At 36.4% G+C, this 110,743-nt stretch overlaps 2 protein-coding genes and 1 pseudogene across 6 annotated transcripts; 2 read left to right on the forward strand and 1 right to left on the reverse strand.

The window, feature by feature from the left end:
* Nucleotides 1–14,265: 14,265 nt before the first annotated feature.
* On the reverse strand, nucleotides 14,266–29,185 carry SRSF12 (serine and arginine rich splicing factor 12). The gene is made up of 5 exons (XM_056818583.1): nucleotides 28,908–29,185; nucleotides 23,294–23,400; nucleotides 21,866–21,967; nucleotides 21,557–21,695; nucleotides 14,266–16,527 (listed from the first exon to the last, which is right to left on the reverse strand). The coding sequence occupies exons 1-5, from the start codon at nucleotides 28,970–28,972 to the stop codon at nucleotides 16,194–16,196; spliced, it is 747 nt and encodes a 248-aa protein (XP_056674561.1). The 5' UTR covers nucleotides 28,973–29,185; the 3' UTR covers nucleotides 14,266–16,193.
* A 32,010-nt stretch (nucleotides 29,186–61,195) lies between these two features.
* Nucleotides 61,196–70,783, forward strand: LOC130456947 (phosphopantothenate--cysteine ligase-like; annotated as a pseudogene).
* Nucleotides 70,784–81,278: 10,495 nt separating this feature from the next.
* Nucleotides 81,279–104,845, forward strand: PM20D2 (peptidase M20 domain containing 2). Of its 5 annotated transcripts, none has more exons than XR_008916615.1 (9): nucleotides 81,279–82,107; nucleotides 85,788–85,936; nucleotides 90,365–90,507; nucleotides 93,088–93,242; nucleotides 94,615–94,750; nucleotides 100,228–100,335; nucleotides 101,060–101,236; nucleotides 102,620–104,455; nucleotides 104,593–104,845. XR_008916615.1 is itself a non-coding variant. In XM_001376505.4 (9 exons), exons 2-9 carry the CDS (start codon nucleotides 81,667–81,669, stop codon nucleotides 102,655–102,657), a joined length of 1,347 nt encoding a protein of 448 aa, XP_001376542.3. In that variant the 5' UTR covers nucleotides 81,293–81,512; nucleotides 81,649–81,666; the 3' UTR covers nucleotides 102,658–104,845. The 5 variants fall into 5 exon arrangements, 3 of the variants coding, with proteins under 3 accessions (XP_056674559.1, XP_001376542.3, XP_056674560.1); XM_001376505.4 differs by having other exon boundaries at nucleotides 81,293–81,512; nucleotides 81,649–82,107; nucleotides 102,620–104,845; XR_008916616.1 differs by having other exon boundaries at nucleotides 81,294–82,107; nucleotides 104,359–104,455.
* The last annotated feature ends 5,898 nt before the right edge of the window (nucleotides 104,846–110,743 follow it).

Here is a 110,743-nt window from a genome sequence, read left to right on the forward strand (position 1 = left end):
AGACAAGGGAAAAGGTTTTGAATTTAAGCAGAAGAATTTTAATTTTTATTATATCTCATATATACATTTTTAAAGGCTCTATTTGTGCAATTTAGTATTCCAAACTTACCCATACAAAGACAGCTTTTATTTGATTCTTTTGATAGGTTCACTATTTCACAAATATTGTTGAAGCTTTAGATGGAATTAGACAACTTGGATTAGGTCTCCATCCTTGGGTATGCCATATAATTTGAACAATTCACTAATGACCTCTTCAACTCTCAATTTCCTCATCTCTTCCATGTAGATCTTGGATTAGACTTATACTTTCAGGTTTTAAATGCTATAATTATTTTGTTTAAAAAGTTCAATACACTAAAAACTGAACTTAAAAAATGTTCATTCCTCCTCCCCCCAAAATTCAGTAAAACATCTCCAAAAGGAAGAAAGCAATTTGATTCAACTAATTCATACTGTGGTGTGAATGACAGTCACAAAAGTGACAGTTGGAAGAAATCCAACCCTACCTGACCTATGGGATCTCCAAGAAGCAGCCCATTCCACTTTTGGATAATGCTAATTATTGGAAATTTTGTTCCTTTTATACAGCTTAAATCTACTTCACTGTAATTTTTAGACCTGAGCACTATACCTTGGACAGAGCAAGTGCTTGATAAATACTTGGTGAGTGAATGAGTCTAACCACTGCTTTTACACATATCATCTGAGGCCTTACAGAACAAACCCCCTTCCCCCTGACAACCCTAAATATTTGGACATAATTTTCATGTTACAGACGAGTTTTCTGGCTAATCATGCACAGTTTCTTTAATCCTTGTATGACATATCCAGTTTAATCCTAAGTAGTTTAGTTATATTTTTAAAAATCATCTATTAATCTCAATAAGTTTCCATTTAGCCCTAATAAATTTTCATCTAGGCAGATCTACTTTGTTAGAGTTTTTCTCCTCAAAGTATGCAATTTAAACTGTCCTCAGTTTTTGAAATTCCTTTTCTCAATTTATCATATTTCTGACTTATGGTTGGAAGGGAATTTAAGAGATCATTCTAATGAAGGGAATGGCCCTTTCATTTTACAAATGAAGGAAGAGACCCAGAGAAGTCATGACTTGCCCAGAGTCACACAGCTATTCTTTCCAAGACTGAAAACACAGATTCTTCAAAAACTCCATATTATGATTTTCAGAAAGACTTATAGCAGCAAGACAGAAATCAGATTTAACATTGAAAAGGAGCCTAGAAATGATAAGTGGAACCTGATGAAAGCACTTTGTGTGAGTGACAGCCATAATCCAAATCTTTTGTTTTTTGGTGATTACCTGAACCATGCCAGAAGTACAGTGGCCATTCACAGGCTGCATGGGAGCGTTACCTTCTCCATATGGTCGACTTGCACTAATCTACCTCTGTTAGGCAGTCTGATGGTCCTCTGCTGGGGGTGGGAGGGAGGGTCTCACTATCTTGGTGCTTGATTTAATGCAGTCATCTGGTCTGTTAAGCCCTGCAGCAGAGAATTACCTGCCTAAGCCTAGTACCAGACAATGCAGGTATGTACCACCATGTTAAAATATTGACTTAGTGAATATTTTTTCAAATAGCAAAAAATGAGTAAGAAAATATTTTAAAGACAAAAATCTTACCAGGAAAAAAAATCACTTCTCAGGCCTTCTCAAAGCTTTTATTTTTGTTTGTTTTATTGTATTCTCACGTGAGGTTCAAATGATAGTTTCTTAACTAAAGCTTGCCAAAACTGTATTGGGTTAATTTCCCATGTGGTTGTAAAAATTATGTTTTGGATGTCCTCTGATATTCCTCAGTGAACTAAAGTTTCCTAGAAATCAGGTGACTAGTGTCTTAGAGAAGCCTTAGAGAAGGAGGAGCTGGGTTCAAATGTGGCTGCAGACACTTCCTAACTGGGACCCTGGGGAAGTCACTTAACTCCAATGGTCCAACCCTTACCATTCTTCTGCCTTGGAATCAATACTTAGTCTCAATTCTAAGAAGGCAAAGGTTTTTAAATGACAGAGTGGTCAATACATGATTTCTTTTAGCTCTAAAAGTTCTCAATGATAGCCAGTCTGATAACTATCAATCAACTAGCATTTATTAAGCACTTTGTGCTAGTCTGTGGTAGTGCTGAGGATACAAATACAAAAAAGGAAAACAAAATTCATTCTTCAAAAGTTTACATTTTAATAGGGGAGACGCATGCATATATGTCTATACATGTATACAGCATAAAATAGGATGAAAACAAGTATACATCAAGTAGTTACACATAAGCAGGTCAGGAGGGAAGCATTAGCACTTGGAGGACATCAGGAAGGATTTCGTGTAGGCGGTAGTTGGGATGTATCTTGAAGGAAGAAAGGAATTTTATGAGGAAGGAGTGTATTACAGGAATGAGTTAGACAATGAGATGGAAATGAGGAGTGTCACATGTGAGGAATAATGAAGGCAAGTTGCCAGTTTGCAGTGATGTCCAATGAGAAAGGACAGATAGATCTTTAAAAGCTAAACTGAAGGGGATTTCATTTCATCCTCAAGGTAAATAGGGAGCCACTGGAGTTTATTGTGTCCAGGAGTGATGTGGTCAGCTCTTAGCTTAAGGAAAATTACTTTGACAGGAGTATGTAAGAGCCTGGAGTAGAGACAGGGAAACTAATTAGAAGGCCATTGGATTAAGGCATGAACTAAGGAGGCAGCTGTGAGAGGAGAGAGATGTCCAATGAAAGATGCTCTGGAGGTAGAAAGGGCAAGATTTGACAGATGGCTAGAAATGTCAGGTGAGGGAGTGAAAGACAATGATGAGGTTATAAATGTGGGAAACTAGACAAGCGGTGGTGCCTTCAACAGAAATGGGGTCATTTGGATGAATGGGTTTGAGGGAGCAGATAATAATTTTTCTTTTACATACTTAGTTTGAGATATCTCTGGGACATCCATTTTGCAATGTTCAATAGGCAAATGGACTGAAGAATTGGGCTGGTTATATAGATTTTTGAATCTTCTGCATAGATGATATTTAAACCCATGAGAGCTAATGAAGTCAACAAGAGAAAGCGTAGAGAAAGAAGAAAGTCTAGGACAGAGCCTTAGAGAGTACCATGGTATGTAGTCTAATGGAGACAATGAGATAGAAAAGGAAATTGAGGAAGTAAGGAAGGAAGAATGAGACAACAGTGTCACAAAAACAGAGTGACAAATATCCAGAAAGAGAATATGGTCAAGAGTATCAAATGCAGGAAATAAGTCATGAAGGATGAAGACTGAGAAAAGAGCCTCAAATGTGGTAATTATGTAATCATTGGTTTCTTTGGGCATGCAGTTTCAGATGAGAGATGAGGCCCAAAGCCATATTGAAAAGGGTTGAGGAGTGAAGCAGAGGAGAAGAAGTGGAAACAGTGTGGAGATTGCTTTATCAAAGAGTTTGAGAAAGAACCTGTTTGTCAAAGTCATTGAAATAAAATTTTCATTTGTTCTCAAAGATTTAAAAAATTAGTGATTTGAATTAATAAATTTCATTAGTACAGAACTCTACAAATTTAAACATAGTTCCTCTTTTGGTAGGAGATACAATTTTTCAAGAAAATGTTATGTTAGTCTAGTCTTTGAATTCAGTACCAAGCATTTATAAAAAAAAATCAATAGAATGGGAAAATTAATAGGAATATCTGACAGATTACTTATAAAAATAAGAGGCATTCCTCTCAAAGTATGCTTTTTTTTATTCGTTAGGTACAGATAAGATCATATGAGGATAAAGTTTGAATGGCTAATTAACTCAGAAAATAAAGTTAAAACTTTATGAAATAATAATTCATGGGTAGGAAGAACACTATTTTACAATTGGAGAAAGAGAGGGCTTGAGAAGTAGCATGACTATCTTTTTGTGTAATCACAAGAAAATAGAAGAGCAAAGACAGGAAGTTGGCACTCCATAAATGGGAAAGAAAAATATTGTAGAATTTGTGTTGAATAGCTAGCTAGTTTCCACAAACTGCTTCAGAGCAGGTTGCTATGTAATCAGGCTTGTTATTATCAATAGTTGTCTAATGTGTCCTTTAAAGCTTATATATTATAACATAATCAAATATAAATTAAACATTAGTATTAAAATGACATGGTAGAAAGAGCACTGGATGTGGGCTTTCCTAGACTTCCTACTTTGTATTTGTGTGACCTCAAGCACATCACTAGGCCTCTGAGCCTCAGTTTCCTATTTTTTTAAATGAGGCATTTCAGCTACATGATCTTGAATGTGCTTTCCAGTTTTAAATGCCATTATCTTTTATCCTTATCATTTGCATTCCAAGTTATCTACAGGAATCAAATTTGGGAGGAGAAAAATGAAAATGAGTTTGGATGCCTTTTAGTGGTTTTTGACATATAATTTTCATATCATTTATGGAACCTCTGTCATTGTACTTCAAGTAGCATGATATTAAGAGTTGGGTAATGGATATGCTCTGGCCTCACTTTCCCTCAGCCAGGCCAACTACATCTGCTGCTCAGGGTTCTAGGGGTCACCCTGAAAGGTTTGGGAGTACTTCTTCTCTAATGCTTTTTGCATAGCCCCAACTAGCTGTTTCTTCTCTCACAATTAGTTACCAATAAGTAGTAGGAAATTCTATTTAACATCGAGAATTTGCATTTATGGCTATAAAAAAGAACAAAAGTACAAATATATCTCCCTTACATACCAGTATAACCTTGGTCTCTGGCAAGAGTAGACTCACTCTGCCAAGTTTCTGCATAACTCTGGGCCTGCTAAGATCATATCCAAATGCAGCATCCCTGTGGAATGAGTCCTCAGCTATTGCTAGGCTGGTTTCCAAAGGTCATCCCTTGCTCTTTGGGACGTTGATGCTTAGCTAGCTGCAAAACTCATATGCTAAGATTTTCACTGAGATCGAAAAGCAAATACAGAGGCTTAAGACTGGGTCCTCTTTTTCCTGTTGGGTTATATATGAGCCTCAGTGGGGACTGGGGTGGAGGGAAGCACCTAAGATCTTTCCTATTACAGAATTCTCTCTCACTAGGTTTTCTCAGCAACAAAATTGAACCATAACAGAACAGCTGGGAGTGTGTGGGGGTGGGGGTGAAGAATGGCTTTGGATCTGGTCTTTTGAAGGAAGATCCAATCTTATTTCCATAGCTGAAGTCATTGAAAAAGGCTGAAGTTCACACATGATTGGCAGACTATCTTTTAAAGACTATCTAGAGAATATCCCAATATCTCTCCAAGGTACTGTCATTTTAGTTCAACATGACTCTCCTAGAAGCAGGCTCTTCAACTTCTCTCATGTGAGGAGACTCTGTCAGAGGCATTCTTCCCATGTGCCATTCTGTTTTACAATAGAAATAGCCCTAGAAAAGCAGTTTTGAGTTCTGGGTTCTAGGTTTAGAAAGAGCTAGCTGTATGATCTAGAGCCATTCATGTAGTCCTTCTAGTTTTTTACTTTTCTCGTCTTTGAAATAAATGGCTCACATTCCCCAATCAACAAATGGTCAAGTGATATGAACAGGCAGTTTTCACATGAAGAAATCAAAACTATCAATAAGCACATGAAAAAGTGTTCTAAATCCCTCCTGATTAGAGAAATGCAAATTAAAACATCTCTGAGGTACCACCTCACACCTAGAAAATTGGCCAATATGACAGCAAAAGAAAGTAATGAATGCTAGAGGGGATGTGGCAAAGTTGGGACATTAATGCATTTCTGGTGGAGTTTTGAATTGGTCCAACCATTCTGGAGGGCAATTTGGAACTATGCACAAAGGGCTTTGGACCCAGCCATAGCACTGCTGGGTTTGTACCCCAAAGAGATAATAAGGAAAAAGACTTGTACAAAAAATATTTATAGCCATGCTCTTTGTGGTGGCAAAAAAAAATTGGAACAAGAGGGGGTGTCCATCGATTGGGGAATGGCTGAACAAATTGAAAAAAATGATTTAAATGATTTTTAGACCCCTTCCGGCTCTTAAATTCTTTAATTAATTGGAATCAACTCAACTCGGAACTTCAAGCCATATTTTACCCTCCACACTCCTCACCCCTTTTAGTTTTAAAACAAACAGGTAATTCATTAGAAAATTTATATCCAGGACTTATAGGGTGATGAGGAGTGGACATCTTTCAAGTATAGTATGTATTCAGACTAATCATCAATATCTACATCTATAGAGCCAAGAATAATTGATGTAAAGAACAATGATAGTGATGCAGTATCCAATTGAGAAATAAATCCAACTGAGAAAGAAAAAGACTAAAAAATGTTTGTGGAAGTTGTGGAAGGTATGAAGAAAATTCTGTACTCTATTGTAGGAATGAGTCTACCCAAAAACAAAAAAAAATTTTTTTTAAATCTTCAATTATTCTAAATCTAAGAATTCTTCTGCTTAGAGAAAAGTCCAAACTGAGAGAATTTCTTGATAACATTTCTTTAATATATCATTTAGTAGTCACTATTTTTGAAAAAGAGAAATTTCAGAGTCATGATTGAACAGGGGGTACAGAGGTAACAGTTCAGTTAGCAGTTTGTTTTATCATGCTGGACAGAAGTCACTTGACTTTTAGCTTGGCATAATTTTAAAGGATCATTTTCCTAGCACTATTCAATCCCACTTTGACCATTCCTTTCCAGGATTCTCCTTCTCCTTTCCACTTGGTCCAAGATGAATCAGGGAAACTTTTCCTTAATGCCTTTAGGGCACAGAGAAAGACAGCGACCTTAAGTAGACAAAAAGTACCAAGGTTACCCCACAATCCTTTTACATACATTCTTTTTTTTTTTTTAAATAAACCCTTACCTTCTGTCTTGGAGTCAATACTGTGTACTGGCTCCAAGGCAGAAGAGTGGTAAGGGCTAGGCAATGGGGGTCAAGTGACTTGCCCAGGATCACACAGCTGGGAAGTGTCTGAGGCCGGATTCAAACCTAGGACCTCCCATTTCTAGGCCTCTTAATCCACTGAGCCACCCAGCTACCCCCTTTTACATACATTCTTAAAGGAAAATAGCTAGGCTTTAGACTAGGATCATTTTTAAAAGCTTTCTTATTATTTCTAAGGGGAGGATTGGGGGATGAAGAGGGGTCTTTGTTTGCTTCACCAAAGGACTGAAATGGGTTTTCTGGTTGACACTCAGATAACCAAAAAACTCAATAAATCATAACATCTCACTAAACACTTCAGTTTTTCAGATTTTTATTATAAGTGTTGAATAGAATTATATCCAACTATAATAGATTGCTACGAGGTAACTGCTGTTGTATACAAAATGTCTAATTTAGGATGAATGATTTATCAGCACCCACTAATGTTTGGAGTACTCTGGGTGACTGTTACCACACAGTAGAGCGCTGATCTTGAAGCCAGAAAGACTTAAATTTGAGCCCTGCCTTTGACATTTATTGGCTGAGTAACCTAAGCAAATCATTTAACTTCTCAGAGTATGAACAACTCTCTAAGATTTTAAGTTGCAGAGAAAATGCAGACTTAAATTGGCAGAGGGAGTTTCTTCATCTGTGAGGTCTCTATGTCAATGAAATTAAGAGGGAGGTCTAGCTTAAAAGTGAAGTTTTCATATTTTAACTCATTTTATATGTTTCACATTTACTCTTCTCAAATCCTAGTTACATATGATCCCATGATACAGCATTCATAGTAGAATACAAACAAATTAATCAATCTTTTTAAAACAAGATTCAGTTTTCTTTCAAGTACCCATAGCTATATCTGAGAGGGACTAACAAAAGTATAGTCAAATACAAATACTCAGAGGGTTTGGTTAAAGAGATAGGCTAACATAGTTGAATTGCAAATCATTCTTACTTTCTTTAATAGGTAAAAAGGTTCCATATTTTATCCGTTTTCTAGTGAGTTAATGATATAAAGAAAAACTTAAATTTCTTGTTTTTTACTCTCTGAAGTTTTATCTTAATGTGAAATAGAAGACAGTATTGTGATGGTAGCAATTAAAAACAATACACTTAAAAACATTTTTTATATTATTCTGAATACTAGTATTTGAGGAAAAGCAGACCTAAATGGAGATTTTAGAACTAGATTGAGATTTTCGGAGATTTTGAAGGAGACTTCTGGTTTCAAGTGCTTTAGAGATTGATAACAATGATTTTTAAATTTGGTTTCTAAATCACCTGGTAATGTATGGCTTTCTCCCTGCCCTCTCTCCTCATACAAGTTAGTAACTACTCTTATTTAGAAGGCAAACCAGTAATGGTGTGAGTAATTTTTTGGTTTCAAAATGGAATTTTGAAATTTCAGAGGGTAAGATTTTCCCAAGATAAGAGTCAGAAGATTTAAATGAGGGAGTGAAAAGATATGAATGAATGTGAGAGACTGGGGGAGGTGTAAATAATAGCTATAAACAGTGATGTACAACAAGAAGGAATCTCGGCATATGCAGTCACAGGCAATGGGAAGAAAAGTGAGAAGTGGGAAGAGACAATTTCCTGTGCTAGAAAATTTGGTGGTTGTTCACCAGAATGAATAGTTGGGAGGGCAAGACCTTGTACATGGAAATATTCAGATATCAGTAAGCTTGGTGTTTGTAACTGTTTCTAGAATGTTGCCAAATGCATACCAGTAAAGGGAAAATGTAAGTTTCAATTGTAAGGTTAAATTGGAGTTAGATGGTGCAATGGATAGTGTTGAGTTTGAATCCTGTCTTATGTGACCCTGGGCAAGTTACTTACCCTCTCACCGATATTTCCTCATTTATAAAATGTGGGTAATAATAGCTCCTTCTTCACAGGGTTGTTGTGAGAATCAAATGAGAACATGTAAAGCTCTTTGAGAATCTTAAAGTACTATGTAAATTATAGCTATATTTCTTTAATAGGATTACGTTGGGACCTATGAATTTAGGCAATGCATTTCCATTTTAAATTATTGAAGTTTCTCTAAGACTAAAATAATTAAGAAATGTTTTCTTGAATTAAGATTTAATTGGTCAACATACACAGAAGGTAGGTAAGATGTCAATAAAAGCCTTAAAGAGGTGTATAGTCATATTTAATTTCTGGCAATTAACTGGTTTAGTTAAGAACATTCTTAAATTTATCAATAAATTTTGTTGTGATTAAAGTGATATTTAAACTTTTTTTCTACTTAGTGGGGACTGAAATGAACTTTTCTGAGACTCTAAAATTGAATTTTTTGAGGGGAACATGCAAAGTATAAACTATGTCTTGATACTAAAAAAAATTTTTTTAACCCTTACCTTTTTTCTTAAAATCAATACTAATTACTGGTTCCCATGCATAAAAGTGGTAAGGGTTAGGCAACTGGAGTTAAGTGACTTGCCAGGGTCCCACAGCTAGGAAGTATCTGAGACCACATTTGAACCCAGAACCTCCTATCTCTAGGCCTGGCTGTCAATCCATTGAGCCACCCAGCTATCCTGATATGAAATATTTTTAACCTTTTCAAGAATTAAAATGGCAAAATTCAGTAGTAGAAGCTAGAACATTAATATTTACTTTTGGGTTGCATTAAATTTAGATCAACATTTTATCTTTTTTTTTAACCTAGGTTGCTAACTTGTCAAAATTTATTCTTTTTTTTTTTTAACCCTTACCTTCTGTCTTGGAGTCAATACTGTGTATTGGCTCCAAGGCAGAAGAGTGGTAAGGGCTAGGCAATGGGGGTCAAGTGACTTGCCCAGGGTCACACAGCTGGGAAGTGTTTGAGGCCAGATTTGTTTGAGGCCAGATTTGAACCTAGGACCTCCCATCTCTAGGCCTGGCTCTCAATTCACTGAGCTATCCAGCTGCCCCCTCAAAATTTATTCTTAAAAAACACTCATTTGCTTTTTTGGAAATCTTTCCAGAAGAGTTCATCCAATTTTTATGTCAGCCTTGTAAAAGTCATTAATTTTTTCTGCCCTACTGTGTTCTACTCAGGACTCTAAAAAACTGATTTTTAAAATATTAATTTCATTTCCCAATATATCTATCTCTCCATCCCTCCAAAAGAGCCTTACAAATAATAAGAGAGGAAAGGGGGGAAACAGTTCAGCAAAACCAACAAATTGAAAAAAAGTCTGACATGTCTGGATAGTTCCATGTTCATAGTCCCTCACCTCAGCAAAGAAGGAAAGTACTTTTCTTATCTCTTCATTGGGGACTAGCTTTGGTATTACAATTTCACAACATTTTTTCAATTGTTATTGTTATTTTCTTTTACATTGTTTTGGTCAAGAATATTTTCCTTGTTCTGCTTATTTCCCCTACATCAGTTGATATGTTTTCTTATACCTCTCCTTTCATATTGTTTCTTATGAAGTACTGTAAAAAGTAATATTCCATTACTTTGAACCACAAATTGTTTAGTTGTTATCCATTGGGTTGACACCAATTTTGCTTCCAGCTCTTTACTACTGCAAAAAGTACTGCAATAAATATTTTTGCATTCATGCAGCCCTTCTTTTTTGGAACTATGAACCAAGGAGTATAGACATTCTAGTCTCTTTGAATAATTCCAAATTTTTCCAGAATTTTTGGACCAATTCACAGTGCCACTATTGGTACTTATATTTTTTTTATCTAAGTACATGCCCTCCCCTTCTCCAGACCACCATCTCTCCCCTGCCCAATTTTCCTACTAATGCTTCTTCCCCCTTCTCTCCTCCTGGATGGATATTGACCTTTCCCATTCCTATCCTTGCTAGAGGGAACCCATAATTCTCACTTTACTCCAACCTGTAGGCCTAATGATGGTGGACCTATTCCCTCCAAATGCTCTACTCTGTGAGACACATACTTGTGGCATTCTAAAAGCATCTTAGCTTTTCCATTCACTATGAAGCTGAACCATCCCATATGTGCTATCTTCCTCAGATTATGAGTTCCTTGAGAGTCAGTGCTTCTAACTCTTCTCCATACACCCTTCACTTAATGTTTTGTTTTTTCTTTTATTCAAAAAGGAAGTACTTTGCTAACAGCTCTAATCCTGTTAACAAGGACTAGAGGAGTACCCAAATTACTTTTCTCCATTTTTATTGACATTTTATTTTAAAAGACCCTCATTTCCAAATATGTTTTTCCCCCACAGAGAGAACTCTCCCTTAGAACAAAGAATAAAGGGAGGAGGGAGTTCAGCAAAATTAACATCTGGACAAATTCTGATAGTATAATGTAGTATTTTATACCCATAGATCACCATCTCTGCAAAGAAAGGAAAGGGTATTCATCTATTCTTCAATGCCAAGTTTAGTCAACATACCAAATTACCTGAAGTGCTTTGCTTTAAAATCATTGTATTACACAATGCTCAAATAGTTTAGCGAGGGCTTGGAAATAACTTTATGTGCACATAATCACACAAACATGCAAAAATCTGTTAATACTATTTCACATAACTAAATTTGACCTAAATTATTACTAGAGTGTGCAATAATTTTTAATACAATACACTGCTATAAACACCACACTCAACTACCTCTAAAAGCAATGTTTAAATATTGAGTGGTTAGGTATTTCATCCGTGTAGGTATTTCATGCATGTAGTTATTTCCAAAAGGCATATAATACTTAGATGTAAAAAAATTTATAATTGTAGGAGAAAAGAATATTACTTCTTCTGTGTTGCTGATATTGTATAAGATGGTAGCACTAGATGAAATATCATTGATTTTGCAGTCTGTTTCTGGGACTAAGTATTATAGCATTTCTGATTGGGCATTCTCTCTTCAATTGGCTTTGGATTTCACTCCTGATTCTCTCTCAAAGTGTGAAGCCAAAAACTATTCTGGTACATAGCAGTAAGAATTATCCTTTGGAAGATAGCAAGGAAATTTAAGGGGCTTTTGATATTATCAGTTCACATGCCAAAATATTAAGCTCATAAATGAACATATTCTTAACATTTATATGCATGTTTCATTTTATAAGCTACAAATGACAGGAAGCCTTCATAAAAACAGATGCTATTGGGGGCATCTCAGTAGCTTAGTGGCCTCAAGAGTCAGACCTAGAGATGGGAGGTCCTAGGTTCAAATCTGGCCTCAGACACTTCTTAGCTGTGTGACCCTGGTCAAATTACTCAATCCCCAGTGCCTAGCCCTCACCACTCTTCTGCCTTGGAACCAATACACAGTATTGATTCTAAGGTGGAAGGTAAGATGTTCTTCATGGTTATGCTACATCTGAAGAAATCCACCTTTTTCTGAACCAAAATCCAACCCCGCTGGTATATGCTTTTCTTAAAACCGTGCTATTGGTCAGAATGTCCTATGTGATTTTCTTTTGTCATCTTTCACACATCAAAAGTGAAGAGATACAAAGTGGTGGTATAGAGGATAGCACTGGAGTCAAGAGCAGAATACTAATCCTGTCTCAGAGATTACTAGGTATCTGACCCTATGCAAGTTACTTTTTGTCTATCTCAGTTTCCTCATCAATAAGGTGGAGATAATGGCATCTATCTCCCAGAATCATTGTGAATTTAAATGAGATATTTGTAAAGCATTTTGCAAACCTTACAAGGGCTACATAAATTCTAGCTGCTATCATTTCAGATAAGAAACACAATGTCTAGTGTAACTATATTTTGTATTTTAGGTTAATCAACTGCAGAATTTTAGAAATATCTTTAATCTATACATATTCCTTTGTCATAGTTATTACAGTATTATGTTAACTAGAGACAATCTGAATCAACACAAAAGTATTGAAGTACTTGTGAATGACTGTCAAAATTCCCAAAATATATTTTGTGCTCCTGATAATCATGGATCCAGCTTCCTGGCCATATCATGTTTTTCCTGCTATTGTGATCTTTTAAAATACTAAATAAAGATTTTACCAAATACCTAAAATCATACTTTGATAATCATCATCACCTCTCCCAGATTAGTAGTTTAAAGGTAATGGGTATTTTCCTAAATATCTTTGCTAAAAGGGAATAAGTATGGCACTGGGGAAAATACAGTTCATTTATTAGCTCTTCTTTATGAAGTATTTTCTACAAAAGGGCATAAATTATCCATTATCCTGTTTTAAGGAAAAATCTTAAAAAATATAATTGGGATCATATCCAGCTTAGCTGAAAAAATACTAAAAGTACTATATTTTAAAATTTTTCTTACTATATGATTAATGTATTTACTGGCATGGGATTAAGATGCTAACAATCCCCCAAAGGAAAAAAAAAAGTTAGCCTAGTAACAAAGTTAAATTCTAGGTCCCAATGCAAGATTGTATAAAGAATCTCCTGACCTGGATATAATAAACAGATTTTTCAGCCCTAAAGTAGCTAGAGAAAGGCAGCTGATAAGGGCTTTCTTTGGGATGCTTCTGTTCCTCCATAAGACTCCTCAAAAGCTAAGTGTATGATATTTATCTTTAGCAATACTGGGTAAAACTATAGATATTTTAGGAGAGTCTCTGTTTTTAGGAAAAGGAAAGGACTGTCAATAAAGTAGAAAATCTAGAATTAAGTTTTTTATCTATATATACATACATGCCTATATATGTATTAACAATTTATTAACACTGAAGCTGCTTGTCATAATTCCTAGCCAGTTGGCATCAATCTTTTCTTTTTTTCCCTTTTTTATCTCTTTGTTCTACTCTTCTCCCTCTTTCTTGAAGTCTTACTAAGACAAATCTTTTCTTTCCTGAAAAAGCAAATGCTTTTCACAGGTTTATCAATAAAATAAAAAAATAAAATAAAATCAATTAAAAAAAACTGAGACTCAGAGCTATTACCAGCAGTATGAGATGAAAAATTATTTTAACTATTTGGTTCATATTAAAATTAAGATTTTAGAATTATGGTACTATTCAAATTCTTAATAAAGTATTTGAGCCAATTATCAAATCAAATAAAAAATTTCACTGCTATCAAATACTTTGGCCACATGAGAAAACAGGGCTCCCTGGAAAAGACCCTGGTACTGAGACAAATTGAAGGCAAAAAGAAAAGGTGACAGCAGAAAATAAGACTGACAGTGAAATGAAAGCAATGAAGATGATCTTGGACAGATATTAGGAGACAGTGGAAGACAGAAGGGCCTAGCATGCTATGGTTCATGTGGTCAGGAAGAGTCAACTATGACTGAACAACAAGCTATTATTACAGTATTCACCCTAAAAATGTGTTATGCCTTAAAAAGTAAATATATTTTGCTATAGTTACACTAGAACATTCCAATTCAGACAGAATTTGTGAATCAACGTTTGTCCATTACTTACAATTTTTGTAAAGCTGAAAGTTTCTGTAAATACACAAAACTCTTAAGAAAAAAAAATGAACCTTTATTCAAAATCAAATGAACAGAAGAATACTATTTGCTAAAAAAAATGTTATTTATTAAAAAGAATTTTTTTCATAAAGCATAGACTGGCATACTAGGCAAAAAAATACTTAACTTTGTTCGCAAAGGTTCAAGAATGCAATTTAACAAAGCACACAAGCAGAGCTATATAAATACATCACTATGGTACTGTACTTGATAGAATTTAAGCTTCTTGAGGGCAGGGACTGTTTCATTTTTATTTTTGTATCCTGAATGCCTGGTACATAGTAAGCACTTAATAAATGCTTGCTGATATTTAAAACTGAATTATCATAAATAATACTACTACCAAGAAAGTTTCTCTGAAATGTAAACTAAAAATACTTTTTAGAAAAGCCCTTGGTTTTATTAACTGCAAAAGAAAAGAATGTAAACCAAATTAATTGTGGGGAAAATAAGGGTAGCACAATATTTTCAAAATACTTCCTTTTTTTGTCAAAGCCATTTTTGATATTTTTTTATTACAACATACTACACAGTCTTATGTAATGAGGCAACAAGGCATAGTGGATAGAGCCAGCCTCAAGGTCACAAAGGCTGGCAACTCAGGTCCTACACCTCTAAAACATCCTAGTCATATGATTATAGACAAGTTGCCCAATATCTCATTATTCAAGTAGTTCTGACTAAAGTTATAGAGCAAATGCTGATTTGCAGTGGTAGAGTTTCCTTAGTGGTAATTCCTCATGCCAATGAAATCACAGATCTGATCCCCCTCGAAATATGTTCATATAAAACTGAATGCCATCTTAATGCCAATGTATCTACACTATCCTACCAATACATATTAAATCTTTCATAGAGTTACCTTGAGGTTCAGGAGAGAACGTACCTCCTTTTGAACTCTTGGCCTTGTTTTGTGAATACTGTTAATGAAGATAGCAAAAACTACCTTATCTTGTAATGTGGGAAGGTGTTCACTAGTAGTTGGAATAAGATTAAAACACTGGATCGGAAACATTATAGCAGTGGAACACATGGTTTGGTGGAGGATCTTATCAAACTGTAAGTTTGAATATGGCCCTGGTGATCTGTTTTCTCAAGTCTGACTTGGCTAAATTTAGAGACATTCATCCCCAAAAGATTCACCCCCAGGTTATAAAACTTTTAGGGATATGGCAACTAATGAATAGTTTACCACGATCTGTATCAATAAAATGTGTACCACATCAGTGAAATAATAGTTGTGTGAAGTCTTGAAGTACACAAAAGCATTCTGAAAATGTTAAAAAGTGCTATTCCAATATGTAGTATTATTATTTAAGATAATGTCAAATACATGAAATAAGAGTTTATAAATTGCTTTAATTTCACTTATTTCAGTTGAAAAGAACTCTTACCACATGTGAAAGAAATGCTTGAAAACTAGGCACATTGAAATGGAAAGGAAAAGAACTAGCTTATATGTAAGATTATGAAACTGATAATAATAACAACAATAATAGCTAGCATTTACATAGTGCTTTAAAGTTTGCAAAGCACTTTACAAATATCATATTTATCCTCACTGCAACCAAGGAAAGGTAAGTACTCTTATTACCCCCATTTTACAGATGAAGAAACTGAGGCAGACAGAGATTAAGTGACTTGCCCAAGGTCACACAACTAATTATGTGAGGCCAGATTTTGAATTCAGGTTTTCTTGACTACAGCATTTCATTTAGCACAAAACTAAACATAACATTATTTATAGTGTCTGCAGGGATGATGAGAGGCCAAATATAATAATCCAAAGCAAGATATATTTTACTACATGTATATGCCCAAAATAATATTGGCCCACATTACAATTGTGAAGAATTTTTAACAAAAGTTCTGTCTTCATAATGAAAGTCTAAGTATGTGTGGAGATCTTCTGATGCTGTTTCACCAATTGTTTTTATGATGGTAGCTCCGAGACTGTGCTTTAGTTTCAGAATTAGTGTGTCTTTGGGGAGATTTTGATGGGGATCTTGCTAGTGAATCAAAATGTCTTCCACCTGATCTTGATTTTGCCCCTGAGGTGGTCTGCCTCTGAGGTGAACTTGACTGTGATTTTCCCACAGATGTGGTCCTTTTTTGTAAGGACTCAGATCTTGATCGTCGTCTAGAACTAGAATTTCTTCTAGGAGATCTTGATTTCCTTCCTGAGGTAGAATGCCTTGTTAATGAGTTAGATCGAGATTTAGATCGGCTATAAGAAAGTCCCCTACGACGAGACCTGCAAATATCCAAAATATTAGTGTACATATTTTATAAGAAAAAATGATTAGGCTATGAAACAACATTTTCAAGATCTCATAATAATTCTCTAAGTATTAAGACCTATGGAAGGCTGATTGGCAAAATATTTTTAAGATGATGAAGGGCTTTAACATAAACAATGACCAAAAAACAAATCTCCCTATCTAATATGAATAGAACAAAGATATTAATTGGGTTAAACTGAAGCACAAGATATTCATGTTAAGAAGTTTCCTGCCGAGATTTAATAAAACTGAAAAAGGACAGAATCTTATATCTTTGGAGAATCTTCAAGACAGATCCTCATTATATGGAAGACTTGAATGTGATCAGATCCAATGGCAAATGGAATGGGTTCTTGTCTAATCCTATGAGTCCATGAAAATTTGGGACAGTTTATTTTTTCCAGGCAATGTTAGGCTTAATTTCCACTGGGGGAAAAAGTTTGTTACAATTGAAGTCAATGCTATATCAAATATTAGGAAAATGAACATGAATTACTATATTCTTAATAGTTTCTCTCTTTTTAGATAGCTTAGTTTGACATTTGATAATTAAATGAGGCCCCCAAAACTCTGGAAAAGTTTAAGATTTTAAGACACAAAACGCAGAGGAAATTCATCAAGTAAACTTTTTGCACCAAATTTAGGGATTATTATCTAATGAGATAAAAATGTTGCATGGTACCAATAACAATCACTTACATCCCAGCTAAATTTTGCAAAATGCTTTAAACTCCCTTGATAAAGAGAATAAACTATCCAATGCTTTCTCAGCTCTGACATACAAAAGACAGCACCCCAAACAGTGACATCTCTGGTAAGTTACTAGTGCTATTTTAAGCAGAGATGCATTCATAGTCATTTGAAATGCTAGTGATAATTCCTTGGGAAGATAAAGCCATCAGAAATACGAGAAATAAGCATATTTGATATTAGTGTTATCTTTTTATGTTTCAGGTCAATAAAATCAATGTTTGAATTTACTCTTTAGCAAATGTTCCATGCTACATAACTGACTCTGTCAATGAAATTGAAAACATATAGGCTGTTTGAAAAGGTTAGTGGAAAAACCTTCTCTACAGAAGGATACTCATTATGAATCAAGCCGGGTCATGCCCTCTAAATCCCATTAGATACCTTGTTTTTAAAAAAAGAGAAAGGAAGTACAGTAAATGACTATACTACATAAACTATACTGTTGTTATCTTTACATAATCAGAAACAGGTTATGGTCATAGGCTGGTGATGCTTCTTCCATTTTCTTTATATCATCCTTATTAGCATATATGCCCAAATGCCCAAGTAATGTTAACTTTAATATATGGCAAATTAGTTCTGCAGTGTTTTATGTTTTCATTGTAACAAAGACATTATTCTAGAAATAAGTAAATTCCCATTTTATTATCCCTCATTCCTGCGTATCTTGACTGTGTTTTTATCTTGGAGAATAACACAATACACAATCAATATTTATCTCTTGGTGCAAAGTTGTATAGGAAGTAATGCTGGTAAAATTCTTGGAGGGAGCTGTACAGAATGGCAGTTTTCAAAAAGAAAACAACTCATTCCTTACTTCACACAAAATTCAAAATTAGGTAATTAAAACGACATCTACTCCAATTATTCTGTAACCATAGAGACAGAAAATTAGGTGCTATTGCACTTGATGATCCTACTTGGTCAACATAATAATAGCTAATGTTTAAATCAATTTAAGAGTTGCAAAGTGCTTTACAAATATCATCTCATTGATCCTCACAACTGTGGGAGCTAGATGCTACTGTTATTCCCATTTTACAGATGAAGACAGAGGCAAACAGATGTTAAGTGACTTGCCCAGGGTCACACTGCTAGCAAAGCATCTGATGTCAGATTTGAACCCAGTCTTTCTGATGCCAGATTCAGCCCTCTATCCACTGCACCACCTGCCTTTTCTCAAAGGGCTTGAAAACAAATATGAATGCCACTCAATGGCAGAAGAATGCACCAGACTACTATATACAAATGGAAAAACAATACAAGTAATTCAAAGAAGTTACTGTGAATAAATGGTAAGACAGCTGGCATATACATATCTTGTTATTGTTTGCTTAATAAATTCATTAAATAATCATCTCTAGAGGATAATAGTTTATCAGAAACAAATTCCTTGCTAGTGAAACATTAGTAAGTTTTCATCAACCTTTCCACAATACTAACAACAACAACAACAACAACTACCACTATATAGCCCTGTAAGGCCTGCAAAGCACTTTACAAATGTGATCTGGTTTTATGCTCACAACAATCTGAGAGACAGGCACTATAATTATCCTCAGGATATGAGATATCTGTAAAGCACTTAGCATAGTGCTTGGTACATAACGGGCACTTAAAAACACTTAATCCCTTCCTCTCCCTGTTTTACAGATGAGGAAACTGAATAAGACAGCAGTTAAGTGACTTGTCTGGAATCATGTAGTTGGTAAGTATTAGAGGCCAAATTTGAACTCAGACCTTCTTGGCTCTGGGTCCAGTGCTTTATCCATTGTGCAACCCAACTACCATCCAAATGTATTATATCTACCTTCCAAAGCACGATATTATACCCTGGATTTTATATTTTCTAATACTTTAGTTCTTTGAATGGAATTAATTTTAGCTTGTCAACTTTCACAAATAATTTTGCATTATATTAAAGGTCTTTAAGCAGAAGCTGGGTGACCATTTTCCAGCTATGCTATACTAGAGATGTTCTTTGGATATAGGTCACCTTAAATGGTCACTAAGGTCTCTTCTAATTCTGCAACTCTGTGATTCTGATGAGTTATTAGAGATCAATATATTCTAAAATATACCTAGACTGTTCCCAACTTATAACTTCTGGAATCCTCGCCTTCTTTAAAGATTCAGCTCAAGTGCCAACTCCTCTAGGTAGCATTTCTTGATTGTCTCAGCTATTAGGGCCATCACCTTCTTTATATCTGCTTTATCCTGTTCTCATTTATATATGTAGTCTCTTGAACTAGAACGTTAAGTTTCTTAAGGGCAGGGATCCCCCATCAGTGGCTATTTTCTCAAGAAGATCACTCCCTCTCTCACTAATAATCTTCAATCTGTAAAAATCTGTGAATAAATAGTATAACAGCTGGCATGTATATGTCTGGTTATTTTTTGCTTAACAAATTCACTAAATAATTACCCAAGATGGTAATTAATCAGAAACAAATTCCTTTTTTGTAAAATGTTGTTAAGTTTTCATCAACCCTTCCATAATACTAACACAACAATAATTGGAATTCTTTTGCCCTATCTTCCCAGTCCTTAGAAAATCTTTGCTTGTTCCTATCATTGCTTATATAGCCATAGTCCTGTATCTTTCCTCCCTTTTGTGTTTAGACTTCTTACAGAAGGTTATCTAGAATCAATGTCTCCCCTTCCTTTCCTCTAATTTGATCTATACCTTCTGCAATTTGGATTCCAACCTCTTTATTTAGCTGAAACCACTCTCTACAAAGTCATCAATGATCTTAATTGCCAAATCTAATTGCCTCTTTTCAATCCTTATCTTTGACTTCTCTGCATGACCCAATAATCACTCCCTTCTCCTGATTTTTGTGACATTTCTCTCCTGTTTCTCATACTTGTTCCTCAGTCTTTTAACTTCCTCTAGGTCAGAAATGCAAAAAATAAACAAATAAATGTATTTGAGTATTCCCAAACAGATTAAAATGCAACTGGTAACAAAATAAATAAAAATACAACAGAACACTGATAATGCTTAATATTTGTTTTTCTAAATTAATATGTGTTCAGCAAGTATCCTTTTGTATTATTCAATCGCCATCACTTCTATTTAAGTTTGGCAGTACTGCTGTAGATCATGCCCAGTTGGGCCCTGAGGATCTGTTCTGGGTTCCTTTTTTTCTCCCTCTATAGTACAATCTCTTGGTGATCTCATCAGTGCCCACGGGTTCAGTTATCATCTCTTAAGTAGATTCCCAGTTGTATATTCAGCATTAAACTCTCTCCCGAGCTATAACAACATATCACCAAGAGCCTACTATACATCTCCAACTGGATGCTCCATTTGAGGCATTTCAAATTTAATATATCCAAAACTGAACTTATCTTTTCCCCCCAAATGCTCCTTCTTCTCAATTTGCTGATGTTGTAAAGTGTGATTTCACCATCTTTCTAGTCATTCTCAACTCCTTTCTTATTCCGTATGTCTAATCTGTTGCCAAATCTTGTTCTTTCTACCCTTATAGCAACCCTTCCATATGTCCCCTTTTCTCCACTTACACAGAAATCACCCTGATACAGACTTTTAATGCTGGACACCTGGACCACTATAAGTTTTCTGGTTGATCTTCCTGCCTCAAGTCTCTCTTCAATACAATCCATCCTCTACTGAACTTCCAAAGTGGTCTTCCTTTAAATTGTAGGTCTGATCATGACACTTACTCTTCTCAATAAACCACACTGGCTTCTAGGATCAAATATAAAATTTGAGTTTTAAAACCCCTTACAACCTGGCCCCTCCCTACCTTCCTAGACTTCTTATACATTATTCCCTTGAGTACTTTATGATCCAGCAACACTTATCTTTTTGCTGTTTGTCCCACCTGAAACTCCATGTCTCAACTATCTTTCACTGACTGTCATCCATGGCTAGAATGCTTTCCCCCTCACCTTTGTATCTTTGCTTCTTTCAAGACTCAGCTCAAATCCCATTTTCTGAAAGAGGTCTTTCCTAGTTCATTTCTTCATCTTCTCTTACCTATCTTAAAAGGTTCATATAAAATCTCAAATTGAAACAAGTTAACAAATGTTTACTAAGACCATACATCACTTAAGTTTTAAATAAAATACATTTTATGCATAAAAGTCCAACATATTAGTATATTATTTGTTGTTTTTTCTAAAGTAAACTCATTAATAAACCTAAGAGAATGACTAATGCAGCATGCCCCACTCCCATGCCAACATGGTGCCTTAAATTACTATGTACACCTTACATACTCTTTAAGGCTATCAGATCGTCTCCGGCTTCTTCCCCATGAAGAACTTCTACTTCGAGTCCTTCTGCTGTGGCTTCTTGATCTTCTATGTTCACTTGGAGAACAAGGGTGGCGTTCTTTTGATTTCATTTGGCCTGGTGCTAGAATTTGAAAAATATCACTTTTAAATAATTCAACACTACGAAGCTTCAATAATAACTATATAACTGGTCTAGTTAATCATTATGAAAGAATTTTAAGCAAAAAAATCTATTATTCCTCAAACTATAATTTTGTAGAGCAAGTAAACTATATGTTTATCTACACTTACTTTTGCGATCACCTTGTGCAAACTGTATTTCAATTTGACGACCACATACCCACTTTTTATTGAGGTTATAAAGAGCATCTTCTGCATCACGGACATCTTCAAATATGACTAGCTGTTAAGGACACTTTGAACATCAAAGTATACAATGAAATAATTTTAAAAGTAATTTTCACATGCCAAATGAAAAGGAAATACCAAGTAAAATATTAACTGCATTACTTTAGAAAAATATAATCAGCCAAATATTATTTATGGTTTTATCATGGAAAACGCAAGGTCCTGTGATTTTTAAGACTGTGAAATTGGGAGGTGAAAAATCAATTTCTGTTTATGTAACTGAATAATGTCTGAATATCCCTTATGAGTCAATGTAGTTTCAGTGTGTATGATCAACTAAGGATATACTATTTGTGAAAAATATATTTCCACACTGATTAGCATCATAAGATGAATTTTTAGGTCATACTTTTATAAAGGATCCATCAGGTTTTTCATAAAAAAACAAAACATGATGGACCTCATTCTGAAATTAAAATCATAAAAAACCTTTGAATTATGGATTTTTAGGAGCAATTACTTTCTATAATAACATTTTCACACAGACAAAGCAGGCAAAAATATACTTTATGTGGAAATTAATTTGATATAGTGAGAATGGTAATGTTCATCTTTGTGTCTATATACTTTTATGTCTTAATAAAACAGGAAACAAAAAGTAAGGAACATACAGCCTAAATTATTTCTTGAGTTTATACTAAAAGCAAATTCCCTTATCTATTTATACTATGCAATACCAATCCATTTAATTATAATGGAATGTAGAAAAATTACCAAATAAGTAAATTTTAGGAAACCAACTACTGATTTATCAAATATCAGAGAGCAGGAAAAGCTAAAGAAAGATGATATAAAAAAGAGACTTTGGCAATTACCTCAATGTCACTTGATCTTGAACCTTGACCTTTACTCTTTAGGGCTTGCAAGATGGACTTTATAAGAGCTGCAGAACCAACCAAATCAGACTTGGCTTTGACTCTGGAATTCTGAGTAAATGTAGGAAAGCCGAAGCCTCAACTTGGTGCTGGCTTTGTCTTTTGCTTGATAAAGACTTCCCCTCTTCCAGTTTTCTTTTTATCTGTTTCCACCCTCCCTCTTTATTCCTTGACGCTTGAACTTTAAGGTGTCTTTTGGCTTGCCTGCTTGGTTTATGCTTGGACTCTATCTAACAGGTTGATTCAAACTTTGGGGTGCTTGCCAGCTACTGTGGACTGCTTTAGATTTTCTGAGACAAAGAAATAAATACATTTAGTTAGGACATATTAATCTTGTCAAATATTCCCCTGAATATATTATGTCTACGTGTAGACATATACATATGTTTACACGCAGACACATGTACCAATACACACACAGAGTGAAATAAAGGATATTGTATGTAAGCAAATCCTCTTGGGCGGCGAGTGTAGAAGTCAAGTGGAATGTATACGTCTACTATAGGGCCATATCGACCAAATTCACGTCGCAAGTCCTCAGGCCTGAAGTATTTTAGAAATAAGGCAAAGAAATAGGAATATAACTGTGTTACAGCAGTTTGCTTACAGAAATCCAGTTGTAACACTTGTATTAATCCTTCTAGAACAAGAGTCCTTAACCTGGAGTCCACGGATCCCTGTGGATAGATTTCAGGAGGTACTTGAACTTAGATGGGGGAAAAAATTTTTATTTTTATTTTACTAATTTCTAATCAGAATTTAGTATTTCCTTTAATTGTGAGATTAGATAACAAAACAGAATAATATTAGTAGAACCTATGTTTTCACATTACAGTTCAGTTACTGACAATATTTTTGAAATATCTTTATGCAAGTCATTATTTCAAAATTACTGTAGATCCTAGACCCATGGTTAGAATGCATGAAATCTCAAGTCTTCCTGTATACAGGCTGCATTTCAATATAATTTGTTTCCTCTGTCACCCTACATATTTTATTTTTTCCATTTAAAAACATTATTCTGAGAATGGGTCAAAAGTCATATCAATCTGCCAGAAGGGTCCATGACACAAAAAAGGTTAGGAACCTGTGTTTTAGAAGGAAAGCACACTACCAAAACCATCTATGTGTTAAAATGTTCTTCCCATCATGCAAAAGATTATTAAATTGCCAATTACTCATAGAAGTCAATATTTTCATCATTTAATTAATACTGTCATTTATATACATTTGCCTAACTATAAGCCAGATTTATTTTAATCAACAAGCATTATTAAATATCTGCTATGTACTAAGTGCTGAGACTGTAAGTACAAAGAATAAAAACAATCTCTCCTCAGAAGTTTACATTCTAATGTAGAAGGCAGTAAGTACATAAGTATATGCAGCATAAATATATAGTAAATAAATACAAGGTAATTTGAGAGGGAGGGCACAAGTAGTTGGGAGGGAATCAGGAAAGGATTCATATGGAAGGTGGTTTTTAAAATGCATCATGAAGGAAGACTGGAAATCTATTGAGGCAGAAGTGAGAATGAAGTACATTTGGCCAGTGAAAAAGGCACAAGATGAGAGAGGAGTGATGCATGGGAGGAACAGAGAAAAGGTCAGTTTAGATACAGTGCAGAGTGAATGGAGGAAGATAAGATGAGAATGAAAGGATAAATATGGTTCAGATTGTGAAAGGTTTTAAAAGTGAAATAGTTTATATTTTATCACAGAAGTAAATGGAAGCCATTGGAGTCGACTGAGTAGGGGGCGATATGGTCACTCTCTTCTTAAGAAAATTTACTTTGGCATTATTCTGTAGGATGCACCGCAGTGGGGGAGACTTGAGGCAGAGAGATCAATTAAAATTTGTTGTAATAATTTAGGTTGCAGGGTATGAGAATCTAAAGTAAAGTAGTAGCTATCTGAATGGAGGGAAAGGATTGGATGCAAGAGATATTACAGAGCTAGACAAAGTAAGCTTTGGCAACTGATTGGGTATGTATGGTAAGATGTAACAGATAATGCTGAATAGTGAAATACATGTGGAAGTTAGGGGAAATGGTGATGCCTTGAAAAGAAATTTGTAAATTTGGAGGTGGAGGCAAAAAGGTAATGAGTTCTATGTAGGGTATGTTGAATTTGAGATGTTTCCGCGACATTCAGTATAAAATATCCAATAGGTACTCGATAAGGGAATAATAGGGTAGAAATTTCAGGTTAGATATGTAGATCTCTAAGTCAAGCATAGAGATGATAAATACATCTGTAGGAGCTCATGAAGATATCAGAGCCAAGTTGAGATGAAAAGGTCTAGGATAAACCTTGGTGGGGAAACCCCTTAGTTAGGGGGTGTGCTATGGCAAAGAAGATTAAAGAGAGTCAGACAGGTAAAAGGAGGATCAGGAGAAAGTAGTGCAACAAAAACCTAAAGAGGGGAAGAACATACAGGAGGAGGGTCAATGATGTCAAATGCAAAATGACAGGTTGAGAAGAATGATGACTCAGAAAAAAACATTCCATTTGACAATTAAGAGATGATTGGCAATTTAGAAAGAGCAGTTTAAGTTGAGTGATTAAAGCAGAAGAAAAACTGGAAAGGGTTGAGGAGTGGGTGAGAGAAGTAGTCTTATAAAGGTTTTTTTTCTACAGATTTGCCTGAGAAAGAGAGGAAAGATATAGAACAATAATTGAAAGTATAATAGAACTCAGTGAAGGCTTTTGAAGTACTGGGAAGATAAGGGCAAATATGAAGGCATTAAGAAAAGGAAAAAAATTAGGAGGGGAGGGTCAAGACTTCAGAGAGAAATTAGATGCCTGAGGTAACTAGAATTTGTCTTGCTTTTAGATAACAGGTATTATTCTCAATTCACAAATTATATTAGGTTTTCTCAAACAAAGGTTATAAAATTGAGATTTTTGAAATCTATATGTAACTATATAATATATAAAATATATATATAAAACAAAAGTATTTTCCAAATGATAGCCAATTTTTTTTTTAGCCCAATTTGTGCCTATCTACCACTGTGGGACCTTTGGGATATCGCTTCATAGGTTTACAATTTAGTCAATGGGACCAACTCAATACATGAAATAATGTGAAACAACTAATTGCTAAAGCTGGGTGACACTGATTTGCCTAAGAGTAATTTGGAGTTCAGGGTGGGTTGAATACAAGAGGCCTTTATAGAGAAGGTGGGCTTTGAGTAACAGTTTTAGTCAAGAGGGCAATGAGAAATACAATTTAGTTGGGGATAACATGGCAAACAGTATGAGTAAAGCATGTTTGGGACAGTGAAGAAGTTGTTCTGACAAGAGTAGAGAGTGCTTGCTAGGGAACAATAAGAAACAAATTGGATAGGTAGCACATACTTAATTGTAGTTGCTCTTAAATGCCCCACAGGAAGCAACTTTGTAGTTTGTGAACAAAGGAATCTGACAAAAGTGGTATTTTGTAACAGCTAATGGTTTACATCTGAAAAATGAGCTGGAGAAGGAAATGGCAATACTCTAGTATCTTTGCCAAGAAAACTTCAAATGGGGTCACAAAGAGTTGGACACAACTGAAATGACTGAATGATGGTTAACAGTTATCTAGAACTTTAAGGTTTGCAAAGTGCTTTCCAAGAAACAATATAAAATATGGCCTGGAGAGGGAAGTCTAGAAACTAAATCGGTTTTTGTAATAATCAAAGTGAAGGTGTAGATTGGGGTAAAAAAGGAGGAAAATGTGATTTTCAGAGAAAGAAACAGCAGTACTGCATTTGTTGATGGACTATGTAAGTATTGAGTAAAGAAAAACTAAAAGCACCTGGCTTAGGAAACTGGAGGAATGTGCTAGCATTGACAAAAGTAGAATAGTTGGAAAGTTTAAAGATGTCAAGAACAAGATGTCAGTTTTGGGCATGCTTGAATAACTTTGAATTTATTAGACTGAGAGCTTAGAGAAGGGATGAGCAGGATTATATTTTGCATTTCAGCACTCAGTATTGTGCCTGGCACATTGCAGGTGCTTAATGTTTGTGGAATGACTGATCTTGCATTTAGTTGGAAATATAAGATTTAGGCTGATTTTGGAGGCAGTTGAATCCTTCAGATGAGAATTAATGGAAAAAGTAAACCTACAGAGAGAACCACAGAGTTGAGGACAGAGGCTAAGGGAATACACAGATGAGAAGAGGCAGTAGAAGGAAAGAAGGATAAAGAAGCATTATGTAAAGAAGGAAAGGGGACCATTGTAAGGGTGGAGAATGGGAAAAGGAAAAATACAAGAGAGGGAGGGAACAACCAGAAAAGCACAATGTCAAAAAGCCATAGAAGGGAAGTTTCAAGAAGTGGGTGCTCAATAGGATTAAGGGTGGGCTTTGCTTCCTCTCATATTATTATATCCTAACTTCAAAGAAAGTAGAAAACTTGTCTGATGCATGCTAATCAACAAAGTCTAGATACAAATTATCATCAAAGGTAATGAGTATAAGTGAATAGACCTAACATTTTATTCCTTTAATCCACAAATGGATAAAATTAGAGAAATTTCAGAGATATCTCCACTCCTCTAACTCATTTCAAAAAGGAGACTAAACAGCCCCTGAGGTTCCAACCCTATGGGCAAAACCCAGAAGGAACTACATAATTCATATAAGTGCAATAAAAGTATTAGGACCCAATCCTACCACAAGCTATGGTTGCAATCCCAAATTCTGGTCCAGAAAGCAAAATATCATTCCTAAATTACACTAAATTAGGTTTCATCTAATTGATTCAAGGCTTTTTGAAAGGAAATAAATGCCTCCATCACTCCAATCCAAATTAATTTTTTTTATTTTGTAAACTAAAATTATGAGTTCAGGAGAGTGGAATCTCTTTATAAGGATTCTGACACGACTGGAGTCCCTCCCTGGATTATTTGAATAGCAGGCTTTTTGTTGTATGTACTTATGTTAGGGGGAATTTATTTGATTTTCCTTACATTCAATTCCATGCTAACAGTGGATTACACTATGGAGAAGTTCAAAGAAAGAAGTTGAAATGTTATTTTCACTTAAGTGCTTCCTTAAAACAAAGAGGTAGAAATATAATTACATGTTACATAGCTGGAATAATGTATAAGAAAGTAGGGAGGACAATATTATACAGTGGAAAACCTGAAGGATTTGGTTTCTGGGTTCACCTCTTAGCTCTGTCATTTATTATTTTGGTAAATCACTGCAACTCTCTAGGCCTCAGTTTCCCCATGTGAAATGAAGGGGTTGGGCTAGATGACCTATAAAAATCCTTTCCAAAGTTAAAACAATACTCCCAGGATGTAATAACTTGATAGCTTTTACCATTCCTAGGTTCCTCCTCACCTAACAGGTTAAAACTTTCCATTTCATCTGGTATGATATCAGAGCCGAAACTTGCACGTCCACGAAAGAACAAACGATCAATTTAAGGCATATGAACAGACTGCCTCTTTCTCTGGTTAGGGGAAATGAAAACCAAGCCTGGCCTAAGGAGAGTGAGGGGGGTGGGGGAGTGGGAAGGGCAGCCTTGGGTGTTGCATCTCTCGCATCGGGGGCGGAGGTAAAGAAAAGAATCCCGCCCGGTTGCCAGGGTGCAGAGGGGGTGGGGTGGATGGGGTGGGAATGGAAGGGGCGGGTTCGAGAGCTCTGGATTTGGGGAGTGAAGCAGTCCCTTTGGTCAGGGCAAGAATCAGGGGCCTAGCCCGAGACACTAAGTCTCAGGGAGTCCTTAAAACCATTAGGGACCTGGGGGTGCTATGGAGGGGTTGAGTCGTACGGGGGCCGAGGAGGCTCAAGCTGCGGCCTGGGAGGCCCTGGGACCGCTCCAGGCCAGGCCCTAGCCTGGAAGGGGTCCTTGTTTCAGTCAACAGTACGTGAGCCCCTTCTCCACAACGAGCCCAGGAGAGGTAGAGGGGGTGGGGGAAGGGAAGGCGTGGGCCCTGCCCTGGCTCCCAGTTCCATCTTCATCTTCCTCTTCCTCCTTTCTCCTCTGCGACCTCCGCCCCCCCCCCCCCCCGCATTCCCGCCGGCTCCCGGAGCCGCCCCCCCCTTCACCTGGTGGCATCCGTGACGTTCCTGACGAAAAGGGAGGTGTTGGGGGGCCTAGTGTATCGAGACATGTTGCCTTCCGTCCTTCCTCTTTCCCGGCCTGACTGAGTGACGGACCGACTGAGTGACGGATCCTCTCCCTCCCTTCCGGGAACCCCAGGCGGCTCCAACAGCTACACCTGTTCGGCTCGAGCCGCGAAGCGCCGGTTGAGGGGCGTGGGGGGGTGCGGTGAAGGCTCAAGAGCTTGGAGCCCGGGAGGTGGGGGGGAGGGGGGCGTGGCGGGGACGAGCGTCAGGATACGCGCGCGCGCCTGAGACGTCGGCCTAGAAAGATGGGACGGGGGCGAGCATTGGGTTGCGGGAGCGCGCCAGCGGGACCTCGGAGCTGGGGTTGGTGTGGCCTGGGAACCCGCGCGGTTCTTAGCTTTCAAAAGACCTCGTGACATCCACTACATCCTTCTCTCCAGCCAGGCTGTGCCTTGATGACGGGAGTCCTTGCCATATATATTTGTTTGGTTGATTTTTTAGGAGCGTGGTGTTAGATTCCTAGGGCTCTGTTTATTTGAGAAGTAGCTAATGAAACGGGTAGGGGGAAAGTCTGCACTCAGTTCCATCCCTGCTTCTGTATCTTTGTGACTCCAGGCTATATGCTTAACTAGTTTATGCCCTAGACCTGTGAATGCTGATCTGCCTTCCTTGTGAGATTTCCCTGTAGCTATGAAAGGATGTTGAGAGCAAAACCAAAAAAAAACAGTTTAGCTTTTTCTTACATCTATCTTCAACAGTTAGTATTGGACTTATGTAGTCCTTGGGGGGATAATTAATGAAGAAGGAAAGTTGACTGTATGACTCCACCCATCCACCACATTCGATGGAAAAAAAGGTGCAGTCCACTGTGCCCTGGGAAGTCCCTCTTAGTCATCCACTCTGGGAAGTTCCTAGGGATCTGAGCACATGTTGTGAGGATTTTAATAAATGTCCTTTAGGAAGAGAGAGCTTGTATAGAATTTGGGCAAAGGTGTTAAATATTACCTTTAATGGTCAAGTAGATAAAAATTTGTATGAGTGGTGAGCACCCTTTTTCTTCAGGTTGGGAGTATATTTGGGGAAATGGGATTAAATAATAAAGGGAAAGGATGTGGAATTGAGATTCAGAGTTTGACCAAAATTGTTTTAAATGAGGTTTGGAGGCTTTGGAGAATTTTAAGAATAATGCTTAAGACTGTGAATAAGCTACTCCTTTGGTGTAAATTGGGCACTTTGTGGGAAAAAGCTTACTTCATTCATATTCAACACAGTAAACAAACTAGGCACATGGAAATTTTCCTGGTGGTATCCTCCTGAAACCTACTAGGATTGTACACAGTAACAGCAACACTGTGAGATGATCAGCTGTGAATGATTTAGCAATTCTGCAGCAATACAGTCCAATACAGTCCAATACAATCCAAAGCAACTCCAAAGTAGTCATGATGAAAAATGCTATCCATCTCCAGAGAAAGAACTATAGGAGTCTGAATGTAGATCAAAGGATACTATTTTCCACTTTATTTTCTTTGTGGGTTGGTTGATTAGTTTTTATATGTCTTCTACAACATAACTAATATCAAAATATGGTGGGTGGGGGTTATGTCCAGCATGCCAAATTACCATGTCAGAGAGGAAGGAGAGAATTTGGAACTCAAAATTTTAGAAAATAAATGTTTAAAGGTATTTTTACATATAATTAGGAAAAAATAAAATATTTTGTTAAAAGAAACTTTCTAAGGTGCTACTTTAATGGACCAGAATGTTACTTTAATGTTACTTTAATTGAAAGAGTTAATATTCCTTCTAAAGGGCTAGATTTATTTCTAGTAAATATATCATTGAAAAGATCATGTTCTTGTCTGATAAATCCATTTCCTTTACTAATTTAACATTTTATGTATTTGACTATTCCTTTTAAATACATTTTTATGCATATGACTACTTCTTTGGTTCCATCCAATAAAAGCTTTTATGACAGATAATTCTATTTAATGCTTCTTAATTTCTCCCCTAGGAGAGATAATATTTAATCTGAGTGTATTGTGAAAAATGATCTAGACATTTCTATTTCAACTGAGCAATTTCTCATTTAGATATTGCCATTTCATTCACTCATTTCTCAAAAGTAAATATGCTTTATGGCTGTTTTAAATGAAATTACAGTTTAATGAATAGGATTGTTTAAGTATTTCTTGTTTGAAATGTTAAAAGTTGCTTTCATGGGTTATATCCTTAAAGTCTGGGGCCTTTATATTAAAATTTTAATAGGTATATTTATATCTGCTAATAATTGTATATCCTTTTTTTAATTTTGTCTTTAATGTTTATACTAAAGTCTTGGTTTTCATTGATGCTTTCATATCAGATCAGTGGTTGTCTTGGCAACTTTCCCATTTTATTTCTATAGATCCCATTTTTCCTACTCAGACCACCGCCATCTTGTTCAGATCCTCATCATCTTGTTCCTGGTCTATTGCAATGGCATCTTAATTGGCCTCAAAACATACATTCTCTTTCCATCCCATTTTAAACACAGTTGCCAAATTGATATTCCCCTGATACTGATCATAGTCTTCTGATCATCATCAAATACTGATCAGAGTCTTCTCAAACTCCATTGGCTCCCTGTTACCCTTAAGATCAAATGTAAATCCCTCTGTTTGGCATTTAAAGTCTATAATCTCTTTCCAGACTTTTTACACATAACCCTCATTCATTCATTCTACAGGGTTGCTCCACTTGGCCTCCTTGCTATTCATAACATACAACATTCCATTTCTTATCTTAGTGCCTCTTTACAGAATGTTGTGCCTCATAACTAGAATGCACTCTTTTCTCAGTTCCACTTCTGAGAAACTTTAGATTCTTTCAAACTCAGCTGATGGACCCCCTCCTTTGAGCACATGACCTTTCACAACCTTCCCCACCCTGCTCTCTACTACTGCCTCCTTCTTGCCAAATTACTTTGTATATATTTTTATATCTGCTCATACTTATATAACACATTGTCTCTCTGGATAGGAGGGCAAGAATTGTTTCATTTTTGTCTTCTTATCCCCCAAACTTAGACCTGTTTATCAATTGATTGGATGTTTAAATTATCAGACAGAAGTAGTTAGCTTTCAAAATTAGGTCTTTAGTGTATATTTTTATGTTTTACCCAGTTTTTGTAATAATGTAAAAGAATTATAAAACAATAATGTTCAGATCTGAAATAGAAAAGGCAGTTCTTGTGAAAATACTTAATCAGATTAGAGAAGGTACTATTTGTCATTCTTAGTATGTATTTTTTTTTTTAAGTAGAGAACCAGAACCCCTAAGAAAATTCTGTGGTACTTACATATGTTTTTATGTTTTGCTAAAGTTTGTGTTGCAAAAAATACCTGAAATAAATATTGAAGTCAGGAAACTTTGTAAATAATCTTTGCTATGAAACTACCCACCAGATGGTGCTGTATCTCTTTTATAATAAAACTGAGCCCAAAACGCATTTTGTAAAAGCTTGGTAAGTGGGGGGCGTGGGATGTAATTTAACTTGAGAACTGTAATTAGGGCAGCCTGAGCCTTTTAGTCTCATGGTTCCCAACGTTTTCAGAGTGCTGATGGCACTTACATTTACTAGTTACCCTGGGTAAGATATTGTTTGGTTTGGCCTCACCCTTGCTTCCTACTACCTCATCCCCAAAACCTTTCCGATATTTTTCTAATATTCTAAGGTCTCTTCCCCACAAAGTCCAGTGTCTTAGAGTCTCATCTATTGTGGTACATCTCTCAAATGACACTGAAAGTGCTTTATGCTCTATGTCTCAGGCATAAAACTGCTAGTTATAACTCTAAAATAACTTAGAAACCAGAAAGGAGAACAGAAAATCTCTTAAAGAGTAATATAAAGATACTCTCTTCTGTTTTCATGAAGGGAGAATTAACCATCAGTTTACACTCTATATGAATGGATACCCCCTATGTATCTATTTCTATTTGTAGTGTTTCTGAGAACTAGAAGGTTGGTGGGATTTTTGGTGGGTTCATTAGTTTTGAGAACTGAAAGAGAAGCCAACTAGAAAAATAGAGTCCATTACTCCAGTACTTTTGCCAATAAAACCCCAAATAGGGTCATGAAGAGTGAAATGATTGAACAAGAACACATAGATTACTTATTCTAACCATGACCATGGTATTCTCCGCTAGCAACCTACCCAAATTGTTTAATGCATTTTTTAAAAATCCTTACCTTCTATCTTGGAACCAATACTGTGTATTAGTATTGGTTCTAAGGCAGAAGAGTGGTAAGGGCTAGGCAATGGGGGTTAAGTGACTTGCCCAGGGTCATATAGCTGGGAAGTGTCTGAGGCCAGACCTGGCTCTCAATACACTGAGCTACTCAGCTGACCATGGATTCATTTTTTAAAAGGGTAAATAAAACTCTTAGAAGCTCATTCAATAAAATTAGAGTTACAAAGTAACAAAAATCACACCAGAGGATGAATATTTTAATTAATATTTTACCTTAATGAGCTTGAATACTCTACTTTCCTATCATGTTGTGGCATGGTGGCAATCCTGAGTTCTTATAAAAGCTAGGCATGAACTTTGTCTTCATTTACCAAGCTGAAAAGATTTTAAACATTATGCTTTTAAGTTTGGAAAGGCTTCTTACCAAAAGTGATAGATTTTATGGTCATAACAAACATATCAAAGTAGGTATCTGTGTAGGGAGTATCCATTAAAAAACCAAAAGCATTTATTAAGGACCTACTATATATCAGACTTGCGCTTGAATTCAGAAAGATTCCTCTTCTGAATTCAAGTCTGGTCTCAGACACTAGCTTTGTGTAATGGAGCAAATCACCTAACCCCATTTGTCTTAATTTCCTTATCACTAAAATGAGCTGGAGAAGAAAATGGCAAATCTCTACAGTCCCTTTGTCAAGAAAACCCCAAATGGGGGCACAAAGCTTTGGAAATGACTGAAAATGAATGTATAACAAAAATATACCAGACACCTTTCTAAGTACAAACACAAAGAATGAAACTCCCCACTCTCAAAGAGTTTTAGTACATTACTTAGATCCATGAAATCAAAATCTCTTGGCAAATTAAAGTATACAAATTTAGATCTTGAATTATAGGGTAATAAGGTGACCTTCAGAAATCAGCTAAGTTCATTTTTAACTGCCATTAAAATGCATCCAACCTACCCCAGAAAGAAAATAATATTGCTCTTTTCTTTAAAACTTAAAAAAAAAATTCCCTTTTCTCAATTGGATTTTTAGTATCACATGAACTCTGAACTATTTTAGGGCGAAAAATTCCAGAATTTTACTTCTGCAAGTTGGCATTGTACCCTTAGTGTGAAGTGCTTAAAGAGTATAGTGTCAGGGGGCAGCTGGGTAGCTCAGTGGATTGAGAGCCAGTCCTAGAGACGGGAGGTTCTAGGTTCAAATCTGGCCTCAGACACTTCCCAGTTGTGTGACCCTGGGCAAGTCACTTGACCCCCATTGCCTACCCTTACCACTCTTCTGCCTTGGAGCCAATACATGGTATTGACTCCAAGACGGAAGGTAAGGGTTTAAAAAAAAAAAAGAGTATAGTGTCATGTGCTGATTTAAAAAAAAAAAAAGATTTTTAAAAGAAAAAACAGGAAGAGGAGAAAGAATGTAGGGTACATTATGCTCAGCACAGTCTGTGGCCCAAGACAGGGCTGGCAATCCTTGAGTTGGATGTGGCCTACAGGGTATCCAAGAATCTGGACAAAAACTCAGGCCTATGGATGGCTAAATTGCTAATAAGCATGTATATCTTTCTACTAATTATTTGTTTACATATCACTAAATTATAGTGAAGAATGTTTGCTAAAAGTGAAGTGGTTTCCTTAAAACCTCAGTTGAATGTCATCACTTTTCAAATAGGTCCTGAAGTATATAATATGGTCTGTATTACTTAGCCATGATTGAATTTTTAAAAATTTATTTATTTAATTAATTAATTTAGAATATTTTTCCATGGTTACATGGATCATATTCTTTCCTTCACCTCCTCCTACCCCCCTCCTGTAGCCAACAAGCAATTCCACTGGGTTTTACATGTGTCACTGATCAAGATCTATTTCCATATTATTAATATTTACAGTAGGGTGATTGTTTAGAGTCTACATCCCCAATCATATCCCCTCGACCCATATGATCTAGCAGTTGTTTTTCTTCTGTGTTTCTACTCCCACAGTTCTTTCTCTGGATGTGGAAAGCATTCTTTCATGTAAGTCCCTCAGAATTGTCCTAAATCATTGCATTACTGCTAGTAGAGAAGTTCATTACATTCAATTGTACCACAGTGTATCAGTCTCTGTGTACACTGACCTTCTAGTTCTGTTCCTTTCACTCTGTATCAATTCCTGGAGGTCATTCCAATTCACATGGAATTCCTCCAGTTTATTATTCCTTTGAGCACAATAGTATTCCATCACCAACAGATACCACAGCTTGTTCAGCCATTTCCCAATCGAAGGGCATCCCCTCATTTTCCAATTCTTTTCCACCACAAAGAGCATGGCTATAAATATTTTTATGCAAGTCTTTTTCCTTATTATCTCTTTGGGGTATAAACCCAGAAGTAATATGGCTCAATCAAAGGGCAGTCTTTTAACGTCCTTTGGGTATAGTTCCAAATTGCCTTCCAGAATGGTTGGATCAATTCCCAACGCCACCAGAAGTGCATTAATGTCCCAATTTTGCCACATCCTCTCCAACATTTATTATTTTCCTTTGCTGTCATATTAGCCAATCTGCTAGGTGTGAGGTGGTATCAGAGTTGTTTTGTTTTGCATTTCTCTGATTATAAGAAATTTAGAACACTTTTTCATGTGCTTATTGGTAGTTTTTATTTCTTTATCCAAAAATTGCCTATTCGTGTCCTTTGTTCATCTATCAATTGGGGAGAGCCATGATTGAATTTTATTGGTGAGGGGGTAGGTCAGGATATGATCACAGATTGGACCTTGGGTTTTATTGCTATAGGGCACTCTTACATTTAGGAAGTTCCCTCTGCCAATGCAAATTGGCATCTTTTCTGCAACTTATATTCTTAAAATTTTCTAGAGCAGAGGTGTCAAACATTTAGACCTCAGGCTGCATTGCATGGGCAATACTCATGAGTATGGTCTTTGTAACTGGGAAATATTTGACAAAGTAAATCAGAATACAATAGGACAGAATACATGATTTTGTAAGTCAACATGTGGGCTGCAAGGATTCTTATGATTTAGAGCATTTCTATTTGAATTTGCCATGACTGGCCTAAAACACTGAGTCACACAGTCAATATATGTCAGAGATGAGACATGAATCCAGATCTTCTTGTCTTCTAGGCCAAAATTCTGCCATGTTGCCTCTATAGCAAAAAGTGGATATCAGACTTAAATACTTATGAATCACTGAAAATTGTTAGAGTAAATTGATTTAAGTGGCTAATAGAATTCACTAAAAATGATCGCAGAGAAGTAATTTTATTTCACCTCAGTTTCTTAATCTATCTGAGTGTAGAACTAGATAATATTTAATACATCTCTACCTCTCTTATCTATTTCTATTGTATTTAGCTAGGAAAGCATTAGTATTAAGAAGGGTCTTTCTATAGAAAATGTTATTTTGTTTGGGACTAAAAGGAAACCAGGGAAGCCAGAGAAGCCAGTAGGTGAGATGAAGAGGGAGAGCATTCCAGGGGTCAGCCAGAGAAAAAGCCTGGGGCTGAGAGATGGAATATCTTCTCACAATAGGAAAAAGGCCAGTATAATTGGATTGAATAGTACCTATCAGGGAGCAAAGTATAAGAAGACTGGAAAGTAGAGAGGGGCTAGGTCATGAAGGACTTCGAATGCCAAACAAGATTTTTTTATTTGATCTGAGGTAATAGGGAGCCGTTGGTGTTTACTGATTGGGGTTGGGGTCACTGGAGTCTGACAGAAAAGTCACTTTAGTGGTTGAATAGAGGATAGATTGAAGTAGATCAAGATTTGAGGCAGGCAGTAAGCTATTATAATAGTCTAGGCAAGAAGTGATGAGGGCTTGCACCAGAGTGATAAGTGTCAAGGGTAGAATATTCCAAATATCATGATCCTATAAATGTTCCCATCTATCAGGTTGCCCTGTTTACTGCTTTAGATGCCCAGTATTTCAGAGCCATGTGGTTCTATAAAAGTTATAAGTTTATTAGTTTGATATTTTATGTGACTATCATTGATGTTCTCATAAATTCATTGCTGTACCTAATAGTTAGGTTAGTCCTTTAGTCCACAAGTACTACTGAGTTACCATAAAGTTTCTAGGCATTACAAAGATTCTTTCATATATTTTATTTTAAGATTGCACTTATATTCAATGATAAAATACACTAGAAGAGACCCAAGAGGTACTTTGCAAGAGACATGATAAAAACAGTTGCACTTTTGAGTTCCAAATTAGAATCTGCTTTAAAGTGGGTCAAGTTTGTTGTGGTAATTGAAGATCAAATTCTCTTGGATTAGCAGCTATCATGAATGAGGCTATTGAGCAACACACAAACAAATTTACCATGATTTCACAGAGGAATTATTTAGCCATTGATTGAAAATAGACTGAGGTGAGAGGTGACTGTGCTAATTTTATCCTTTAGCTTGGACCCTCAACTATTTCCTTACTACCTAAAATGCCAACATGATATTCTTAAATGTAATATCCTTAAAAATAAAAATTCTTTATAAGATTAAGGCAATTGAAATATTGGTCATATATAATTATGCTAATTTTTATTCATTCTCTGCATACTGTTATTTTTATTATCATTTACTGGTAATATGTAACTATTATATTATAATTTATTATGAATATTTTAATCCCTAATCAACTAGCCTAGTAACATTATAAAATGTGAAAATTTGTTTATGTAGAATAATAAATTTCTCTTAGAGGCCATATACTATGAATAACACTTATATAGTGACCATAATTTTAGGTATTCTATTTGGGTAACACATTGCTTTAATTTTTTCTTTCTTGTCTTCTACTAAGTAATACATAATTTAGTCTGCAATTAAGTTTGCCTTGAATCAAGACAATTATGGAATTCATAGCTAGGAGAGGTAAGAAAAGAGTACAGTGGAAGATATCCAGTTCAAAGACATGGTCAGGAGATAAAATGTCAAGTTTGGAGAACAACAAGTAGACCAGTTTGGCCAGAAAGTAGAAGTCTTGAAAGAGAAGAATGTGAAATATGCCTGGAAAGGGAAGTTGGGACTAGATTATAGAGGGCTTTAAATGTCAAGATAAGGATTGGGAGCATTTGGGAGCAACTGAAGCTTTTTGAGCAGGGTAATGACATGGTCATACATATGTTAAAGGAATGTCATTTTGGGAGCTCTGAACAGGATATATTGAAAGACAAAGCAGGAAAACCAATTTGAATGTTATTATAATAGACCAAGGAGAAAGTATGAGAGCCTGAACTAGACTGGTAGTCCTTCAGATAGAAAGAAGGAGGTGGATGTGAGAGTTGTAGAATGAATAAGACTTGGCAATTGATTGGATGTGGCAGATGGGGGGAAGAGCAAAAAGCTGATAATGATTTTTTTAAAACTCTTACCTTCTATCTTAGTATCAATTTTAAGACAAAAGAGTGGTAAGGGCTAGGCAATTGGGATTAAATGACTTGCCCTGGGTCACACAGCAAAGAAGTATATGATCCTGGATTTGAACCCAGGTCCTCTTGTCTCCAGATCTGGTGCTGTCTCCACTGTGCTACCTAGCTGCCTCTGAAAATTATCCTGAAGTTGTAAGCCTTGATGATTGGAAGAACAGTATGGTGTCTTTCTTCAAAAACAGAAAAGTTGACCTAAGTAGGAGGGAATGTGGCAAAACTGGGACACTGATGCATTGTTGGTGGAGTTGTGAACTGATCCAACCATTCTGATGAGCAATTTGGAATTATGCTCAAAGGGCTATAAAAGAATGCATACCCTTTGATCCAGTAATACCACCACTAGGTGTGTATCCAAAAGAGATAAAGCAAAAGTGGGAAAGGACCTATTTGTACAAAAATATTTATAGCTGCTTTCTTTGTGGTTGCAAAGAATTGGAAACTAAAGAAATATCCCTTGATTGAGGAATGGCTGAAAAAATTGTAGCATATGACAGTGATGGAATACTATTGTGCTATAAGGAATTATTAGGATTATAATTATATATATAAGAAATAATATAAGAATAATAAATAAGAAAAATATAAGAAAAAATAGGATTATTTCAGAAAGAGCCATAAAGACATATATGAACTGATGCAGAGTGAAACAAGTAGAACCAAGAAAACATTATACACAGTAACAGTAATATTGTGGAATAATCAAGCATGATACACTTTGCTACAAGAGCAATATAATGACCCAGAATAATTCTGAAGGACTTTATGAAAAAGAGTGCTATCTATCTCCACAGAAAGAACTGTTGGAGTAGAAATGCAGATGTAAGCACTTGATTTATCACTTAGTTATTTGGATATAATGTTATAGGGTTTTGGTTTTATAAAATTATTCACTTACAAAAATGAATAATATGTGTAAGGATGAATGCATGGATGGATTTTTTGGAACCCTGACATGAAAACTAGGAAAGGTCTGTGGCAGTTGGAAAGAGCAAAGGATTCTTGGAGGAACCTGAGCTGGCAGTGTTCTAAGCAGCTGCTGGGGACTTGTGAGCTGAACTCTTGAGCTGAGGAGACCTGTTTTCAGAGGTTGAGGGTTTCTCTGAAAGCCTCCTGAGAGGATCTTGATTCTACACTCAAACCTTCCAGAGATCTTTCTTCAAGCATTCATCCCCAACCACCTATAGACTGAGAAGAAGATATCTCAGATCCCATAGGGGGCTGTTGGATTCACAGAAAGGAGAGCCCAGCTCCTTTGGCCTTCCTGCCTTCCTGCATTCATTCCTTTATAGACTCTAAGGCCTAATAGATATTTAAGTTAATAGAGGGATTATTTCATTGGGAGGGGAAGGTGAAATCTGTATGAAAGGGAATTTCTCCCCATACAGATCAAGGACCGTGTAGGAACACCAGGGCAACCTATATCCCTCTTTGCTTCACCCAGCTTACCCAAGACCTGTTATTAAACCCTTTCATAAAGTAGTCAGATTCTTGTCCAGCCTCTTAAATATTGTTTGGAAGGGTACACAGTGTTGAAAGAGAAAGTTATTTGCGCCATCACCCTCTGAAGCAAGGCCCCTGCTGGGGAGTGCCTCCGGATCATCTTCTGAGGAAGAAATTTGAAAGCTTCCCTAGGATTAGGTGATTGAGGAAGCCTGTTGTCAATTCCCCTTCAGCCATTACCTCAGGGAGTCTAGTGTTGTATTTTACATCTATCTTCCTCAGAGAAAAGGAAGGGAAGAACAGAGGCTAACTCCATTCAGCCTTAGTTCTCCCTTTCATAGATTGAACCTGCTTCACTTACTCATACTCCACTGATTCACCAACCTAATCAGTTGGGAAAACCCTTTAGTCACAGCCAAGTCACACTCCATTTTTACATATGGAAAAATGTTTTGTGTGATAATACATATATTACCCAGATTGAATTGTGTGCCAGCTACAGGAGTGAGGAAGGAAGAAGGGAGGGAGACAATTTGGATCATACAACTTTGGTTATTTATGTGGAATACATATGAGGAAATTTGATATTGTAATAAAAAATTAAAATGTTGAAAAGCTTGTATATAATTTTTGGGGGGATTAAGTATTATGGTAAAATTCAGTCACAAAACAAATCTACTTTGTTGATGGATTCTTTTCTTGTTCTGTTGATAATAGATTATTTCTTGCTTATGACTTCAGTGTCAAAAACATAAATAATATATATTGCAGAAATGACTGGCTTTTTCAGGCTGTTTCTTCCTAATTGCCATATCTAAATTTGTACACATTGTGGAATTAGTTTGGCCAGAGGACACATTTTGTTAAGATGTTGGCCTTGGGGGAAAAAAAGTTTGCCTTACATTGGTCTTTTCTGCTATACTAAAGAAGTATATTTCCAGCCAAAATATAATAACAGAGACAGCTAAGTGGATTGGTGGATAGAGCACTTGACCTGGAGTCAGAAAGACCTGAGTTCAAAACTGATCTCAGACCCTTACTAGCTGTATGAACCTATGCAAGTCACTTAACCTCTCTGTCTAAATTTTCTCATCTATGAAATGAGGCTAATAGCACCTACCTCCCTGGGTTATCATAAGGATAGAATGAAATAATTTTTTAAAGCTCTTTGCAAACCTTAAAGTGCTATATAAATGCTATTTTATCATCATCATCATTATTATTATTCCTAGTCCCAACCTCACAGAGTTGTTGTGAGGATCAAATGAGATAACATATGGAAAGCACTTTAGAGCACTATGTAAATACTATTATTATTACTAACCCTAAATTCTCTTTTGTTCCTATCTATTTGGTAGTTCAGTATAAAGGAGTTAGACATTAATAATATAGATTTTCTAGGGAACATGCACAGGCTGTCCCTGAACTTTTTGTTCTGAGATAACTCCTATCTCAAGATTTTTGGAGTTGAAAGGATAGAAAGTCTAAGAACAGAAGTACAAAAATGTAAGGAACACCTCGAAGAGACTATTCATCAAAATCAGACTGGAGTTCATCTGTACCTTTATTCTTATCCTCCCCAGGGGCACCTTCTGCTGAGTTGTCAGAAGCTTAGTGGAGTTCTCAGGGACACTCCACTCCTAATACCTGCAGCATTTCCCCTCAAATCCAAAGGAGAAATTTTAGATACTCCTTGGGACAAATACTTTTTTTTTTTTAATCACAGGAGCATAGAGTTTAAAACTAAAGAATCTTATTGTTGTTTTTACTTCTTTTCTCCAAGTGAGCAAATCATTAAATTATATTTTGAAATATAGAACTTTCTTAAAGGCACATTTTAAATAAAAATGCAAAGTGATTATTGAAAAAAAATGGCTATAATTTTGAAAATAGCCCAAAGGGCAAGGAAAAGAATCATGGTGAGTGAAAATAGTTATAGCACATTACTGCTACAACCTGCTGGCAAGAAGCAGTATAAAAGATATCACTAAGGATATGATTAATCAGAAAAGTTCATATAGCAAGAACAAGACATGGCATATAGATAATCCAAATGGTATATATTACAGGCATGGGAATAGTCTCTTTCCTCATGGAGTTTATTATGTGTGTGTGTGTATGTGTGTGTGTGTGTGTGTGCGCGCGCGCGCGCGTGCATGTTTTCTTCTCCATAGAATGTAAACTAATCTAGATAGATAGTTACATAGAATGTAACTATCGTTCCACTAACTAACATACCTGGAATAAATATTTAGGTGCCTAAAAAGTTTTTGTGGATTGACTGTTTTTTATTGCTATTCTGAAGATACCAAAAGAAGATGAATGCCTCCAGCCTATTGAATTGGATTTTGGGAATCCATGGAATAGAATTGGAAAGAACTGAGAAGGGTATCTTGGATTTCCACAATGAGAGAATGAAGAATCTTTCAGATATCATTCCTCATTTTAAATCCCAGCCATTAATTCAGTGGCTGCTGACAAGGTAAGAGTTAATTAGAATTTGGGATGCTTTCATGAATCTACATATGTTTTATGATATGTAAAAATTCCTCAAAAGTTTCCTCTTCTCAGATAAATGGTAACCTTCTTTAAGTAGATATGGTTCTATCTTTCCTTCCCATTTTTCTGGTTTCTTCCTAGAACTAAATACTGATAATTTGAAACAGAACAAAAAGAAAACTATATAAAGCTACATAAATAATGCATAATAATACATAAATTGAAGAATAACTTGTGAATGTCTATCTCCAGAGAAATAAGTGATAAATAGAAACATGAAAGACATGGTTTAATATATATATATACTGGGTTTTTTTTTCCAAATGATGTCTTCTCTAGTGTGGATAGGGGAGAGAGGGAGATATGTGGGAATTTTAATGTAACCAACAAATTAATTTTTAAAATTATGTAATTTGTTAGATTTTATTATAAACTTATAAAATGTTATTAACTTTTAAAAAAACAAAACAAAAAGTGCCTAAGTACAAGGCACTATGTTAGACACCATAACAAAAATCTCTGCCTCAAAGAGTTCATTTAGACAAAATAGTATGTACACAGAAGAGTCAATATAAATTTTGTAAAAAATAACTAAAACTATTAGGGGAGGAGAACTAAGATGTTGAAAACCTAAGAAAAGTCTCAAAGAAATGTAAGACTTATACTGGATCTTAGACCTTACAAATTGAATAACTTTCAGCAAAATTCCAATCAATAAAAATCACCAAAGGTGAAAGAAAAGAAACAGAGGGATGAGAAGAAACACCTAGAACTAAAAGCAATTGGAATGCCATGATTTATTGACCTGAATGGGGAAAACATGGCCTGGACTGCTTGGTGGAGGGTCAAAGCTATACCCAACTACCACATAGGGCTATACCACCCCACATACTGAGAGACTTATTACTTTGTCACACAATGGATGATCTAAACCTTTATGGATGTCTGGGATTCAGAGTATATAACTTCTTGGTAGGCTGGAGACATGAGAAGGTATTACTAGAATTGAGTCAGAGAAAAACAATAGCTGGTTGTTGAGCTATCTGGGGAAAAAGCAAGATACAACCCCTGTCTCTAACCCCTTGGATTAGAAAGGTATGAACCATACTGGGTGTGGTAAAACAGTGTATTCTATCACTGTCTTTGATGGGAGCTGGAGAGGAAGGCTGGAATGAATGGTAGCTCATCTCCTCTAATGCCTTTGGGGAGTATACCTTCCTTTGGGAAAGTTCAACTTGTGAACTCAGTCATTAATGAGATTGCTCTTGGTCATAGAGATGCCTGATTCTTTTTCTGAGCCACAGGATGCCACGTGGAGTTTTATAACTGGTTCCTTTTAGTTACATTTTCTTATCTTATAGCTATGCTAAACTATGGAGTAGAAAAGTGATAAAAATCTTAATAGGAAGTGAGACATGAGTTATAATACTTCTTCTCATTTTTGGCCTAAGGGGTTCACACTAAAAATTCTATAATGGAACCTCAAACAATAAATAATTGCCCAGTAATGTTACAAAAATATTTTTTCTCTGTGACAAGAATGTGCATGTTTGCACCTAAAAGAATATTTTGAGTAGTATATTAAATTATCTCCAGGGTTCACTATAGATTGTTGAAAGGACTTCCTTGAATAAAAAAACCCATTAAGAGCCACTGAGCAAACTGTATTGGAAGGTTTGGGTAGCATAAACTCTAGGTAGAAGAAAAATAATAAACCATACTTGTGATAAATTTGTGAAATATATGTGAATGATACCTTTTCTGTTAAAAATCTAGCATGAGGAGTGGGAGGTGGGTTAGTTGAGATGATTTCTGGTTGCCAAGATGGTGAAGTAAGAAACACTCAGAGCCTGCCAACCACCCTCCAAATGACCAGAGAAGAACTAAAACACCTCAAAACAAATTCTAGGGTGACAGAACTAACAGAGGTGTGAATCAGTGTTCCTATCCAGGACAATGCAGAGAGATAGCAATGAGGACTTATTTTGCTGGAGTAGGAGGAGAGAGTACTGAATAAGTGTCAGTGGAACTTGGAAGGGATAAAGTACGAGCAATAGGGGAAAGAGCACAGATGGCTTGGTCCAGCCTCATCAGGGTAAGAACAGAAACACAGCCAATTCAAAACAAGTAGCAGTTAGAAGAAAGTGACCCCCCCAAATCCAACAGTAACAGAGGCCAGACACAACCTAGCACAGGCAACAGTGGGAGGTACTCAGCCCAACAAGGTCCAGCCTCAGCAGAATTGGGCAGAATCCAATTCAACCAAACATGAAATGCATCTGAACTGAACAGTTACAAACCTCCACATAGCAAACCAACTAAGTTGCCTCTATTGAGTACTCAGGCTGGGACTGAAGCAGCTGAAACAACCCTAGGCATGGTACAAGCATGGTAGAATACTCCCTCTAGGAATGGAACTAAGCTTTAGACAAAATCAGGGGGGAAATAATCCCCCCAAAATGAGCAAACAACAGGGAACAAGTGCAATACTAGAAAACTATTTCAGCAACAAAGATGACCAAAATGAAAACTTAAAAGAGGACAGCAATACAAAAATGAAAATGGGTGAAGCTTCAAAGGAAAATATGAAAGGATGTCTAACCCAAAATGAACTCCTAGGAGACCTCTAAATAAGGATCAAAAAACAAATAATAAGAGACTTAGAAAGGAAAATGATAAAATCAACAGCTTAGAACAAAAACTTACTGAAGAAAAGTTTCCTAAAAAAGGAAATACAATACTTCAAACAGAAAAGTAACTTCCTAAAAAAGGGAGTACAAAGCCTCAAAAAAATGGCTCCCTAAAAATTAAAATTGGACAAGTGGAAATGAACAACCTCATAAGAGAGCAGGAAACAAAACATTCAAAGGATTGAAAAGTTAGAAGAAAATCTGGAATCTCATTGGAAAAACAAATGACCTGGAAAATTGATCCAAGAGAGATGATCTAAGAATCATTGAATTATCTGAAATCCATGATCAAAAGAAAAGAAAAGGATATTGGACCCTGAATATGAAGGAATGATTCCCCCCAAAAAAGTGATAAGGAAGAGGAATACACTGGAAAAAGAGAAAAGGAGAGAAAGTTGGAGTAAATTATCTCACATGAGGAGACATTTAAGAATCAGTTGTGAAAGGAAATATGAGGGTGGTGATAGGCAATGCTGCAACTTTACTTTCATTATTGGCATTGTAGGAATTGGCAAAAAATAAGAATAGCATCCACACTCAATTAGATATAAAAATCTATCTTATCCAATAGGGAAGTAAGAAGGAGAGGAGGAACAAAAAAAGGGTGGGGGGGAAGAATAGACAAAAGGAATGGGGAATATAGGCAAGTAAACAAAAATAAAAACATTTGTGAACAGGGAAAGGCTGAAAGGAGAGAAAGAGAAGGTTAAACAGCGAAAAAATAAGATGGAAGAAAACACACAACTGAATATGAATGGAATGAACTCACCCATAAAATGGAAAGGGATAGCAGAGTGGATTAAAACCAAAATCCCACAATATGCTGTCCACAAGAAACACATTTAAAGCAGGGAGATACACATAGAGTAAAAACAAGGGGCTAGTACAGAATCTATTCTTCAGCCAAAGTACAAAAAGCATGGGTAGCAATCATGATCTCAAACAAAAGAAAAGTGAAAATTTGATCTAATCAAAAGATAAGGAAAGACAGTGTATCTTGATAAAAGGCACTACAGAAAATGAAACAATCTCAATACTAAACATATATGCACCAAATGAAATAACATCCAAATTCATAAAGGAGAAATTACATGAGTTACAAGAGGAAATAGACAATAAAAACTTTATTAGTAGAGGATATTAACCATCCCCTCACAGAATTGGATAAATCAAACCAAAAAATAAACAAGAAAGAAATTAAGGAGATTAATATAGTTTTTGAAAAGTTTTTGATAGATCTCTGGAGAAAAATAAAATGGAAATAGAAAGGAACCTACCTTTTCCTTAGCAGTACATGGCACCTTCACAAAAATTGATCATATAATAGAAAAAAGAAAATGTAACTAGAACACGAAATTAAAACCATTCAATTAAATACCAAATTAGAAATCCTTAAAGTCAAAGGAGATAGTAATGAAGTTGAAAGCAAAAAATCCCATTGAACTAATACATAAGCTAGGACTTGGTTTTATGGGGAAAAAACCAATACAATAGATAAACCATTGATAAATTTTATTTAAAAAAAGAAGAAAACTAAATTACCAGTATTAAAAGTGAAAATGACAAAATTATAATCAATTAAGAGGAAATTAAAGCATTATTAAGAGGTATTTTGCCCATTTATATGCCAATAAATCTGATCATCTAAAATGAAAGTGATGCATATTTAAAGAAATATAAACTGCTCAGATTAACAGAAGAGGAAATCAAATAAACAATCCTATCTCAGAAAAAGAAACTAAACAAACCATTAATGAATTCCCTAAAAAAAAGCCCCAGGCCAGATGGATTCAAAAGTAAATTCTACCAAACATTAAAAGAATAACTAATTCCAATACCAAATAAACTCTTTGGGAAAATAGCTGAGGAAGGAACTCTACCAAATTCCTTTTATGACATAAATATAGTGTTGGTACCTAAACCATGAAGAACAAAAACAGAAAGAAAACTATAGAACAAATATCCCTAATAAATATTTATGCAAAAATCTTAAAATACTGTTAAGGAGATAGCAGCATGTCACAAGGATTATATGCTATGATCAGATGAATTTTATACTAGGAATGCAGTTTTAATATTAGGAAAACTATCAGCATAATTGATCACATCAATAATGAAATCAACAGAAACCACCTATTTATTTCAATATATACAGAAAAAACTTTTGACAAAACAACACCCATTCCTATTAAAACACTAGAGAACATTGGAATAAATGGAACATCCTTCAGAATGATAAATATCATCTATCTAAAACCATCAGCAAACATTATCTACAATGAGGAGAAGCTAGAAGCCTCCCCAATAAGATCAGGAGTGAAACAAGGATGCCCATTATTACCACTACTATTCAGTATTGTACAAGTATTTCTAACTATAACAAAAAAAGAAGAAAATGAAGAAATTAAAATAGGAAATGAGGAAATAGAAGTTATCAGTCTTTGTAAATGATATGATGGCATATCTAGAGAACCAATCAAAAAATTAATCAAAACAATGAACAATTTTAGCAAAGTTGTGGGATATAAAATAAGCCCAATAAATAAATGATCAGCATTTCTCTAAACCAACAATAAAACCCAACAGCAAGAAATAGAATAACAAATCCTATTTAAACTAACTTTAAAAAATATAAAATACCTGGAAGTTTACCTGCCAAGACAAACCCAGGAAATAAATGACCACAACTACAAAACACTTTACACACAAATAAAGTCATATCTAAATAATTAGAAAAACATTAATTGCTCATGGGCAGGCTGAACCAATATAATAAAAATGATGCTACCTAAATTAATCTACTTGTTCAGTGCCATGCCAATTGAACTACCCAAAAAAGTATTTCACAGAACTAGAAAAAACAACAGAATTCATCTGGTAGAACAAAAGACCTAGAATATCAAGGGAATTAAGTGAAAAAAGTATGAAGGAAGGTGACTTAGCTATACCAAATCTCAAACTATAAAGCAGCACCCATCAAAACAGTCTGGTATTGACATGCAATGGTAGACCAGCAGAATGGATTAGGCATTCAATAGTGTAAAAAAGGAATTCTTTATTCCTTTTTTAATTTAATGGGGGCCCTGGAGGTCCTCTTACATAGAGATGTATAGGGATTAACCAGGCCACAGAGACAGGAAGGAGAAACCAGAGACAAGAAGGAGAAACCATAGAGACAGGAAGTGAGGTAGAAAAAGGGATAAAAGACTGCTAATGTGAGTAGGTCGGTCTGTCAGTTGCTGAAAGGTAGGACTGACAGTTGTAGGGAAGTTGGCTGCTGGGTGTGAGTTGGTCATTGGGGGTTAGTTGTTGGTGGTTGGGAGATATTGTAAGGGTTAAATGGTAGGAGTGTAACAAATATGAGGAGAGCAGTTTGATAAAATAGTTTAATTTTAGAAGTACAGTTAGAAAACAGAAAAGAGGAAAAAGAGATGCTTATTCTAATACCCTATTATTAATTACCTAAATTCCTAATACTAACTAAAATTTCTAAAAAACTACTGTCTTCAAGGACAGGTGCTTCTTGCCTGGCCAGGTCAGGCCTATCTAACCTACACTACCTAAAATTGATTCACTAATTACCTATCTTCCTAATTAAACAGATATTAATCACCCACAAACTCCTTAAATCTTTCTCTATCTCAACTGTCAGTAGTCAAAACTGTCAGTAGCAGAAACAGAGACCAATCGATCTCCTGCTCCCTCAAGGTCCAGAGGCAAAAGCCTTTCAACTCCCAATGGTCCCTTCATGAACTTCCTCGTCTCCTAGTTAATGGAATCTTCAGCTCTTGCTAACTGGCACCTACCAGTTCTCCTCTACTTAGAAATCCTGCACTCTTTGCCTCTTAAAGAGACAGAGGGAGAGATTAAGAAAATCCCTTTAATTATATATATATATATATATATATATATATATGCTTTGTGAGCTGAGCTGAAGGGTGATCAGCTGGACTTTCTCTAATGGCAGTTATAGGTGATTATAAGTAGATATAGGCATTTTTAGGTAGTAAACTAAATTGTTAATTGTTAAAAGCTGCTAGAACTTTTCTCTGGCTTAAAAAGATAATATTAATTTATAACTCTACTATATTCTCATTAAAACTTAAAATTATTAAAAGCTACTCTTTTATTTTGTCAAAAACCCTATTTTAACCATTAAAATAGGCAATGGTAAATGATGACAGTAAACTAGTGTTCCAAAAGCCCAAATTTTTGGAAGAACTCAATAGTTGGGTTCTGTTGGGAAAACAGGAGAACAATATGGCAAAAATTAGGCATAGACCAGTATCTCATACCATTTATCAAGGTAAAGTCAAAATGGGGGTAGCTAGGAGGCTCAGTGAATAGAGAATCATGCCCAGAGATGGATGGGAGATCCTGAATTCAAATGTGGCCTCAGACACTTCCTAGCTGTGTGACTCTGGGCAAATCGCTTAGCCTCCGTTTCCTAGCCCTTACTGTTCTGCCTTAGAACCAATATGTAGTATTAATTCTAAAAATTAAAAATGGATATGTGATTTAGAAATAAAATATCATAAATTTGGGGATCACAAAATAGTTTATCTGTCAAATCTAGGAATAAAGAAAGAATTTACTACAAAACAAGATATAAAGAATATTATGAGGAGCTTCCAGGTAAACATGGCTGCAATCTAGACCTGAATCACTTCCTCTCCCCGGCACCGAATGAAATAGACTACCGCAAAAGAATATAAAAATCATCCTTGGAAGAACAGAGGGACTCTCCAGTATGCCACAGTAACAAAGGTATGTGGGGAGTGAACATTTCTACACTATAAGAAGGAGGAAAAGCTTGCACAAAAACGTGAACTGAAGTGCCCTCCCCCCCACCTCCCCCACAGAACCAGAGTAGGGGCACAGAGCGCTCACCAGGGACAGCGAGTAAGTGAGGAATGTCTCTGTCTGGGTGGGGGGAACACCAGGGTTCTTGGTATCTAAGGAGGACTGCTAGGGAAATACCTCTCAGGGCAGTTTCACTGGAGAACCCTGCGCACTGGAGAGCATGCAGTCCATGGGGGCCCTTGCAAACTGTGAACAATGTGGAGTCTTGAGAAATTGTAGAAACTGCCTGAGGCCAAAGCTTCGCTCCTCACTGTAGTGGGGGGGGCATGCCAGGGTCCTTGAAAACTGACAGGGACCACCAGAGATCTACCCCTCAGAGCAGTTTTACAGGAGATTCCTGCACACTGGAGAGAAGAGCACGGGGGCAGGCACGCTAACAAACCACAGAGACTGGAAGAACTAGTCTGAGGCAACTTAGATCCACAGAAAACCTGCCCATATCAACCAGACCTCTGACCAAAAAGGAAGGGGTAAACCACCGAAGGGATGGCTCACACTGCCCAAGTCAACCTTCCAAGAAGAAAGGGTAAAAAGTGACTATTGATAACTTTTATGGAGGGGAAACCCAGGGGACAGAAGAGAAAGAGGATGAAATTCAAAAAAAATCAAAATATGCCCCCCAAAATGGAAATTATCCACAAGCTCTAGAAGAACTCAAAATGGAGTTTATCCAAAAGATGAAAACCTTCTGGCAAGAAAAACGGAAAAAAATTCAGAAAGAGGTAAGCAGCCTGACAGACAAGACCTCATTATTGGAGAAAGAGCTGGAGGCCACAAACAGAAGGGCAGAACAAACTAAAAAGGAAAACCAGTCCTGAAAGACCAGAATTAAGCAACTGGAAGATAATGATCTTGCAAAACAGAAAGAATTAATAAAGCAAAGTAAAAAAAAATTAATGAATTAGAAGAAAACATAAAATATCTCACTGACAAAGTGACAGACCAGGAAAACAGAGGAAGGAGAGACAACTTGAGAATCATTGGTCTACCCAAAAAACCAGAGATAAACAAAAAACTCGATGCCATACTACAAAAAATCATCGAAGAAAATTGTCCCAATGTTCTCCAGCAAGGGGGCAAAATAGAAATAGAAAGGGTTCATAGAACACCCTCTATACTAAATCCCCAAAAAACAACCCCCGGGAATGTAATCACCAAATTCGAGAGCTTCCAAGCTAAGGAGAAAATCTTATAAGAAGCCAAGAAGAGGAACTTCAGATATAGAGGAGCCCCCATAAGGATCACATATGACTTAGCAGCAAACATGCTAAGAGACCGCAAAGCATGGAACACGATGTTCAAAAAGGCTAGAGAAATGGGTCTACAACCAAGAATCAGCTACCCATCAAAACTGACTATATACTTCCAGGGGAAAGTATGGGCATTCAACAAAATAGAAGATTTCCAAGTATTTGCAAAGAAAAGACCAGAACTCAGTGGAAAGTTTGACATCCAAACACAAAGACCAAGAGAAACATGAAAAGGTAAATATGAAGGAAAGGAAAAAGGAGAAAATTGTTATCTTTTTTTTGTATTCAAACTCTTCTATAAGGACTACATTTATATCAAATTATGTATATATATATATATATATTAATATTGGGGGGAAATGTAATGTGTAACTCTCAAAAATTGTATGTATCATTAGAATAGTTAGAAGAATTATGCATAGGGAAAGATTGGGGCATCAAGACAATATGGAGAAAGGGAGGGAAAGAAATAAAAAGGGAAGGGGGAATCATTGATGGTACTAAGATATACTTCAAGAAATAGAAAAACAAACAAAACAGAATAATCTTTCTCACACAAAGATACACATGGGAAGGGGAGGGGAAGAAATCTCACATAAGAAGGAGAGGAAGAGAGTGTGAATTGGTATTACTTAAACCTTACTCTCAGTGAAATCAACTCTGAGAGGAAAGAACATCTAGATCCATTGGGATCTTGAATTCTATCTTATCCAACAGGGTAAGAGAGAAGGGGAAATTAAGGAGGGGGAGGAGGGAGTATAAAAAGGGAGGGAAGGAGAGGGGGGGAGGGCAAGGGAACAAAAAGGGAGGGTCTAGAAAGGGAAGCATATCAAGGGAGGAGACTAGGGGGACTGAACTAAAGTAAATCACTGGTTTAAAAGGTTATGGCTAAAGAAGAAAGGTCAGAATCAGGGGAGGATATCAAAATGCCAGGGAATCCACAAGTGACAATCATAACTTTGAACGTCAATGGGATGAACTCACCCATAAAATGTAGATGAATAGTAGAATGGATTAGAATCCAAAACCCTACCATATGTTGTCTTCAAGAAACACACATGAGGTGGGTTGATACTCACAAGGTCAGAATTAAAGGATGGAGTAAGACCTTTTGGGCCTCAACTGAAAGAAAGAAGGCAGGAGTTACAATGATGATATCTAACAAAGCCAAAGCAAAAATAGACCTGATTAAAAGCAATAGGGAAGGTAAATGTATTCTGTTAAAAGGGTGTATAGACAATGAGGAAATATCATTAATCAACATGAATGCACCAAATGGTATAGCATCCAAATTTCTAATGGAGAAACTAGGAGAATTGAAGGAGGAAATAGACAGTAAAACCATATTAGTGGGAGACCTGAGCCAACCAGTATCAAATTTAGATAAATCAAATCAAAAAATAAATAAGAAAGAGGTAAAAGATGTGAATGAGGTCTTAGAAAAATTAGAGTTAATAGACATATGGAGAAAAATAAATAGGGACAAAAAGAAATACACCTTCTTCTCAGCACCACATGGCACATTCACAAAGATTGATCACACACTAGGTCACAGAAACATGGCATACAAATGCAGAAAAACAGAAATAATAAATACAACCATTTCAGATCATAAGGCAATAAAAATAATGATCAGTAAAGGTACATGGAGAGCCAAATAAAAAATTAATTTGGAAATTAAATAATATGATACTCCAAAATTGGTTAGTTAGAGAACAAATCATAGAAACAATAATTTCATTGAGGAAAATGACAATGGTGAGACATCCTTATGGGATGCAGCCAAAGCAGTACTCAGAGGAAAATTCATATCCCTGAGTGCATATGTTAACAAATTAGGGAGGGCAGAGATCAATGAATTGGAAATGCAAATAAAAAACTTGAAAGCAAACAAATTAAAACCCCCCAGAAGAAAACCAAACTAGAGATCCTAAAAATTAAGGGAGAAATTAATAAAATCAAAAGTGATAGAACTATTGAACTAATAAATAAGGCTAGAAGCTGGCACTTTGAAAAAACAAACAAAATAGAAAAGGGACTGGTCAATCTAATTTTAAAAAGGAAAGAAGAAAAGCAAATTAACAGCATCTAAGATGAAAATGGGGACCTCACCTCCAATGAAGAGGAAATTAAGGCAATCACTAAAAACTACTTTGCCCAATTATATGGCAACAAATATACCCATCTAGGCAATATGGATGAATATTTACAAAAATATAAATTGCCTAGACTAACAGAAGAAGAAATAGAATTCTTAAACAATCCCATATCAGAACAAGAAATTAAACAGGCCATCAAAGAACTCCCTAAGAAAAAATCCCCAGGGTCTGATGGATTCACAAGTGAATTCTATCAAATATTCAAAGAACAGCTAATCCCAATACTATACAAACTATTTGACATAATAAGCAAAGAGGGAGTTCTATCAAATTCCTTTTATGACACAAACATGGTACTGGTTCCAAAACCAGGCAGGTCAAAAACAGAGAAAGAAAACTATATAGCAATATACCTAATGAATATAGATGCAAAAATCTTAAATAGGTTACTAGCAAAAAGACTCCAGCAAGTGATCAGGAGGGTCATTCACTATGATCAAGTAGGATTTATACCAGGAATGCAGGGCTGGTTCAATATTAGGAAAACCATCCACATAATTGACCATATCGACAAGCAAACCAACAAAAATCACATGATTATCTCAATAGATGCAGAAAAAGCCTTTGATAAAATACAACACCCATTCCTATTAAAAACACTAGAAAGCATAGGAATAGAAGGGTCGTTCCTAAAAATAATAAACAGTATATATCTAAAACCATCAACTAATATCATCTGCAATGGGGATAAACTAGATGCATTCCCAATAAGATCAGGATGCCCATTATCACCTCTACTATTTGACATTGTACTAGAAACACTAGCAGTAGCAACTAGAGAAGAAAAAGAAATTGAAGGCATTAAAATAGGCAAGGAGGAGACCAAGTTATCACTCTTTGCAGATGACATGATGTTCTACTTAAAGAATCCTAGAGATTCAACCAAAAAGCTAATTGAAATAATCAACAACTTTAGCAAAGTTGAAGGAATCAAAATAAACCCACATAAGTCATCAGCATTTCTATATATTTCCAACACAGCTCAGCAGCAAGAATTAGAAAGAGAAATCCCATTCAAAATCACCTTAGACAAAATAAAATACTTAGGAATCTATCTCCTGAGACAAACACAGGAACTATATGAACACAACTACAAAACACTCTCCACACAACTAAAACTAGACTTGAGCAATTGGAAAAGCATTAACTGCTCATGGGTAGGACGAGCCAATATAATAAAAATGACCATCCTACCCAAACTTATTTATCTATTTAGTGCTATACCCATTGAACTTCCAAAAAAACTTTTTTACCGAATTAGAAAAAACCATAACAAAATTCATTTGGAAGAACAAAGGATCAAGGATATCCAGGGAAATAATGAAAAAAAAAATACAAAGGAAGGTGGCCTTGCAGTCCCAGATCTCAAACTCTATTATAAAACAGAGGTCATCAAAACAATTTGGTACTTACTGGCTAAGAGACAGAAAGAAGGATCAGTGGAATAGACTTGGGGTAAGTGACCTCGGCAAGACAGTATATGACAAACCCAAAGACCCCAGCTTCTGGGACAAAAACCCACTATTTGACAAAAGCTGCTGGGAAAACTAGAAGACAGTGTGGGAGAGACTAGGTTTGGATCAACACCTCACACCCTACACCAAGTTCAACTCAGAATAGGTGAATGACTTGAACATAAAGAAGGAAACTATAAGTAAATTAGGTCAACACAGAATAGTATACATGTCAGAGAAGAATACTAAATGGTTAATTTACCTGCTTTCTAGACTTAAAGACAGCATTTAAGAATAATAAGTAAATAAATGTTGGAAATAATAGTCATATTCAAAATTGTAGCCAGTTTAGAGGGAGAATGAAGGAAAGAAGAGAAAGAAATGAGAAGTTAGGCTCCAGTATACTCATTCTCTCTCTCTCTCTCTCTCTCTCTCTCTCTCTCTCTCTCTCTCTCTCTCTCTCTCTCTCTCTCTCACACACACACACACACACACACATACACACACACACACTCTTTCTCTCTCTCCTGGAAACCACTTTATAAAACAGAAATGGATGAAGGTTTATTGACATTTTTTGATATGCTCAGAAGTACAAGCCTTTGTTTCCTCAATCATTTTATCTTTCACCTGCCACAAATGGATGCCACTAGATTGCAACATCAGTGAGAGAGGGCATTAGGTGTTTTAACATTCTTGGAGAGCCCTTAGAAATACCCCATGAAAGTGGGTAATAAAATAATGTTTTTTTAAGGATCAGAACTGGGGAGCCCCTGTATTTTGGGGAACTTTGCTTACAATGATACTGAAGTTGTCTTTTGGTGAATGATAGTACACCTGATTAGATATAGTTTTGTGATCATAAAGCTAGTCTTACCATTGTCAAGATTAAATGGGTCAGAGAGAATACAATGCCTTTTTAAAAGATAAAAAACATTTGTTAAAATATAAAAATCCCATTATATCAAAGCATAAATCTCAAAAGACATTATCATGGCCTGCTGTATTTTAGACCTGAAATGGAGCTTATAGATCATAAAATCACAAAGATTCATCTACTCCATTATACATTAATCTGCATTCTATCCACTATATTCCTGACAATTGGTCATCCTCATTTTAAGATGATCCCAATTGTAAGTTTTTCTATTCATTAACCCAGAATCTGCCTCCCGGGATTTGACACATATGTCCCGGTTCTGTTCTTAGGGGCCAAGTAAAACAAATTGAATGCCTCTTCTACATGACAGACAATTAAATTTAATTCAACCAATATTAAGGACCCACTGAGGGCAAGGTAATTTGTTAGGTGCTAGAGACACAAAGTCAAAAATGGAACAATCCCTGCCCTCAAGGAGTTTACTTTGTAGTGGGGAATAGCATTACAGATAAGCATAATCAAGGAGAAGGAATGATGAGAGCAAGGTTTAATCCTTCCTTACATCTATTTCGGAATCACTAACATCCTTCAAGACACAGTTCTTAATAATACTTCTTATACAAGAGCCATTTGAAATCCCCAGAAGTGTTAGTATTTTGTATACATAAGAGGTATATAGTTGCTGTTATTATAATTAAAATCTAAAGGGAATAAAGAATACTAGAGGTTTTCCAGCAGGAGAGTGACATAGTCAGACTTGTGTTTTAGGATATTGACTTGGCTGGATTATAAAGGACAGAGACTGAGAACAGAAGCCAGATTAGAAAGCAATTATAACAGTCCTAATGAAAGGTGCCAAGGGCCCTGAGCTACAATGGTGGCACTAGAGGAATGGCTATGTAAAGTGTGCATTTCCTTCAGCAACTAAAATAAGGGTTCTTTGAGTTCTCAGAATCAAAAAGTGAGGAGTATTATAATAGTTGAAAAAAGGTGTGAATTTTAGATCTACTTCACCCTGCTTAGTCTTTAGAATTCTAGCAACCAGGAATGTATACACCCCCATTTAAGGATTAACTGTAGGGGAGGATGACCTATGACCAGCATGTGCTAGCAAGTGACAAATCAGAAACAACTGACTGGACCCCTGGGCTGTCCTAAGCCAAGCTTAAGCCACCATTGGCATATGTGAGACACAGGAAGTGATGTAAAGAACTGCCTTTATATTTTGCATTACTTCCTGTGAGAGTCACTCTCTTGAGCTTTTAGAGATGTGTGGCATGCTGGCTTTGGCGGATTTTGACAGTGGAGTTTACTGGGAGGAGCTCTGTAGTGTGGTTTAGGTGAGGTGGTTTCCCTGAAGGACCTTGGTGAGTGAGAAGGCTGACTCCCCTTTTCCTTGACTTTCTGAAGGCACTATCCTCTGAGGAGGCCCCTCATCTTGGAGGAGGCCTCGTGGTTGAAGCTGAACTAGATTTAATCTTCTGAGAAGGCCCCTTGGCTGAGGCCTCTGAACTGCCCTTGGCTTAGGCCAGGCCAGAGCAGATTATCTACCCTTTCCCTCTTCTCCTTTTTCTTAATTTTTTTCCTTCCATTGTAAATAAACCACCATGAAATCCCATACTGATTTGAGTATTTTATTGTGATTGAATTTAGTGGTGACCACTAATATAATATATTCAGTCTCAACGCCCTAATTTTACCCCTAACAAAGGGAAGTGAGGAGAAATGAAGGGGAAAGGAAGAGAATAAACATTTATATAGCACATACTATGTGGCAGACATTGTGTTAAAGTGTTTTTTACAAATATTATCCCATTTAATCCTTACAACAACCTCAAGAGGCAGGTGCTATTTTCATTCCCATATTACATTTAAGGAAAATGAGGCAAACAGAGGTTAAGTGACTTGCCCATGGTCATATAGCTAATAAGTGACTGCAGTTAGATTTGAATTTAGGTCTTCTGACTCCAGGGCCAGTGTTCTATCAATTGTACCACTCTTTCAAGGCTACTCATCCACCTTTGCTAACCACTTCACTCAACTCTCACCTAAGATTCTAGAGATCTGTAGCACATGCAGCAGCCACTCTTTGGCAAAACCATCTGGGCAGAGAGGCTAAATCAGGTTGAGGGTAACTGAGACAGGCATCAAACCAATTGGTGAGCTAGGGAGGATGCCTACTTTAAGCATTTTGAAGCCTTCCCTAGGGGAATGCATGGATGTGTATTATTATCCTACAATACAAAGTTTAAATCTTTTTGAGAGTAATTTTAGGTTAAGAAACATGCTGTCTCTCCAAATCCAGAAAGTGAACTGTTTGGAGAAGGCACCATGAAGATGCCTGCATAGACCACATGCTACACCAGAAGATCCAGAGTGAACTTTGGGATGTGGTGCTTTGAACTGTATAGGGTTGAATGCATTTGTATAGTATGTCTACTCTTATGCCAAAGGGGTTTGCCCCCAATTGGCTTTTTGTCAATGTGCCTAGCAATCATTGGTTTTGTTCTATTTTCCTTTTATCCCCAAATTATTGTAATTTAAAAGTTGGTCATGTTTATAAGATCCATTGAAGAGATTAGTCTTCCAAGAGATCTCAGGGGAGAATATGTAATTGGATATCTTGTGCTTTTGAAATACATTTCCCAGGAACCCATTGACTTCCTGTTGTTATGTGCTAATGTAGACAGAAGATAAATTGGGGAGAGTTCCATGTCTAGGTCTCTTTCCTTCCTGGGTTGGGACATTGGTGGAGCAGGCTGCTTGAGCAGGTAAATTAGCCATGGGCACGTGGTTTTATTTTGTTACTTCTAGTGATTATTAATAAATCTTATAAAATATAAATTTGAAATTATTATATGTTAATTTTAATTTTTATAGATGAGAACAATTTATTCCAATTGCCATGAAAGCAGCTGAAGCAGGTGCTGTGGAGTTCTTAGAGCCTGGTATGGCATGGAAGATGCTATGGTCATCCACTGCATCTCAGACCCATCACCAGTTATTCTAACTTTTGTCCTACCACTAGACTAGGAAGACTGGATGAGAGTGAGGCTGATGATTTTGTGCAACTCTGCTTCACTTAAATTCAGTTCATGCAGAAGTCAAGACATTACCCTTGATGTCATTTGTCCTATTCACCAGCTGCATAAATTTAAAAAATAACAACTCTAAAGCACAGCCACTGTCAACAGATTTATTTTTACTTGAAATATAAGGTAGGTGAAGAGGGAGAAATATTTCTAAGTATAAATTCAACTTGACTTAAATTGAGCAGAATGCCTGCACTGAGATAATCTATAGCTCCCAATATCCTTAGGTGTATATCATCCTCGGGTTATTTTACATTTGCATCCAGCAATGAGGGTCTAATTATAGTTAGAGAGCATGAATTTATAGCAGACAAAATAAGCATGGTTTTTGACAGGATTCAATAGTTCCAAAGGAGGAGTGGAGAAGATGAATTGTGCACATGACTGAAAATTAGTGGAAAGAGTACTGGACTTAGAATCTAGAAAACCTGAGACCTATCTCAAGCTCATAGATCTGAGGCTACTGAGGGCCTTTATTGTGTATGTATCCCCATATTATATTTGAAGAAACTGAGGCAAGCAGACTGAAAGACCATTGAATTCCCCACACACACATACTCTGTCAGCTTCTTTCTGTTTTCTTCTGCATTAGAGTATAAGTTCCAAATTGGCAAAGATGGCAATAATCAGTGTTGGAGGGAGTTGTGGGAAGATGGAGCATAGTAAACACTTAGTAATTGCTTCCTGACTGTTGACCAGCTGGCTGCAATGTGGAAAAGACTATGAGTTCAGGCACATATCCTATGCTAATTAGTCCTAAACACTTCAAGAATATTTGAAAAGTAGGGCCTTACTGATAAGTGACATCAGAAGCAGAGACTTTTCTCTACAGTAAGAGTTAAATTGATATCCAATACTTCAAGTATTATATTTTAAAAGTTTATTATCTGAAAAAATAGAACCATGTGACTAAGTTTTCTACCTGCTCAAAATGCCCACTCCACCAAAGCCACCATGGGAAGGAAAGAGAGCTAGACATAGAACTCCACCCAATTTATATCCTGCCTACATTAGCACATAACGACAGGAAATGATTGGGGTTCTGGGAAACGTAATTTTTTTCTGAGGATCATAGTTTTTAGGATAACAGATTCTAATTTCATACTATAAAAGCAAGAACAAATCGAATGAGTTAACACTTTTAAAGTGCTTTGCAACCCTTAAAGCACTATGTAATTTTAGCTATTATAAGAATAAGTCAGCTTTAAATCATATTATCACAAAAGATTCATCCTGCGGCTATCCCATGAATATGTTGTTTTGTCACAGAGGAAAGCTGATAGTGGCCTATAATTGCGTGTGTGTGTGTGTGTGTGTGTGTGTGTGTGTGTGTGTGTGAGAGAGAGAGAGAGAGAGAGAGAGAGAGAGAGAGAGAGAGGTTGCAAAGTAGATAGAGTACTTGGCTTAGAATCAGCAAGATTTATCATCATGATTTCAAATCCAGCCCCAGCCCTAGTTATGTGATCTTGGGCAAGTTATTTAACCTTGATTTGCCTCAGTTTCTCATTTGTAAATGATCTGGAGAAGGAAATAGCAAACTATTTTGTTATCTTTGCCAAGAAAACCCCAAATGAGGTCCCAAAGTGTCAGATATAACTTAAAATGATTGAACAACAACATTTTTTCCCCGATAGAATGCATGCTATTTAAGGATAGTGACTTTTCATTTTTCTCTTTTTATTTACAGTGGTTAGTATAGTAACTGGCATATTGAAGGTGTTTAATAAATGCTTATTGATGACTTCATCCAAGTCAAATAATAAGTGCTGATGTTTGCAGGCCACTTTGAGGCCCACAAAACACTCATTATTTCAACTTATCCCTGCCATTACTTGAGAAAGATACTATACATTATTATTTCTCTTGTATAGATGAGGAAACTGAGACTTAGAGAGATTAAATTATTTGTCCATCTTTACTCAGTTGGCAAGTGTAAAGGCTGAATAAGTAATCTGTACTCAGGTCTTTCTAACTCTCAAATTCACTGAATTTCCCAACCAGTAGCTATAAACCACTCTATTTCTACTCCTGCCATCATTCTCATCATCCCCCCTCCCCTTTTAAACTTTCCTTTAGGTGCCATAAAACTTTTTTCAAATATAAATTCCATAAGGGAAAGACTGTCTTGCCTGCTTGTGCTTATCCACAAAGCTTAGCATAGTGCTTAGCATGAGTTAGTGTATATACTTGTTCTCTTTCTCTCTCTTCCTCCCTCCCTTCCCCCTCCCTTCCTCTCTCTCTCTCTCTCTCTCTCTCTCTCTCTCTCTCTCTCTCTCTCTCTCTCTCTCTCTCTCTCTCTCTCATACCTATCTTTCTACTATACCATGCTACTTGAAAAATCAAAATATTGAACAGCACAGGTCCAAGAATATTTCTGAAAAGCATTTCACTAAAGGATTCCTCTCATGTCACTAATCCTTTAATGACTATGTTTTGAGTTTAGTCATTTATCTATTTCACATTTCTCTGTAATATATAGTATACAATACTTTGTCAAATAGTTTGGTGAAATACAAGTATGCCAAGGCTAACAACTCCATTAAGAAAGGTAATGGCCTGTTATTGATTACTCCGAGGCTTAAGAAACATTTTTTAAGTGGAGAATAAAATTATTTGTCCTGAACCTGCTGAACAATAGCCCACAAATACAATATCTTTGTGTCTTCTTCTCCTTGCACTAATTCTTTTTTTTTTAATATTTAATTTAGAATATTTTTCCATGGTTGCACAATTCATGTTCTTTCCCTCCCCTCCTCACTCCCTCTCCAGTAGTCAACAGACAATTCAACTAGGTTTTACAAGTATCATTGATCAAGACCTATTTCCATATTATTAATATTCCCTTGCACTAATTTTTAATCTCTCACCACCAAATATTATTTGCTGTCTTGTACTTATTCCCTGTAGCTTCAAAGTTCAAGCTGTCATCAGCTATTCTTTCCCCCCTAATTTCCTAGTCCATAGCCTCAGAAAGAAGCACATTTAGAGCTATAACGAGAAATTCTGGCACGAGGTAAATTCAGTTAGAGATAGGGAAAATCTAAGGACTGACCATTATTTAGGGTTAAAATGGTTCAAAGATGGAGGTCATAGGAACTGAAAAACTAGAAGGCCAGGGAATTCAAAAGTAGAGAGTTGCGTCAAAGAAAACTAAGCTATCTAGTGAATGTGTTGGGAGAAAGGTGACAGACACCAACAAGAATGGATAGAATTTTTGAGTGAATTTTACTATCACTTGGTAACTTTCTTCTGGAAGTTCTGTGCTTTCCACATTCCTCCTTTCTAACCTTTTCTTTCTTCACCTCTAATCTCTTTTCTTCACTTTGATATTTGCTTTCTTATTGCTCTACTTTACTCTTGGTTTTACTCTTCCTTTTGCTAGAAGAGCATCGAAGATACAAACTTATTCCTTCCTTTCTGCCACTTTTACAGTGACATCACTTACTGCTTTGAGCTGTGGTTGCATTTGTACAAAAGAGTTGCTAAGGGTGACTGTGGAGTCTTTTTCTTTAGAAAATTTTAAAGCCGGCAGCGGGAAGGCGGGGCTGGGGCTGGGGCTGGGGCTCATTTGCAGTGGCGGCGCAGGTCCAGTGTGAATATCCAGACCAATGGCGGAAGATGTCCTGGGTGCCAAATTCCCTCTGCCGCCCGGCTTGGCATGTTGCGTCGCGGTCATGCAGCGCTTCGCCGAGCGGCTAGGTTCGCAGGGCAGGCGGGTGGTGCTTGTCTTGGAGGCGCACACTATGCGCTTTCTGATAACATTACTAGCGGGTGGCGCGGCGTGGTCTCGGCCTAGAGCTTCCTGAGCGCCGGCTACGGGGTGCTGTTCTGCACCGCGAGCGCTCTGCCTTTTCCTTCGCGCACCGCTTCCCGCAGACTTGGCTCGCGGCGTTGCAACCAGTCTGGGGAGAGGCTGAGGTCCCCGGCGACCGCTTGCTGCTCGAGGTCGAGGCCACTGCACTGCCAGGCTTCGCTGCCGCCCTGCTCAGCTACCAAAAGACCGCCGACCCCAACAACTTCCTGTCCGTGGAGTTCGCCACCCTAACCGACTACCTGCACCTTCTGCCAGAGTGGGAGGGTGGGATGGAGATAAGGCCCCACCTCGCCCCCGCCGGGTGACCTTGAGGCCCCCGGGTGGCACCTCATACCCTGTCCACAGCTGGCCATGAATGACCTACTTCTCTTGTCCTTTTGACTGCTCATAGCAGCTTAATTCCAGTACTGGAAGGAATCTTGAAGACCCAACAGCTCGTTTAGAAATAACATCTAACATTTATATAAAGTCTTACTAAGTGCCAGGTAATATGCTAAGCCTTGTCAATTATTATCTCATTGGATCCTGACAGTAGCCCTGGAAAGTACAGGTGCTGCTATTATCCCCATTTTACGGATGAGGAAACTGAGGTTAAGCATCCTGCTAAGAGGTGTGTGAAGCAGGGTCTGAACTCACACCTTGTCCTCCAAATTAGACACTATACATTGTGCTTTGTCCTTGCAGGCTCCTCTGCAATGTTTTACCTCGCTGCAGCTGTGTCAGAATTTTATGTGCCTGCCTCTGAGATGCACGAGCATTAGATCCACTCCTCTGGAGGCCCTTTTGCGGATAACAATAAAGCTGGTGCCAAAATGCTTTCTCCTCTGGTGAAAGACTGAGCTCCCAAGGCATTTGTAATTTCCTTTATGTTGGAGACAGACCCTACAGTTGTCATTGATCATGCACATAAGGTTCTGGAGACATATTGTCATCAGGTTGTGGTGGCCAATATCTTGAATCTCAGAGGTCCTATGTGGTTATTGTAACCAAAGACTCAGAAACACAGTTGTCCCTCTCTGATGAAGAAATGGGAAAAGGTATGGAAATAGAAGAAAAGATTGTGAGTAATCTACAGTCTCGACATACAGCTTTTATAAATGAGAAAAACTGAGGAAAAGAGCTTGTCTATCAAATCTGAAGTTGTGACTTGAACAGTGGCTTGAATAAGGGTGGTATAGAGAAAGGGAAATCACATTTTACCTTCCTTCTATAAGGAAAAGAAAAATCTGTAGGAAGGTAAAAAGAGTGCTGGAGTAGAAAAGGAATATTTAAATTCAAAATGATTTGGTTTTTGTCATTTAATGATTATTTGATGCACATAAAAAATAAAAATGAAGGCAAAAAAAATTTTTAAGCTAAGAGAGAGATGTTTCAGAATCAGACAATTTAAATTGAGTCCTGAATTGAGGTCAGATAGATCTTCTATAGAAATCCTATATATTTCAGGAATTCTAAAAATTCCTTTTAATAGTGGAAATATCCCTGAAATTAATATGTCTTTTCCATGAGCTACCTTTACATATGCACTGGACAAAAAGTAAGCTTGTTTTTCAAGAAAGAGCCAACGAGGAGCCTGCAATGAACCTGAAGAGTTCAGCTCTCATAACACTGTTCTGTGGGTCCTCGATCAGGATATAGGGGATGGGTTTGGGATTACAGGAGGACCAATCCCATCCAAGAACCACACAGACAAGTCTTTTAGAGTGGTGGCAAAGTTTAATGGGTTGGGATCTACAATTTATAGGGTAAGTGATGGAGTGTAAAGGGATTAGGTAAACTTCATACAGAAACAATAAGTAATGATTCACAAGACAAGGATTACTACTTCAGTGATTCTCAACAGGAGTTTCTATAGATAATAGATCAATATATCAATGGGTGACTCCTGTGAAGATTTGATTAGTCTCTCCCCTATTTGTAACCATGAAGGTACTTAGCTCTTCCATGATTGTGAAGATTAAATTGTAATCCCTTGTCTATTTTTTTATTTAATCCCCCAAAGTGTAAGCTTAGTACTAAAATTGAGTATGGAGATCTGCCCATTTTGGTTTTAATCAAAAAAAGGTGCAGAACACCCATCTCACACACTGAGGGGGAGGTCTGTGACCCACATGTGAAAGAGTGGGTGACGAATCAGAATCGACTGACTGCCTTCTGAGCAGTCCTAGAGTGGAGCGTCAGCTCTGATTCGTAGATGTAAAGATTAAGGGAAGTGACTCAAGAAAAAAGGTCTTTAAAAAAGAGTGACAAGGTCCTGAAGGCAGTTCTTCTGGAAGTTCAACTTGGACTTCCACTTCTGCTGGAGTTCTACTCCAGCTGGAATGGAGTGGAGAATAATTCTTCATTCAGAAGAGTGCTGACTAGACCTGTTTTTCTTGGTGACCCTGTTCCTTTGAACTGATACTAGGTGAGTGTAAAGGCTGACTTCCTTTCCCTTGACCTTTCTGGAGGCACCAGCCTCTGGAGAGGCCCGTCATCTTGAGACTTTTTTCCCTTGACTGGGGCCTCAACTCCTGCCTGACTCAGAGGAGGCTAGAGCAGCTGTGTCTCTTTTCTTCTCTTTCTCTCTTCCTTAATATCTTCCCTCTTTATTGTAAATTAAATTACCATAAATTCCATTCTGACTTTAATAATTAATTTGGGATTTAGTAATTAAATCCCTGGTGACCAACTAAAATATTCAGTCCAACCATAAATTTAATACTTCCTAGTTAGGTTTCTCATGGAATTCTTGTGCCAGTGATTCCTGGCAGGACATCTGGTAACTTGAGAGAAAAATAGGTTGAGTCCATGCTGTGGGGGAAAAGCTATGGGTCTTACTGCTTCTAAGTTAATGGCTACCCAGAGGCCTTGCATTCCGGCATGTTCTGGGCTGATTTCCACAGCCTTACTGAATGGAAAGCCCCTGATTTCCTATCTACCCAGAAGTTTTATGTTCTGGTGTGCATTGGGCATGGAAGCCCCTGATTTTGTACTGCTCCCACATGAGCCAGAACTTGGGTTGACCTTTGCTAAGGTGCCCAACATAAACTCTACCTAATGCAGCTCAATCTGGCTTAAACCAATCCTGTGATTGGCTCTTGTTGCCAAACATCCTCAAATAGTCTGCTTCATTGCTCTGTTCCTGAAAGAGAGTGCTCATTTTCTCTCCCCAATTCCTTCCCAAGCCACTTTGTGCAACCCAAACTTAAATTATCTTTGTCCTTTTGGGCTGTGGACTCCACTGCATCTGGAATGTGGATATTCCAAGTTGCATATCTAGCTTCTTTCCTTTATAAGTGTGTGTGTACACACACACACACACACACACACACACACACACACACATACATTTTTTTATTACAAATTTCCACACAAATTTTCCTAAGTTATAAGATTGAACTCATCTCCTTTCCCCCTCCCATTGCTGGCAGGTGATTCAGTCTGTGTTATACATGTATTATCATACAAAACATTTCCATGTTGTTTGTTTTTATAAATGAGTAATATTACAAACCACAAACCACAAAACAATTCTTTCTTTTTTAACAAATCTTTGTTATTACTTCAACCAAGCCTCCTCAATATTTGAGGAGTGAGTTTCTCAGTAAATCATCATCATCAGGTCCATACCCAATACATTTCTAGTCTGGTATGACCTATGAGAACTTACATTCTATGAGAAAGCCTTTAAGAGCCCAGGTTCAGCTTCACTCTACATTGAGTTATCAGAATAGGACTTCATGTATTTCATGGATGTACTATGTATCTATTGTCTGAGGGCAAACCTAGATGAGTCCTTTGGATCTATAGCAATCCATTCTTTTCTCTATGGTTTTTTGTTTGTTTTTACTGGTTGTTCCTCATGCCTTAGAATCCTTGACTTCCCTCAAGATTCAGCTCAAATTTCACCTTCTACAGGAAGTCTTTCTGGGTCACTCAAGATTCAAAAATCTTGCCCTCTGTGGTTATCTTACATCTATTCTGTATATATCTTGTAAATGCCCATTTGTATAAACTATTTCTTCCATTATAATGCAGGCTCCTTGAAGACAACTACTACATTTGCCTTAACACCCTACCTGATACATAAGAAGTGCTTAAAAAATTCTCTAACATCTAGTAATTTGTAGAGAGATGGAGATGAGGCAATTAGAGGGAGCACCAGATTCTTGAAGTATAGGAGAATAAAAAGAAGAAAAAGTTCTTTAGTAAGTGCATAATCATTTCCCCTTATTCTTTGATAGAAATGTAATTTTCTCTTCCCATGCTTCTATGTCTTCGTGATGTATACAATGTTAAGAATGTTAAAATAATGACAAAGAAGGAATATAGAATGAGAGCTAGATTGGAGTTCAGGAGACACATGAAAAGTTCAAAACCCCTGATTTAGATAATATAACAGACCTTTTCTAAAAAATTTTAGGGCTTACAAGGTTTTATCCTTGAGATGTGATGAAGTTGTAAGTGAAAATTTGGATTAACTCTTTCATATTCAACTTTAATTCAATTTCAGTTTAACACACTTTTAAAGTTCCTGTTATATGCAAGATGTGGTCACCTAGAAACATAAAATTGTATCAGAGTGCAGATAGTTTGAGAATATATGTTCTGCCCTCATGTAATAACAGTATTGCATTGCTCTTTTTTCATTTTTTCATTTTATTTTAATAACAAATTTCCACAAAAGTTTTCCAAATTTATATGATTCATCTTTGTTGTTTACTTTTTAAAGTAAACTTCAGCCTGGAGAATTGTTATTCTAAACCCAGTGTTTCATTCAAGAGAACAATAAATCAATGGTTCTTAAGCCTTTTTGGTGCACAAACACCCATATATTTATTATCTTTTTCACTTATTCCTGCTTTCAACTCCAAAAGATATCACCAGAATTATTGGAAAATTTGAGGTTCTTGTGATAGCAAACTAGTGAGGGATATCATAAGTAAATTATTAACAAAGTTATGTTACAGTAGAAACATTAATATGGAGATCAGGAGCGGTAGATGAGTATCAATTCAAGTAGTATCACAAAAATATTGGTCTAAATATGTCCTACTTTGAGATTCATGATGCTATTGTTGCATTAATTAGGCAAAATAGCCATTTATTTAATTATGTAGGGATGATTTCTAATTTAGAGTATGTTAAACTATATACATCTCTGTATGATTGCTAATTATATAAATACCATAATGCTATAATAATAATAATAACTAGCATTAAGGTGTGCAAAGTGCTTTAAATTTGTTATCTCTTAATAAGGAAAAAATATGTGTACAAAATTATATTTATAGTTGTGCTCTTTGTGTGGCCCCAAACTGGAAAATGAGGGGATGTCCTTCAATTGGGAAATGGATGAATAAATTGTAGTATATGTTGGTGATGGAATACTATTGTGCTAAAAGGAATAATGAACTGGAGCAATTCCATGTGAACTGGAAAGACCTCCAGGAAAGAAAGGAGCAGAACCAGAACTAGCAGTGATGCAATGATCCAGGACAATTCTGAGAGACTTATAAGAAAGAAATCTGTCTACATCCAGAGAAAGAACTGGGAACAGAAATGCAGAAGAAAAACATATGATTGGTCACATGGCTCAATGGGGATATGATTGGGAATGTTGACTTTAAATGATCATTCCATTGCAAATAATAATATGGAAATGGGTTTTGAACAATGACACATGTAAAACCCAGTGGAATTTCTCATCAGCTCTGGGAGGGAAGGAGGGAGGAGGAGAGGGAAAGAACATGAATCATGTAACCATGGAACAATATTCTAAATTAATTAATTCAATAAAAAATGAAAAAAATTATTTTCTCTTTTACTCTTCTCAACCACTGTGAGGTAGGTACATTTTCCCCAAGTCCCAGCTAAAATCCTACCTTTTCCAAGGTTTTTCCCAATCTTTATTCTAGTGCCTTCTTTCTATTATTATCTATTTTTCATGTACATAGCTTTTGGGTAAATATTTGTTTGCTTGCTCTCTCCCACATTAGATTCTGTGTTCCTTGAGGGTAGGGACTGTCTTTTGCCTTTCTTTGTATTCCCAGTGTTTAGCCCAGTGCTTGGCACATAATAGGCACTTAACTATTATTTTCCCTATCCTACAAATGAATAAACTAATGCTAAGAGATTTGTCTAGAGTCATACAGTTTGTATCAGAGGACCCAAACCTCTTCCTCATTCCAGATGGAACATTCTAGCTAGTGCACCAAGCTGCAGCTGCCTCTTTGCTAACTTGCTATCGACCAAGTTAAAAGTCGTCTGCTAATCCTAGAAAACTTTTCCTTCTGACTTTAATTTAATGAAATCCCCTGCTCTCTTCAAGGCTCAGCCCAAGTATCAACCTCCTACTTGAAGCCTTTCCTTATTCCCACAAGTATTGGTCCTCTTTCTCCTACCCACGTTCATGAGAATTACTTTTTATAATTTTATCTCTGTATATATTGTTTCTTCTTAGCAGTGATAAGCAACATGGGAGTAGTAAGTTTCATTTCTATGTTTGAATTCCCAGCTCTCAGCACAGTATCTGTTACATAGTAGTTGTTTGTTGCGCTGACTTGAACTGAGTTGATCATGACTGTGGAAATAAGCCCGTTAAAGAAACCGAGAAGCCAGGCCCTAGGTTGAACTCTGGAAAACATTAAAAATGGACTTTTGTAGCAGCCTCCCCCACAAAGTAGATGAGTCAGGAGAACTGAGTAAACCTTGAAGTTTTTCCAGGAACTTTATTTCCATTTTATTTCCAGGAACTGATATTGAGAGCAGAGCAGCTGATCTTAATTGTCTGGGAGTTATTTCAGGGAAAGTGAAAACAGTGAGTCTCAAATAACAGTGTTGGGGATGAGGGAATGGGAAGAAGGGAACATGTAATTAGATTTTTTAAAAAGTAATAAACCCAAGCTAATTTCTTTTGTTCCCTTAAAATAGTTTTATTGCTATTTTGCTTTTATTACACAGATTTGCAGATTACTCCCACTTTGTGAACGTTTTGTAACAAAGTTAAAACAGTTAAGTAAAACTGATAAAACAGTGACCTCATCTGTAGAATCTCCACATCACTATTTTTTTTTAATTTAAAAAATTATTTATTTATTTAGAATATCTTTTCATGGTTACAGAATTCATGTTCTTTTCCTCCTCTCTTCCCTCCCCCTTCCCACAGCTGACAAGCAATTCTACAGTGTAGCAATTCTATGTGTAGCAATGTTCAAAACCTATTTCCATATTATTCATATTTGTAATAGAGTGATCTTTTAACATCAAAATCTCAATCATATCCCTATCAAACCACATGATATGTTTCTCTTCTGTGTTTCTGCTCCCATAGTTCTTTCTCTGGATGTGTATAGCAATCTTCCTGCTAAATTCCTCTGGATTATCCTGGGTCATTGCATTGCTGCTAGTAGAAAAGTCTGTTACAGTTGATTGTGCCATAATGTATTGGTCTCTGAACAATGTTCTGGTTATGCTCCTTTCACTCTGCATCAGTTCCTGGAGGTCTTTCTGGTTCATATGGAATTCTCCAGTTCATCATTCCTTACAGCATAATAGTATTCCATCACCATCGGATACCTCAAATTTGTTCAGCCATTCCCCAATCGAGGGACACCTTCCCCCATTTTCCAATTTTTTACCATTATAAAAAGTTTGGCAATAAATATTTTTGTATAAACATTTTTCCTTATCTCTTTGGGGGTATAAACCCAGAAACCACTATATATTATACATTTAATAACATAACTCTTATTTTCTTTCCCTCCCAATTCCAGCCCATTAAACAAAAAAGAAAAGAAAAACATTTCTAGCAACAAATATGATCAAGCAAAACAAATTCTCTCAATGGCTGTATACAAAGGTATACTCACATGTGTGTCACCCTGTACCCACTATCCATCCCCTCTCTATCATGGATAGCATGTTTTATCATAGTTCCTCTGAAATCATGAATGATCATTGTATTGATAATAGTTCTTAACAGCTTTCAAAGCTTTTTTTTTTTTAATAGTGTTGCCATTGTATAAATTATTTTCCTGGTTCTACATTTTATTCTTCATTCATCCATATATAAAATCTTCTAAATTATTCATTTTTTATAGAATAAATTGTTTTTCTGGTTCTGTTTACTTCCTTTTGCATCAGTTCATAAGTCATTCCATGCTTTATCTATTTCTTACAGCAAAATAGTACTCTATCCTATTTATATTCTACAACTTATTCAGCCTTTCTCAATCTATAGATAATTCTTTAGTCTCCAGTGTGTGTGCATTTTGTCAACACAAAAAGAGCTACTACAAACATTTTTACAATAAAGGCCTAGCAATGTATAGCTAGGTCAAAGAGCACACAATAGTAACCTTTTGTGTATAATTCCAAATTGCATTCCAAAAGAGTTGTACATATTTACAGGTCCCCCAATCGTGGATCACTGTATCTATTTTCCCACAACTCTTCCAACATTTATCATTATCCTTTTTTATCATCTTTGCCATTTTGATATATGTGAGGTAGAACCTCAGAATGGCTTTAATTTGCATTCCTCTGATTCTCCCCAATTGCAATCACTAATTATCTCTTTAGTATCTTTGGTACCAGTTAGTACCTCACTGCCAACTTAACTAGTTAATTTCAATTAGCTTTAATAAAGGGATATTTTCCAAGAAGATATATAGAAAGAAATACTAGGTGGTACAGTGGACAGAGTGCCAGCCCTGGAGTCAGAAAGATGGACCCAAGTTCAAATTTGGTCTCAGATACTTACTAGTTGTGTGACCCTGGGCAAGTCATTAAAACCCATTTGCTTCAGTTTCCTCATCTGTCAAGTGAACTGGAGAAGGAAATGAAAAACTATTTTGATAGCTTTGCCAAGAAAACCCCAAATGGAGTTACAAAGAATCAGATGCAACTAATCAACAAAACATTCCCTTAAATTGAGGGCACATTGTCTCCTCTACTACCTCTGTCTTAGAGAAAGGTAAAGTGAATGCTACAAAGCATTCAACCAAACAAGTTTGTTTCCAAATGTGGCATAACCCCTGGATGAATGATTCCCTTGCTTTAGGCTATGACTTCTTAGCTGCCAGGTTGATTCACCACAGGGCCAGGTAGAACAGATTTTTTTCTCAGGGCTCAGCTTGTGCTGCCTCACCAAGACTTGCTCCAGTGGATGATAGATATAGCAGATTCATTCACAGAATCGTATCATCGAATCAATCCCTGGTGTCCTTTCAAATCTCATGTTTTCAATTCAGGGATCTGAAAATAACTGTATTACCTATACTTATAAAAAATTTAATCACAACAAACACACCAAAAACTCCAAAGAAGTAAATTTCTCAATAAAACCATAAAATTCTCTACATTTTCATAAAATAGAGACAAGCCATAATTTCATTAATGCACTCCTAGGAAGCTAGGTGATGTGGTGTGTAGAGTATCAGGTCTGGAGTCAAAAAGGTTCATCTTCCTGAATTCAAATATGTCCCCAAACACTAGCTATGTGACTCTGGGTAAATCATTTAACCCTACTTACCTCAGTTTCCTCTTCTGTAATATTAGCTGGAGGAGGAAATGGCAAAGTGCTCCAATATATTTACCAAGAAACTTCCAAATGGCATCTCAGAAAGTCAGGCATGACTGAAACAACTGAATAACAAACATACTCCCAAGTGAGGGAACTTCTACCAATGTAAACTGGCACCTTCACTGCAATTTATAGTCTTAGTTGCTCCGGAGCACTGAGTAGTTTTGATTTGTTCAGGATCATATAACAAGTATGTGTCAGTGGTAGGACTTGAACCCAGGTCTTCCTGACCTCCAGGTCAGCTTTCCACAGTGCCTCTCCTGAAATGTTCATAGAATTTAAAAAATATAAACCTTAATTAAATAATAAAAAAATAATTTATTTGCTAGATTTCCATCTGTGTCTATATTATTTGTATATTTTAATATTTTTACTGTTTTTATATAGTTTTAGTCAATGTGTATGGTATCCCTTTATGGCAGAAAAGAGAGACAGCTATGTGTCCAAGAGAAATTAGCCCAGGCAGTCAGAAGTCAAACCGATGATCAAAACAGGCCTAGAGAGCTCAGGTAAGGGAACTTTCCAGTAGAGGCAGGGAGCAACATGAAGACCTATAAAAAGAGAAAGGACCCCAGGCCTTATAGTGCCAAAGGCATGAGTTACCCTGGTCACATTATTCTCTCCATCTGTGCCTCACTAAGGTTTATGTATGTACCCATTCTTCCCACCAATGGTACATGTATTTATGGGAGAGTATACTTCAAATATATGGGGTAAACATTTTGTAGTTTCATTCTTACTGTGCCATCTCAGTAAATGCCTTCACTTTGAGGCAAATTTTTCTCCTGGCTAACTGTTAAAGGGAAACATCCCAATGGAGGCTTATGAACAGTGTAGGGGTTTAGAAATGTAACCTCCCAGAGTACTTTTGATCTCAAGGTAATAAATAACAAGATAAGAATTGAATCTTGAATGTCCTTCTTAACTAGAATGTAAATCATGTGAAGGGAATTAGGAATAAATAACTCTATAATGGTAGGTTGAAGCCCAAGTGTGGAGGATCTTAAATGTTTAGAGTAAGAGTATAAATTTTATACAGTTGGCAATTGATAGTTACTGATGATTTTTTTAATAGAAAAGTGAAATGATCAGAGTGATATATTAGTAAAATAATTTGGGTAGGAGCATGAAGGATGAGTCAGAAAGGGGTGAGATTAGAGGCAGGAAGGTCAGTAAGGAGACTTACTGATAACAATATCATTTGAATAATATATATATTGAATTTTTGATTGAATTGAATTGAATATATATATTGAATAAAATAATAACAATTGAAAACAAAAGATAACAATAAAGAAGAAGAGATTAAGGCATGAATTAGAGTGGAAATAGAAAGGAGAGGAATGATGTGAGTAATACTGCAGAGATTTTTTTTAAGAGTTAAAGGAACAGCTATATAGGTAAGAAGAGAGGACATTATCAGAAAAGCCAAAGGATGAGAGGTTATAAAGTAGTAAAAGATGGTTCATGTTTTAAAATTACATTGAGATCCAGGGGAATGCAGAAACAAAAAGGACCATCAGATTTAATGATAAAGAAGTCATTAGAGAAATAGTTATTTTAGGAGAGTAGTGGGAATAGAAGGGTATATAGGTGGTACAGTTCTGCCCAGAATTAGGAAGACATCTTGATAAGTTCAAATCTGGTCATAGATACTTACTGGGCTATGAGACCCTGGGCAAATCACTTAACCCTGTTTGATTCAGTTATTCATCTATAAAATGAGCTGGAAAAGGAAATGGCAAAGCATTCCAGTATGTTTGCCAAGAAACCACCAAACAGGATCACAAAGAATCTTTTTTTTTAATTTAAATTTATTTAGTCAATTTAGAACATTATTCCCCCATCCTTCCCACAGCCAACACGCAATTTCATTGGGTATTACTTGTGTCCTTGATCAGAACCTATTTCCATGGTGTTGATGTTTGCACTAGGATGTTCATTTAGTCTACATCCCCAACCATATCCCCTTGACCTATGTATTCAAGCAGTTGTTTTTCTTCTGTGTTTCTTCTGGATGTGGATAGTGGTTTTTCTTGTTGATTCCTCCTAGTTGTTCAGGACCACTGCATTGCCACTAATGGAGAAGTCCATTACATTCGATTGTACCACAGTGTGTCAGTCTCTGTGTATAATGTTCTAGTTCTGTTCCTCTCACTCTGCATCAATTCCTGGAAGTCATTCCAGTACCCATGGAACTATACATATATATATATATTCCTCCAGTTTATTATTCCTTTGAGCACAATAGTATTCCATCACCAACATATACCACAATTTGTTCAACCATTCCCCAATTGAAGGTCATCCCCTCATTTTCCAATTTTTTGCCACCACAAAGAGCGCAGTTATGAATATTCTTGTACAAGTCTTTTTCCTTATTATCTCTTTGGGGTACAAACCCAGCAGTGCTATGGTTGGATCAAAGGGCAGACAGTCTTTTAGCGTCCTTTGGGCATAGTTCCAAATTGCCCTCCAGAATGGTTGGATCAATTCACAACTCCACCAACTTTGCCACACCCCCTCCAACATTCATTACTTTCCTTTGCTGTTATGTTAGCCAGTCTGCTAGGTATGAGGTGATACCTCAAGGTTGTTTTGATTTGCATTTCTCTGATTATAAGACATTTAGAACACTTTTTTCAGGTGCTTATTAATAGTTTTGATTTCATTAACTGAAAATTGCCTATTCATGTCCCTTGCCCATTTATCAATTGGAGAATGGCTTGACTTTTTGAACAATTGGTTTAGCTCTTTATAAATTTGAATAATTAGACCTTTGTCAGATATTTTTGTTAGGAAGATTGCTTCCCAGTTGGTTGCTTCCCTTCTAATTTTGGTTGCATTGGTTTTGTTTGTATAAAACCTTTTTAATTTGATGTAGTCAAAATTATTTATTTTACATTTTGTGACTCTTTCTAAGTCTTGCTTGTTTTTAAAATCTTTCCCTTCCCAAAGGTCTGACATGTATTCTATTCTGTGTTTTCCTAATTTGCTTATAGTTTCCTTCTTTATATTCAAGTCATTCACCCATTCTGAGTTCATCTTGGTATAGGGTGTGAGATGTTGATCCAAACCTAATCTCTCCCATACTGTCTTCCAATTTTCCCAGCAGTTTTCATCAAATAGTGGATTTTGGTCCCAAAAGCTGGGGTATTTGGGCTTATTATAGACTGTCTTGCTGAAGTAACTTACCAAGTCTATTCCATTGATCTTCCTTTCTGTCTCTTAGCCAGTAACATATTGTTTTAATGACTACCGCTTTATAGTATAGTTTGAGATCTGGGACTGCAAGTCCTCCTTCCTTTGCATTTTTCACAAAGTCTTAAATGATTAAACAACAACAAAAAATGTGGGGATGGAAGCAAAATTGCAAGGTTTTGAGGAGATGGTGTGACAAGGAAATCACTTTTAAAAGACTGATATATATTAATTTAAGGTCGCCAAGGAATTCAGCTATGTAATTCCTTAATGAAAACTCAAGTCAGCCGTCAACCTTTTATGGAGTTTTAATTAAAACAGGAGGAAGAAAGGAATTAGAGATAGAGAGATAGAGGGAGAGAGAAAGGGGAGAGAAGGGAATAGGGCTTAAATACCCCTACTGTTTAGGCTGGGCCAGAAGGCCCAAGCCCTTAGATAGCTGGGGCAATGAAAGGAGATCAGTCCCTATTACTCACGTGACCAAAAATGGAGAAACAGTCTCCGGGGTCCCCACCTTCAGCTTCCTTCAGCGCAAGCTTCTCAGAGCACACCGCAACCACTCTGACAAACTCCTCAACCATCCCTATCCTTAAGGAAACCATCCAAGTTCCCTCCCCTCAGTCCTCACATTTACCAATCACCTGTCCATCAATTTCCCTGTGCCAATGGAGGCTCTAGCTTAACCCAGGACCGCCCAGAGGTCTCTGGCTTTGCACATGTCTGTTGAAGGTCATATTTTCAAATAATTAAATCTTTGATCCTTTGCTACAGCCCTTTCTAAATCCTGTTAACCTGAGTAGGGTAGAGATTGAAATAATTAAATTTTGATCTAGGCTGCAGCCCTTACTCAATCCTGTTAGGACTGAATAGGGTGGAGATTGATTCCAAGTATCTCCATTGTATCAATTCTAAAATCAATCATGACTCAAAGAAATTCCTGTTCTATGCTTAAGCATAGGTCAAAGTCCTTTCCATTGTTCAGCAAAAGGTTTCTGTCCTAAAGTAATCTTAAGAAGGGAGGAGAAGGAACCTCCCATGCCAATGGGGTTCACATTCCAATAGAGTTCCCACTATCAATAGGAAATTTTTCAAGTATGAAATTTCCCAAGGGTGAAATTTCCAACATTTATAAGTCTAAGAAATTTTGAGGTTTACAATGGTGACCCTTGAGTCTACCCTATTCTTTGTATGGAATTACAGAACTTCAGAACTGGAAACAATTTTAGAGATTAATGTAATCCTTTATACAGATATGAAAACTGAAGCCTAAAGAAACAAAATGAACTGCCCAGGGCATGTAGCTATTGTGTAAGACTGATATTCAAACCAAGCCCCAACATTCTTCCCCCTAGACCATTCTTTCTCATGAGCCAGAAATTTGGCAGTGAAAGGGTAAAGATATAAGGTGATCTTTTGAAGGTTGGGAAGTTTTTTGCTTTTTTTACAAGAGCCTGAGCATGTTTATAAGATGAAGGGAAAGGACTAATAGAAAAGGAGAGATTCTGAAGATGTCTGAGAGAATGGTAGATCAATCAAACAAGAAAGAGAAGAAATGTAAGGGAATCATTGAAGAAGCTGAAAAGGTTAGAAAAAAGAGAAAGGTGCGATGAAGATTCACACTAGACCATTACAGACTTTTTAGTAAATTAGGCAAGAAAGTCATTTGCTGAGAATGAAAAGCCATTGGAAAAGCCATTGTCAGGGATATATTGGTATATAATTTAGCGAGTATTCCTCCACTAGTTTTAGCACATAGCCACAGTGCCTGACACATAGTAGGCACTTAATCAATATCTGTTGACTTGGTATAGATGCTAATAGCAGATAGTCTTTTAAGAGCTTCTGTGGGTAAAAAACTCATTCATACTTAAAATTGGTTTGTCCTCAGATGACTTGCTAAAGCTTGCAATCTTCTGGCAGAGTCTTTGGAACTCAGAGTTCTCTTTACTATTATGAGGCTTTGGAGAGATAGGACTTGATTCAGAGCTTCTCTTAATGATTTTAATATCATATCCATTGCTTTTGCTACCATGTCACACATGTGACTTGATACTAAGCTTTCAGTTTCCCCAAACTTCATAACTTTATCATACCAGCTATTGTCTAGCTATGGTGAATGAGATTTTTAAAAAATACGTGCATGTGACTTTGCATTTACTCTTATTGAATTTCACTTTCAATATATTCAACCCATTGTCCTAGCCTATTGCAATTTTTAATGTTTGGATCCTGGCCTTGTTATCACACAGATAAAGGTCAGAGTTACTCTTAGCAGATCTAGGAAAGTTTTATTAGGTTCTATTGCTTTTAAATGGGCAGTGAGGTGTTACAGTGAACTGAATGCTTGGCCCTGAGTCAGGAAGATTCCTTTTTCTGAGTTCAAATCCAACCCCAGATACTTACTAACTATGGGGTACTAGGTAAGTCGCTTAATCCTGTTTGCCTCAATTTCCTCACCTATGAGTTGGAGAAGGAAATGTCCACCTATTCCATTATCTTTGCCAAGAATACTCCAAATGGAATCACAAAGAGTTGGGCACAATTGAACAATAATAGCAACAAACATTGCTTTTAAGCTGGATATTTACTTGAGGAAGGAATCTATAGTTAATGTTTGATTGAATCCTCTGATATATAAAAGTTAATAAGGAATTCATAGAGATCCCCCTAATAAAAAACACTGTGCTTCTCTATGGCCAAAACAAGGGTGCTGGAATCTTGACTATCTCACCTACTTTTTAATATGGGCACCAGCTGTGTGTATCATATTACTGCAGTTCAGCATCAGTTAAATCTAAAATGGATAGTAGTCATATAATTCCATTTAAAATGATTAGTGAACAAAACAGATTATGTAAAAGTGAGAGATATTTTATCAACTTTTCCTCATTTTCCAGTAAAAATAACATGTAAAGCTTTTAAGTTTAAATCTTTCCTATTGGGTATTTTTACTTCATTCTAAACCCAAACATATACTCTACTCTTAAGGGGATACAGACATTATCTGAGTTTTGTATCTGATGGGAAATATAACTCCGGACATTACAGTAATTTTATGTAGCTTTTTAAAACTTATTCAGATCCTGAAAGGGAAGAAAATGTGACACTGAGGGAGAAAACTTTTGTAATGCAAAAGTTCTTGGCAATATTTATGTTGGTTCTAAGAAGTAAAAAGATGGAGTGGATTTTTCTTTATCAAATTAGGTAGGAGAAGTGGACTATATATCTCATGTCAGGTAAAAGATGATGTGAATGACCCAACAAAAACAAGTAAAGGCAAAAGTTGTGAAACACAGGACAAGACTACATAATACAAATTTAGAATCAGTAATAGTTGCAGTCAGCTGAGTCCTTTCTCTCCCCCTCTTCCCCCATCTCTCTTCTCTCTCTTTTCCCCATAGTGAGGATCATACTAGGTCTCACAAGGATAGAGTCTCACCAGGTCAAAGGAGCTGTTGACCTCTCACCCAGAAACTGTTTTTGTCTCCAAATGCTGGGTACAGTATCTATGTCAGTGTCACTTAGACAATTGTCAAGGTAGTCTTCATTATTTGGAACAATAATAAAATACAGTATAGTCCAATACTATTTATTATTGTTCAGACTGTCAGACTCTTCTTGACTGTGTGGATCTTAGCTATCCATAGGGTTTTCTTGGCAGCATACTGGAGTGGTTTGCCATTTCCTTCTCCAATAGATCCTATACTATATTGTATACTAATAGTATATCATTCAATACAATAATCATATAGTCAGGCACGGTTCTAAGCACTGGGGAAATTTTTTAAAAAGATAATCCTTTTCTTCAAGGAGTTTACAATCTAGGGGGGAAAGACAACACACAAAAGGACGTTAAAAAGTATTGGAGGGAAGGGCAACCAGTTTCTAAAACTGAAGCAGTTTATGGCATTTTATAGTTTACAGAGTTCTCTCACAGATATCCCCATCTTGGTCTTATTATTTACCAGGTAGGCAGGACTGGGAATATGGCATTCTCCTACATTTACAGTTGTTTTTAGTTCATTGGATCATGGAATGGAAGAATTAGAGCTGGAAGGGCTTTTCAAAATGTCATCTACTCCAATCTTCTCATTTTACAGATAAAGAAACTAAGGTCAAGGAACCTGACCAAGATCATGTAGATAATACATATCAGATATATACAACATCCTCTGTAGAGCCAGTTCTCTTTCCTTTGTAAAATAATGAATATTTATGCTTCTTTTGTGAAGAAGAGCATTTAAGAAGATCTACATTCTGGCTCCCACATTACTGTCCAGTCTTATCACAAACTATTTCCCTTTAGGTACTCTATGTTTTAACCAGCTATACTACAAATCATATATGCTATCTCCCAAAGTTTGGAATAGACTTCTATCTCCACTTGCTGTTATTGCATAGAAGTTAAATTCTGATGCTTCTTTCTCCATGGAACCAACCCTCTTTTCTACCTCCTCAAACACTCCCCAAGTTATATCTTCTGCTTCAAATTTCTTAATGCATTTTTTCTGGACTTTTTCTTTTGGTTCTATGATATTTAATATTACAACATATTTATTTGTGATACTTATGTAACATTTCTCCTTTATTGGCTCTTTGCTGTTGTGGACTTTGTTGTTTAATTTTCTTGGTCACCAGTCTTTGTATCTAATAAGTATTAAATAAATATTTATTAAACTGACCTTAAAGGCACCAGTTGACTTGAGTCAGATGTTTCCTTTCACTGAAGCTTTGTGGGCACCCAATGACAAAAAACCCAGGTAAGCACCCGTATTTCTTTAGAGGAGAATCATGTGGTCCCACCCCACTCTCAATCTCTGTGCAGCTTGAACTGGTGATCCTCTGCTTAAAAGTTCAATTGTCATGGGGAAGTTTTCTCAATCACTAATGTATGCGGCATATAATGCCAAAAAATCTTTAGACCACCTGTTTCGAAGACTGAAAAACTGAAAGAAACTGGAAAACTTAACAGATGCCAACATGCCAAATCCTAGTCCTTGGGCAATAGCCAGAATCTTGGAGGAGAGCCTCAAAATCAAGAGTTCTTAACCTTTTTTGTGTGTGACATGGACCCTTTTGGCAGTATGGTGAAGCCTATGGTTCCACTTTAAAAAAAAAAAGTAAAATTTATTTTTTTGTTATCAAGATCTTCCTTCTTTTCTCTTTTCCCTTTCCCATTGAGAAAGCACGAAAAACAAATCTTCTTATACAAATGTGTTTAGGTAAATAAATTCTTGAATTGGCTATATTAAAAACAAATCTCTCAATCTTCATTCTGGTCATTCTTTAGATTGGGAGCTGCTTGAAAGAGCAAGTACTGCCTTCTCTCTGCCTTCTCTCTCTCTCTCTCTCTCTCTCTCTCTCTCTCTCTCTCTCTCTCTCTCTCTCTCTCTCTCTCTCTCTCTCTCTCTCTCTCTCAATCTCTCCGTATGCCCAATGCTTAGTAGAATGCTTGGCACATAGTAGGCGCTCATTATTTATTGAAATTGATATTGTCTATCACCTTTCTATTTAGAGTCTAGTAGCCTGTTTTATTATGAGTCTTCAGACCCCATCTCAACATTATGCTTTTAAGCAAATGAAGGAAACGTTAAGTTTCAGTCAGAGGTTAAGTGAAAATAAATATGCCATTTTCCGTCCCCATCCAAGTTCACAGATCCCTGAAATCTACCCATGGATGCGTGGATTAATGGATCACTAGTCAAGAACTAGAAGTACCCTAACTGCCCACTAGTGGAGACCCTTCTCTGCCGGCTCCCAACCAGCCTTTGTCTGGAATTTGCATTCGAATTCTAGAGCATTTTTCTGTACTTAGAAACCACCGTCCAGTGGGGGAGACTAAAATAAAAACAAACAGTGAGCGTTATAAATGTGGTTCAGTTTCAAGTCCTAGAGAAGAAAGCAGGTGAAGTCGGCTGACTACATTTCCCAGCAGGCACGTCTGGAGGACCGTGGTGAGAAAGTGGGAGAAGAGACGAAGAAGGAAGGTGATTGAACAGGAGGTAGCCTAAGGCGGGGCAGGGGCGGGGCTCCCTGGCCCTTGAAAAAGAGGGTGTAGCGATCGCTTGGAGAGAATTGCGAGTTGTTCTGTGAACCTGTAGTTTCTGCTCTTTACTTGTCCCTTCCTCCACCGGTTAGAACAAGGTGTTGACAGCCATGAGACCAGACGAGGAGCTGCCTGGGGAGGATGGTGGCGACGTCCCAGAGTTAGAGCTGTTGAAGCGCCGCGCTGCCGAATGCATAGACGAGGCCGCCGAGCGTCTGGGGGCCCTGAGCCGGGACATCTGGAGCGAACCCGAGCTCGCCTACCAGGAATACCGGGCGCACAGCGCTCTGACCCACTTCTTTGAGCAGGAGCCACCGACCTCCTCGTGGACCGTGCAGCCTCACTACAAGCTCGATACGGCCTTCAGGGCGGAGTGGGAGTCTCTAGCCGGGTGCCCCGAGCCTCTGCAGCTGGGCTTCCTTTGCGAGTACGATGCGCTGCCCGGCATCGGGCATGCCTGTGGCCACAACCTGATCGCCGAGGTGGGCGCAGCTGCCGCCCTAGGCCTGAAGGGGGCGCTCGAGAACCACTCGGGCGGTCCGCCAGTGAAGGTGAGACCCGGCCACGGCTGGGGGCGGTGAGCGCTGTGGTGTTTGTCCCACACCGCCCCCGTCTCCTTTCACGCACCAGTGATCTCCCTGGAGAGGGTGGGGGAGGAGCGGGACCCCAATCTCCCTCCTTGTCCCCCTTACTCCCCATTCGAAGACTGACAGTACCCATTGGATAGGTGCAACGAACTTGTCTCATCTCCATCCCCTGTGGTTTTTCTAGATATTAGAAGAAAGATCCCATACGATATATATATATATATATGTATATATATATATAATGTGTATATATATATAGTGTGTATATATATATATTGTATGTATGTATGTATGTATGTCTATCCGTCCATTCATCAATCCATTCATCCATCCATCTATCTACATATCTAATAACTTTTGGATAGATTGCATCCAACTTTATTGCCTTATAGAATGGCTTTGGGCAGGGCTGTAACTAGGTCAGGGAGCTCCTGACTTTATCCCAGGGTGGAAAATTTAGAGGGTGCAAGCAGGACTTGCAGCCCTTCAGTAGCATAGAAATAGCAAAGCTAACAACTAGTTAGCCAGAATAGTAAGTTTAAATGGGAAGCTACCAGATAGTGCCTTGGGGATGAGTTGCCTGTCAGAACTTGTCTTCCTTCCTACCCTTCAGGATGATGGTATCCTTTCTGGTCACCTCAACTAAAGGCTCACTTTATGGCCTTTGATTTAGGGTTGGTTTGTGGGACTTTTCTCCCAGACATGAAAATTCTTTGTTATGGTGTGTCTTTGAACCTCAAAACTAGTATCTCATCTAGTAATTTGAGTGAGGATTGGAGGTGAGGAATTCTAAAGACTTTCCTTGGTGTCTGTACCTATTTCCTTTAGGGGGGTTATCCATAACAAAAGCTGAAAAAGAGAGGAAAGTAATGGAGAATGGACAAACAGGAATGCTGTATTTTGAAGAGATCTACAGTGGCTACAGAATCACTAGGGTCAATCCTCTGGCTGTTTTTTATCTTTCTGGACACTTTATATTTAAATGCTGGAGAGATTTCCCCCCCTTATATTTTATAATTCCCATAGATATATTGTTTCTATAATAACAAGGAAGCATTTTAAATATAATTCATTTCACACTTTTAAGTTTTTTAAATTTTACCTTCATAGATTAAAAATGTCATATTTTAAAAAGTATTTTTAAAATTTAATTTTATTAAGAAAAATTTTCCATGGTTACATGATTCATGATCTTTCCCTCCTCACCTCCCACCACCTCCCATAGTCAATGCGCAATTCCACTGGGTTTTACATGTGTCATTGATCAAGACCTATTTCCCTATTATTGATATTTACACTATGGTGTTCCTTCAAAGTCTACATTCCCAATCATATCCCCTTTCACCTATATGACCAAGCAGTTAAACAAAGTTTTTAATTAGTTTTGAGAATTTCATTAGGAGAGTCTCATTTCATTAACCTTTGGGCAAAAATTGAATCCAGCCTTGTTTTGGCTAAGGAGAATATGAAAGTTTTTTTAAATTTTTACTTTTTGTTTATAGGCCATTCTCCCTTGTTCCCCTTTTTGTTCTTTGTCCGTTTAGGGAAGGGTTGGTTATTCCTTAATACGGATAACCTCTTTTGCTTCTCCCTTTTTCAATACTCAAAAAAAACTAGACTGTCCGACCAGGCTTATTAGAAGTTCTGAGAATTGCATGGGGCACATAAAAAGCATTTATTAAGCTCTTGCTATATGCCAGATGCTAAGTGCTGGGGATACAAGAATGGCAAAATTTTGTCCTTCCTCTCAAGGAGGTTCCATTCTAATTGGGAAAACAATATACAAATACTCTGTACAAGATGTAAATGGAAAATAATCTCCAAAGGAAAACTGGGAAGAAAGGTCCTGGTTGACTAGAGAAGGTCTCCTGCAGAAGATGAGATTTGGAGTCTTAAAGAAAGCCAAGGATTCTCAAGAGGAGGAGGTGAGAAGGGAGAGCATTCTAGGCTCGCTGCAAGACAGCCAATACAAATACTTTGAGAACAGGGAGAATAGGAGGTAGGGGCTCAGGGTTCATGAAGATAATTAACTCAGTTTTGGATGTGTTTGAGTTATCAGCAAGACTTTGAACCCAGATATTGGTAAGGTGGAACTAGAGCTCAAGAGAAAGATTAGAATATGTAGATTTGGGAATCATCTGCAAAAATAGGATAGTTGAACCCATGGGAGCTGATGGGCTTTGGAGGGCTAAGACACAGATAGATGATCATGACCATTTTTTAAAAGGTATATATTCTTATTTGTATAATTTATAGGAACCAATCTTTGGGAACCATATGGTTCTCAAATAGTAATATCTGACCACTTTAGAAGAAATTATGTCATCTCTCTTAAATTGTAATATATAAATTTCAACTCAATTCATTGTTTGCTTTTTGAGGGTAGGAATCTTATCATTTTTTCCCATTTGTATCCCCAGATACCTAATAAATATTGGATTGAATGATTTTGGAATTAAGGAGTCCTATTTTTCAATGACATTTTTTGACTGTTTAAAATTATATGTTTTGAAGCAAGTATGAAATATTAAAGTAAAATGTTTATTCTGTAAAGTTCTTTTCTGTTTAATTAGGTGTTTGGTGACCAATAAATCTGCCTGATTGAACTGGTGGAAACGAATTAGTAAGTTTGTGTAATTGGTCATTTCTAACTGTGGTATTTAAGATTGTTTAATGTACTTCTAAAAATAATCTATCTTAAAACTTCTTAATGAGGTAGCAGCATAAAAATGGAACCCATGAGATTTGAATTTTAGTTCCAACAATGTCTTAGCCTTTCTGTGTCCCTTTAGGCAAGTCACTCTACTTACTGGGCCTCTTTTTCTTTCCCTGTAAAATGGTATTTGTCACCTACCTCACAGGGTTGTTGTGAGGATTGCTAATAAATAAATAATTATAAAGCTCCTTGCAAATAATTAGCTTATTAATGCTAAACTACAAGATGCTTCTCATATATCCTGCCTGCGTGACCCAGGACAAGTCAGTTAACCTATTTATTGCTCTAGGACAGAGGTGCCAAACTCACAGCTGCAAAAGCCCTGGCTGCAGGCCAGTCAGATTATAATGTAATTGGGAAATGTTTAATAAAATAAATAAAAATATCACACAACATAGACAATCTTAATTTGTGGTTTTCTAAGTCTTTTCTATTTGATTTTGACACCACTGTTCTAGACAGCTCTTCAAGATAATTAAGTTGTTCAGAAGTTACATATATTGGGAAGAGGGAGTTTTTGATACCCATGGAATTACAGGTTCAATCCCTGTTCCTACATATCTAACATTTTAGTCAAGAAAAATTGCAATAAAGGCTTTAAAGACTACCTGAGTTACAGAGTACCTTGAACAATATCAAAACCAAATAGTTTTACTTCTCTCTCATTTCAGACAGAAAATTTCTGATATCTCTCATAAAAAATCTCTCATCTATTCATTTGAGTTCTTTTGTGTTGTGTAATAAGTTAAAATGTGAATTTCTAAGTATCAAAGGACACTCACTTTAGTTGTATGTTAGAAGCTAAAATCTTTATGATAGTTTGAAAATACAAACAATGAAGTAGGTCCTAAACAAACAGGCACTAGGAACCTGTATGAAAATTGGTGGATAAATATTAGGGCTTTTCTGACCTCTGGGTCTTTTCTAGATTACTGTCCTGGGAACTCCTGCAGAAGAAGAAGGAGGTGGCAAGATTGACTTAATTGAAGCAGGAGCTTTTAAAAATCTTGATGTTGTTTTTATGGCTCATCCATCACAAGAAAATGCTGCTTACCTACCTGATGTGGCTGAGCATGAGTAAGTAAGGAAGCTGAGTAAAAGAGATGCCTTCCTTGAAACTAGAATTTAGAATGTTTTTGATACAGTATTTTAATTTCAAAATATTTATATTGCCTATATAGTGTTTTTTTTTCCTGGAGGGCTCAGTGTGTGTGTGTGTGTGTGTGTGTGTGTGTGTGTGTGTGTGTTCTACAGAAACTTTCATTTTTTTGCCTTTGTATCCCATTCCCTTGCACATCCTCTTAATGGTCCAGTGATTCCTCACATGTCAACTAACTCATTCATTTTGAGTACACATTTCTCCAATGACATTTTTTACCCCAGCCTTTCTTTGAAGTTTCTTATTATTTGTGTCAGTTGATTTACACCCACTATGTACCTCTCAATACTGACTGCTATGGAATTAAGTAGGTCAAATGTTTAACAAAGGTGCTTTTTAGCTTCCTTTGGCCTCCTTTTAGCCAACCCCTCTATTTTTCCTCTCCACAGAGAATGTGTGAGCCATTTTTCTGTTTAACTCCAGCTTCTCCTCTTATGATTTTATTTATTCATTCAATTTATTTGCTACAGCAGGCAGTCTGAGAACTGGGGTTTGTAGCATCTCATGTACCATTTTTTTTGTCACCATCACAGCAATAGGGAGGTACTTAAGACAGTTTGCATTTTATCTTTGTTTCATGGGTTGTTATGGCCAAAGAATACATCAAGTGGCCACCTGTTGGTGGTGAGCCTCTTTATAGAAAGCAGATTTGGTTTGTTGTTGCAGCCATATTTTAAAGTCTTTTTAATCCAGGTAGAACCAGCCAGGGCTTTTATTTTGCTGGCTGAGCATTCTGGAAGTCAGTCTCCTTCTTAACACAAAGAGACACAACATGGGTCAGTGAGGTAGCACAGTGGATAGAGTGCCAGGTTTGGTGTCAGAAGACCTGGCTTTAAATATGACCTCTTCGTAGGTATGTGACCCTGGGCAAGTCACTTAACCCCCATTGCCTAGTCCTTACCACTCTTCTGTCTTAGAGTTGTTACTAGGACAAAGAGTAAAGGTTTAAAAAAGTTAATAAATATTCTAAAAAAAGGCATCAGAGGAGAGGACTTTGTGGGGAGGCTTTGAACATAATAGGCACTTTATAACAAAGAAATATTTAAACATATTTTTAGCATTAGGGCATTTTCTAAATTTGGATTTAATGTTTTTCATTGTGTGCTTGACAAGGAAAGTCTTTTTGGTATGTCTTTTAAAAAAAAAACCTTTGATGAGGGCTTTTATAAACATTAAAATGCTAGTGTTTAAAAACCTCTAGAGGAACCCTAAGACAGAAAAATTTTCCATTGGTAAGCTATTTTAAAGTAGATAATGACTAGCATGTTGGATTTTTGTAAAACTATTTAATCTCGTATTGATATCTTTAAAAAATCATCTGAATTTCTCTACATAATATTGTAGAAAATATGAACTTTTTATGTAGCATAGTATTGAATGTTGGTAGGGAGCTCAGAGGTCATTTAATCCGACCATGTTGTTCTACAGAGAAAGGAACTGAGGTGCAGAGAGATTGCAACTTGGCTAGGATCACACAGGAAGTAAATTGGAGAGCTAGTAGTTCAAAAGCATGTCTTTGGTATAAACCAGTGGAATTGCTTGTCAGCTCTGGAAGGGGGAAGGGAAGAGGGGAGAGAGAGAACATGGATCATGTAACTATGAAAAAATATTCTAAAAAAAGAAATTAAATAATGTGGGGAAAAAAGAATGTATAAACAAACAAACAAATGAATAAAAACCTCAAAAAAATAAAAAGTATTTCTCGACCTCAGATCAGTATACTTTCCACTGAACTAATGTGTTTCTATGCCATCTACTTACAGTATTCAGAAATAATCCTGATGATGAAAAAGATTATTCTGGGCAAAACTTCAAGTTACCTATCCAAATTAAAAACATGTACAATAATTTCTGTCCAGAATGATGTTCTAACTTGTGTCATTAGTAAGGATTGACCTTGAAAGATTGTAAAAATTAGCTCATATTTATTGCTGTCATTTTCATATGTCCTTTGTAATAAAGTTGACATTGATATATTAGTAAAGTGGTGCACTTTGGAACTTATTACATTTTATAGGAGAGCTCCATCCTCCTTTCTGACAGTTAAAGTATGAGCTTTTCATAGGCCTTAAAACTAATGCTTTTTCATTCTAAAAATTACTGCTAAAGTAAAACCATTAATATATTTTTTCTCTAGGTTATATTTGTGGTGTTTTTATTAATGGTTTTGAGAATTGATCTGTAGAACTGATATTAGAATATTTTCCATGGAAGATTTGTGTGTGTGTGTGTGTGTGTGTATGTGTGTGTGTTTTAACAACCTTCCAAAGAAATTTCTTGACAAGTGTTTTTCAGTTTCAAGGGAATAGTGAGAGAATAGACCTATTCTGTTATTCAGCAAGCATTCATCAAAGGCCTACTGTGTGAACACCATGCTAGCAATGGAGGGGTTATTAAGATTCAAGAATACACAGCTTTGCAAGTCACCACTTCATACTACCATAATAAAGTTATGTACCTAAAGGCTTTTTTGCTAAGGGAATACTTGGAAACAATCTAAAAAATGACATGAAATTTCTAGGAATTCAACCATTTCATTTGCTTCTTTGACTAAATCAAAAAATAGTTTACTAACAATTCGATACTACTCTTGAAATATTCTTTGATGGATTATTTACATAAATGCTTAAAAGATTTTTAGCTTTGTCATCTTTAGTCATTTTTGGAGGAAAATAATGATAGATCTATGTTATAATGTTAGGCATATAATAGGACATACATAGCCAAGTGTCTAAAAATAGTTTTTCTTACAAATTAAAAAAAAAGAAAGTAATTGAAAATACCTACTGAGCATAAAGGCAGGCTGATGGCATTTCTTTGCCAAAATCTTTTTGTTGTGATAGTAACTAAGCAACTAACCTTAGTAAGAGAATGATTTGAAAGTGGGATAAGTAATGTATAATGGTTTGAGATATTACTGATAAAAATAGTTTTTGTTTCAGTCTGGATGGAGGAAAACAATTTCATAAAAATATGAGATAAGCTAGTTCTTTCATGTTAGGGTTGCAAACAAAAGGAATGAGAAGAATTTTGTGGCAAGAATGTTCAGAGCAATTTTAATTAATTAGTTTCTTTAACATCAGTTTTGACTGACAACCATTTTCTCATGGAAAATAGAAAAAACAATGCTCTAACAACCAATTATTTCAACATTAGAATGTTAAAGTAGTATGCCCCCTTTTTAAATTTAATTTTTTATTTTGAACTTAAACACCAAAAAAAGCATTTTCATACCTACAGCAGAACACAAAAAGAGGATCTTTATGAAATTAATAGTCTTCACAATACTTATTTTATAAAAAGTATGTTATTAGTTCCACATAGTACTTTTAAAACTGTTCTGCTTGCCTGTTCTTTCTCCTGAACTTCCTTTTGTTCTCTCTGTGCATTTAAAAAAATGGTTTCAATGGGTCTTTTTATTTTTTTTTGGCATCTCTATTGCTATCTTCCTCCTCACCCCCAACCCAATTAACTGAGAGAAAAGGGGGAAAGGTAATCAGGCAAACAAATCCATACTGTGGATATGTCTAAGAATCTCTGCCTATACCTTGTGTCTGTCACCTTTGTCAGAGATTGGTAATGTACTCCATCATGAACCATCTGGCCTTTTGACTTTTTTGAACAAAATTCTCAAGTTTTTCAGTCATTTTTCTTTATGATGTTATATTTATATAAATTATTCTCATGTTTTTAAATATCAATTCTCCTGACTCAGGATTCTCTTAAATCATCTCTTTCGTCCTTTCTAAAGGTGAAAAAATGTTTCCTTGCATTTATATACTATAGATTGTTCAGCTATTACCCAGTTTTTAGAGAAACACTCTAAGGCACCCACCTTAGACTCTTTTTTCCCTCTACCCCACATTTGATTCCCCTTCAGTTTCAGATGTGAGGGAGGCTTATCTGATATCCATTTTCCCAAGCCCGTCCTCCATTTTTATATATTCTTTTCACAAAATGTACCCACTTCTCTATTGCATATAGCATTCAGCTTTTGGTTGTTGTAAATTTCCACTGCCATTTAACATGTTTATGGCCTACTTCCTAACCTCTTCCCTGCTCTCCATAACAAAAACTAGTCAATTTATGTGTGACATTTTGTATAGTTTCTAGAAATAGATGCTAGATCCGTAGCTTCATTGAGACAGGGAAATCTCAGATAAGGAAATTCCCTCTACCAATACAGGTTGGTATCTTCTCTGTAATTTATAATCATAGAGAGTTATAGAATTTATAAATTTGTTAAATAATAACAATTGAGTGTTTCCCCAAGTAATTGCATTGGACTTTTAAAAAAATTTATTATAAATGAAGAAAATAGATAACAAGTGATACTTATTTCCTAGTGTGACTGTGAAATACTATGGAAAAGCTTCTCATGCTGCTGCTTATCCTTGGGAAGGTCTGAATGCATTAGATGCTGCTGTTCTTGCCTATAACAATCTGTCCGTTTTAAGACAGCAAATGAAACCCTCCTGGAGAGTTCATGGTAAGTATGTCAATACTTCTTTTATACAGGGAGTAGTATTATACTCAGTGGGAGTTTAATAAAATTTTAATAAGAATAATTTTTCCAAATGTTTATTCACTTAAATGTTGGCAAAATGAATTGCTTTTTAGTATGAATGTATTTTCAGAAATGCATGCAATGAAGACTGACATGCCCTGGCTTCAAATATTTTTTAAAAGATAATTGCTTTTGAGCTCAAATCCAGTCCCAGACACCTACTAGCTGTATAATCCTCAGCAAGTCACTTAACTACTTCCTGCCTCAGGTTCCTTAACTGTAAAATGAGAATAATAATGGCACCTGTCTTCCAAGGTAGTTGTGAAGATAAAATGTGATATGTGTAAAGTGCTTTGCAAATCATTAAGTGCTATATAAATGCTAGTTATTAGTAGTAGTGGTTTGGATATTATTGCTCATATTATTTATCTATTCAATGCATCAATTTCTATTTGTATGTAGTAATTTTAATGGGAAACAATATATTTGTCTTTCAAGACTTGAATGTATAAGTTTCCATTGTGATTTTTTGGGTCAATTATGAGATTCCTTGTCTTAGTTTTCCCAGTTTTAAAAATAGATAATATTTATTTCCTACATATCACAGTATTGGATGATGGCAAGGGAGAAAGAGGTCAGATAGAATATTAATTTTAGAATCAGAAGACCTGGCCTTAAGTTCTACCTCTGGCCCTTTAAAAAAAATTAGACACACATTTATAAAACCCTTACCTTCTGTCTTGGAATTGATACCAAATATCAGTTCTAAGCCAGAAGAGTAGTTAGGACTGGACAAATACAGTTAAGTGACTTGCCCAGGGTCACACAACTAGGAAGCATATGAGGGCAGATTTGAACCCAGGACCTTCTATATCCAAGCCTGACACTCTGCCCATTGAGCCACCTAGCTGTCCCATCACCTGTGACTCTTGCTCCCTGGGTGATCTCAAGCAAATCTCAACCTCCCATGATATATTTCCTCCTCCACAAAATGAGAGGGTCGAACTAGGTGGCCTGTCTGAGTCTATGATCCTGTGTTTTAGAGACCAAAGTCTATGGAAGAGATGAGCAGAGAGAAGAGATAAGAAATAGGTACTTAGAGGCAGAAAGGTGAATTTCTTAATGACTTTCTCTTGACAGAGCTATAACTTTTCTTTGCCTTAGAGCTTTGGCCGAAATCTGCTAATTGTAGGTCAAAAGCAAAAGTCTCAGTGCCCTAGACAGATCTCCAAGTCTATAAGCTGTGAAAGAGATGCTGATCTACAGTGCTGGAAGGAGTTTCTTCCATGGAAACCCCCTACCCTGATGAAATCTCAGAACTGGTCACTGGAGAGCCTGTCCCTAAAGAAAACTTTGTTGTTCTGTCATTTCGGTCATGTCTGACTCTTGGTGACCCCATTTGGCAAAGATGCTGGAGTGGTTTGCCATTTCCTTCTCTAGCACACTTTACAAATGGGGAAACCAAGGCAAGCAGAATTAAGTGATTTGCCCAGGGTCACATGGCCAATAAGTGACCAAGGCAAGAGGAGTCTTCCTGACTCTAGGCCTTCTACTCTATCATCCACAGAGCCACCTAGCTGCCCCATAATGCCAATGCTGTCCATGGGGGCTTCTTCATTTTACATACGAGGAAACTGAGGCAAACAGGCTAAAATGACTTGCCCATGGTCACACAGGTAGTAAGTGTTTGAGGCCAGATGTGAACTTGGATCTTTCTGACTCCAGACCTAGCACTCTATCCACATAGCCAGCTAACTGCCTCTTACAGGAAACTGGGAAGACCAGAATAAACTCTCAGCCTGGAATCTCTGGCAGAGCTTGGACAAATGTAGACACTAGAAAACTTGAAGACTAAGTTTTGCTTCAGGATGAAAACTTTGTAGTGAGCCACAGAGACTGCTTTATGTTTATGTTTCTGTCAGTGTCAAATTTGAGTTAAAGGTACACAAAATTCCATTTGATCTTCTTGTTGGAAGAAGTAAAAGAATTGGAGGAACATTTTCCTCATCTCCCAGTTAATAGAGGGAATCAAATTTTTCTTGGAAAAAATGGAAAACAAACAAAAACAGTCAACCTATGACTATACCCAAATACATAAAATATGGATAATAATTAAGTTGAGCCTAAGGAGGAAAATAAAATCTGAAGGAAGAAGAAAGAAACTCTCACCTGTGACAGGAGGTTGGAACATATCAGAATGTGGAAAGGAAAACAGGGAAGAAACCTTGTAGTTATGAGATTTTCCCAGAGAGGATATAGATAGATCCTTTGAGAAAGAAGCATTGTTAAGGTTTTTAAAAGTTTGATTAACACTTTCAAGATTTATACTGAACTATTAAATTTCCTTTCTGCTTGCTGAGTTGGCAAATATCACAAAATAACAGTATATGTAACTTTCAAAAATTTCTTTGTAATTGGAGTTTCTATGTCACCAATAATCTTAAATCTTTCTTTTTATATGACCACTTGTTGAAAAGCTTTATGCTCTTTTTACAATTTAAAAGTCATTGCTTTTAGAAATTTTTTATTTTTCCTTATTCTAATAACCTGACTTTTTTTTAGGTATAATTAAAAATGGTGGTGTGAAACCTAATATCATTCCCTCATACTCTGAATTAATCTATTACTTGCGCACACCCTCAATGAAAGAACTTCCAGCTTTGATAAAAAAAGCAGAAGATTGTTTTAGAGCTGCTGCTTTGGCTACCGGATGCACAGTAAGAAATATTAAGAACTAATCCATTTATTAATCAGAAATATTTGGCAGGGGAAATGGTTTGGAGGGAGAAGAACCTTGGTTTGGTACATTTTAAATAAAAGAAAATTAAGAGACAAATGGAGAGGAGAATCAGGTTATCAAATTCCATTAAAACAATTGTGTGATTATTTTTGTCTTGATTTGTCCTTATGAATTTTTCCTTTTCAATTTCAAAGAAGATTATAACTATAAAAAAAGAGAATATTTTGTCATTTGACTGAACTGTTTATATTTCAAAGGGCTTTAAGTCTCTTATAGTTGACGCAGGCCTCCTTATTTGCCATGCTTAGGAAAAAGTATGTTTGGCAACTTATAGACTAAATTTATGATAGCTACAAAAGTTAGTGCTATTTATCTGTTTTTATTGTCCTTGGCAAATGTAATTTACCTTTTTTTGGACTTATTATGTAGTAAGATCCCTATTAAAATAAACAAGTCATTGGCAAAAGCTGATTTTTTAAAAAAAAGCATTTAAGATAAAAACAATTATGTTCACAGTACATCATAGTAAACATCAGAACTTTGCCACAGAGTAGAATTTGGAATAAGATGGGCGAGGGTTGCCTTTTTATTCTATGGAATTTCTGACATTAATCAAATCAACCAATATTTATTGATCACACTATCGTATACATATGCAAGGTGCTGTGCCAGGTGCACAGTAATCCTAAATTCACAGTCTAATTGAGAGGGACAAGATAGACTGCCTTGAACTGTTGTCTCTATTGTCTTTTAATTGCTAAGAAGTAATAGAGACACTATGTATTATAGGATTTCTGAGGAAGAATGTATCTCCAAAGACCAGGCTTGTTATTTAGTGCTTCTTGGGAGATGTGAGCCTTCAAGGGTTTTTTGAAGGAAGAATAGGAGTCAGCTAAGTAGTATGGAGAGTGAAGGCATTCTAGACAAGGGAATGTATAAACAGAAGCTAGAAGGTGTATTCCTTCTGATAAATAGACAACAGGAAATAGATTAAATTACTGGGTTAGTTGGGAAAAGACAGATAGATTAACTCACCTCTTCCTTTGAAACTGGCAAGAATGAGAGAATTAAATTCTCCCCGCATAATGGTGTACCCTGCGGGACATCATTATGAGGCTGTGTATGTACTAATACACGTATGTATTTGAATGTTCACATGGTAGGAGACAAAATCCTGGGTGCAGGTTATTTTTTTGCAACTGGATGCAGGTGTAATTAAGATAATTCTGCCTTCTTCAAAGGCTCATATTATAGTTTAGTGGAAATGGAGATGCTTCTAATTTCATTGAATTGAAAAAATTACTCAATTCTATTTTTTAAATCGTCATTAATAACCATCTTTTTATTAGGTGGAATTAAAAGGCGGAGTACATGACTACTACAATGTTCTTCCTAATAAGAGCCTGTGGAAAGTTTACATGGAAAATGGAAAGAAGCTTGGAATAGAATTTGTTTCATCAGATTCCATGTCAAATGTTCCAGCAGGTAATTTATTTGGCTGTTGACAAAGGTCTTTACCTCCCCTCCCTCTCTTTGGGTCTGGACCCGTCATTTAATCTGGGCATGGGCTCCCTCTAGGAGATTTCTCCACAAATGCAGTTGGGCTGCATAAAGGTTCGCGTCCTTGGTTAACTTTTTTCTTAAACCTTTACCTTAGAATCCATATAAAATTATTCTGCCCAGGGTCACACAGCTAGGAAGTATTTGAGGCTAGGTTCCAATTAACTTTTTAAATGTTTCTAAGTGATCTGCTCAGAGTTAAAGGACCTGAAGAGTAAAGTCACTTCTGTGTCTGAGATGAGACCTAAGCCTAGGTGTTCTTGACTCTTGAGACCATCCCTCCCTTGGTTACACCAGAGTTACCTTGTGTATGTAGAGGAATAGAAGAGCACGAGTTGTTATGGAAGGGAAGGTTTCCTCTCAGTGTTAACCTTAATTTAGTTAACCTTCATTTAAATTTAACTTCAATTGAAATTAAGGACCAAGGGAAGCAAATGGACCCTTCTGCAAGTACAGAATGCCAGATGGGTTCATTTTATTTTTAGAAGTAGCCATATGCTTGACTTTTAAAAAATTTCAGATATTTACATTGGTGATATGTGATTTAGCTTGAACTAGATGATCTCTAAATCTTCTCTCTTTAAATCCTGTGATCATGAACTACTTAAAAAAGAAAAGGAAAACTCTAACAAGTTGTCCTTAATCCTCTTTATAAACAAGCAGGGTCATTGCCAGGGCAATAGTACTTAGTTGTGTAGGGAGTTGATGGTGTTTGTGTTGCTTTGTTGCTAAGCAACAAAGAGCACTTAGTACAGGTTTTCAATGAATATAGAGATAACCTTGAGGTTTCATTTTCAGTTTTCCTACTATAATCAATATACCATTATTAAGAGGAAAGTGTCTCAGAATACATAGTATGACATGAGCCTACAACAAAATTAAATTTTCAGTGTTTAGTTAAAGATACAATGTTAGGAAACACACCAAAACATAAGCAGTAAAATGACTTCAGCTATTATCTTAAAATGTTTTTGATTTGCCAGATTATAGTTTTTTAAATTATTCTTTCTGAGAATTACTTCTTACCCATATTATTTAGTACCACTTTATATTTATATAGCAAACTTTCTTCTATTCTCTATGAAGGTGAATATTTGTTAGGATTTTTAATTTTTCTGGAAGTATTTTTTTTGTTCACTACTTGTCTTCTTCCTTTTCTTTCTACACAGTTAGATTTCATATTGATTAACTTGCCAGAAATTCTCATGGAAAAAAATAAACACAAAGCAAAAAAACACCATATATATAAACATACATACATACGTACACACATATACACACATATCTAGTTGTCTTTCTTGTCTCTCACCAATTTCTCACTTTGGGGAGAAAAAACAACTCCAGTAGATATCACTGGGACCTTACATTTTTATTTTCATTTTTTAAAAAGCTTTTATCTTCCATCTTAGAATTAATACTATGCATTGGTTCCAAGGTAAAAGAGTGGTAAGGGCTAGGCAGTGGGGGTTAAATGACTTGCCCAAGGTCACACAGCTAGGAAGTTAGGTCAGATTTGAACCCAAGACCTCCCATCTCTAGGCCTGGCTTTCAATCCATTGAGCCACCCAGCTGCCACCAGACCTTACATTTTTATGGTGCTTTATGTCTTACAATCAGATGAAAACAAAGATCCTTTCACTTCCATTATTTTACTTCAAAGATTTTGCAATAAATCTGTTTCTATGTGTAGATGCTTGGCTTCTGGTAACAACTTTGTCAGTGAAGTTGTGTCATCTACCATAGATTGTTTTCACTAGTTCCTAAGGTATAATAGTCCGTCTGTATAATAAATTTTGATTGAATTTTTTGATAAATAGAGAAAGGTCTTAGTAATTTGGAATTTTTTCTTCTTTCTTTCTCTCTTTCTTTTTCTCTCTCTTTCTCTCTTTCTCTTTCTCTCTCTCTTTCTCTTTTCTCTTTCTTTCTTTCTCTTTCTTTCTCTTTCTCTTTTTCTCTTTCTCTCTTTCTTTCTCTCTTTCTCTCTCTCTTTCTCTCTTCACCCCATTGGCATCTTTGCCCCTCAAGCAACTGACAGATGTTTGTGCCTGGGGGAGTACTCATTTTTGGTCCTTTGGAGCATGATGTTCTTGCCTTTGCAAATTAGAGCTCTAAATGCATTTTCCCACAGAACATTGGGACTATGTTTTGTTATTCAGTATCTATGCAATCCAAGAGACATGTCTGAAACAGTTTTTTAGTTTAAGGTACCTCGGTTAGTGAGTCAGGGTACAAAGATGAAAGGAACTTGGGTTCTATACTGAAGGGTTATAGCAGGTACACATGAAAATACACACACATACCTACATACAAAGAAATTTCCACAGGAGCCCAGCACTACCAAGTAGGGGACATTTGAAAAGACTTCATGGGGGCAGCTGGGTAGCTCAGTGGACTGAGAGCCAGGCCTAGAGATGGGAGGTCCTAGGTTCAAATGTGACCTCAGACACTTCCTAGCTATGTGACCCTGGGCAAGTCAGTTGACCCCCATTGCCTAGCCCTTAGCACTCTTCTGCCTTGGAGCCAATACACAGTACTGATTCCAAGACTGAAGATAAGGGTTTAAAAAAAAAGAAAGAAAAGAAAAGGCTTCCTGTAGGAAGTGTCACCTGAATCGTACTTTAAAGGAAGACTGAGGCCCTGCGAGGCAGAGGTGAGGAATCCCATTTCAGACATAGATCTCTAGAGAAGGGTGACTCCTGGGGATGGAGTATGAGGAATAGAGAATTGTCCATTTTTACTAGAAGACAGAGTGCATAAAGTAGGGTAAATATGGACTAAGACTCGAAAGCCAGATTATGAAGAACTTTCTATTTTTCTTAGAATCAATAGGAAACCATGAAAGACTTAAGTACAAGTGTGCTGTGGTCAGATCTGTCTTTTAGGAATATCATATGGACATCTTTGTGGAGGCTGGATTAGAGATGAAAGATGGGATACAAATTGGGAGTAGGGGTGGGGCCATTGCAATGTTCTAGACCAGGTTTGATGAGAGCCTTCACTATGTGAGTAGACCAAAAGTGGTGGTTGTAAGATCAAAGATCATAGATTTAGACTTGGGAGAAACCTTAGAGGTCATCAAGTCTTCCTCAGGTATACATACTTCATTTTACAAATGAGGAAACAAAGGCATAAAGAGATTAAACAGCATTTCCTAGGTCATATTCTAGTAAGTGGAAGAGGTAACATTTGTACTTGGGTCTTCCTGATTCTGAAGCATACTAGGACACTGTGCCATGCTGCTGAGAGGCATTGTCTTGATGGAACTGACAAGTTCTGAGACAAGTCATGGGATATGGATGGTGAGGCAAGAGTCAATCTCTGGATGACCCCCAAGTTTGTAAACATGACTGACTAGAAGGATGCTGATGTTTCTAATAGAAATAGGGAAGGTTAGAGGATGCATGAGTTTGGGGTAGGGCAAGGATGAGTTCTCTTCTGGATATGTTGAGATGCATATGGGACATCCAGATGGAAATGTCTAGCAGATAGTTGGTAATTTGGAAATAGAGTTGAAGATGTAAAGCTCTAGATTTAGGACCTATCTGCATGGAGCTGTTTGAACACATGGAGCTAAAGATAGGAGCAAGGGAGAGAATATTGATATATATGTATATAGAGAGAAGAGATATATGTTCATAAGTAGTAAGCAGAACCAGGGTGATGATCCATTAAAGAAGACTAAAACAGAGCAATCAGACATGAAGAAAGAGCACCAAGCGAGAACTGTCACAAAAGCTGAGGGAGGAGAGACTTGTCTTTGAGGCAGGGGAGTAGCCAACAAGATAAAAAACTATAAGGAAGTAAAATAGAATGAGCAATGAGAAATCATTGACTTTAGAAGTGTGAATGCACTGGTAACTTTACAGTCAAAGTGGGAATGGGAAGGAGGGAGAACAGAAGCTGCATGCAAGGGACAGAGAATAGAGATGGGGAAATGGAGGTTGACCCTCAACTGAGCTATGGCTTATGAAATTTAGTCAGTCCTCTCAGAGGTCATCTTGTCCAACTCAGACCTAAGTATCATTCTCTTCTATTATTAGACATTTTTCCAGGGTTATTACTTCCAGAAGAAGCCCATTTTACTTCTGGATGACTCTAATTAACAGATCTTTTTCTTATGTCAAAGCAATTTTGTTAAAAAAATTTTTTTTTATTCTCAGGTTTCTTTCTTCCTCCCATCCCAGCACTAGAGAACACATCATTTGGCCCCCCAAAATGTATCTATATATAAACTCTATCTTTTGTGTTTCTTTTTATCATTTCTTTCTTGGAGGTGGACCTTTACAAGTAACTCTTCAAACATTAATTTTGTAGCTTTATATAAAGTTTTCTCTGTTCTATTCATTTTGTTTTTCATCAAAACAATTTCATAAGAAAAATATGTACTGAATTCTGTTATAGGAAATTTAGGGAAGGGGGAAAGGTGTAGGAAAGGGAAAACACAATTATATAAATAAGTTTATTAATAAAGGAAGGGAATGATGGGGAAGGAAAGGGGTAAACTATATTGGATTAAGTATCTGGTGTTTTAATAGTCAGATGGTTGACCATCGTAACCCAGGTACTTAATCCAATATAGTTTATATACCTTAACCTGTCTAAACTAAACTAAAGGTTAACTAATAGTTAAAGTCTAAACAGGAATTCCAGATTCTCACTCTCTCCAGAGTCTTGGTGGATCAGGCTGCAGTAATCCAGTTGTAAAGTCCTTAGAAGAGTCAGGAAAGGGAGAAATTCTCTTCCAAAATCACTCTGTCCACCAGAATGAATGGAGATTTCCTCTCAAACTCTTCTTGATGATAGTCTAAAGCAGGCAGCTTGAAAGATGGGTTTTCCAGGGAGAGTCCCAGATTCACAGCTTCAGTGTTGAAATCCAGCTTCAGACAGACAGTTGAAAGCTGTTTCTCCAATAGCTTAGAATCTTGACCCAGTCAGCTCTCTTACAGAATCCAGGCTTGAGGGCTGTCAATCAGTCCTTGCACTCTACTTTGCACCTTCCCTTGCTACAATTCCAAAATACTGAACTGATTTACAAGTAGACTTTGAGTGTCTGGTCCATTTGCAAGTTGAAGATAGCTAGTATTAATTTTTAATAAAACGAACTGACCTAGAAATTTAGAAGCACCTGGTAGTCATGCACCTATGTGCTCACTATGTTTGACCTGATAAACTTGTGTTACAGAAGTGGGGTTGGTTTTTTCTGACTGTGAGGAATACCTAGGTCAAGTGATATACATTTGCATTCCATATTCCAGTATCTTAATTCTTAGACAGTTTGACTTTTGTCTTTTTTGAAACAATGTGCCCCTTTGCTTTCACTATGAACATATTTTCATTTCTGAACTCGGAAAATGAATTTTTAATCATTGAATAAATATATCTCTTATTTTTATATTCCCAAGGTTCCACTGACTTTGGAAATGTTACTTTTATCGTTCCTGGAATTCACCCCTATTTTTATATTGGTTCTGATGCACTGAATCATACTGAGCAATATACTGCAGCAGCAGGTAAGGATTATTGATAGTACATAGATTTTGAAATATGTCATCCTGGAGGCAGGGCAATGGGAGAGAATTACTAGCATCTGATGGCTAGTTGCATGATCTTTTATGGATATTATTTCATTTGATCCTTGCCACAACCCTGGGAAGTAGCTGCTGCTGTTATCCCTGTTTGCAGATGAGAAAACTGAGATAAATCATGATTAAGTGACTTGCCTAGGGTCACAGAGCCAGTAAAAGTGTCTAAGGCCAGATCTGAATGAGGTCTTCCTGACTTCCAGGTCCAACTCTGTCCATTGGATTAAAACTGAAAGAAGCAAATTTTCTTTTGTGGCATATTATGTTATAATTGAAATTGCCCAGAATTTTCCAAGGTTATTTACCAACTGGTGGTGAACTATGTTAGGTTACTGGTAGAGGTGCCATCCTGGGAATAAAATTTAGCTGTGGATGGTGTATGGGTAGAAGAGAAGGGGAATGATTAAACATTAAAATAATGAAGTATTTCTTCATTATCAAGTAGGTTTTAATTTAATTTGCAGTGTCTGCAAGGTTTTTATTTTCCTCATTTATTCTGTATACCTTCTGATATGTACACGTTGTGTCCCTAGTAAAGAGGCTGTTCCTTGATAATAGAGGTAGTCCCATTTTTGTCTTTATATCCCCAGTACCTAGCACATAGTAGGTAATTCAGTGTTTATTGTTTGATTTTTTTTCTTCTGCCCTCCAGGATCCCAAGAAGCACAGTTCCACACTCTGCGTACTGCTAAAGCTCTGGCAATGACAGCTCTAGATGTGATTTTCAAGCCAGGTTTGCTGGAAAGAATCAGAAAGGACTTTAGACTCAGTCTTCAAGAAGAGGAATTTTTTAATACTACAGAGCAAAACCAAGACCAAAGCACAACTTGTGAGTCACGTTAAAAATCAGTTCTTCCCTTAATGAGGAAACTAGGACAGGATTACATTTTTCTTTCCCTCTTGGAGCAAGTTTCTGGTCCTTTGAAATTGTGAGACACAATCAAAGGGGAAAACACATTATTACCTCATGTAATCTAAAATAAATTTTCCCAGATCTATATTTCATGACATTTTAAATATAAGTTGGAACTCAATCTTCCCACACAAATTACAGGTATTCCATGCACAGCTACAGATCTATATATGTACTAGTGCAACAATGAATGTTGAAAAGAATCAGATTTAAAATCCAATGTCCAATAGAATTAACATGGTTTTGGAAGCTGAAGGTTCAGGTTTGTAAATATACACTATGAAAAAAAATTTTTTTTAAATATATGACTAGCCTTTTGTAGACACACTTAGTAGAGATACCTGATGCACCTTAATAACATGTGAATATTCCAAGAGGCGTGAGAAGAAAAGGAGCCAGGAAACTTGTATGTGTTGTGAATTTTGTGAACTGTTAGCCTTGTTCATCTAGTATGATGATAATACTTCTTCCTCTGAGATTCCCCAAAATAGAATCCATAAGGAAGGACATTTGACTTGTGTGGTCAAGTCTCTTACTCTTTCTGGGTTTCTCTTTTATCTTTTTATAAAAGGAGGGAATTGAATGAAGACTGCTCATGGTTTTTTCCAGCTCTAAAATTCTGTGGTTCATATTCTATCTCCAAATTTAAAGTTCCCCATGAATAGATCTTTTAGGTATATAGTTTCTGGGGCTAAGACTTGAGAATAACATATCTCTTTCTTTACACAATAGACATAATACATCCAAGTGACAGTAAAGAAAATCGTATTTCCCCTCTGATTTTTTATCCTATACCTGGTAATTTTCCTATAGACAGAGATGAAAACTTTGAGTGAGGTTAAGATAGTGGGCAGTCAGGCTTGTGACATACTCACCATTGAAGAATCTTATCGGTACCATCCTCTATGAAAGTAATGATCCATACTTAACAGTTCACTTTTCCTTGCTCAGATTTTCTTTATTCTGGGATTTTCCTTCAGTTCTCAATCACACCATTGCTTTCTATTACCATAAATATTCCCAGGATAAAAAATCTTTTTACAGAATGGCTTTTAGAACTTTTCTTTATATTTTCTCCTGCCTGGGTATTTAACAGCGAATAGCCTTGGGTAATTATAACACATTTTACTTTTAGGTAAAGACATCATAGTATTTCAAAAGATGAGGCTTTTGGTTATGAGAAACAAATTTATTGCTTACTTTCTCAATATGATAGCTTTCAGTGTGGCATAGTCTATTTACTTAGAGGGAAGCCTTCACTCAAAGGAAAAAAATACATTATTTTACTTTATTTTCCAGGTACTAATGATATTCTAGAACATGTCATTCCTTTCTGACTTTGTTCCTACCACCTTCCTTGCCAAGAAAGCTTCTCCTACAACAAATGAATTACTTGAGCCAAACCTCATGGGAAACTGAAATATTATCTGTCCACATGGAAAGAAATACTGCCAAGAACTTCATGTTCTTGTTTATAGGCATAACTGTAGCTCATCTCTGACACCTAATTTGAAATTAGCAGGCAGGATTCCCCTGTGCTGAAAGTTTCTCTCTTTGGAATTTGATTTTTGGGCAACGGTACCTTAAGGAGCTTCATCCTAGGGGACCAAGGCCAGAATATTTGAAATTTTCATGCCAGTCTTCAACCTTATTCTTGCTGGTTAGTAGATAGCCTCTATATGATTTGCCATTTTAGAAGACACAGGAAAGTAAAAGTTAAATGATGAGTAAATATTATTTTTAGGCAAGAGCAAGTAGGGGGTATGGGGAGCCTATTTATTTTTGGTGCACGTATAATTTTTTTCCTTCTGCTTTTTGGGTAAATTGTGTATATATATATATTTTTAAATACCTTCTGTCAGAGTATTGACTAAGACAGAAGTGCATCAAGGGCTTGACAAATAAAGTTAATAGCTTGCCTAGGGATACATATTTAGAAAGTGTCTGAGACCAGATTCGAAACCAGATCCTCCCTACTTCAAGCCTAGCACTCTATCCACCTACTTGCTCATTATTTTTTTTTTAATGAAGGAGAAAATTAAGTGCTTTTTCTAAATTAGTTTGAACAGCTACATGACTTGAAAAAGACTTGGAAAAAGTCAGGAGAATCCTGCCTTCACGTCTTCCCTGTAACGACAGCTTTGTCACCATAGACAAGTCACTTAGCTTCTTCATTTGTAAAGTGATAGATAAGAATCCCTGTGGTGTCAGAGAATTGAAAAATAATGTACATAAGAGAGTTTTGCAAATAAGTCAAGACTGTGACTTTCTCATTTTTGTTTCTACATCACAGGGCCTTGTGCATAGGTTTTTGAGAAATACTTGCTGAAAGAATATTATGGAATCTCAGAATTTTGTTTTAAAAGGACCCCAGCAGTCATCTGGTCCAACTCAAACATGATAGGGATCTCCACTCTGACCTTCCCAAGATGTGGTTTTTTAGTCTTTTCTTAAAGATTTCCAAGGGGAGGTGCCCCATTCCACTTTCGGAGAACTCTAATTTTTAGGAAGTTTTTCTTAACACCAAGCTGACACTGGCTCTTTTGCAATTCCATCTTTAGAAATTGCCTTATTTTTAAATCAAAGGGAAAATATATTAGTCTCTGATGACAAGTTTTGTGACTTTAGCAATATATGCTTCTTGGAAAAGACAAATAGTAAATTATTTATGGGACATTATCTCTAAAGTGAATGGGTGAAGAAAGATTCTTAATAATTACTTTTCATCCTGGGTGAGTAATCGGGGGAACAGTTAGATGGATTAGTGATAAATTTTGAATTACCTAATTTAAAAAGAAATTCAGTTTTATTAACTTTCTCCCCCAGTTTTAGACACTGGGTAATTTCATTTCAGTGAGTAGAATTACTTTTATTAGCTACACCTAAGTCAATTCAATAAACATTTATGACAAGTTTATGTTTAAGACATACTTATTTATATATTGTATGGCAGGCTGAAAATTTCCACAATAATTTAAGTTAATTAAACATGATTTTTTACAATTCTTTGTTTGTCATTTGTTTAAAAATTTTTTCAGAAACTACAAATACTCACAATTTTGGGGTTAACTTGAATTTATTAGATCTGATGTAATTACAGACTCAAGTTCGTTTTGGAAAAGAAAAGAAAACAAAGTAAGTTATATGATGGGAATATTGATTTGAAAATACATCCTTTGCCTCTCTATATGGAACCTGTAATGACATAGTGTGTTTGTGTTGCTTCAATACCTTGAATTTATTTTTTCTTTCCTGCTTCCTCATTTTTGTAGGATTTATTTGTAAAAACAAGATGGATACGAATCATTAATCATTATGGTATTTCTCTGTTCCTCTAAATATATAAGTGAATTCAAGCCATGGTATTTATTTACAGTCAACAAAAGAGGGTTCCTTATTGACAGTCTTTTCTTGTATTTTAACAATGGCCAATTCTTATTGCATATTTCCACTAATCAGTCTGTATTCTGTTTTTTAGAGATCACGGATTTAGAAATGTCAAATAAAATACTAATGAAACAAAAACATTTTAAAGTCTTTGAGTTGTTTTAATGCGCTTGATGGGAAAACTTCATATTTTTAGAATTATTATCCAGTCCTACTGTGTAAACTTTTGGTGATAACATTACTTTAAACATGTCCATAATCCTTTAAAGAATTATCTTAAAGCTAGATGTGTAGGGTCATGTAGAAGGGAATTCTTATGAAGTGGAATTCATTGCCCTTGCTGCTAGCTAGTTAGTCTAAGACTAATGAAGCAGAATAAAAATCATTAAAGGGGAGGACCCAGTGCTCTGGCCTTGGTAGTTAGCAGAAGGAAATGTATATTTAGAAATATATTGCTTTTCAGGTAAATTAAGCTACAACTACAATCTTAAAATTATATGTGTAATTTTAAAGAATATATAATACAGCATTTGCAAAGGAGGATTTAGGTCATTTCCTTAAGAACACTTTTACTTATCATAGCAGATGTCTTTTTCTCATTAGGATGTTCTTTGTAATGGTACCCTAAACAATGAATACAAAAAGTAAGTGCACATATATATTGTTAGGCAGTGCAGTTTATGTCAGTTTTAGATTTCATTGCTATGAAATCTGGTGATTTGTTTCTAAACCATCATTCAGAGAACCCAATATCATGTATTCAAAAAATCTAAGGCGAGGCAGCTAGGTGACTCAGTTAGATTGAGAGCCAGACCCAGAGACAGGAGGTCCTGGGTTCAAATGCGGCCTAAGAAAGTGACTGCTTAATTGTATCACCCTGGACAAGTCATATAACTCCAATTGCCTAGTCTTTACTACTCTTCTGCCTTGGAACAAATATACAGTATTGATTCTAAAACAGAAGATAAGGATTTTTTAAAAATTTAGGGAGAGAGAATTGAACATTACCTGACCAAATTCTTGCATTAAAAAACAAACAAACAAACAACTTTAAGACAAAAATGCAAGGGCTAAGCAAACAGGATTAAGTGATTAACCCAGAGTCACACAACTAGGAAGGATCCAAGGTCAAATTTGAACCCAGGTCCTCCTGACTCTAGGCTTTGTGGTTTTGAGGTGACCTAGCTGACCCCAAATTGTTTTACTTTAAAGATGAATATTATTCTTTTTAATGGCAATACATTTTTAATGTAAAAAGATGTCATCTCAGTTTGAGGTTAAATTGAAGGCTTGGTATTACAAACACAATGTTTTAAATTTCTCAATCTAAGGATAAAAGCTAAAATCATCCCTTGACAGTTCAATTAATCAACAGCTATTTTCCTTAAAATAAATACAAACTTTGTCCTGCAAGGAGAGAGAAAGAAATGCTCCATTTAAAATAACCACAGATAGAATAAAATACCTTGGAGATTCTCTGACAAAACAAAACCAGGAACTACATGCACTTAATTATAAAACACTTTTTACCCAAATAAAGTCAGATCTAAATAATTGGAGAATATTAATTGTTCATGGATGGACAGAGCCAATATAATTAAAATGACAACCGTACCTAAATTTATCTACTTATTCAACACCATCCCAATTATGTTAACAAAAATGATTTTATTTTTAGAAAAAAAATAAAATTCATCTGGAAGAACAAAAGATCAAGAATATCAAGAGTTAATGAAAAAAATGTAAAGGAAAGGAGATCCAGCAACACCAGATTTTAAACTGTATTATAAAGTAGGAATTATCAAACCTATCTAGTACTAAAATAGAAAGGTAGATCAGTGGAACAGAACATACATACAACAAATAGAAAAAAGATTATGGTGATCTTGTTTTGATTTGACAAAAAACATAGATCTAGATTTTGGGGATAAGAAATTTCTATTTGGTAAAAATTGATGGTACAACTGGGAAGCTAATTTGGCAGAAATTAGATAGAACAATATCTTACATCATTCACTAAGATATGATCTAAACATAAAAGGAGATATAAATAAATTAGAACAGAAAAAATGTTACCTATCAGATTTATGAATAGAAGAGGAATTTATCAACAAGAGATGGAGAGCATTGTAAAATGTAAAATAGATACTTTTGAGTACATTAAATTGAAGAGTTTGTACAAATAAAAAAAATGCTGCCAAGATTAGAAGGAAAGCTTGGGGAAACATTTTCATAGACATGCTTTCAGATAGAGGTCTCATATATGAAATATATAGATATCTTTGTCAAATTTGTAATAATTAGAGCTATCCCCCCATTGATCAGTGGGCAAAAGATATGAACAGTTTTCAGATAAATCAAAGGCATATATAGGTATGTGAAAAAAATGCTCTAAATCACTACTGATTAGAGAAATGCAAAGCAAAATAACTCCGAGGTATCACCTCATACCTATCCGACTGGCTAAAATGACAAAAAAGCAAAATGACATGCTGGAGAGGACATAGAAAAACAGAAATAATAAAGTACTGTTGGTGGAGCTGTGAACTGATTCAACAATTTTGGAGAGCAATCTGGAATTATACCCAGAGAGTTCTAAATCTGTGTATCTGTGGGTCTATTTTTGCAAAAAGAAATAGAAAAGGGAAAAAGGAAAAGGACCTATATATTCCAAAATATTTATAACAGCTCTTTGTGGCAGCAAAGAATTGAGGGAATGCCCATTAGTTAGGGAATGGCTAAACAAATCGTGACTTATGGTTGTGATGGAATACTACTGTGCCATAAGAAGCTATGAGCAGCTTAATTTAAAAAAAAAACTTGGAAAACTACTTAGGGTATTTGATAGCAAAATGAATAACACTAAGAGAACATTATACACAACTATAAGAATAAACTGCAGATGTTCCCTCCAGAAAGTGAACTGAAAGGTGAAATATGAAAGACTTAATTTTTATGAATACATCAGCCTCCTGGATAATACCTTCTATGATGCAGGGAGGGTGCAGATGGACTGGGACACTTATGGACAGCATTTATTATATAGATATAAGAAAAATTAGCTAAACATGTAAAAGAATTGTGATTTTATTTATGTACAATCTTTTTCTTTGTATATGGAAAGGCTTGTTTTTGGTTTTATAAAACTTGGAAGAAAAATACAAACTTAAGAAACAATATGAATGCTATTCTTGTGGGTAATAACTGGAGACATATTGTCTTTTTGGATGATGAATGAATCGTATTTGAGGGAGATTTTTGAATACTTTTCTGCTTTTAGGACTTGGCCAGAAGTAACGGTAGCATTATCAAATTACCAAAGGAAACACAGCAATTAGTGGTGTTCAGTTTATTTGTTTTACATCCCCAAGTATACAAATGGTATTCCTTTAGTCCATTTTAAATGATTATATGTACACATATGTGATTTACCATTTTATCAATATCCTGCTTCTTACTTGGTCTCAGTTTTACTTAAATAAATGTTGATGGAGCCTGATTCTTAAGTGTGATTCCAGAATCCTCTTCCTTCAGTAACACTTCAGTGTGTGGGAGTTAGTAAAACCTAGGCATATTCGTCTAAAATAATATCAGAGAGCTTGAACAGAAAGTGACATTTAAGTTCAGGAATACCATTGTCAACTGAATCACAATGCTGAACAATATTACTTTGGAAAGCTAATTGCAGTACCATACCAAGAAAATTCTGTTTATATGAGAAACTGCCAGTTGCCTGGCTACAACCTTGCCACATTCTACACATAGAGGTGGGTACAGCTTGAACATTCTGTGTAGAGAATATTCTTTTATTCCTGGAATGACCAAAAAAGGTAAATAGTGCAAAATCTGGTTCATCTGACATTCGGTTAACCCAAATGCTCTGATAATTGGCACTTGTACTTACTTGTATCTCCAGATCCAATAATATGATCTTTGTAATAGCTAACATTTATATAGTACTTACTATGTGCCAGGTGGGCAGCTAGGTAGTGTAGTTGATAGCTTATTTAATCTGTAAAATGATCTCGAGAAGGAAATGGCAAACCATACTAGTATCTTTGCCAAGAAAATCCTAAATGGGATCACACAGAGTTGGACATGACTGAAATGACTGAAAACCAAATGTGCCAACCATTGTGCTAAGTGCTTTACAATTTTCTCATTCGGGTGATAGGTGCAGTTATCCCTATTTTACAGAGGAGGAAACTGATGCAAATAGAGGTTAAGTGACTTGCCCAGTGTAACACAACTAGCTAGTAGGTATCTGAAGCTAGATTTGAACTCAGATCTTCAAGACTCCTGGCCCAGTACTCCAGTCACTATATCATCTAAATGCTAATTCTCAAGTGTTTTCTGAACCCTTAGGGGAAAATTAAGTAGAGTAGTTTATGTGTCTAGTTCTATTTTATTGTGACATCCTTAAATTTTGGTCATTCTTTAATCACTCAGCAAGTAGCTTTATTAAATATTAATACTTAATATTTAATAATTAAATATTAAATATCAATTAGTCCTCCAGGGTGTATGGGGTGTTCAGGGAGGGGTAGTATCTCTGGTATGGAGGGCTTGTCATGCCCTTCTAGGGCAGCTCTCCAGCCTCTGACCCTCACCTGACACCCAGCTCTCACTTGTGGTTCCCAGTAGCTGCTAGCATGCGGCAGCGGCCACACCCCGGGCAACGGCTTTGACAGGCCGGCTAAACCTTGTGAGGGTAGCCATCCAGTCATTGACCCCTGGTGAACCAGGGCTTTGCTCATCCAGCCTGTGAAGACTGCTTTGGCTGAATAGATGGAAGAAACCAATAAGAAGGTTCAAAGGCTGAGAGGGCGACACAGCAAAGCACTGTGGAGTGCTCAGAGCATGTTGGAGCACAAAAGACCACACGGCCATCCAATGCAGCTGAGGAAGTCTCCAGGTGTAACGACTTTTTGTGCCACTGGACCCAGGCTTCCAACGCTGAGAGAGTGGGACTGTCTCTGTGCACCAACTTTTCCACTTAAATCTCCTTCACGCACAAGTGTCTTTGTGCACACTCATCTATCATAGATGAAAACGCACAAAGACAATCGTCATCCTCGGTTACCGAGAGACTACTATAATAATTAGTCCTCCATGTGCCAGACTCTGCCTAAAGTGTGGGGATACAAATACAATATAATAAATGAAACATCCCCCTATGGGGAAGAAGCTAATATTCTTATTTGGTGATTAACCAAAACACTATATAGTATATTCCAGCCATGCCAGATAATGAATGGATTTATTGCATTAGTCTCTGTGGTGACTCTTCTAAAAGTATCCAGCTCTAAGTATAAAGAACAAAAGGACTCTGAAACTATATAGTCTTTATCTCTGCTCATGGCTGAAAGCTACCATTTTAAACAGTTATTGCCTTATGAAAGTAAATAATCACTGTCATTTAGAGAAATTGCCTGATGATCTAGAGCTGTTTAGGTAACTTTGGAGGATCTGAATTAGATCTATTAGAAATAGGATCTAATTAAATTTACATCCTTTTCTTTCTCCTTTAAAAAAAATTGACATTTCACAAGGTCTTTGGCTACATGAATTAATCCAAGGTGCTCTCTGAGACTTCCCCTGGGTAATTCTATCACCTAGCATAGGTAGATAGAGTGCCAAACATGGAATCAAGAAGACTCATCTGCCTGAGTTAAAATCCAGCCTCAGACACTAATAGTTATGTGACTTTGGGCAAGTCACTTAATCCCATTTGCCTATCTGAAAAAATGAGCTAGAACAGGAAATGGCAAACCATGCCAGTGTCTTTACCAAGAAAGCTTCAAAGGCAGTCATGGACTGAACAGTAACAAAGGTAAGCAATTATTTGGGGTGGCACACTGGATGGAGTGCTGGGCTAGAGTCAGGAAGACTTGAGTTAGAATCCAGTTTCAGACACTTACTGGCTCTGTGATTTGGAGCAAGCCACTTAATCCTGTTTGCCTCAGTTTCCTAATGTATAAAATGAAATGGAAAAGGAAATGGCAAAATAGTTTTTTTTGTTTTTTTGTTTTTTTG

The sequence above is a fragment of the Monodelphis domestica genome, chromosome 2, assembly GCF_027887165.1.
Source record: "Monodelphis domestica isolate mMonDom1 chromosome 2, mMonDom1.pri, whole genome shotgun sequence".
Lineage (NCBI taxonomy): Eukaryota > Metazoa > Chordata > Mammalia > Didelphimorphia > Didelphidae > Monodelphis > Monodelphis domestica.

What these genes read in the sequence shown, in the direction of transcription:
- SRSF12 (XM_056818583.1), bottom strand. Translation starts at nt 28,972, where the DNA reads ATGTCTCGATACACTAGGCCCCCCAACACCTCCCTTTTCGTCAGGAAC. An exon ending in AACGTCACGGATGCCACCAG is followed by an intron (nt 23,401 to 28,907) that starts GTGAAGGGGGGG and finishes AAAATACTTCAG; the next exon opens with GCCTGAGGACTTGCGACGTG. An exon ending in AGGATTTGCTTACATACAAT is followed by an intron (nt 21,968 to 23,293) that starts ATCCTTTATTTC and finishes AGCTAGTCATAT; the next exon opens with TTGAAGATGTCCGTGATGCA.
- PM20D2 (XM_056818581.1), top strand. Translation starts at nt 81,667, where the DNA reads ATGAGACCAGACGAGGAGCTGCCTGGGGAGGATGGTGGCGACGTCCCA. An exon ending in CCTGATGTGGCTGAGCATGA is followed by an intron (nt 85,937 to 90,364) that starts GTAAGTAAGGAA and finishes CTTATTTCCTAG; the next exon opens with TGTGACTGTGAAATACTATG. An exon ending in CCAAGACCAAAGCACAACTT is followed by an intron (nt 101,237 to 102,619) that starts GTGAGTCACGTT and finishes TTTATTTTCCAG; the next exon opens with GTACTAATGATATTCTAGAA.